Source organism: Lissotriton helveticus, chromosome 6 (assembly GCF_964261635.1).
Source record: "Lissotriton helveticus chromosome 6, aLisHel1.1, whole genome shotgun sequence".
Lineage (NCBI taxonomy): Eukaryota > Metazoa > Chordata > Amphibia > Caudata > Salamandridae > Lissotriton > Lissotriton helveticus.
The window spans coordinates 654215024-654359202 of NC_136067.1; positions in this window are offsets into that span (position 1 = coordinate 654215024).

Consider the following 144179-nt stretch of genomic DNA (forward strand, 5'->3'; position numbering starts at 1 on the left):
GATGAGTTGTGCCGATGCATTTACTATGGGTAGTAATTCTAAGTGAAGTCTGGCAGTGGTTCCTGTGTATAGGGCATTCCCGTTGTACACTTGGCTGTTGATGAGGGCCTGGGTGACCGTCTCACACGTTCCGGTGGTGATCCACCAGAATATCTATCGGAGCATGCGCAGGGTGTAAAATCATAAGGATGACATGACGTCCACTTGTTTGTTAGTTGTGAGTGAGTAGACCTGGAAGAATCCCAAGTGGGGTGTATGCTCCGTGGGTGTTGTTGGAGTGACCATTGTTGTGGGCCAATAGGCGTCGTCCCTGGCGGATGTTGATTTGCCAAGGATGATAACCTCTGTATTGTGTGTCTACAGTATCTGCTGACTGAGCTTCTTCCATTCTGCAGCGTCTATCTTTCCTTCATGGAGGTTGTTTTTGGTTGGGGCTGGGTCTTGGGTGAGGGACAGTACCAGATGGGTGTCATTGGCATAGGATATTATGTTGTGGTGGTGTGTGCATGCAATGGTGGCAAGTGTGCACATGGAGATGTCGAAGAGTGTCGTGCTGAGCAAGGAGCCTTGGGATACATGACAGTCAGTGTATGTCGACCATGGCTACATGACACATGCTAATTGTAGTACAACATAGACATACCTCCTACAAGTAGGATTTCCTTGTGCCCCACGTGTGTCAGTACTTGCCATTGTTAGAGGGATGCAACAGTGCTGCAAGTCCATCATCAATTAGCACAACAATCATGCAGTTACCTATGCAACTAAAAGGGTCACCGGCAGAATTCCCTATTGACATCAGTAGTAAATATGCATTGATGTACATGTGTATAAATGGCCATTGCATCATTTATCATGCATAGTCAATCCACATACCAGGCCTTGATGCTGGCCATGATATGACGTCCCCTGTCAAGATGTGTCTACCATGAAAGTGCTGTGCAGTGTGTGTTGCGTATTGTGAAAACGCAGCACGTATTTATTCCCAAGATGCACCCCATGTACAAGAGTGAAATGATAGGAGGCGGTGCCCAAATCAATTGCAGTGCACACCTCTGTCTTTCCTTGCAACACAATCCTAATTTGGCCATGTTTCGTTTCCATGGTGCATTTTACATGTGTGTAGGCTTGTGCAGCATACAGGGATGATGGTCCATATACCTTGCTATGTATCTGCGTATGAAGTGTACAATTACAATGCCTATACAAACCTTGCCTGCACACAGATGCACTGGCATCATGTTGAGAAGGGGCCTGCATATGTGAATGGCGAGCATTGGGTTCATGCCCAGGACAAATGCATTGGAATGCACCATCTCATATGTATTGAGGCCTTACATGTCATGTACATTATTTATCATGTTAGGTATTACGCAACATCACTTAGCATCCCTGTGTATGACCATCGATGATGATGCCACCATGCTTTGAAATTGATGCCCTGTTAACGATAGGCCCTTGACAAAATGTTCCGAAGATTGCATTAATGTGCATGTGTACAGGTGTCAATGTGTAAGTGCAGACTGATGTGGATGTCATTGCTCCATTACAGAAAACATGACACAAGATGAGGAGAGGCAGTATCGCATACGTCTAGAAAGATACCGCCACATACGGAATGTTGGTCGTTCATTCAGGCAGATGGGACGCCGACATGAGCACTCACGTGCTGCTGGAGCCTGGAGATCACCAACTCCCACTCCACCATCCAACACGCGGAGCAGGAAGTAAAAGGCAAAAACCTCACTCATGGACTCTGGACCAGCAACTGGATCATGTGAAGATCAAGATCCCCAGATGGACACTGATTCTCCTACACAGAGTGGACCCTCAGGCATTCAGACATCAGCACCATCAACATCTGGTTTGGTTGCACCCCCAGCTAGTCTTGGTTCAGGATCTGCAAGTCATTCCACTTCTGGACATCCCTCGGATCTGACCCCAGTGACAACCACTGCTCCAAAATCTGGACCCACCACTGCAGAGGCCCTTGCAACGAGGACAGGTGGAGCTGCAGTAGCGCAAGTTGGACGTACAGCAACAGGGCATGCAGCAGCTCCCCCTGAGATCGACGGTGTGCTCCTGATGGCCAAAATTGGCAATATTGAGGGCAAAATGGAAAATTTTGAAAAGGCCCAATAGGAACTGACATTGAAGGTTGCGGGCATGCAACTGCAGCTGGCCACCCTGCTGTCCATGGTTGCCGACATGAAGGCCACCATTGAACAAATGGACGAGCAGGAATGAACACAGAGTGAACAACTGTGGTCGTTGTCCATGACATGGATTTTCACATGTCAAGTTACGGACCTTGTTATTGTTTACATTTTTTAAATGGTTAGATAGTTTTTAGGATAGTTGTAGTACTTAGGAATAGTGTTAGGGTAAGTGTTAAGTTATTAGGAGTGGGTTGGGGGTTGATGTATAGTGTATGTTAAATGTATTTTGAGATGTATAAAAAAAAAATTGTTTCATTGTTTAGTTAGGTAGGTTAATTAGTATGTGTTTAGATTAAGTGGATGTATGCCTGATGTGTGATTGTTGAATAGGGGGTGGGGGGGTCATCTGTGTGTTGTGTAGTATGTGTGAGGTAGGTATAGGAACAGTTAGACAAGATAAGTGTAGATGTTAGTGCCTTAGATTAGCTTAGTGTAGGATTTTATTACTAATTTTGATAAGTGTAGTGTAGTTTAGCATAGCATTTAATTAGTGTGAACAAATTTTGTAAATAAAATATGTGTTTCAATTACAATAAGTTGTACTTGTAGGCATATGAAGTTGTGAAATCAGCTCTGGGTGAGCCTTACCCTTGCTGGACAAGGAATGTCAACAATGATCTCATATCTGAGATTACCGTTACATGTTAGCTATTGTAAGCCAAATGTTCATTACACTATCACTAATTCATACAGGCCAATACTCACCCTTGAGGGACTTTAGGTAATGCGTCTCAGGTGAGCCCATGTGATCAACAATCATGTGTAAAGATTGTGGGACCTCTTTCATGATGTTTTTCCGTAGTGGAGCACAGCAGGCCTTCCTGTTGCGCTACCCTTTTGCAGGATGAAGTGCAGGACCGTGCCGTATCTGCAAGTTACTGCGCAGTCCTGTTGTTCTCACCAGCACTGTTGCACAATGTCCTGTTCATCGCTAACGCAGTCACCTTTGCACAATGGGGCAAGTGTGTCTGCCTTGCGGTGAACATCAGACTTGTACAGGAACGGACACCTCTCAGTTAATCAATCATCACAACGGCCTCTTCCTCTTACTATGTCTACTGCATTGTGAGAAAAAGGGGAGACAAGGAGAATTAATCATATTTGTCAACATTGAGCCTTCTTCACGCCTGCACTGGGTCTGTGTAATTTCTGGACAGTGCCTCACATTTCATGTTCCTATTACATCTGGGGCAGTGTCAAAAGCCAATGGATGTTGCTGGGAAGGCACCCAGCAACACCCATTGCACGTGCCTGCAACGCAGATCAATGCGTTCAAGGGTTGGATTTGTTGCATGCAGCATTATCCCATGACTATGTGCCTTGGTGATGGATGGTGACTATTAGGCAGGGTTAGGCAACACACAACGTCACAACAAGTGAGGGTCAGATGGCACAAGGGCCGTCATTTATTGGGCCACCTGGTATTGAGACTGTATCTCAATGTTTGCAGTGTTTCCCAATGCTGAGGGCCAGTATGACCCACGTCTTTCCTGCAAGTGGAAAAGAAAGCTGGTTTACAGGCTGGCTATGTAGATGCAGGGAAATGTGACCATGGCTAGGTCTGTATTGCAGACGTATGTCTTGTGGGCCTAGAAGCAGATTCATTGGTAGAGGTTTGATGGCCCAGGGTTCTGGCTGACTGTGTAGGCGTGTGTGAGCTCCTTGAGTGTCAGTATATCTGTATGGGTGTGGATGCAGTAGAGCTCCTGTATGTGCAGGCGGAAGTGGTATTATCATGGGAGCCACAGGGAACGTCTACCTACGGTTGTCTGGACATTCATAATTTTTGTACTGAGGCTATTTTTGATACTGATATTGAGGGCTTTCACATTGCACAGGCTGATGATGATGGATGTGTGGCAGATCTAATCAAAGCATCAGTTGGCAATAATTTTGATGCTCTTGCAGAGTTAGCAGAGGGTGAAGAAGTATGGTGAGGATACTGCTATTATCCATAATGACAGGGTGAGGGATGTGTTCTGTACAATGTATAGTTTGTGTGGCACATATGAGTGCTGAACTGTTTATCCAGCCCAGGGTACCCCCAGGTATAGTCCCATTTGGTAGTGGTTGTTGTGAGGATGATGACCTGTTTTGACAACAAATGGAGATTTTTCCAGCTGAGGCACATACTTGTTGGCACATCTCGCATCCATTGTGGTTAGTCGTGTCCTGTGATGTTGGGTACCTTGGTGAGGGAGAGGCAGAGCTGGGTGTATTAGGCGTAGGGTACTATGCAGAGTCCATGTTCACTGATGTCCTCAGCAAGCGGGGCCATGTAGACATAGTAGACAAAGGTACTGAGGGACAGTCCCTGAGGAACTCAGCATCAGTACTCTCTGTGTTGTGCTGTGAAATGTATTATGCTGAATCATCTGCTCCGGTCTGCAAGGGTGGAGACATTCCAGTGTGGTGTATTACCTTGCCTCATGCCATAGTGGAGTCTGGCTGCTAGTGTGTTGCGGAACATTCTTTCTTGAAATGATGCGATGTATAGTATATATGGAGTGGCAGTGTGACCGACTTTGAGGATTGTGTGGATGTTGCTGTGGCGTGTAGGAGGGACCTCTTGATGCTGTTGTTTGTCATGGCGCAGGATTGGGGATGTTCTATAATCCTATGAACATCACTGGGTGCATGATGACCCTCTGGTTAATGACTTTGACTGCAAATGTGTGTGGAAAGATGTGCCTGTGGGTCTTGACGTCTGTTTGGTCAGCAGGGGTTTAACTGCTAATGTCATTTAGCTCTCAGCATTTGCAATTACTGTGGAGGTGCATGTTCCAATGGTGGAGGCCATGTACTGTCACTGTTCGTGTGCAATGGGGGATGCAGCCCTGTGGAAGATGTGCTGTGGGCAGGGGTGTGTGGGTGCTCCTTAAAGTATGTCCATCACGGTGTTTGTGATGTGAAACATGTAGACATGTGGCCACCAGAGGATGGTGTGTAGTGTGGCTTACTTGGGCTAAGGTGTTGTGTGGTATGCCTTGCTTATGTTCATCTAAGTTGACATTCACTTTGCTGATCTAGTGGTAGGAGACTGTACCAAGTGTCTATAAAATTCCCGTGAAGTGAGTGAGGGCTGAGCTGGGTCATATTGTTTAATTTGGTATGGAGTTGATGCTTGCCATGGATTGGCATGATGTGTAGAGGATTGTGCCCTTCATGATTTTGCATTTGTGTGGATCACATGAGTTTGACATTTTGCTGTGATTTTATCCCTGTAGGCGGAGTGTAATTCCTGGGGTTTGGTTGACCCTCAAAGCTAAATCCAGCAGCCTGCACATGAGCATTGTTTGTTGTATGTCCATGGATACACAGGTGACATTGGTGGTGTGTTGTATGTTGTGCTTCAAGGAAGTGTGCAGCCATGTATGTGCATATGTAGTACAACATCTGTAATTCGTAATGATCTGAGTTAGTGTGGCACATGGTGGATGGAGGGGTGTGTATCAGTGCTGAGGCAAGGGGCTCTGTGTTGATCTTGCACCAGTGTCTGCACAGGGACTGTGCCCTTGACATGTGTATGGTGTGTTTTCAGAATGATGAGAGGATGCATTGGGGCTTGGATCAGGGAGGATGTGAGGGATGGCCAAGGAAAATGTAGTTACCTTGGATGACAATGTGTGCCCCGGTGTGTCCTACCTTGTGAGTTGTGTTGATGACAACCTGGGTATATCTGATGTCGGGGATGTTGTCTAGGAGTGCGGTGAGGTTGAATAGGCTGAGTTTGTCAATGAGTCATACTGGTGTCTGAGCTGTACATAGTCCACGTATTGTAGGTTGTTGTGCGGTCTGTGATCTGCATTGTAGTTGGCAAATGTGGTGGCACATCAAGGATGTCTGTATGCAAGGTTACAACATGGAGTTGTCCTGTAGTTGACTTTGATACAGGAGTGGACTTGTTCAGGACTGTGCAATCACTTGATAATAATGGCATTAGTCTGTTGGAGGCAGTTCCTGAAGATGATGGCAAGGCATCCCTCCATGGTGTTTGTGGCCGTATTTCTGCATGATCTTGTACAAGTTGTGGATTGCGTATGCAATGCCAGTTGCAGATGTGACCCAGGCAACGTAACTAGTGCCAGAGGCTGTAGTTGGCCTCACACATTTATATGCCATATCTGTGCACAGGACATGTGTGTAGGAGGATGCAGCTCAGGTACCACTGTGCATTGGCATACAACTGGCTGTTCATAGCTGTAATTGTCAGCAGACGGGGTAAGGTGCTTCAGCAGTGTCAACATGAGACTGTTGCTTGGTATTTGCACGGTGTCCTGAGCTGACAGTTGTATTATCTCACAAGGTTGCATACATGGAGTGCTGCATTTGTAGTGGGGGTGGTTTTAACAACCAGGCTAAGTTCAGCTGGTCTTGCGCATGTTGTGTTTGTTCACTGATGTGCTTGAACTCTGCACAACAATGGTACCTATAAACACAATCCACCATTCAGCTGGGGTCGTGTGTAGGGTGAGCAGCTTGTAGCTGGAGCATGGACGTGTGTGGGTGCTGGATGTACAGGCAACTGCAGTGGCAAGTAAAAGTCAGTGTGAAAACAGAGCAAATACAGGGGATACACAACAGACAGGCCAAATTAGCCCTATCAGGAACAGCAGACACACACACCAAGGGCACAATACAGTGAACAAGGCACAGACAGACCATGGTGCCACTGGGAAATGGCCTCATTGGCAATCTACATTGTACTAGTGGTACAGATTGTACCACAAGTGTATTGGGGCATTTCAATTGGGGAAAGACATTTCTTGTGTGTAGTAGCACAATAATCTGTGTGACAGGCCTGTACATAAGTACTTATTGTGGAAGTATGGTAGCTGACTCATTTTCACATAGCGATTTAGTGGATTTTCTAACAGACTCCAAGCTTGAAATCGGTCACGTTCTCACTTCTCCAAATGAAAGGTGTAACCGTGATCAAGGATCAGTGGTGTGGCGAGGCTTTGCCATTCGCTCAGATTCACATATGTGTTGGGACATCTCAATTCTGACATGTCATGTAAGTCATCTTGCCATGGCTAATTCCGCAGCTAATTTTGTCCGTCAGTGTGTCAACATACATCTGGCACACTGAGCCTCATCAATGACAGCCTTGAAACACTTTAGAAAAGTGAAATTGTTACGCTTCGGTGCCACAAGGCATTGAGGCATGAGGGCCACAGTCTTTGCAGCAGCACTGAAGTTTTTGTAGGACTTCATACATGAGATACCATGTGAGTGTTGAGTGATGTTGTTGCAATCACTGGTGTGAAGCATGTCCCTATTCCCATGCTTAAGTTAATAGAATTGTCTGCTACTCATCTTACCTTAGGATGTGCCTTTGATGCCAGCCACGTGCTGATGTTTTCCTTTCATACATACATGTGGTATGTCAGATATTTCATCATCACATACATACACCTTGGACTGACCCACATTCATGGTAGCGTGCAAGCAGATCTGATTTTCCCAGTCACCCCCTCCTTGTACAAACTTGTAGTGTTAGTCATTCTAACTTATGTCATCATTCGTTATGTTGCACATTTGCAATGCTGTAGTACACACGTTACTAGTCACTTTATGAACGTTGCCAGTTGGACATTGCATGTTGTGGTTGCAAATTAATGTAAGTGACACAACTTAGCAAGTAGCAAGGTATGACAGGACTCTAATGATCAAGGGACACATACAGTAGGGTTTAGTTTGTACATGCACAGTCCATACATCAACATGACATTTGTGACATGCATGAGTGAGTAGTTTTTTATTGTGTGATAAGGGAGTGTCAACATCATATGTTCACCTCATGGAGGGAGGCCACAGATAATTTATTGTACATCCATTGCCTAGCAGTAATTTGTTTTTCATCATTACTGGGGTACAATGTCAGTATTATGTGCACCTGACAGTGTATATGTATTGTCCTGGTACAATATGTGATGCTAACGCATGGTTCTGCGGAGGACTGGACAATCTTCTGAATCTTCTTCATCAGATGTGTTTGTTGTCACAGCTGATGGTGTAATCAGTGGTGCAGTCGACACAGGAGGCATAGACACATCAGGGGCTGCAGATGTTGATGGGATTGTACCTGAATCATGTTCCATGCCCATCAGGTACCGCATGAATGCACTGAGCATGACTTGGTGATTTTCAAGCACAGCTGTTACATCCCGTTGGTAGTTAGCCAATTTGGTCAGGTATGCATCCTGTTTTACATTCATTTCTTTAAGGGTGTCCTGAATTTCCCTCAGCCTGTTGGCCACTTCAAGGCTGGCACTTGTGTTAGGCATTTGTCTGTGCCTCTGCTGCATGACTTCTGATATGTCATTCATGGCGTGAAACAAAGTACGTGGTGGTGCATCATTGCTGCTAACAGTTTCCGCACTGCCACTATTGGATGTTAGGCAACGGAGCACTCCCTCTAGGGTACCTGCCATGCTCTCAATGCCTTTACGCACCTCCTGTGCCAACTGACCCTGTACATCCACAACACGTTGTTCAAAAGAATTCAGCGTGTTCGGCGAGTGGTGAGGCAGAGATGTTGTGGGAGGTGGCGTAGGAGTGCTTCCATGTTGGGCAAGCGGAGATCCCACTGTGCTGGTTTGCCTTCTGGTGCAGGGAGAGGGAGTTTGTATTGATTCTAACAGGTCCTGGATGACGTCTGTGTCCACACTTGGCACACTTTCCCCGCCGTCATCATCGGATCCAAACATAGGTTCCTGCTCATGAGGAGGTGTACCATGCTCTGAAATAAATAATAGATGTATGTTTATGATCATGTCTGACATATGGTGTACAGATGCACAATTCTGAGTCATCTACCCTTTTTGACTTTGATGTGTGTCAACATGTCAAAGTTAAAGCTACACATCATCACTCATGTTACCTAAAATGACATGGCATGAATCATTTGATGGATTCAAAATGTTTGTCCAAAAACATGGCACATGGTCAGACAGTGCTTGCACACTTGCAACATTCAACATGAGTGCATGTCCTGATGTCTGTTTTGTTGGTGTATATTGGGGACACATTCCAGCACAGTAGCAAGTCCAAGTGGCATTTTGCACTCTATATGTGTGCAACAGGTATCAGGCCACAATTACTGAGGATCTGGGACATGGATTTCTTACCATCTCACATCATCCAACCTGTCATAGCCATCACGGCTGTGTTGTTTGTGTGTGGCCCATTTCCTGTGTCTTCATGCTAATTACGTTATATTTGGATAATACAGATTGCTCCTGGTATGTTGCTCAACCTACACCCAGCTCCCCCTGTGTGCCCCTGCTGCCGCTGCTGAGTACACACAGGCAGGTGTGCAGAACCACCATATTAGTGTCCCGTTAGTGGCCTCAGTGCAACTATTTTTCACCCTGTTTGCACACCATTTTGGTTTCAGTGCCACTGTTCCACCACCCCATGCACACTTGCTGCTCCCGCCTACCAGCTGCTCCTCCCTCCCACATCCCCATATGTGCCAAACTGTGCTCGACTGTGCTACTTGCGCGCCAGAGGCACACCTTAAGCAAGCCAGTCTGCAGCCATCTGCGCCTGGACCATACCCAGCGCCAGGACCCCTTGTGGCCACTAACGCCACTACACCAGACTCCAGTACTACGCCTGTACCCTCCATGCACTCAATGCCGTCCAATACAACAGTTGCTTCCAGGCCACCACAATCACATACACACGGGACCCTTCTCCTGCCGCACATGCAGCTTCACATGCAAGTGAGCCACCAAACCCCCATGGAGTGGACCCAGCCACCTCTGATGCATTATCCACAACACCCACTCCACACGAACACAGCCCATGTGGCTCTGGGATCTGCTTGACACCTCCGCCCCAGATGTGTGATTATTAAACGTGACCTGGTGGGACTACTCCTCTGCGACCAACATCACCATAGACATCCCAGACAGCTACAAGTTGAACCGCAGGGATTGTGCTGACTGATTTGTGTATGGGTCACCATCGACCACAAGTCCACCCTCAAGGTCGGCACCCATGCAGACAACACCATCAACACCGCCAACCACCTGCACATAAACATCCACACCGACACCCAACACCACCCTCAGAGGACCCTCGTGTACAGCACACCGACCCTGTGCTCAGTTCTGCTGCTCCATCAATGACCTCGCCAGCACCCACGCACTCCCCTCCACGCACTACATCATCCTGTGGGACCTGACCTTACACCTCAAGGACAACAACGACGACAACTCCACCATACTGATCAACGACCTCACCAGACTCGGCTGCAGACAACTCTGGACCAAACCCACGCCGCCAGCCACAAGCTGGGCCCCGTCTTCTCAACAGGCACCCACGTCACCTCCAACCACACCACTGAACTGCACTCGACCGACCACCGCAGCATCAATTTTACCTTCAATTAATCAACCACACACCACTGCAGACAACTGTTGCCTCACCAATGCTGGGTAAAAGTAAACGTAGACCAGCTGGTCACACCCCTCAGCCAGGGCCCGAACTACAACCCCACCAACCCAGTCGCCAGTGCCCAAAAACTCTGACAGTGTATGTAGGACTGCACCAACACCTTTGCCCCACTCACGTTGCCCTCCAACAGCCACGCCTGCAACAGAGCCACCCGGTTCACCGACTACCTCCAGACCTACCAACGCACATGCCGGAAGATGGAGTGAACATGGCTCCATGGACACACACTGCACAACCACACAGTCCACAAGGACGCCACGTGTATACATCACCACCTCAACAGATTGGCAAAGAGCTCCTCCTTCCAAGCCTTTCTGGATACCAATGCACACGACAGCAATGAGGTCTTCTGCATCGTTATTGAACAGAGAAACCCATGCACAAACGTTGTCAACATCTCACCCTCACAAGAAGTGTGGGACTCACTGTCCATCTTCTCACAGCGCACGTTTGGTGACATCGACGACAGCTTCACCACCACAACCACCACAACTATGCCAGACTCCACCTCCCCAGCGAGGACCACCAGCGCCAACCGCAGCACCTCCTGGTACTACGTCGACAAGGACGCAACACACAAGGTCATGAACTCCATACACTCTGGATCACCAGCAGTACCATCACCACACCACTTATTGTACAAAGCAGAGGAAGCGATCATACCACAACTACACAAGTTCATCTACATCTTCTTCAATGCAGCAACATTCCATGAAATATGGAAGCACGCCACAAGCAATGCTCTCCTCAAGAGGCACAAGGCACAGCCCAAGGCCCTCGAGGACTCACGGCCCATCTCCCTGCTCACGTTCCCAACGAAGGTCATCTAGGTAATGATGAACATGCTATTGGGCCACGGGCTGGTAGACCCCAACATGTTTGACCCGTCCCAGTCCGGATTCATACGTACATACAGCAGCAAGACAGTCCACATGTCCGGCACAGACAACATCATGCGCCAACTAGCCAGCACCAAGACAGCAGCCCTCTTCCTCCTGGACCGGTCAACCGCCTTTGACACGGTATGCCATCACACTCTGAAGACACACCTCCGAGAATCATGATTCCAATTGAAGGCCCTAGACTGGACCACGTCCTTACTTTCCGGCAGAACCCTGAGCGTCCAGAGTGTCCGAAACCCATCCATCAAATGGGACGCCATCAACATCATCTGCGGCGTACCCCAGGGGTCATCCCTCAGCACAACACTGTTCAACATGTACATGTCCCCCTCGTACACGTGGGCCGCCATCACAGCCTCTACATCATCTCCTACACCAACAACACCCAGCTCATCCTCTCCATCACCAGTGACCCACACACACCCTGAACAAACCTCCACGAGGGAATGAAGTCCCTCACCAACTGGATGAGGAGCAGCAGTCTGAAACTGTACTTGGACATGACACAGGTCCTCATCCTCGGACCCACACCCTGAGCCTGGGACGACTCCTGGTGGGCAACCACACTGGGAACAGCAACAACACCCACTGACCATGCACGCAACTTACAATACATCCAGTACTCCTCCCTCTCCATGTCTGAGCAGGTCGACGCCATCTCCTCCTCATGCTACAACTACCTCCACATGCTATGCAGGATCTACAAGTGGATCCCCACCCCGACAAAAATTAGTGTGACGCAGGCCCTGAGCAGCAGCAGACTGGACTACCGCAACGCACTGTACGCAGGATTCCCAGACAAACACCTACAAGTACTGCAACGCATCCAATACACTTACGGCTCATTGATTGTCAACGTCCCCCACCGCAGCAACATCTTCCCCCAAATGTGAGACCTACACTGGTTCCCCATCAGCAAGTGGATCAGGTTCAAGCTCCAGACCCAGACACACAATACACTCCAGTAGGCTGGACCAGCCTACCTGTACATTAGACTCCGCTTCTACACCCCCACACGCCAGGTCCGCTCCACCAGCCTCCCCCTCACCACTGTCCACCGCATCCTATGACCAACCTCCAGCAGCAGATCCTTGTCCTACCTCGCCGCCAAGACCTTGCACACCCTCCCGGCCCACCTACGGCAGACCCAGGACCTATTCCCATTCAGAAGACTCATCAAGACCTGTCTCTTTGAGCGGTAGCCGCAGCCCCTTCCCATCAGAGTGGGAGATCCAACAGGTGTTTTTACATGCTGAATGAGTTGTTCCAAGGACACAGACTTCTGTTTTCTCTGATTTTTTTTTTCATGCAGCTGTGGTTCATGCAGACTGCGACGTAATGCATTCCTCAATGTATTTCAAGTGTTTGGTTGGTGTATTCTTAGGTGTGAGAGAGTATGAGCTGTCTGTCATCAGCAATGGATACAATGTTGAGGCTGTGTTTGGTTTCAAATGGCGCTGAGGCAGCCCTGTTGATGTTGACAAGGGTCAGACACATAGATGGTCCCTCTTGCATTCAGCATTGGAATTACGTGATTATAAAGACGAAGGTTGTCAGTCGGATCCTTGGACCTCTTGCTGGGATGAGTGACCCAGTTAAGCGTTGTTCCTTGGAATCCTGCTTCATGTAGTGTAGCAAATCTGTGTGGTGTTAGTCTGTGTCGGAGCACACTCACAGCTCTTGGTCCCGGAGGGTGCAGATGTCACCTGTGGCTGTGAATAGGGTGATCTTGGTGCTGTGTTGATGTGATGAAGACAGGGCTGTAGTGATCCCACAGGTGGCTGTATCTCATGTTGGAGGGGGTGCATTGAGCTATGACTGGTGTCCCGGTGGGTATGGTAGTATGGCTGTTGTGTTGGGAGAGGTTTGCGTGGTGCTGCCTGTGGCATCTCCTGTGTACGGCAAAGTTGTTGTAGTGACATTTTTTACTTTATGGTGAACTTTGTTGGACACTTATCACAGGTCTGTAGTGCCAGGGGGATGTCTGTAGCTTTGCAGCATATGTTTTTTTATTCATGCAGGACCTTGACGAGTTTGCAGGACTTTCCATTATCTTAGATTATTTTTTTGTGGTACTCCCTCATTGCGTCCATGTATGTGTTTTACATTTCAGGTGTCTTGGTGTTTATACAGTTCTTACAAAGGTATCTGCTGGTGCCTCTTGCTTCTTAGAGATCAGTGCTCTACCATGCCGTGTCCCTGTAGTGCTGTTTGTTAGGCTTGCAGAGGGTGGAGGTCTGGTATGCGCAGTTGTGTATCCAGGTGTGACTTTCACTTGCAGAAACGCTGGCGTTGGCTGTGTTTGAGGCCAGGGTGGTGGTTGAGGTTTGTCAGCAGTGTAGGCATGTGAAATGTCTGCGGGTCATGTTTGCAAAGGCCTGTTGTCATTCTCCAATGTTTTCCATGTATGAGTGCATGGAGGTTGGGTGAGCTGCATCAGTGAATGACTGTATATCAGTTGCTGCTGGAAATGATTGCATTTGGGACACAGATGTGCGCATTCAGACTAGCCATTGGCGTGCCTTCAGCGCACCAGGTACATGCGTCTGCTGTGCGCTTGCACAGCGGCTGACATTGAGTAGGCTAAGTGTGAGGTACCATATTCAGTGATGACGGAACACATGAAGACAGGGGTGGGGGCCTTAGTGGTAGTTCATAGACCATATGTGGAGTGTGGGCTCTGATGAGAGCACTGAACTGACTTATAATTGAGACACAAGGGATGAGTGACTGATGTGATCATGCTATGTGTCATCATGGCATGGGAGGGTGGGTAGGGGAGATCTAATATGAGGTGGGGCATGTGCATATTGGCAAGATGACTCAGGTGCCACCCATGATGACCAGAGCAGTAATAACCACTTCCATGTTTGGTATGCAGGCTGCATTTCAGCCTCCATGGCAAACATGGCTGTCACTCCAGCATGTGGCTGCATGACTTATCCCATTTCCTATTACCAGTCACACCAGCATTTCACAGCGTTGTGATTGACTCAGAGTAGTGAGCCTGGCTGGCTAATTCCTTTTACGTGACACAAAGGCAGGGTTGCATAGGCTCCAGAGAAATGGGACACAGCTTTGAGGTCAGACTTCCCTCAATGTGTGCCTGATTCACAAAACAAACTTAAGACTCAATCCTAAACTTAATACTATTTTGGTGTTGACAGAATGCAGTTACTACTTTTGGCATTCACATAATGAACTTAGTACTTTTGGTATTCACAGAAGGTAGGATTTTGCCTTTAGTCTGTCTTAAGTCTGTCTTCAGAGAAACTTAAGACAAAATCCTCACTTCTGTGAATAGCAAAAGTAGTAAGTTCATTATGTGAATGCTAAAATTAGTAAGTGCATTCTGTGAATACCAATATAGTAGTAAGTTTTGGATTGAGTCTTAAGTTCATTCTGTGAATCGGCCACTATATGTTTTGCAGCACACACTCGCACACACATCCCTGCATCCATAAGACATTGATTGTTATTTCCTGCATTTGTTGACTCACAGCTGTCCCCCCCAATTGCCAATGTTTGCCACTGTGCCCCCATGCAGAGCAGGTGTCACACTCTTGTGCCAAAAGGCACATACATATTACCAAAACATGCCATGTCATCACATTCCATTGAATTCATTGTTAATACTAGGCATGTTGCAACTGTAGAGTAGGTGTTGCACAGCAGAGACGTTAATTACACTGTTCAAAGTTCAGTGAGTACATGGACAATCTATCCTTGTCACCACACACCCAGACCTGAAGCATTAAATTCCTTTATGAACAACCACGACACACACAATTGAGTCAGATTAGTGAGTAATGCACACACCATTTTTCATAGCCTGAAGAAATATGCACAGCATTTGTTCATATTCTCAACATTTGACCCCCTATTTCTCATGATGTACATATATACAAATAATAGTTCAGACATATGTCACCCCATGACACAACCAAATGTTATTATTTGACACATAAATGCACAACATTTGTGATATTTTTCGGATTTGTCACAATTTTTTTTTTTCATACTGACACACATTACCACATGTAGTACTTACATCACAACATGATTGTGGTCACAATTAAGTATTTTGAGATGATATTTTGGAACACATGCATTGCATTGTTGACATTGTGCAGCATACATTGTAATGGTCATCGCTAATGACTACGGCAACCATGGTCTACGCTGTTTGCATTTGACTGGCTCAGGTCCACACTGTGTACCAAGGTTTATTCCTCTTGGACACTGCAACTATACAATGTCAGCAACTTCCTCACATTCAACCCTGTATGCCACCTCACCTGCCAGGACGTAACTCTGCTACAGACATCACCATCACTGTCACTGACAACTTCTGTGTCACCTGCATGTGGCAGCACGACAATCATGGAAGAGGCATTGTTAACCCATACACTTGTACACTCAGAATGTGCAGGCACTCTAATGTGCCATGGTTGACCATGTACTACGACAACTGCATTATCGTGACCAGGCCCATGGGCATACTCAACAGCACACTCATGTGCAGGACACACAGGCCATGTGCTCCATTCTCCAACACCATTGTTGACCTCATTGCACCCCAGAGTGTGACATCCACAGACAGCATCCCTCTCGATGACCTCCAGTTCCACCTCAGCAGGTTAAGTTACCTGACCAACAACACCTCCAGGGTAACTTCACTGACATCAGACACAAGCATCAAGGGACCTTGACATACCACTGAACAGGACACGTTTAAGTACCTGTAGTACGGCTCCATAGTACGGCTGCAGGTACTTCTGATTCAGGTCTGACTTCATACTCTCCTGGCACTACCATCATTGAATGCATGACATATGTGACTTGACCAGCAATCACCACCGCCATCCTTGCACCCTCTTGCAGCTGGAGCAAGGGCAGTGCATGACATCTCATCCACTCCTTGTGCAAAGACAGTCCACCAATGCTTAAATACTTGTGTCACTACAGCACACAAATAGCACTGTTAGGATCTCGAATGACACCATCATTTCTGCACCCCTCATGAATGTACTTGCATCCCTACTTTCCCCCTACCTCATGGCAGCCATGTATGTGGGCAGTGCCATTGGCATCGTCTGCCACTATGCATTGGTGGAGTTGCGGCATGGTTGTGCATACACTGACATTATGATTTGTAAAGGATCTGTCATTGCTTGAATCATGGAGCAATGTCCAGTGGGTACTGTACATCCATGCTATTGCAAGGAGGGACATGGTGAGAAGTGTTGCCTCACTGTCTTCTTGCAGCAACAATTTTCATGGTTGTGCCATAGGAATGCACACAATATTGTTGTTGTTGCACATTTGTCGAGTGTATCTTTGTCACAGGGCAACCCTGTAACCTTGTTTGCAGCGCTGTCCAGTACCACTCCCATGCATATATGTTGTGGCACGATGTCACCTTCCTTAGGGACATGTATGTTGTGGCTTTTCATTCCGGGAGCTATTGTGCATTTGCATGAGTTTGCTTGTTTCTCTCATGTCTGTGACAGCCTTGCTAATCTTCCAAGGTGCAGTTAGTCAACTTGTTAGCATTATTTGGATACGTAACGCCTACTTTGCATGTCATTGCCATCGTTTTGTTGGGACATGCAATGCCATTGACATAGAAGTTGCTATCACTCCTGAGCATTTGCTCTCATCTGTATGCAACAGCTTGCTAATGTGATTATACATTCTTGGCACTTAAGCTACACATACAGTGCTGCAGACTCGCTGATGATCCATTTGTATAATTAACTATGGTGCATATTTGCTGGATGTTTATCAGATGGACTGCGCCCCTTGCCATATAGGTGTGCTGCAGTGCATGCATAGGTACAGACCATGAATGGAGGCCTTCAGTGAGATGGTGCACATTCCTGCAAACTATTGATGTTGGATGTTCTTTCACTGCAAGAACACCATTGGTACACTTATGTTTTTCCCATGGTCGTGACAACATAGATGTGCTGTATTCACTGTATGTCACTACATGTTGTTATTCATGTTATATACGTCATTCATCCAGACGTAGCTGGTCAGTGCTTAAGTCATGCATTCATGTGAGGAGCATCATTCAAGTACAGCAAACCTTGGTGCAGGCCTCTCCCGGTGGCACTGCCTCACCCCTATACCTACCATGATGCAGGTGTGAGGTACTGACACAATTGCCAGATGCTAATGTATTTCCAAAATTTGGATGGATTGCACATCACCACTACTGATATTTTTATTTGGATGTGCAGACCCACCATGCATACGTTATACATGATGCTTGTGTAATGTGGCACAGGGCTTCGCATGCTGAGTAACATTCCTGAGTACTTTCCCTTACATATGCAGATGATGTGGCTGAAACCATCATGCACAAAGTAGTACAATGACAGATTTTGGGCCTGCATGGGGTGACTATGAGTAGGGTCTCTTTATTGGTGTCACCTGTCCTTCACAACGACACAGGTGCACAATGCTTGGCATGCGCCGACCCAGGCAAACTTGCACCATGTTGCAGGGGGTCCAGCGGTGCAGGGGATCAGTGTTTGTGTGCATGGAAGGGACACATTCCTGCATGATGCAGTCATCAAAAGATTTTTCCGCTTTCTATGTGTCCACTTGAATGCAAAAGCTATATGTTGGGTATATCAGAGAGGGAACAGTTCGTATTTCTTGAGATTGTGCATGCCTTACACAGACCCTGTGGATGTATATCTTTGTGGCGCAGCGTAATAGTTACAGTTTGACTTTGCTATTGGACATTGTCAATTGGACATGGATGTTTCTGGGTACACCCCCAGCAACAGCCTTGGAATTGCGCTTTCTCACACTTTAATGTGGGAATGGTGCAATGACATGATATGTTGTACTATGTTACATGGCTGTCTGTGGCCTATTATTGTGGGTGTGGCACATTGTGCCACCACTACATGATCAAAATAACATCCTGCCAGCACAGTGGTAGCAGTCCAGGTTATACAAGTGTTAAACTCGGTCTGTTGCAGGATGTTGTGTGATTGGTATTTCATGAGGGTAGTTGTATATTTGCACCTGCGTGTGGCACTTGTCAGGTGCAGCAGTGGGCTGGGACTTCACTTTGAAAATATGTTATTACTTTGACAGGGGTAGGTGTTTACCAAATGTGACATGTGCATGTCCCTGGTACAATACTTTTTGAATACCCTTCACAGTTCATGACATTGCATGACTACTCTTTCCACTACACGTCAGTAATTGAGCCGGCTACCTTAGTTTATGCACTGCACAACATTACCTTCTTTGCACATTTCCCCTTGTAGGGACTTACCCTGTGTGTCTTGCGGTTCCTCATGCTCTGCACTGTCCTGCCCTGGAATTCCAACCACCAACTCGTCTGGGATGACCGCCGCAACCCGCTCCTCAAGGTCATCCAGCTCTTCCTGTTGTGATGGGCTGCCTCCTCCTGTCCCCGCTGCTTCTTTGCTTTTTTTTTGCCATTTTCTCTTTTGTCCTGCGCTTTATGTCGTTCCAGCGTTTCTTAAGGTCAATGACTGTCCTCTTAGATTGGGCCACACAGTTGACCTTTGTCAATATGGACTGCCAAATGGCCTCTTTTTTTGATAGTGGCAACTTGGAACTTGCAAAGAGCTGGTGCTGGTGGTCTGTGACCTCATTTATGAGTATGTTGTTCTCCTCAGCACTGAAATTAATTTTCCTCTTCCTCTTTCCATGGCTTTCTCCCTGTGTTTCAGGCTGTGCATCCTGGCTGCCATGTGGCTTGGCATCCTGGCTGCCATGTGGAAGGTTCCCTTGACTGCTGCTGTGTCCTTCAGGCTCTATGGTAGCAATTTTTTCCATTTGCGGGAGAATTAGGAGATGGATGCGTGTATTTTTGGCGTTTTCTGGATTCTGACGCAACGTGAAAGTGGCGCAGCGACGCGTACACTTGCGTCAGTTCCGCGATTGCGACTTACGGCAATTTTCCCGCACTTGCGTGACTTTCCGGTGCGTCACGACGGCAGCGTCTGTGTCTCTTTTTTCCGGCTTACGGCATCACTTGCGACATGATGCGCCATTGCATTAATCTGACGCATCCGCGTCGCAAAATTCTGACGCAGCGCGTCGTAAGGAATTGTGACGCATCCCTGCGCCTGCGCAAGGATGCGTCACTTTTCATAAATGAGGGCCCTGGATTTTAGCCAATTTAAGCTTGAGAGTAGAATTGTACAGTTCCACTAACCCTGCTGATTGTGGGTGAAAAGCAGCATGAAACTTCTGCTTAGTTCCCAATCCTTTCAGGACATACTCAACAACTTGCCCAATGAAATGAGGTCCGTTGTCACTCCACAGGACTCAACAAAAGCCAAATCGAGTGAAGAACTCCTTTAGAAGCACCTTTGCTGTAGTAAGAGCTGTATTATCTCTCGTAGCGTATGCCTCAACTCACTTACTAAAGGCACATACCAACACTAGCACATACTTCAGGTTATTACAGAGTTCTAGCTGGATGTAATCCATTTGCAGAACCTCAAAACATGGAGTTGGTGTGGCAAACCCTCCTGTTGGAGTTTGTGTTCCTTTTCCAGGGTAATACTGGAGGCAAATCAGACAAGTCTGGACTATCTTTTTAGCTGTGCCGGCAATTTCTGGATGATCCCACACTTGCATAAGTAGTTTTGCTATTGAGGATGCTTCAACATATGCCAGCCCATGTGCCATGTGAATCATAGGGTGTAAATAGGCTCTGGGAAATCTCCATTTGGTCATGTCTTTATTTGTCCAACAGCCCTCATCATCCAATGTTCCCTCCTTAGACCTTTGGTCTAACTCATCAGCAGAGGCAGATCGCTGCATGTCCAGCACTTCTTGCCTGGTATCATGCCAACGTTCAGCCTGTGATTTAACCCCATACATAGATGTAGTGCTTCGCTGCATTGCAGTCTCACGGGCTGTGTGATCTGCGAAGGCATTGCCCTCTCCTATTTTTTCAATCACTTTCTTGTGTGCTCTGCATTTAATAATTGCTATTTTCTTAGGATATGTTAAGCCGTAAGAAGATTATGCACTGATTCTCCATGCACTATTTGTGTACCATGTGATGTAAGAAAGCCTCTTTTCTTCCAGAGTAGTCCAAAATCATGAGCCACTCCAAAGGCGTATCGGCTATCGGTGTAGATGTAAACAGACAAGTCAATGCTAAGTTCACACGCCCTCATTAATGCTATCAACTCAGCTGCCTGAGCTGACTTCTGTGGAATGCTAGCTGTCTCAACTACTGTCTGAAATGTTGTGATTGCATATGCAGCTGATGTCGTGCCATCTGGTAGTTTCAAACAGGACCCATCATCCCACAATTCCCCATCAACACTTAAAAGGGGCATATCTTGCAGGTCAACACAACCCTTTTTCTGTTCCTCAGTAAGGAATATACAGTCATGGGTCTCCTGTGACTGAGACTGAGTAGCTGGGAATTGCAATATTGTAGCAAGATTAAGAGTCAAACATATTTTCAAGGTGATTTGAGGGCCAAAAGTGTCAATTCATATCCTGTCAAACGAGCACTAATTAAGTGCTGCGTTTTGGTTTGGTTCAAAAGGGCATCAACTGCATGGGGCACTAACACAAGCAATCTATGTGACAAGACTATTCCCTCACTCTGACGCAGCTGCCGCTGCCACAGAGCAACAACATCCAGGCAACGCACAAGGGACTGGATCGAGGAAAGCTGAAAAATATGCACAAGGACGCTGTGTATCACCGTGTGTCTGGGTTAAAACTGAGAGAGCACAACCGCCCTTTTTGTGCACATAGTTTGTGAAAGTGTTAGTGTAGTCTGAAGTGTATAATACTGGTGCAGAACATAGAGCTTGACGCAACTGTTGGAAAGCATTCTGGCATTCAGTAGTCCATGGGAGAGGCATTGGAGTGTCTTTAGTCAAAAGGGCCAACAAAGTTTTAACAATGTGAGAAAAGCTAGGGATCCACTGCCTACAGAAAGAAGTAAGGCCAATTAGTGCACGAACATCCTTCTGAGATAGGGGGACAGGCTTGTCTAAAATAGCTTAAATGCAGTCTGGTGCGAGTGCACGTCCCTCCTTACACAGGAGATGACCTAAATAGATAACCTGCTGTCTACAATATTGCAATTTCTTCCTAGAAACCTTGTGATGGTGAGATGCAAGAAAGGAAACAAATGACAGTGTTCCTTCTTCACACTGTTCAGGGGTATCTGCAGCGAACAAATTGTCTTCGACATATTGTATGAGAGCCACCCCTTTTGACACAGGGAAAGAATCAAGTTGTCTTTTCAATGGTTGGCTGTAAATGCTAGGACTCTCTGTATACCCCTGTGGAGCTCTACAAAATCTGAAGGATCGATTATTCAAAATGAAGCCGAACAAATAACGGCTACCAGGATGAATAGGTATCGAGAAGAAAGCGTTCTTCAAATCAATCACACTGAATGTAGTTGCTGTCGGAGGAACCATAGTAAGAAGTATTGTGAAGTCAGAGACTACTGGATATTGGGGCACTACAATCTTATTAACCTCTTGCAAGTCAATGATAACCCTGCGTATTTTAGTATCAGGATCTTTTTTCAAAATGGGAAGGATAGGACTATTACAAATATTGTAAGGGACTTCTTCCATAACACCTACCGTAATCAGATCTTGAACAATACGTATCAGTGCTTCCTTGCTCTCGAGATATTTTATATTGAGGCAGTCGAGGCAATGAAGCGCCCTCCTTCACCTGAATATGAACTGGGGGATGTTAGACCTGGCACCTTGGCGTGAGTTTCCCTTCCACTTTTTGCTGTTGTGCCTCAGATGTTTTTGCTGGTGTCCGCGACTCAGGGCACTGCGCCACGGCCAACCCGTGCCGCAGTGCAAGTGCTCCCTACTGTAAAGTGTACATGTGATTGATATACCTGATTGGTTCATTGGATTTACTGTCAGTCCCCAGTAAAGTGCACCAGGAGTGCCAGGGCTTGTGAATGCCAATACTGCTAGTGGGCCTGCAGCGCTGGTTGCGCCACCCACAGAAGCAGCCTTAAAATGTGTCTAGGGTCTGCCATTGCAGAACCTGCGGGCAGTCTGGTACTGTCACCCTGGCTGGGCAAGTGCACACACTTGCCAGCCCCTAAACCTTCCCTTAACTTCATATTAGTCACCCCTATGGTAGGCCTGAGGGCAGGGTGCATTGTAAGTGTAAGGTAGAACATGCCCTGATGTGTGTGGCATGGTCTAATAGTGAATTACTGCCAAATTCGTTTTTCACTATTGTAAGGCTACCAGTTCCCTTCTAGGCCAGATGGGCTGCTGGAATTATTACACTCTATAATCCCAGCAGGCTCAGGGAACATGGTAGAAATTCATGTTTAGTATGCCTGAACTCAGAATAATAAAATACTTCTTTTAGTAAAGTTTATTTTAATATCCTGTGTTTGCAAATGCTACTTTTAGAAAGTTAGCATTTGCTTGCCTAACCATTTCAGCCCGCCTCTGCTTGGATGTGGATCTGACTGTCTGGTGTGTGTGAGTGACAGGGCTGGGAGTTGACAGGTAGTGATTAGCAGGAGGACCCCTTAATGGGTGGTGGGAGTTTCCCCTGAATGATGCATCAGGCTGTGCTCTGCCACCACAATGCTGGCTCCGCCCTCCTGGGGAGCGACTGATGACTCAGCCTGCACCTGGCCCAGGAAGGACCGAAGCTTGTCAACAAAGTACTCAGGCCACTCCTGCCCTCTCAATGCCGGCTCCGCCCCCCTGGGGAGCGGCTGATGTGCCTGCCCTCGCACTGAATACAGAAGTCATAAGTACCCACAACAAGTACTCAGAGACTGAAGCAGTTATGCAGAGGCCCCCCTGGCCAGTGAGAACAAAAGAAACTGTGTATAAAAGTAGGAGCCCTGCTCCTTGTAAATTAGAATCCTGTTTCACCACGAAGGACCTCTGCCCGACTAGAAGGAGAAGAGACGCTGGGAGAACTGGCCTGCTGCTTGCCTTGCTGAGAAAGGAGAGGAAAAGACTTGATAAGAAAAGACTTTGCTGCTTTGTGCTTAAACATTCTCCAAGGGCTTGACTGAGCTTGCCCCCTGACCTGAGCCACAGGACCATCTGGCTCAACCTGCCTCTGCTCGTCTGCCGGTAATTAACCGGGATATCTACTACTGCCGGAGCTGTGACTTTGGTGCCCCCCAGCCCCTCTCTGAGGCCGTGACCGACTGTGTCTCCTCGTCCCCGCCGAGGAAGAGCTCCGCTCCGTTGAGCCGCTCTTCCCCCGCTGAGGAGATCGCTGTGTTGACCGCCTGGAAGGCTCGCTGCTGTGGTGCCCCCCAGCCCCTCTCTGAGGCCGTGACCGACTGTGTCTCCTCGTCCCCGCCGAGGAAGAGCTCCGCTCCATTGAGCCGCTCTTCCCCCGCTGAGGGGATCGCTGTGTCGACCGCCTAAAGAGGGCCCGCTGCTGTGCCTCACCCTCCCGCCAGAAATCCCTACCGGACGCAAACAGACCCAGGGGACAGACCTCCGACTTGGACGGACGCCCGGGTGCCAGCCTCGCTCCGATCGAGCTGCTGGGCACCTCGCCTTTGTCCCCGGAGGAAAGCCGCCACCGAGACCGTCAACGGGCTCGGGCCCGCAACGTTTGTTTTCCCCCTTTTTGTTGTGCCAGCCGCCCTGCCTACGAGTGCCCCCGGCCTCCAGATCAGCTGTGGTGCGAGCCGCCTTTCGCAGCTGACTCGCACCGCTCTCTGTCCCTGCTCGCGGCGCCGCTCCGCTCTGTGCGAGCGCCTCAGCCCCTCCCGCTGGAATCCGATCCAGGCGGGCGAGGGAAATTACAGGCTGCATCCAGCGCCCCGGCCACAGTGACAGGAGCGGCCCCAGGTCCTTTGGCCCTTGCCTTCCGTGGGCCGCTCTGAGGCCAGCACTCACCCCTGCCTGAGCCCCCCAGACCTGTGGGGGCCGCCCGCATCGACAGCCCCGGCAGGGCCGAACGCGTCCCACGCGGGAAGCGTGAGCTTTGGGCGGTCGGGCCCCGATCTCGGCCCGGAACGGGCAGGAAGCATCCCGGAGCCCCCGGGCTGGCTGCAGCAAGTTGGGAAGGAGCAGTGTGACCCTCAATACCCCCCAGGAACTAAGAGAGCCATCCTGAAAGGTACACTGCAGGAAAACATCCGTGATAAAGACTGAAAGTACATTTTTGAACTACAACTAAAAGAGAGCTTGCCTATTTACAACCTGTGGGCATACAGAAACGTTATTTGATCTTGTGATAAGTCTGACCTAAGAGATATATATATTTTACATAAAGAAGCGTATTTTTATATACTCACAGCCTGGTGTCCATTTGTGGGGGGATTGGTATATTTTACTGTGTGTGTGTCTACAAATGCTTAACTGACTAACGCCGGGAGAATCGCCTTGGCTGCTCACGCCACGCACCTAGAGGGTGAGCAAGGGTAATTCTGAAGGGTCATCCTTTGCCCTGACTTAGAGGAGAGGGTCCCTGCTTGTCACAAGTACCTACTTGCGCCAACCAGAGACCCCCAATTCTAACATTGGTCGCAGCGGTGAGGATTTGCGAATTTGCATTTGTAGTTTACATACAGTGAATTACTGATCACCACATAGGGAGAGCAGATCTATAACGCAGCCACAGGTTTCCAGTTCCTTTTTGCTAATTTTGTTGAGACCTCTGCCATTACTGAAGCCATGCCTGGCTCACTTCCTGCCGGAAGAGCGCTCTCTACCTTCTCTGGAGCAGATGACATAGATTGGAGAGAGGGAGCCTTGAGGAGCTTAACCAATGACCAGCTGAAAGATCTCTGCGCAAAATGCAGGATTGCCAAAAGTGGATTGAGCAACAAGACCCAACTCGTGACGGCGCTGAGAGCCTGGAGGGAGTCAAGAGATCCACAGACCCCGGTGGATATCATTCCACCAGATGGCGCTGTAGAGCCCCCCAGAGGCCTGTCACCAGAGGAGCTGGCAGACAGAGCCGCAGACAGGGCACATGCAATGGAGATGGCAAGATTAGCTGGGCAAATGGAAATGGAAAAACAAAAACTGGAAATGGACAAGCAAAGATTGGCCATGGAGGCACAGCAACGCCAGCTGGACCATGACCTGAGAATGAAGGAGTTGGAGCAAAGAGGTTTGGGAACAGCTCCTTCTGGTGGCAGCACAACGCCGGTGCAGGTAGAGTCCAAGGTGTACATCCCCAAAGATATAGTTAAAGAATTCTTTAGGGGGGATGACATAGGACAGTGGTTTAGGGCATATGAGGTAGCCATGTCCTCCCACCGGGTCCCTGAGAAAGATTGGGGAGCGGGGTTGTGGGGAAGGTTCCTTAGCGAAGGGCGGGACACCCTGCTAGATTTGCCCACTGCAGAACAGATTTCTTATCCCCACATGAAAGAGGCCTTAATGACCAGGTATGGGCTTACCCCTGAATTATATAGACAGAGGTTCAGGGGGTGTGCAAAGCGTCCTGGGACTACGTATGTGGAGTATGTGAATTTTTTTTGCAGAGCCCTGGATGGTTGGGTGAAGGGTAACAAGGTGAATGATTTTCAAAGTCTCTTTGATTTAATTGCATGGGAGCACTTGTCTGATAACTGTTTTCCTGAGTTACGCCAGCACCTGATTGATAGCAAGCTGTCCAACCCGAGGAAGCTTGCTGAGGAGGCGGACCGCTGGCTCAGCACCAGGGTCCACAAGGGTCCAGTGGGAGACTCCGCCAAGGGTGGGCAGGGTCCCCAGCAGAAGAGTGGGGGGGACAGGGGTAAACAGAAAGGGTTCCCTAAAGGCCCCCAAAGTAATCCCCAAGGGAACCAGCAGAAGGGTTCTCAGCCTCCCCCACCCCCAAAGCAGAATGGGGCCCCGACAGGTAGACCTGTTCCAAAGGGGCCCTTCAATTGTTACAAATGTGGTGACCCGGGGCACATAGCCAGTGACCCCAAGTGTCGCCTGTTTGGAAAACCAGCACCCACTGGTGCTCCGCCCCGACAAGTGACCAGTGTTCACTTAGGAGAAGAAGTGATGGTCCCGGGGGGTGGAGATCCTGTTCAGATGACCCTAGTCTCACTAGGAGACAGTGAGATGGTCCCTACAAACTACCTGCCCTCTAACACTAAAAAATATGGGCAGGTGGTTACCATCAATGGTAAGAAAGCTGAGGCTCTTAGAGATACAGGAGCCAGTGTGACTGCAGTGAGGCAGCACCTGGTGTCTCAAGAGCAGGTTGTACCCCATGCCTACTGTAGGGTTGTCAACGCTGACAATTCAGAGAGTCAGTGTCCGATGGCTCAAGTTCCCTTCGAGTGGGGGGGGGTCTCTGGTACTCTGCAGGTCTGTGTGAGGAAAACCATGCCTGTTGACTGTTTGCTAGGGAATGACTTGGAGGACTCCCCTTGGGAAAAGGTGGAGAAAACGACTCACCTGAGGATGGTGGGTCTACCTGACTGGGCGTGCGTGACCACCCGGTCAATGGCAGCCAGTAGGGGTGATCAAGAAGTCCTGGGACCTGAAGGAGAGGCCCAGGAACCGGCCTTAGGGAGAAGGCGCAGGGGGCGCGGGAAACCGGCCCCTGCTGTTCCCACGGTCCAGGAGGAAGCAGACCTTGAGGGGGATGCCCTGGAGCCTACAGGGGAACAGATTGCTGAACTGGGGGACCTGCCTGAGCTGACCCATTGGCAGCAAGAAGGAGGCCCCTCCAGGGAGGAATTCTGCAGGGAGCAGAAAGAATGCCCTTCTCTCGTGGGTATGCGGCAGCAGGCTGCAGACCAGGCCAATGGTGTTCAGGCCAAAACACATTATGTGTACTGGGAGAATGACCTCCTGTATTCAGAGCCTAAGACTGCTGAACCTGGGTCAGCCCGTGTGCTGGTGGTACCCCAGAAGTTCAGAGCCTTCCTACTGGGACTGGCTCATGATGTGCCGTTAGCAGGACATTTGGGGATGGACAAGACCTACGACAGGCTTGTCACCCACTTTTACTGGCCCCAAATGCACAAGAGCTCAGATGCTCATTGTAGGACCTGTCCAACTTGCCAGGCAAGTGGAAAGAGTGGAGGGAAGAACAAGGCTCCACTCCAACCATTCCCTGTGGTCAGTACTCCATTCCAACGAGTGGGTATTGACATTGTTGGGCCTCTGGACCCCAAGACAGCCATGGGCAACAGGTTCATCCTGGTCTTGGTGGATCATGCCACCCGGTACCCTGAAGCCATCCCTCTGAGGACAGTGACGGCCCCCGTGGTGGGGCGTGCACTAATGGGAATTTTCTCCAGAGTGGGGTTCCCTCTAGAGGTGGTGAGCGACAGAGGGACCAACTTCATATCCAAGTATATGAAGTCCCTTTGGCAAGAGTGTGGTGTAACCTACAAGTTCACCACACCTTACCATCCCCAAGGAAATGGGTTGGTTGAAAGATTCAACCGAACCCTAAAGGGCATGATCATGGGCCTGGAAGGTCCAATGAGGCGTAAGTGGGACGTCCTCTTACCATGCCTGCTCTTTGCATACCGCGAGGTGCCACAGAAGTCTCTAGGGTTCAGCCCCTTTGAGCTGCTGTATGGGCACCCCGTGAGAGGACCACTGAGTTTGGTAAAGGAAGGCTGGGAGCAATCTCCCAGGAAACCTCCCCAGAATGTATATAGCTACATGCTGGCCTTCAGAAACCAAACCAGGCGCTTCAGACAACTTGCTGAGGCAAATCTGGAAGCTAGCCAGGAGGAGATGAAGCGGTGGTACGACCAGAATGCCACTCTGGTAGAGCTTCAGCCTGGACAAGAGGTGTATGTCTTGGCCCCCGTGGAACCCTGTGCACTTCAGGATAAGTGGACAGGCCCATTTGAGGTTGTGGAGCGCAAGAGCTCAGTGACATACTTGGTGGACATGAAGACGCCCAGGAATCCTTTAAGGGTCTTACATGTCAACCGCCTCAAGCCCCACTTGAGAAGGTCCGAAGTGGGCATGCTGTTGGCCACTGATGATGGAATGGAAGAGGAGTCTGAGCCTCTTCCTGACCTCTTAGTGGCCCGTGAGAAAGATGGGTCAGTGGATGGAGTTAACCTCTCACCCACCCTGACCCCTGAGCAACAGGAAGACTGCCGCCAGTTGCTGGGGCAGTTTCCAGACCTGTTCTCCCTGGTTCCTAGTGTCACAGATTGGTGCGTCCATGATGTGGACACAGGAGACAGCTTACCTGTGAAGCATAAGGCTTACAGGGTAACTGACAGGGTCCGGGCCTGCATCAAGGAGGAGGTCTCCAAGATGCTTGCTCTTAGGGTGGTTGAGTCTTCCAGCAGTCCTTGGTCCAGCCCCGTGGTCTTGGTCCCAAAGGCTGCTGCGCCGGGAGCCACACCTGAACTCCGGTTCTGTGTGGACTACAGAGGACTCAATTCAGTCACCAAGACTGACGCGCACCCTATCCCCAGAGCTGATGAGCTCATTGATCGGCTAGGGGCTGCCCGGTTCCTCAGCACGTTTGATTTAACGTCTGGGTACTGGCAGATCGCCTTGACCGATGGGGCAAAGGAGAGGTCAGCATTCTCCACACCAGATGGGCATTTCCAGTTCCGGGTTATGCCATTTGGGATGAAGAATGCCCCTGCCACCTTTCAGAGGTTGGTCAACCAGGTGTTGGTTGGACTGGATGAGTTCAGTGCCGCCTACCTGGATGACATCACGGTGTTCAGTGGCACCTGGCCAGAACACCTGCGGCACCTCTGGGAAGTGTTGATGGCCCTGCGCAAGGCAGGCCTCACAATCAAGGCGAGCAAGTGCCAGATTGGGCAGGGTTCCGTGGTGTACTTGGGACACCAAGTGGGGAGTGGCAAGGTGGCACCCTTGCAACCCAAAATTGAGACCATCCTGGCTTGGGAACCCCCCAAGACCCAGACTGCAGTGAGAGCCTTCCTGGGGCTCACTGGGTATTACAGGAGGTTTGTCAAGGGCTATGGCACTATTGTGACCCCCTTGACAGAGCTGACTTCTAAGAAGCAGCCCAGGAATGTGATTTGGACTGACACCTGTCAGAAGGCTTTTGACACCCTGAAGACTGCCATGTGCACGGCGCCCGTGCTCCTGGCTCCTGATTTCTCCAAGGAATTCATAGTGCAAACAGACGCTTCAGAGCATGGTGTAGGGGCTGTTCTCTCACAAATGACTGAGGAGGGCTGGGACCACCCTGTAGCCTTCATCAGTAGGAGGTTACTTCCCCGGGAAAGTAGGTGGAGTGCAATAGAGCGTGAAGCATTTGCTGTGGTCTGGGCACTGAAGAAGCTAAGACCCTACTTGTTTGGGTCTCACTTCCGGGTTCAGACAGACCACAGGCCCCTCAGATGGTTGATGCAAATGAGGGGTGAGAACCCAAAACTGTTGAGGTGGTCCATCTCCCTACAGGGTATGGACTTTACGGTGGAACACCGCCCTGGCACAGATCACGCCAACGCTGACGGTCTGTCCAGGTTTTTCCGCCTTAGTGATGTGGAACTCCCTGGGGAAGGGTAGTTCCCCCCACATTTCAGCTGGAGGGGACACGTGTTAGACCTGGCACCTTGGCGTGAGTTTCCCTTCCACTTTTTGCTGTTGTGCCTCAGATGTTTTTGCTGGTGTCCGCGACTCAGGGCACTGCGCCACGGCCAACCCGTGCCGCAGTGCAAGTGCTCCCTACTGTAAAGTGTACATGTGATTGATATACCTGATTGGTTCATTGGATTTACTGTCAGTCCCCAGTAAAGTGCACCAGGAGTGCCAGGGCTTGTGAATGCCAATACTGCTAGTGGGCCTGCAGCGCTGGTTGCGCCACCCACAGAAGCAGCCTTAAAATGTGTCTAGGGTCTGCCATTGCAGAACCTGCGGGCAGTCTGGTACTGTCACCCTGGCTGGGCAAGTGCACACACTTGCCAGCCCCTAAACCTTCCCTTAACTTCATATTAGTCACCCCTATGGTAGGCCTGAGGGCAGGGTGCATTGTAAGTGTAAGGTAGAACATGCCCTGATGTGTGTGGCATGGTCTAATAGTGAATTACTGCCAAATTCGTTTTTCACTATTGTAAGGCTACCAGTTCCCTTCTAGGCCAGATGGGCTGCTGGAATTATTACACTCTATAATCCCAGCAGGCTCAGGGAACATGGTAGAAATTCATGTTTAGTATGCCTGAACTCAGAATAATAAAATACTTCTTTTAGTAAAGTTTATTTTAATATCCTGTGTTTGCAAATGCTACTTTTAGAAAGTTAGCATTTGCTTGCCTAACCATTTCAGCCCGCCTCTGCTTGGATGTGGATCTGACTGTCTGGTGTGTGTGAGTGACAGGGCTGGGAGTTGACAGGTAGTGATTAGCAGGAGGACCCCTTAATGGGTGGTGGGAGTTTCCCCTGAATGATGCATCAGGCTGTGCTCTGCCACCACAATGCTGGCTCCGCCCTCCTGGGGAGCGACTGATGACTCAGCCTGCACCTGGCCCAGGAAGGACCGAAGCTTGTCAACAAAGTACTCAGGCCACTCCTGCCCTCTCAATGCCGGCTCCGCCCCCCTGGGGAGCGGCTGATGTGCCTGCCCTCGCACTGAATACAGAAGTCATAAGTACCCACAACAAGTACTCAGAGACTGAAGCAGTTATGCAGAGGCCCCCCTGGCCAGTGAGAACAAAAGAAACTGTGTATAAAAGTAGGAGCCCTGCTCCTTGTAAATTAGAATCCTGTTTCACCACGAAGGACCTCTGCCCGACTAGAAGGAGAAGAGACGCTGGGAGAACTGGCCTGCTGCTTGCCTTGCTGAGAAAGGAGAGGAAAAGACTTGATAAGAAAAGACTTTGCTGCTTTGTGCTTAAACATTCTCCAAGGGCTTGACTGAGCTTGCCCCCTGACCTGAGCCACAGGACCATCTGGCTCAACCTGCCTCTGCTCGTCTGCCGGTAATTAACCGGGATATCTACTACTGCCGGAGCTGTGACTTTGGTGCCCCCCAGCCCCTCTCTGAGGCCGTGACCGACTGTGTCTCCTCGTCCCCGCCGAGGAAGAGCTCCGCTCCGTTGAGCCGCTCTTCCCCCGCTGAGGAGATCGCTGTGTTGACCGCCTGGAAGGCTCGCTGCTGTGGTGCCCCCCAGCCCCTCTCTGAGGCCGTGACCGACTGTGTCTCCTCGTCCCCGCCGAGGAAGAGCTCCGCTCCATTGAGCCGCTCTTCCCCCGCTGAGGGGATCGCTGTGTCGACCGCCTAAAGAGGGCCCGCTGCTGTGCCTCACCCTCCCGCCAGAAATCCCTACCGGACGCAAACAGACCCAGGGGACAGACCTCCGACTTGGACGGACGCCCGGGTGCCAGCCTCGCTCCGATCGAGCTGCTGGGCACCTCGCCTTTGTCCCCGGAGGAAAGCCGCCACCGAGACCGTCAACGGGCTCGGGGCCCGCAACGTTTGTTTTCCCCCTTTTTGTTGTGCCAGCCGCCCTGCCTACGAGTGCCCCCGGCCTCCAGATCAGCTGTGGTGCGAGCCGCCTTTCGCAGCTGACTCGCACCGCTCTCTGTCCCTGCTCGCGGCGCCGCTCCGCTCTGTGCGAGCGCCTCAGCCCCTCCCGCTGGAATCCGATCCAGGCGGGCGAGGGAAATTACAGGCTGCATCCAGCGCCCCGGCCACAGTGACAGGAGCGGCCCCAGGTCCTTTGGCCCTTGCCTTCCGTGGGCCGCTCTGAGGCCAGCACTCACCCCTGCCTGAGCCCCCCAGACCTGTGGGGGCCGCCCGCATCGACAGCCCCGGCAGGGCCGAACGCGTCCCACGCGGGAAGCGTGAGCTTTGGGCGGTCGGGCCCCGATCTCGGCCCGGAACGGGCAGGAAGCATCCCGGAGCCCCCGGGCTGGCTGCAGCAAGTTGGGAAGGAGCAGTGTGACCCTCAATACCCCCCAGGAACTAAGAGAGCCATCCTGAAAGGTACACTGCAGGAAAACATCCGTGATAAAGACTGAAAGTACATTTTTGAACTACAACTAAAAGAGAGCTTGCCTATTTACAACCTGTGGGCATACAGAAACGTTATTTGATCTTGTGATAAGTCTGACCTAAGAGATATATATATTTTACATAAAGAAGCGTATTTTTATATACTCACAGCCTGGTGTCCATTTGTGGGGGGATTGGTATATTTTACTGTGTGTGTGTCTACAAATGCTTAACTGACTAACGCCGGGAGAATCGCCTTGGCTGCTCACGCCACGCACCTAGAGGGTGAGCAAGGGTAATTCTGAAGGGTCATCCTTTGCCCTGACTTAGAGGAGAGGGTCCCTGCTTGTCACAAGTACCTACTTGCGCCAACCAGAGACCCCCAATTCTAACATTGGTCGCAGCGGTGAGGATTTGCGAATTTGCATTTGTAGTTTACATACAGTGAATTACTGATCACCACATAGGGAGAGCAGATCTATAACGCAGCCACAGGTTTCCAGTTCCTTTTTGCTAATTTTGTTGAGACCTCTGCCATTACTGAAGCCATGCCTGGCTCACTTCCTGCCGGAAGAGCGCTCTCTACCTTCTCTGGAGCAGATGACATAGATTGGAGAGAGGGAGCCTTGAGGAGCTTAACCAATGACCAGCTGAAAGATCTCTGCGCAAAATGCAGGATTGCCAAAAGTGGATTGAGCAACAAGACCCAACTCGTGACGGCGCTGAGAGCCTGGAGGGAGTCAAGAGATCCACAGACCCCGGTGGATATCATTCCACCAGATGGCGCTGTAGAGCCCCCCAGAGGCCTGTCACCAGAGGAGCTGGCAGACAGAGCCGCAGACAGGGCACATGCAATGGAGATGGCAAGATTAGCTGGGCAAATGGAAATGGAAAAACAAAAACTGGAAATGGACAAGCAAAGATTGGCCATGGAGGCACAGCAACGCCAGCTGGACCATGACCTGAGAATGAAGGAGTTGGAGCAAAGAGGTTTGGGAACAGCTCCTTCTGGTGGCAGCACAACGCCGGTGCAGGTAGAGTCCAAGGTGTACATCCCCAAAGATATAGTTAAAGAATTCTTTAGGGGGGATGACATAGGACAGTGGTTTAGGGCATATGAGGTAGCCATGTCCTCCCACCGGGTCCCTGAGAAAGATTGGGGAGCGGGGTTGTGGGGAAGGTTCCTTAGCGAAGGGCGGGACACCCTGCTAGATTTGCCCACTGCAGAACAGATTTCTTATCCCCACATGAAAGAGGCCTTAATGACCAGGTATGGGCTTACCCCTGAATTATATAGACAGAGGTTCAGGGGGTGTGCAAAGCGTCCTGGGACTACGTATGTGGAGTATGTGAATTTTTTTTGCAGAGCCCTGGATGGTTGGGTGAAGGGTAACAAGGTGAATGATTTTCAAAGTCTCTTTGATTTAATTGCATGGGAGCACTTGTCTGATAACTGTTTTCCTGAGTTACGCCAGCACCTGATTGATAGCAAGCTGTCCAACCCGAGGAAGCTTGCTGAGGAGGCGGACCGCTGGCTCAGCACCAGGGTCCACAAGGGTCCAGTGGGAGACTCCGCCAAGGGTGGGCAGGGTCCCCAGCAGAAGAGTGGGGGGGACAGGGGTAAACAGAAAGGGTTCCCTAAAGGCCCCCAAAGTAATCCCCAAGGGAACCAGCAGAAGGGTTCTCAGCCTCCCCCACCCCCAAAGCAGAATGGGGCCCCGACAGGTAGACCTGTTCCAAAGGGGCCCTTCAATTGTTACAAATGTGGTGACCCGGGGCACATAGCCAGTGACCCCAAGTGTCGCCTGTTTGGAAAACCAGCACCCACTGGTGCTCCGCCCCGACAAGTGACCAGTGTTCACTTAGGAGAAGAAGTGATGGTCCCGGGGGGTGGAGATCCTGTTCAGATGACCCTAGTCTCACTAGGAGACAGTGAGATGGTCCCTACAAACTACCTGCCCTCTAACACTAAAAAATATGGGCAGGTGGTTACCATCAATGGTAAGAAAGCTGAGGCTCTTAGAGATACAGGAGCCAGTGTGACTGCAGTGAGGCAGCACCTGGTGTCTCAAGAGCAGGTTGTACCCCATGCCTACTGTAGGGTTGTCAACGCTGACAATTCAGAGAGTCAGTGTCCGATGGCTCAAGTTCCCTTCGAGTGGGGGGGGGTCTCTGGTACTCTGCAGGTCTGTGTGAGGAAAACCATGCCTGTTGACTGTTTGCTAGGGAATGACTTGGAGGACTCCCCTTGGGAAAAGGTGGAGAAAACGACTCACCTGAGGATGGTGGGTCTACCTGACTGGGCGTGCGTGACCACCCGGTCAATGGCAGCCAGTAGGGGTGATCAAGAAGTCCTGGGACCTGAAGGAGAGGCCCAGGAACCGGCCTTAGGGAGAAGGCGCAGGGGGCGCGGGAAACCGGCCCCTGCTGTTCCCACGGTCCAGGAGGAAGCAGACCTTGAGGGGGATGCCCTGGAGCCTACAGGGGAACAGATTGCTGAACTGGGGGACCTGCCTGAGCTGACCCATTGGCAGCAAGAAGGAGGCCCCTCCAGGGAGGAATTCTGCAGGGAGCAGAAAGAATGCCCTTCTCTCGTGGGTATGCGGCAGCAGGCTGCAGACCAGGCCAATGGTGTTCAGGCCAAAACACATTATGTGTACTGGGAGAATGACCTCCTGTATTCAGAGCCTAAGACTGCTGAACCTGGGTCAGCCCGTGTGCTGGTGGTACCCCAGAAGTTCAGAGCCTTCCTACTGGGACTGGCTCATGATGTGCCGTTAGCAGGACATTTGGGGATGGACAAGACCTACGACAGGCTTGTCACCCACTTTTACTGGCCCCAAATGCACAAGAGCTCAGATGCTCATTGTAGGACCTGTCCAACTTGCCAGGCAAGTGGAAAGAGTGGAGGGAAGAACAAGGCTCCACTCCAACCATTCCCTGTGGTCAGTACTCCATTCCAACGAGTGGGTATTGACATTGTTGGGCCTCTGGACCCCAAGACAGCCATGGGCAACAGGTTCATCCTGGTCTTGGTGGATCATGCCACCCGGTACCCTGAAGCCATCCCTCTGAGGACAGTGACGGCCCCCGTGGTGGGGCGTGCACTAATGGGAATTTTCTCCAGAGTGGGGTTCCCTCTAGAGGTGGTGAGCGACAGAGGGACCAACTTCATATCCAAGTATATGAAGTCCCTTTGGCAAGAGTGTGGTGTAACCTACAAGTTCACCACACCTTACCATCCCCAAGGAAATGGGTTGGTTGAAAGATTCAACCGAACCCTAAAGGGCATGATCATGGGCCTGGAAGGTCCAATGAGGCGTAAGTGGGACGTCCTCTTACCATGCCTGCTCTTTGCATACCGCGAGGTGCCACAGAAGTCTCTAGGGTTCAGCCCCTTTGAGCTGCTGTATGGGCACCCCGTGAGAGGACCACTGAGTTTGGTAAAGGAAGGCTGGGAGCAATCTCCCAGGAAACCTCCCCAGAATGTATATAGCTACATGCTGGCCTTCAGAAACCAAACCAGGCGCTTCAGACAACTTGCTGAGGCAAATCTGGAAGCTAGCCAGGAGGAGATGAAGCGGTGGTACGACCAGAATGCCACTCTGGTAGAGCTTCAGCCTGGACAAGAGGTGTATGTCTTGGCCCCCGTGGAACCCTGTGCACTTCAGGATAAGTGGACAGGCCCATTTGAGGTTGTGGAGCGCAAGAGCTCAGTGACATACTTGGTGGACATGAAGACGCCCAGGAATCCTTTAAGGGTCTTACATGTCAACCGCCTCAAGCCCCACTTGAGAAGGTCCGAAGTGGGCATGCTGTTGGCCACTGATGATGGAATGGAAGAGGAGTCTGAGCCTCTTCCTGACCTCTTAGTGGCCCGTGAGAAAGATGGGTCAGTGGATGGAGTTAACCTCTCACCCACCCTGACCCCTGAGCAACAGGAAGACTGCCGCCAGTTGCTGGGGCAGTTTCCAGACCTGTTCTCCCTGGTTCCTAGTGTCACAGATTGGTGCGTCCATGATGTGGACACAGGAGACAGCTTACCTGTGAAGCATAAGGCTTACAGGGTAACTGACAGGGTCCGGGCCTGCATCAAGGAGGAGGTCTCCAAGATGCTTGCTCTTAGGGTGGTTGAGTCTTCCAGCAGTCCTTGGTCCAGCCCCGTGGTCTTGGTCCCAAAGGCTGCTGCGCCGGGAGCCACACCTGAACTCCGGTTCTGTGTGGACTACAGAGGACTCAATTCAGTCACCAAGACTGACGCGCACCCTATCCCCAGAGCTGATGAGCTCATTGATCGGCTAGGGGCTGCCCGGTTCCTCAGCACGTTTGATTTAACGTCTGGGTACTGGCAGATCGCCTTGACCGATGGGGCAAAGGAGAGGTCAGCATTCTCCACACCAGATGGGCATTTCCAGTTCCGGGTTATGCCATTTGGGATGAAGAATGCCCCTGCCACCTTTCAGAGGTTGGTCAACCAGGTGTTGGTTGGACTGGATGAGTTCAGTGCCGCCTACCTGGATGACATCACGGTGTTCAGTGGCACCTGGCCAGAACACCTGCGGCACCTCTGGGAAGTGTTGATGGCCCTGCGCAAGGCAGGCCTCACAATCAAGGCGAGCAAGTGCCAGATTGGGCAGGGTTCCGTGGTGTACTTGGGACACCAAGTGGGGAGTGGCAAGGTGGCACCCTTGCAACCCAAAATTGAGACCATCCTGGCTTGGGAACCCCCCAAGACCCAGACTGCAGTGAGAGCCTTCCTGGGGCTCACTGGGTATTACAGGAGGTTTGTCAAGGGCTATGGCACTATTGTGACCCCCTTGACAGAGCTGACTTCTAAGAAGCAGCCCAGGAATGTGATTTGGACTGACACCTGTCAGAAGGCTTTTGACACCCTGAAGACTGCCATGTGCACGGCGCCCGTGCTCCTGGCTCCTGATTTCTCCAAGGAATTCATAGTGCAAACAGACGCTTCAGAGCATGGTGTAGGGGCTGTTCTCTCACAAATGACTGAGGAGGGCTGGGACCACCCTGTAGCCTTCATCAGTAGGAGGTTACTTCCCCGGGAAAGTAGGTGGAGTGCAATAGAGCGTGAAGCATTTGCTGTGGTCTGGGCACTGAAGAAGCTAAGACCCTACTTGTTTGGGTCTCACTTCCGGGTTCAGACAGACCACAGGCCCCTCAGATGGTTGATGCAAATGAGGGGTGAGAACCCAAAACTGTTGAGGTGGTCCATCTCCCTACAGGGTATGGACTTTACGGTGGAACACCGCCCTGGCACAGATCACGCCAACGCTGACGGTCTGTCCAGGTTTTTCCGCCTTAGTGATGTGGAACTCCCTGGGGAAGGGTAGTTCCCCCCACATTTCAGCTGGAGGGGACACGTGTTAGACCTGGCACCTTGGCGTGAGTTTCCCTTCCACTTTTTGCTGTTGTGCCTCAGATGTTTTTGCTGGTGTCCGCGACTCAGGGCACTGCGCCACGGCCAACCCGTGCCGCAGTGCAAGTGCTCCCTACTGTAAAGTGTACATGTGATTGATATACCTGATTGGTTCATTGGATTTACTGTCAGTCCCCAGTAAAGTGCACCAGGAGTGCCAGGGCTTGTGAATGCCAATACTGCTAGTGGGCCTGCAGCGCTGGTTGCGCCACCCACAGAAGCAGCCTTAAAATGTGTCTAGGGTCTGCCATTGCAGAACCTGCGGGCAGTCTGGTACTGTCACCCTGGCTGGGCAAGTGCACACACTTGCCAGCCCCTAAACCTTCCCTTAACTTCATATTAGTCACCCCTATGGTAGGCCTGAGGGCAGGGTGCATTGTAAGTGTAAGGTAGAACATGCCCTGATGTGTGTGGCATGGTCTAATAGTGAATTACTGCCAAATTCGTTTTTCACTATTGTAAGGCTACCAGTTCCCTTCTAGGCCAGATGGGCTGCTGGAATTATTACACTCTATAATCCCAGCAGGCTCAGGGAACATGGTAGAAATTCATGTTTAGTATGCCTGAACTCAGAATAATAAAATACTTCTTTTAGTAAAGTTTATTTTAATATCCTGTGTTTGCAAATGCTACTTTTAGAAAGTTAGCATTTGCTTGCCTAACCATTTCAGCCCGCCTCTGCTTGGATGTGGATCTGACTGTCTGGTGTGTGTGAGTGACAGGGCTGGGAGTTGACAGGTAGTGATTAGCAGGAGGACCCCTTAATGGGTGGTGGGAGTTTCCCCTGAATGATGCATCAGGCTGTGCTCTGCCACCACAATGCTGGCTCCGCCCTCCTGGGGAGCGACTGATGACTCAGCCTGCACCTGGCCCAGGAAGGACCGAAGCTTGTCAACAAAGTACTCAGGCCACTCCTGCCCTCTCAATGCCGGCTCCGCCCCCCTGGGGAGCGGCTGATGTGCCTGCCCTCGCACTGAATACAGAAGTCATAAGTACCCACAACAAGTACTCAGAGACTGAAGCAGTTATGCAGAGGCCCCCCTGGCCAGTGAGAACAAAAGAAACTGTGTATAAAAGTAGGAGCCCTGCTCCTTGTAAATTAGAATCCTGTTTCACCACGAAGGACCTCTGCCCGACTAGAAGGAGAAGAGACGCTGGGAGAACTGGCCTGCTGCTTGCCTTGCTGAGAAAGGAGAGGAAAAGACTTGATAAGAAAAGACTTTGCTGCTTTGTGCTTAAACATTCTCCAAGGGCTTGACTGAGCTTGCCCCCTGACCTGAGCCACAGGACCATCTGGCTCAACCTGCCTCTGCTCGTCTGCCGGTAATTAACCGGGATATCTACTACTGCCGGAGCTGTGACTTTGGTGCCCCCCAGCCCCTCTCTGAGGCCGTGACCGACTGTGTCTCCTCGTCCCCGCCGAGGAAGAGCTCCGCTCCGTTGAGCCGCTCTTCCCCCGCTGAGGAGATCGCCGTGTTGACCGCCTGGAAGGCTCGCTGCTGTGGTGCCCCCCAGCCCCTCTCTGAGGCCGTGACCGACTGTGTCTCCTCGTCCCCGCCGAGGAAGAGCTCCGCTCCATTGAGCCGCTCTTCCCCCGCTGAGGGGATCGCTGTGTCGACCGCCTAAAGAGGGCCCGCTGCTGTGCCTCACCCTCCCGCCAGAAATCCCTACCGGACGCAAACAGACCCAGGGGACAGACCTCCGACTTGGACGGACGCCCGGGTGCCAGCCTCGCTCCGATCGAGCTGCTGGGCACCTCGCCTTTGTCCCCGGAGGAAAGCCGCCACCGAGACCGTCAACGGGCTCGGGGCCCGCAACGTTTGTTTTCCCCCTTTTTGTTGTGCCAGCCGCCCTGCCTACGAGTGCCCCCGGCCTCCAGATCAGCTGTGGTGCGAGCCGCCTTTCGCAGCTGACTCGCACCGCTCTCTGTCCCTGCTCGCGGCGCCGCTCCGCTCTGTGCGAGCGCCTCAGCCCCTCCCGCTGGAATCCGATCCAGGCGGGCGAGGGAAATTACAGGCTGCATCCAGCGCCCCGGCCACAGTGACAGGAGCGGCCCCAGGTCCTTTGGCCCTTGCCTTCCGTGGGCCGCTCTGAGGCCAGCACTCACCCCTGCCTGAGCCCCCCAGACCTGTGGGGGCCGCCCGCATCGACAGCCCCGGCAGGGCCGAACGCGTCCCACGCGGGAAGCGTGAGCTTTGGGCGGTCGGGCCCCGATCTCGGCCCGGAACGGGCAGGAAGCATCCCGGAGCCCCCGGGCTGGCTGCAGCAAGTTGGGAAGGAGCAGTGTGACCCTCAATACCCCCCAGGAACTAAGAGAGCCATCCTGAAAGGTACACTGCAGGAAAACATCCGTGATAAAGACTGAAAGTACATTTTTGAACTACAACTAAAAGAGAGCTTGCCTATTTACAACCTGTGGGCATACAGAAACGTTATTTGATCTTGTGATAAGTCTGACCTAAGAGATATATATATTTTACATAAAGAAGCGTATTTTTATATACTCACAGCCTGGTGTCCATTTGTGGGGGGATTGGTATATTTTACTGTGTGTGTGTCTACAAATGCTTAACTGACTAACGCCGGGAGAATCGCCTTGGCTGCTCACGCCACGCACCTAGAGGGTGAGCAAGGGTAATTCTGAAGGGTCATCCTTTGCCCTGACTTAGAGGAGAGGGTCCCTGCTTGTCACAAGTACCTACTTGCGCCAACCAGAGACCCCCAATTCTAACAGGGGAATAACCAATTGCCCCACATCAGAATCTGATGTAGCCTACAAAGTGCTAGGTAGTAAAGCCAGAGCAGTATCTTCTTTAAGAAGACGAGACCTCTCAGCCATAGGATAGCTGTCATTTAAAATAACATGAACACCTTCTGGGCAACAGCGTATCGTGGCACGAAAATGTTTGAGCATATCGACACCCACAATATTATCCGGTGTGTTAGGAGAAAGCAAGAATGGACATGCAGCAGAGAAGTTATCAAGATGAAATGCAAGTGGTTGTGACAGTGGGCTAAGGGAAGGTGTCCCATCGAATCCTATTGATGTTATTGTTAAGCCAGACAGGGGAGCCGTAGGAACCAATTGTTTAGACTGGGCACTACGAGTAGCTCCCGTATCAACCAAAAATGGATCAGTAGAACCCAAAATGTTTGCATTAACATAGGGACCCTTCTGATCTACTGGGATTTCAACTGATTCCTTACCCCATCCTAGTAGGCATTCCTATGCATAATTAGAATCCTTCAAATCATTGGTCGAATAATCTGACATTTGATATTGATTTCGCCTGTCAAAAGTATTAGAAGAATTTTGATTATGCTCTACTGCCTCAAACCTAGTGCGATTATCCATACCTCCCGTATTTCCTGAGGTCTCCGGGCAGCTTCTCGTTTGTTCTCTACCACAATGATACTGCTGACCTTGTAAAAGTGGGCACTCAACGCACCAATGTCCAATCTCCTTACAATAAACACATTGATCCGAAGACAAAGTAGCTCGAGGGAAAGAGGGTGCACCAGGACAAAACATCGCACGTCCGCTCCTCTTCCACTACCTCTATAAGATGGATAAGATGGACCATAAACCTGAGCTAACATAACTTTTGTTCTTAAATCCTTAGTAATTTTATCCTCCTTGCCTTTTTCTTCAAATTCCTGGCGTTCATAGTACTGAGCCATAGTCAAAGGAAAAACGGGGCAAGATATAGTCCATGAACTCTCAATGGCCTTTAGGGGATTAGCTGTTCCAGACAACATGTTCACGACAAATTTGTCAACAAACAGATGCTTGCCCGTGTCATCTGTCAATGACTGTCCACTAAAATCATGGAATGTCTCATCAAAACGTGTAAAGAAATCAGAAACCAACTCATCTGCCTTTTGCTTACAGGATGCTAACATAGTCCAATCTATCTTTTTAGGCGGTATAAGGGTTTTTAATTTAGTTATGATGGCCTTTGGAAGGTCTGATATTTCTTGTAGAGGTTTCTGCGCGCGCTCTCTTTCTGCATCTTTTCTCTCTATTTCCTTCCAAGTATCTCCAAAAGGGGTATGATTGTCTATTCTACGGATAGATCTCCACATATCAGGGGGTAAGATAAGCCCCAAAAACATGTCAATATCAAGCAAAGTTATAGTGCAAGAACTAATAGCTCCTTCAACTTCTTCATAAAAAGCAGCCGGATTTTTCCTCGGGTCAGGCAAAGCATCTTTAAGCGCATTAACATCCGCTCTACTCCAGGGAGTATAAACCCAATTGTAAACAAAATATCCCTTCGCATCAGCTGATTCTTTACTATCATCCGTTCCCGCACCCCAAGGGGGGACATATAAAGGTGCAGCTTCACGCATTGATTTCCAATGAACCACATTATCCTTATCTGTCCCTGGGTCTGCCTCCTGCGACACAGGGGTCTGAGTTGTTTGTTCAGGCGTAGCAGCTGCCTTTTTCTCCGCTCACAAACGGAATGCATTAGTTCGTAGTTTAACCACGCGTCTAATTAAATCGGCTACCTGGGAAGGGAGAAAAAGACCATCACTCAATTGTTTATGATCACGTTTTATATCAGCAGACTCTAATTCGTCTGAATGTTTCCTAAAACTCCTAATTACTTCTCCAGTAAATTACTCTGTGAAATATAACTGCTCTGACTTCGGCCATTGCTGAACCCCTACCATAATGTCCGAAGCAGAAGCGTCACCACGAGCTGCTTTACAAGCAGCAGATCTAAGAGCGGCTGCACGGTCAGTGGGAAAAATTAAATGAGTGTGTTGTTTAGGGTCTAATTCTGTACCTTTGTGAACTGGGGAAGATTTGTCATCATCAGAATCATCCTCGGGGGCAGAGGGAAAAGTATATGGTGGCGGGGATTGAGCTAATAGAATTGAATCATCCTGCGGTTGATTAAGTAGAGGATAAAGGGGGCGCCGGACAGGGTATTGGCCATTTACCTGTAGACGGCGTTCAGTATCCTCTTTCTGCTTTATTTCCTTCATTTCTTTATTTTTCATCTCTAGCTTTTGAATACATTTTTCTGCGCTGTTCTTTTTCTGCTAGTGCTTGTTCTCTCTTCACTCTCTCATGCGCTTCTTTCTCCGACATTCGTACACAGTCAAACATATATTGTCTACTTTTGCGCTTAAACACACACTGTTCCACATACTGAATTTTCTAATATCGAATGACCCATGTATTGGCCATCGTAAATCAGGATCCTTCCTAGTATATTTATTCCATAGTGCACTATACATTATGGAAGAAATACCATGTTTAATGTACCTATCCCTATTTGCCGGCTGATTTTGTTCTAAATCCATATTGGTACCTCCAAGAAAGCAACACATCCTTCGGAGCGTGCTTGAAACACACGTTTTATATTATGGTATATATAATATTATAACAAAGTAGTACTTAACGCAAATATTGTACCGTTCAAGAATTAGAGAAAAATCTCCCCATTGCCTACCTATATAATTTGCAATCTTTGGCCAAACAAATCAAGAAGTGTTGCATCCAACGACCTTACCAAACAAAAGTCTCCAGCCTCCAACTGCCAAGTTCTGAATCGAAAAAATGGTCACTGGAAGCCGAACCCCAAAAGGGATCTCAGTTGGAGACCGGCACCACATGGAGGGTCAAATTGGGAAAATCATAAAAGCACTTTGACCTGCAAAGACAAGGGCCTCCTCATGCAGTGTACATCCATAGCGAGATTCCAAACCTCCTTTGATTCCAAAGCACTTTGACCTGCAAAGACAAGGGCCTCCTCATGCAGTGTACATCCATAGTGAGATTCCAAACCTCCATCGAGACCACTCCTTCGGGCATCTGAGTCACCGATGAGCCCCACGTTGGGTGCCAATTTGTGGGGGTGAGCCTTTTCAGGGGCCCGCCGGTGCAGGGGTTCGCCCTTCTTTGCGCACTGGTCCTGTAGACTGACAAAATAGAGATTGGCACAGAAGCATTAAAGAGATAGTTTTTTAGGACTCATGAGTGGAGCTACATCGATACATAACCCTCAGGCAATGTATGAGGCAGCACGTGGAGTACAGAAACCATGGGCCTTTTATATTGTGATAGTTGCAGTGTAAACATGGAGGTTCAAAAAGAGGCAGTACAAGTGTACACACAAATAGCTAGTTACATATAAGGATACATGAGAATCACTTAGTCAACAGAGTGGGAGTAGTTACAGAACTGCTGACATCAGTTAAAATAGCCTGACAGTTAAATCTGTAACAGGTGCATTCTAGCAGCTACAGGGCTTTCTGAGCATGTGCAGTGCTCAGACTCAGTGCTGAAGGAGTTAACTATAGATGATGACTCAGGCGAAATAGAGAAGCAGGCAACAGCGAAAACGGGGAAGCACATGGCAAACACCTGGCTAACTAAAATGGATGTCACAAACAAAATGGCTTCATCTCATGCTAACAGTGATCTCTGCCAAGTTTCCACAGATGACCAGGGACCTAAACAAAAGTAGGTTAACATAATCGAAATCTGCAAGAACTGGTGGCATAGCAGAGACTCAAAGTGAAGAAAATCCTGGTTGCATTTTTACGGGGGACTCGCCAATCAAACAAGGTATGAACAAGGTATGAACAAGTCCACAGTAGATCTCATGCTTAAGATTAAAAATTGGTGTGACAGTTCCATAGTAGAAGGGCACTTCTCGTCGCCACACATCCTGATGGCAAGAAGAGTGAGCTGGGTAGGCTCCAGGGTCAGAAAACATCTCATGGGAGATTGTGTTGTAGTTAATCAAAGGCATCCCACAAGTACGTCCCCCATGGCACGAGTAGGCAAACACACTTCTCTATACTTACCCCTGAGTCCGTACCCTTGGTTGCATTTTTACAGGGGTCCCGCCAATCACACAAGGTATGAACAAGTCCACAGTAGATCACATGCATAAGTTAAGAAATTTGTGCAACAGTTCCATAGTAGAAGGGCACCTTTTTGTCCCCACATATCCTAATGGCAAGAAGAGTGGGGTGGGTAGGCTCCAGGGTCAGGAAACATCTCATAGGAGATTGTGTTGAGGTTAATTGAGGGCATCCCGGTACACAAATATGTTGGTACAGAGTAACCATTCTCAGGATGTAAGGTCAAAGATCAAGATTGTTCCCTTAATTATTTCTATCCTGCACCTTCTTCCCTTCTGAATAGTATAGGTCAGCCTGTTCCCAGGCTTCACGAACATCTCAGGAAGAGTTTGCCAGGACTAAGATACCACATGATAACAGGTTTACACCCTTAATAGGGCTAGGCGACAATGATTGACAGACAATACAACAGGACAGGTCACCTAGGTCAGAGGGCCCCATAGATTCTGCACCTCTTTGCCTAATTGTGTAGTGGTATCCCCCACTACTTCGTTTATGAGGGTAATGACTTGGAATATTGCAGGCCTACGGGCTAAAAGAGATGATGCAAGATGGCTAAATATGTTTGGGGATTGTCATATAGTCGCTCTGCAGGAAAATGAGATACAGAGAAATCCTTTTATATGAATGGGTTCTCCTCCTTTTGTAATGTGTCCCCTTCACCTGCAGGTCATTCGAAAGGCGGTAATCTTGTCTTGGTTTCCCTCAAACTTTCATGCACACCCTGGGAGATGGAAACCGATTCCTCCAACCTCTTGGCAGTAGAGCTGGTGTTCAAAGACAATCATTCTGTGTTGGTAGTATATTTTTATAACTCTTTATGCAGAGGATCAGACATGAACACAATGCTACCTCAGATCACTTTATGGAACTCTATGGAGAGACATGGGTCTCTTACTATCAAGTTATAATCTTGGGTGACTTTAATGTACACTTATGTCAATCAGATTGTACCTTTGCGAAAGCCTCTTTGGGTGCAACCATTATGGTCACCAATTTTGGGCACACTGATCAAGGTAGCCGTTTGGAAGAGCTAATGGTGGATAACAATTTGTACTGCGTAGAACAGACGGGTGAGCAATTTTGTTCACTCTTTTTCTGGTAGGTGTTGCTCATCCATTATTGATTTTATTATGTTATATGCTCCTTTGCTCCAAATTGTTATTGCTGTAAAAATCTCCTGGAACAAATTCAGTGATAATAATCCCATCACACTAGAACTGGCCTGGAATTTAGACACAAGCAGGCAGGTGGGCAAGAGTATACCAAACAATTTTATCAGCACAAGAGACCAAGCCCATAGGCTGAAATGGGGTAAGATGATACCTGAGGCCTTTTTAGAGAATGTATTTCTTGTAAGAGCCGGTGATATTGCTTTATGCCTACATAGTGGTACACAGGACACACACGTTTTAGGTGCTTTTAATAAGATCAGATTGTCGAAAATGTTACTGCCTATGGAAAGTCTAATGCTAGTAAGGGGGAAAGGTGGTTTGACAGGAATTGTTTAAAATCCCATAAGAATTTAATGGCTGCACTTAACCAGCAGCCCAAGGACGCAGATTAGATAAGGTTATGTAGGGAAGCTTATAGAACTGCGATCCAGCTGAGGAAAAAGTACAATAGAGAACAGGCATTGGAAGGTTTGTGTCAGGCTAGTGTGCTGGCCATCAGTTTTAAGTGTTAGGAGTTAGTAAATAGCCCTTTTTTCTCCAGATTAGCAAATTCTAGAGTGGACTACACCATCGCCCCAGAGGGATGGGGTCAACACTATGAAGGGACATATGGTGGAGAGGACCTAGGGTATTTAACACCCCATGGGAACCTGGAATTGAAACCTCACTTTTAACTTTCAATGTTGATGAAGTGCTTAAAGCCATTCTGGATACAGAGAGGGAAAGCGCCGGGGCTGGATGGGGTCACCCCGGATCTTTATAAAGCCAACCCCTAAACCTGGGCCAAGATCTTGACACGTGTTTTTAAAGCTGCCTGTAAAAGTGGATTTCCAACCTCTTGGTCCAAAGCCATAATGTTACCATTTTTTTGACCCAGCCTGTTATTGCCCATTCTCCCTCCTCGACTCTGCTGCTAAAATCATGTGGTGGTTGTTTTGGAGCACTTGACCTGTTGGCTGGACAATTTAAATATCATTTCTGAAGTTCAATATGGTTTTAGGCAGAGCAGAGGGACAGTGAACCAATGTGTCAACTTAAAATTAATAGTGGGAAAAATTCACCATAGCCAAGACGGTTTGCCTACATATGGCCTTTATGGATTTAGCCTTGGCGTTCAATCGTGCCAATAAACCTAAGCTTTGGCCTATCCTCATGGAGTTTGATATGGGTGCGGATTGGTTGCCTTCCTTCATACATCTCATTTTAATCTCACCGTATTAGTCAGGTATGATGCAAATGGTAGCCTGTCCGCTTCCTGGAGGGTCAAGAGAGGGGTATGTCCGTGGTGCATTTATGCTCCCCTGCTGTTTACCCTTTACATTAATAAACTAGGAGATGCCTTGACAGCAGCTTGTATAGACATACCCAAGGCAGGCATAAAATTAATACCCACAATATTATATACTGACGATGCGGTGTTGCTTACACGTAGGTTCTGTAGGCAGTCGGCCTACAGAACCTATAAATGCTTTTATTGATTTTATAGATTCCCTGGACCTTTCCACTCATTTTATCAAATCTCATTCAGTGACTATCGGAAGTCGTAAGGCGCCTGGGTACAAGTTTTTCTGCAGAGGGCGAATTTTACCAAGGAGTCAACTTTACCCTATCTGGGAGTGCTGTTTGATGACGGAAGCTCATGGGATTTCCAAAGAACTCTTAAAAAGAGTAGTTTGGCGAGGGCGATTTGTGCCACTACAGATTTTGCTAAAAGATTAGGAGCCAAACCTGTGCCCGCACTTTTAAAGGTTTTTAAAGAAAAATGTATCCCTTTGGCACGCTATGTCTGTGATGTGTGAGGGTATAAAGATGTTAGTGAACTACAGGCAGTAGAAATGTTTGTGTAGGCTCCTTGCTGTTCTGCTAAGTATCCTCTCGTTTAGTACTCATGGGGACCTAGGAGTGGATTATATATCTGACCACATCGCTGTGGCGCCAATAATATGCTGGTTGACAATCTAATCATGTTCTGCTTCTACTCTGATTTATTATGCATTAAAGGACTGTAGTGCCCTTGAAGGAGCCTCGCATATCCCATGGTTAGGATATGTTCAGGAGCAGCTGATGAGTCTAGGCTGCTCGTATTTGTTTGGCAACCCAAAACCTTTATGCCCAAGTGAGGTGCAGGCCATTAAAAACATGTTTTTGGCCAGGCGGCTTGGGGAAAGGGAAGGCAGGGAACGTAAGAAACCCACAGTGCGCCAACATGCTTCGCTGACATCAAGCTTGAGGGGGGAACCCTACTTGTCATTTGTCAATAATGCTCACCATTGTTTTATATTTACCAGATTTAGAGTTAACTCCATACACTGGTTCGTAATTGTCCCAGTGGGATGTTCAAAGCCAGGAGCCCGAGAACCTTGCCCTTATGATAATTTTTCAGAACAGGACATTTTGCATTTTTATATTTTCTGTGATTTTCATTCCACTCTGAGGAATAAATATATCATTTCGCTGGTAAGAAACAACCAATTTGTGCAAGTAAGTCCTGCATTGTTGTTTTGTCAAATGTTACCCTTCCCTATGATTTGTTTTGGGGTTACAAGATTCCTTCAAGGTGCTCTCAGATTGAGAAAAAAATATTTAAGGACTAGAGGTATCCTCTATCAATCTCATCACACAGGGTCATTTTGTATTTATTCAAACGTGGAATTTTATTGTAGAAGTTCGAATTTGTGAACCTGTTTAAGATAATGCACTGGGGTACTTGCACTTTTTATAAGCACACTTTGTAACGTTTTTACTCTGCATTTGGTAATATGCTTTTTACATTTGTATTTAGTTTTCCCCAATGAATTTGTGTTTTTAGTTTGTATCTCTGTGAAATGCATGATTCTATGTGCTGTTATGGTCAATATTGACCGAATAAAGATTAATTGAATCGAGCTGTAAGAGTAACTAGTGAGTGTATAGTTTGGAGTTAGTGCATGGTGAGTGGCATATCCCTATTAATTCCAGTATATTATTGTGCCTGTGTGCAGGCAGGGTGGACAGAGTGCGCTTATGAGTGTCCATGTGAGTGCAGGGTGAGAGGAGGGAGTGCAGGGTGAGTGGTGTGACTCCAGGGTGAGTGATGTGTTTGTTTGCTTGGTGTGAGTGCAGGGTGAGTGGTGTGCCCATGAGAGTGAAGGGTTAGCTGTGAGAGTGCTTATGTTACTGAGAGTGAGTGATGGTCCAGTGTGATAGTAAGGTGAGAGGAGGACTTATGTGACCACAAAGTAAGTGGAAGGAGAACAGCATGAGTTCATGGGAAATGGTGTGAGTGCAGTGTGGTCACTGTGAGTGCAGAGTGACCAATGTTCTTGTTTGAGTGCAGGGTAGGCGGAGGATGAGTGAGTTGTCTGAATGCAGGCTGTATGCCCAGACACTTGCTGTAACTCAGCATGTTATTGACGGTTTGCAAGTAGGGTTTCAGATATATGTTCTACTATTGCTATTATGGCATCAATTTGGGACGGAGGGTGGAGGAAATAAATAATTTGCTGATCCTGCAACAAACAATATCTCATGATTAGGGTAGCCATCTGACCAGATTTCTACCGTCACCACCGGTATTTCGATGTCTCAGCCAGTACAAAAATCACCTAAAACCGATGTTTTGAGCCTTTACCTGTGCATACTTCAAACAGCACATATAAATAGAAAGTGCTTTTAAATGCATTCCTTTGCTGCATTTATGATCCATGACTAACAATTTGAGAAAACAAAGACAGAAAGGTCATGTTACAAATGAATACAAACAATTGTATATACAGCCCTGTTGACTGTCACAGCCAGGCCTTTGCAGACTCTTTAAACAACAAATGGCGAACATTTATGTCTTCGAAAGGTGGCAACCCTCCTGATAAGATGCCTTTTCACCAAATGCATTCTCTCTCTGTGCAGTAAAAGTAAAATAAACATTTAAGAAATAGGCAAAGTGGGGACCCTAGAGTAGGGCCCCAAGGGCTACTGGAAGCAATAGGGGAAAAAACAAAGCCTCGTTAACCAGTTCACAAAGGCATGTAAATGGTCTTTTAAAGACCTATGAAAAACTCAGGTGTAGCTGAGATAAGACTCCAGTCAATGCCACAACAGCTTAAGAACACCACAACGTTCGGCAGGATGACACAGAGAAAGAGGAATTTAACGTGCATTTTGCAACTGGTTTTATGGAGTGACTGGGAAGACCATGGATGATGTTTGTGTGGGCCCAGCCCACCCTCTAGAACCGGAAGGGTCATTAAACCCAGGGCACTGGCGAAGTGGCAGGTGGACTTGGGGACTGACATAAACAGCAGAGAGGGCATGGGGAGGAATTGCTGTTCCTAAATGTGTGTGCTGTTGCCCAACAACAGATCGAGGATCATGCATGTTAACTCCCTCTATTGTGCATGCCACACACCCGTCGGCCTGCATAAGATGGGTTTGGACCCGGAGGCGCGGCACACGGCGCCTTCTCCTTGCATCTTGCCTGGATATGTATGCCCCAAAAAATCGGAGTATTGAATCGCAATGTTCCACAGCATAGATGAAGCGATCGGGAGCTCTGTGCCCAGATCGCAGCTCTGACTGTGCCCAGATCGCAGCTCGAGACGTCCGGGCCGGCACCCGCAACCTGACCTGACTCGATGTAGAGTAGTAGCAGCATGTCAAGCGGCAGCCCCTCGGGCCGCTCCCTCAGCCTGGAGGGCCCCGACCACCACCAGCAGCAGCAGCTCCCGCAGCACAACAGCCAGGGCTTCATCGTGGATAACATTATGACCTCGCTGCGGGGCTCCCCGCAAGGGGCGGGGAGCGATCTCCTCGCCGCACCCAGGACTGGCATCCCTCCCTCCCTGTCCCTCAACTACTCGCCTGAAAGGGCTCCCTCTACAGCTCGTCCTGCAACCAGAACAGCAGCTCCAGCGCAGAGAGCTACCACTGCAACATGCAGGCCATGAGCCTGTACTCTGAACTAGAGGGGAGAGAGGTTGGCCTAACGGCTAAGGCGCTCGACCTCGGACCTGGGGATCTGGGTTCGAGTCTCGGTAACGACGCCAAAAACCCCCTGTGATTCTGGGCAAATCACTTAATCTCCCCATGCCTAAAATGAAAGTGTGTCCTCATGTAACATAACTGGTGCTATGTAAAGCGCTCTGATAACTGATTCGGTTCGGTTCTAGTTCGCGCTATATAAAACTGCAAAAAAAAAAAAAACAACTATGTACCCCCCGGACGTATCCTGGCATTTTAATCCATACTCACTGGGTCACCCTCACGGACTTCTTTACGTTTTTTCTTTTGTCCTGGCCGCCATTTTGTTGCTGTTCACGGCCGCTTTTCTATGGACCCTGACCCGCCATCATGTCCATTCCCTCGTCCTTTCCCCTTTTCCCTCGTTTCCCCCTTGACGATCCTTAAATGTTTCTTCCTTTTTTTGATTTGCCTTTTCTCCATACCCTTGTATCCCTCCCACCCTCCCTTGGTGTTGTGACTGCGTCCCCCCTCCGACCCCACTTAATGGAACTCTGCTCTCCTAGTTTTTTGGGTCTTGACCTGAGAAAATCTAATATTTGTATATCTTTGTATATAGAGATAACTCTAATCACTACTATATGCAGTAGACCTTTGTACTCTTTACCATTCCTATGTGACTCTTAGAGTATATCCATTCGTATCCCTTCCCTATGTATATAGAGATAACTCTAATCACTATTATATGCAGTAGACCTTTGTACTATCTACCATTCCTATGTAACTCTTAGAGTATATCCATTCGTATCCCTTCCTTGAGTGCTCCTCCTTGTGTGACTATAACTTGTACATTTGCAATTTTTTTCGGTTTGTATCTTTTACGCAACGCACGTAATCCTGAGTCCTTATGTATCGCAACTGGTTCTTATGTAAAGCGCTCTGACACCTTCGTGTAATGTTCGCGCTATATAAAATTGCATTAAATAAAAATAAATAAAAAATAAAATAAAAAACATACAAACAGTTGCACATAGTTGCTTGAACATTTCATATAATATGTCGAGGTCTGTTCTGAGGTACCTCCCTGGGGGTTGGGGTCGGGGTAGGTCACAGAAACTAACACCTATTGGAGGGAAGGTCCTCACTACACCAATTCCGAGGGGTCTCCAGGGCCTATATACTCACTGTGGGAGGGGGAGGTTGATCCAACTCACCCCTTGCATCTCGGCTCAGTCTCTCTCCCACACCTAGGGAGCAAGTCTGGTGGCCACATAGGCTTCAAGGGAGGCCCAGATACCCCTGGATTTGCTAGAGGATGGCAAAAGAGACCAGTAATCAGACAGTTGTTCTTAATAAAAGGCAGCATCAGCCAGCCAGCTATGTATCGTGGGCACAGAGGAGCATCCCCAGTTTATAGCCACCCGCCTCTTAACCAACAATAGGATGCAGCACAGTGAGCCTGGGAACACCAGCAGGGACATTCTTTTCATACCCCAGGATCACCACTGCAGGCTGTCACGGAAGCACAGTAGCCAGTATGTCGTAGATCGCTCTCAATATATGATCCTAATATTTTGTTATGGATGAACATTGCCAGGCTAAGTGCAGAAAGCTGGCGTCCTCATGCCCACATCGCATACAGTGAGCACTCTCCAGGACACTCATTCTATAAAGTCAGGTAGGAGTGTGATATAGCCAGCTGATGAATTTAATGAGTATGAGGCAGAGCCAATAGGAGAAGTGCTAGTATGGGCACAGCAATAATGCCATTGCTGCACTGCAAAGTCTGCACCAAGGTCACACTGCCAGTCATTGCCCAAGGAGAAGTGATCGGAACCGCAGTTTGCATACAGTTGTAAAATCAGCAAATAGAATTTAAAAAAACATAGAAATTCACAAAAAAAACAAAGGTGTCAGGAACGTTATAGGTAGCAAATAGAATTTAAAAAAACCTTAGAAATTCACACAAACAAACAAAGGTTACAGGGACGTTATAGTGAGGCTGACATTTCACTTATACAAAACCGGAGAAATTCAGCCGTTCTTGTTAGCTGAGTTAACTATAACTTGCATCCCCGCAATGCACTGCTTATGACCTCACATATTACATGAGTCATGACATGGTCAGTGACATCACTGATGACATCTCAAATAGTAGTATAATTAGGACTGGGTTTTCATAGGAAATTGATTTTTTTGGTTCACTAGTAACTTTGCCACCATTTGATGAATCTTCATGAAATGTTTAACAAGAAAGGCTAAGCCAACTCAGCTCCTTCTTGGAAAGTTTTGGGGTGATCCATCAAGCAGAGGCAGGTAAAGATGGGCATCCCAAAATCCGTTTTCCCCTTACAGTTTCCAAAATTGAACAGCACTATAGCCAAAGTGGCTGAATGGAAATACACCAAATTTGACAGGAAACTAGATCTTTACCCAGAAAGCTTTTTGTGATTTGGTGTAAATTCATTCAGTATTTTATGACAAATGAAGGTTTGAAATGTATGTATAGATAAACACTATAGTACAGTGCACCTGGCAGATCAAAAGATTTGCTTTGATTGGCTGCCTCACATCAGCAAAGATGTTAGACAGCTGAGTTAGGACTCATGGACCAGGAGTGGTTGCCTCATGAAAAAATAAGGGAACAGGGTGTGCCCTTTCTGAGCCTTTTAATGGCCCCATGGACCTCATTTTCTCCTTTTCATATTCACCAATATGACCTCTGTTTTCTTTGTGGAGCTTCAGCCAAATGCTGGCCATCTATTCCTTGATGCATCCCATTAACTGTTTGAATTGTATGGCAGATGTAAGAAAATTCCACTAACTAACAATTGGATGATGTTGACCTACGTAGAGAAGTTAACCTCTGGAGTGATGAGCTTGGCCTGAGGCCCAACGTAGAGATCAAAGTGTTGGGAGAAAAAGCAGAACCTTGGGAAACCTCATATTTCAGAAGAAACTCCATAGCTCTGTAGGATGAGAGTCTAATCAACTGAGTGTGCTTTGTCAAGAATGAGATGAACTAAGTAAGCTGAGTAGTCAATCTCTACCACTCTCAGCCGACACAACAAGATGCCATGATAAACAGTGTTGAATGCGGATGACACTCCAAACCCACTCATGCTGAGTCCATCACAGCACTGTCTTGTGTGAGGCTTCTACATGACGGCAACCTGATGATTGACTACAGGCCCCAGCAGTTCATAAACTCTCACATATCTTGGAAACGTATCACCGCCTTGGATATCTGAGGCCTAGTTCATTCATGAGCCAATGTTGTTGCAGTCAGGACCTTATAGGTTTTCCTTTGCAAACAACAATTGCTTCCTTGGAGTTGTTGGGAATACAGAGTAACATTCTGAAAGTGAAGCTGTTGGTAAAAACGAACTTTGAACTATTTTGCACATTTAAACTAACCTGTGTTAAAGACTGTAGGCATGTTGCATTACACTCGAGGTGTATCCTGTAACAGAACAGGATGGCTTTTAAGGCAGGGCTATGTTGCCTATTCTATGTGTTCATGAATGTGCATGAGGTATTTGAGTTCTTCTAATGCTTGTAAGAGTTGCTAAGATAGGAATCACAGAATATTTATGTCTGCTAATTACCTGCCAGTGACACACGAGACAAGTAAAAGCTATAACTCAGCTTCTACAAAGAGTGCATAAGTGACACATCTTTGAATGGTTACCTCACTCATAGAGAGAAGAGTTGTTGAATATATATTTGAGTTTGAGATATCCATCTAATTTATATTGTTTCATGATTAACCAGTTCCACATCTAAATACAAATTTGGCTATATAGAACCATTGCTAAGGTACATCCATTCACCATTAAAGGTAGAAGAGGGACTTTTAAGGCAAGTCCTGCTTTTTTTGCCTTTATACACCCACTGCATCCAGCAGACATCATTGTCCAGCAGGAGTGATGAGCCAGAGTGGTGGAGTCTTTCCTGTCAGTTCCCTTTCTCCTGTCCCTATTTCTGTCACTGGCCTTCATAGTCTAGGGTGTGTGGTCAGTGTTGGAGATGGTGAGCTATTGAAGAAAACTCCCAATGGATGAACAGTACAAGGGTAATTCTTTCTGGCAGTCATCAAGAATGTCCAAAATTTCCACCTTCATGCCAAGAGTTGATTCTGCTTAGATTGAATCTGAACTTTTTTGGTTGCACTGAGGTTTGCAGATTGCATATACTTGTGAACAATATTACATGCAGAAACACGAATTTGAAGATGTGATTTAATGTAGAGGGAGCTGAAAAGAAATGTAGTAAACTGTGAGGTATCTTGGTGTGCACTTCATAGAAATTAGATTTATTTAGATTCACTGATCGCTGTTGTTGACGACCAAGATAACAGCAGCCCTAACTTTGAATAAGTATGTTTTTTAACAGTTGAATGTGAAAACATATGCCATTTTGATATATAGAGAGGGAAGACAAGTATGTATTAATAATAGTTACATGCTAATGGCCTAATTCTGATTTCAGATCGCATATTTCACTTAAGTGCGCTTGGTCCAGGCTTTGCCTGCATAAATTTCGCCAGAAAATTTCAAAGGGAATTTGAGCTGCTAAAGCCTAGTGCACAGGGGACTACTGTGCAGTGACAACAGTCCCAAAGACCACTACCGCTCACTGTTCCCCATTGCTTAATTGCAAAATTGGGTGTAAACACTGACCCAATAAAATGTAGCAATGGTATCTCCCACGTGCAGTTTTTTCTGCCGATTTTTCCTTTGTAGTTAAGAGGATCAGGCTTAATTTGCGCTGGTGTTTGCTGATGCTCGACACCAGCACCTATTTCTTGTCACCAGACAATATTTATAAGAGAACAACATATGGTGGCTCTGCCTGTCGATTTTTAAACATCTGTGGATGGTTTCACGTTACAAAACACATAAAAAATGAATACCAACACTTTCAGGACATTTCTACAGCTCTGGGTAGCCAGGAATATTCCAGATTGTCACATTTACAGTAGTGCGATGGTAAGTGGGTAGTACTGGTAGCATTGGTACTGGCATTGGGCAAGGCTGGCAGGGAGAGTGGATGGCGAAGCTGCAGAGGCCTCCTGAGAAATATCTTGGGCACTGGCACTTATATTTTCACAAATTAAGCATTGCCTCTATCAAACTCCTACCCTGGAGCAGAGCAAAAGAATGCTGCTCAAAGTTTGTGGATCTGGCTATCATTTTAGCTAAAAGAAAGATTGCAGGGTTGTGGCAGTCTCAGGTTGACCAAAAAGCAATAATGATACAACATACCTGAGTAAATGGACTTTAGCAGGTACTGCTTAAATCATGAAAAGACACCGTCAATAGCAACCAACAACTAAGTGAGGCCCTGAAGCACCCTTCATATCAACTCCCAGCATGAGGATATTTTAAGTACATGATGTATGTGCTGAATTAATTGGAGTGCGAACTTGATGCCATTTTCTGAAGTTGATGGCCAAAACACAGCTCAGTGTGTTGAACGGTTGCTGCTGAAGCATGCAGTGGTTTATCGCTGACAGGTTGGAATCTCGACAAGGACAACTACACATTCCATCCTTCGAAATCGGTGAATTAAATGTCATTAAATGGGTAATAGCAGAGCTTTGCAGGACGAGAAATGTGATGTGTAAACTACCTATTTATTAATTTTTTTTAGTTGTTCATATTATTGAATAGGTTAAATCCCGCCTGCGAAAGTGGCAATGATGATAATTTGAATACATAACTGCTATACTTTGATTTGTGCTAAGTGGCTGGAGTCCAACAAACTTTCTCCTAATGATATTACACTATGCTCAATGATCACTGTTTTAGAAGACACTCTCAAAAGTGTGGTAACTGGTTTTTCTTTTCGCTTTAAATGCATTAAAACTGAACTTGCGCTAACATGAACCAAGCTTATGTTTTCCTCAATCTTGAATTGATGTTGCAGCATATCACGTGATCATTGTCATTTTTGTTACTGGGCTCTAAATAAAGGATTGTAAGCTTTTCACTGAGAGCGTTGCTGACTCTTCTCACCATGCTGCACTGAATCAAGGACATCCCATCTGTCTCAGGCTATCGTTTATACACTGTTTCAGGTATAGCACTTGAGTAAACTGTGAGAGCAACTAAACTCAATGCAATAGTAGTGTGAGAGAATGATAAAATGTATTCTGTATTAAAAAGTTTCCTCTTGCTTGTGCCTCTTTGGTGTAGTAACGTAACTAGAAACCCCATTTCCCAAATCTATGCTGGCTTTTCTATTGAACTTTACTGCATTCTATGTACTTATGATCTTTACTCTTTACTGGTAACCATACTGTTATATTACATTTATTTTGCTTAATGATTCTTTATATAAACTTCTTTACATTTTGACTCGTGTCAGTCTTTCTTACAGAGAATGTCACAGTTCTTAATATTGATTTGATATCATAAGAGATTAATCCAGTTGGGCAGCACCAAAGTCCAAAAGGGACTATACTGCCCCTGGTCTGAGCCGACAGATCTGTAACAGTGCTGATAGTTCCGACTGAACCCGGTCAGCATAAGACAATCTAATTGGCTGTAGAACCGATTACAGCACCATCTTGGTTCAGGTGATTTTCTCCCGAGATTCAAATTGACCGAGTCCCAACCTCATCCTTGTTCCAGAAGATGAGGTGGCTGGAGAAGGACAATGTAGGAAAGTGACCTTTTTGGCTGCCCCCCCCCTCCACACTTTTTGTCTAGATGCTGTGGTTTTAGAACTGAAAGGGCACTGGGACCTGCTAACCAGGCCCCGGTACCAGTGCACTTTCCTTCCAAAAGTAATGTGAATTGGTACACCTAATTGGCAAGATACTTTACCCACCTTGTAAGTCCCTAGTATATGGTACCAGTGGTACCCGGGGCAAGGGTCTTCAAGGTGTCACCAGGGCAGAAGCCCTATTCATGGCATCCTCAGTGACCCGAGTAAAAGTAAAGTCTGCAGGGCTGCCATTGCAGCCTGCACGGGTAGCTTCTCTGCTCAAGTTCGACTCTGTACACACCATGTGTGACAGAGTCCCCTCTCTACCTTGATATATGAAAGTCACCCCTAAGGTAGGCCTACTAAAGCCCAGGAGGCAGGGTGCATTATTTCAAGGGTGAAGTCATATATGTTCAAACATATATACCTCTACAGTAACCTTGCCATTCAAGTTTACTGTAAGTGAACGTCGGTTAATAGGTTAAAGTAGACTAGCTACCGAACAAAAATGAGAAAGTGAGCTCCACATTGGTATCACTGAATGAAGACGTGTTTGGTATAAAACAGCATGCTTTTCACCCTTGACACGAATCACATGTTGAGAATGAGCTGGCATGCACCCAGGTGGCACCCTCAGAGAATGCCTACCAAGATACTGAGTTCCCTTACACCTTGGCAGGCTTTCTGAGTCTGACCTCTTGCTGGTGAGTTCTATTACTCCCAGAGGATGTGACACAAAAGGCCCAGGCAGGAAGGAGGTCACACCTCCGACTTCCCAGGATGGCTAGTGAAAGACCCATCAGGCTGGTATGCCTCAAAGGTTTCACCGCCTCTGATATGTCAGTGACTTGTCTACAAGTGGAGATAAAGGCCCCCATGCCTCAGGCACTCGTGTTTGCGAGCAGACAGAAAATTATGGCCCTTATTTACAAGTTCCTTACGCCACTCTTGCGCCACTTTTACCATGTTAAAAGTGACGCAAAAGTGGTGCAAGGGGCTTGTAAATATGCCCCTAGGTATTCAGGAGGTGGACACTCTCCCAAAAGCTAGCCACACCACTAGATTGGGCTAATGGGTCTGTAACGAAAAAGGTGGCCCGTACCATCTTGAAAGGGACCAATAATAGTGGGTTCTGGGTAGTTTGGTGACATACACCCCCCAGATGTGGTCACCTCACAGGCGGATTAGTCGAGGGGCTAGTAGTCTAATGGCTACTAGCCCTCACACCCCCTAAATCCAGGATTTAAGGGGCGCCCCTGACACCAGAACTCCAGATCTGCTCTGAAGAAGAAGAGAGCAAAGAATAGACCGTGTCAGCACTAGGCACGACTCCACAAAGAAGAGGCACAAAGTACTGCACCTCTGGCAGCCCTTTACCTGCTGGACTATGACTCGTCCAGGACCAGAGACTGGTTCCAAAACAAAGGTGAACCCCTCTGCGACCCGAAGACTTCACCAGGACTGCTAGGACTAGAGGTACTAGTCCCCTGCAATTGGCAGGCACAAACCTCGCTTCAACATTCCAAAGGAGGACTGACCACTGAACTCCATCCTGGACCATCACAAAAGTATCCATCAGGATTCAAGCAAGCCGGGCCGAAGAGGCTGAAATGCCAGAAACCGGTCCCCGGTAGCTTGTCTCCTTTCTGGTGAAGAATTGGCTTGGTAGTTTGGTCTGCCCTGTTCCCATGATGCACTGGGCCAGGGACAGACTAATTTGCATATAGCCAGGTTCTGAGCTGGGATGGGGCAGTGAGATAAATAACGGTGATGGATCAAGCCCTGATCTTTGGACTGGGTAAGAGTGGTCTGCTTAATTCAGACACTCTGTTCATCACCACCCCCTTTTCTGTATCGTTTTTGGCCACTATAGGTGTGGCAGGGTATACTCAGACATGAGTCCCTTTCTCACTGCTCCATCAGGATTCAAGCAAGCCGGGCCGAAGAGGCTGAAATGCCAGAAACCGGTCCCCGGTAGCTTGTCTCCTTTCTGGTGAAGAATTGGCTTGGTAGTTTGGTCTGCCCTGTTCCCATGATGCACTGGGCCAGGGACAGACTAATTTGCATATAGCCAGGTTCTGAGCTGGGATGGGGCAGTGAGATAAATAACGGTGATGGATCAAGCCCTGATCTTTGGACTGGGTAAGAGTGGTCTGCTTAATTCAGACACTCTGTTCATCACCACCCCCTTTTCTGTATCGTTTTTGGCCACTATAGGTGTGGCAGGGTATACTCAGACATGAGTCCCTTTCTCACTGCTCCATCAGGATTCAAGCAAGCCGGGCCGAAGAGGCTGAAATGCCAGAAACCGGTCCCCGGTAGCTTGTCTCCTTTCTGGTGAAGAATTGGCTTGGTAGTTTGGTCTGCCCTGTTCCCATGATGCACTGGGCCAGGGACAGACTAATTTGCATATAGCCAGGTTCTGAGCTGGGATGGGGCAGTGAGATAAATAACGGTGATGGATCAAGCCCTGATCTTTGGACTGGGTAAGAGTGGTCTGCTTAATTCAGACACTCTGTTCATCACCACCCCCTTTTCTGTATCGTTTTTGGCCACTATAGGTGTGGCAGGGTATACTCAGACATGAGTCCCTTTCTCACTGCTCCATCAGGATTCAAGCAAGCCGGGCCGAAGAGGCTGAAATGCCAGAAACCGGTCCCCGGTAGCTTGTCTCCTTTCTGGTGAAGAATTGGCTTGGTAGTTTGGTCTGCCCTGTTCCCATGATGCACTGGGCCAGGGACAGACTAACTTGCATATAGCCAGGTTCTGAGCTGGGATGGGGCAGTGAGATAAATAACGGTGATGGATCAAGCCCTGATCTTTGGACTGGGTAAGAGTGGTCTGCTTAATTCAGACACTCTGTTCATCACCACCCCCTTTTCTGTATCGTTTTTGGCCACTATAGGTGTGGCAGGGTATACTCAGACATGAGTCCCTTTCTCACTGCTCCATCAGGATTCAAGCAAGCCGGGCCGAAGAGGCTGAAATGCCAGAAACCGGTCCCCGGTAGCTTGTCTCCTTTCTGGTGAAGAATTGGCTTGGTAGTTTGGTCTGCCCTGTTCCCATGATGCACTGGGCCAGGGACAGACTAATTTGCATATAGCCAGGTTCTGAGCTGGGATGGGGCAGTGAGATAAATAACGGTGATGGATCAAGCCCTGATCTTTGGACTGGGTAAGAGTGGTCTGCTTAATTCAGACACTCTGTTCATCACCACCCCCTTTTCTGTATCGTTTTTGGCCACTATAGGTGTGGCAGGGTATACTCAGACATGAGTCCCTTTCTCACTGCTCCATCAGGATTCAAGCAAGCCGGGCCGAAGAGGCTGAAATGCCAGAAACCGGTCCCCGGTAGCTTGTCTCCTTTCTGGTGAAGAATTGGCTTGGTAGTTTGGTCTGCCCTGTTCCCATGATGCACTGGGCCAGGGACAGACTAATTTGCATATAGCCAGGTTCTGAGCTGGGATGGGGCAGTGAGATAAATAACGGTGATGGATCAAGCCCTGATCTTTGGACTGGGTAAGAGTGGTCTGCTTAATTCAGACACTCTGTTCATCACCACCCCCTTTTCTGTATCGTTTTTGGCCACTATAGGTGTGGCAGGGTATACTCAGACATGAGTCCCTTTCTCACTGCTCCATCAGGATTCAAGCAAGCCGGGCCGAAGAGGCTGAAATGCCAGAAACCGGTCCCCGGTAGCTTGTCTCCTTTCTGGTGAAGAATTGGCTTGGTAGTTTGGTCTGCCCTGTTCCCATGATGCACTGGGCCAGGGACAGACTAATTTGCATATAGCCAGGTTCTGAGCTGGGATGGGGCAGTGAGATAAATAACGGTGATGGATCAAGCCCTGATCTTTGGACTGGGTAAGAGTGGTCTGCTTAATTCAGACACTCTGTTCATCACCACCCCCTTTTCTGTATCGTTTTTGGCCACTATAGGTGTGGCAGGGTATACTCAGACATGAGTCCCTTTCTCACTGCTCCATCAGGATTCAAGCAAGCCGGGCCGAAGAGGCTGAAATGCCAGAAACCGGTCCCCGGTAGCTTGTCTCCTTTCTGGTGAAGAATTGGCTTGGTAGTTTGGTCTGCCCTGTTCCCATGATGCACTGGGCCAGGGACAGACTAATTTGCATATAGCCAGGTTCTGAGCTGGGATGGGGCAGTGAGATAAATAACGGTGATGGATCAAGCCCTGATCTTTGGACTGGGTAAGAGTGGTCTGCTTCATTCAGACACTCTGTTCATCACCACCCCCTTTTCTGTATCGTTTTTGGCCACTATAGGTGTGGCAGGGTATACTCAGACATGAGTCCCTTTCTCACTGCTCCATCAGGATTCAAGCAAGCCGGGCCGAAGAGGCTGAAATGCCAGAAACCGGTCCCCGGTAGCTTGTCTCCTTTCTGGTGAAGAATTGGCTTGGTAGTTTGGTCTGCCCTGTTCCCATGATGCACTGGGCCAGGGACAGACTAACTTGCATATAGCCAGGTTCTGAGCTGGGATGGGGCAGTGAGATAAATAACGGTGATGGATCAAGCCCTGATCTTTGGACTGGGTAAGAGTGGTCTGCTTAATTCAGACACTCTGTTCATCACCACCCCCTTTTCTGTATCGTTTTTGGCCACTATAGGTGTGGCAGGGTATACTCAGACATGAGTCCCTTTCTCACTGCTCCATCAGGATTCAAGCAAGCCGGGCCGAAGAGGCTGAAATGCCAGAAACCGGTCCCCGGTAGCTTGTCTCCTTTCTGGTGAAGAATTGGCTTGGTAGTTTGGTCTGCCCTGTTCCCATGATGCACTGGGCCAGGGACAGACTAATTTGCATATAGCCAGGTTCTGAGCTGGGATGGGGCAGTGAGATAAATAACGGTGATGGATCAAGCCCTGATCTTTGGACTGGGTAAGAGTGGTCTGCTTAATTCAGACACTCTGTTCATCACCACCCCCTTTTCTGTATCGTTTTTGGCCACTATAGGTGTGGCAGGGTATACTCAGACATGAGTCCCTTTCTCACTGCTCCATCAGGATTCAAGCAAGCCGGGCCGAAGAGGCTGAAATGCCAGAAACCGGTCCCCGGTAGCTTGTCTCCTTTCTGGTGAAGAATTGGCTTGGTAGTTTGGTCTGCCCTGTTCCCATGATGCACTGGGCCAGGGACAGACTAATTTGCATATAGCCAGGTTCTGAGCTGGGATGGGGCAGTGAGATAAATAACGGTGATGGATCAAGCCCTGATCTTTGGACTGGGTAAGAGTGGTCTGCTTAATTCAGACACTCTGTTCATCACCACCCCCTTTTCTGTATCGTTTTTGGCCACTATAGGTGTGGCAGGGTATACTCAGACATGAGTCCCTTTCTCACTGCTCCATCAGGATTCAAGCAAGCCGGGCCGAAGAGGCTGAAATGCCAGAAACCGGTCCCCGGTAGCTTGTCTCCTTTCTGGTGAAGAATTGGCTTGGTAGTTTGGTCTGCCCTGTTCCCATGATGCACTGGGCCAGGGACAGACTAATTTGCATATAGCCAGGTTCTGAGCTGGGATGGGGCAGTGAGATAAATAACGGTGATGGATCAAGCCCTGATCTTTGGACTGGGTAAGAGTGGTCTGCTTAATTCAGACACTCTGTTCATCACCACCCCCTTTTCTGTATCCTCAGAGAATCATAGTCCTGAATCTCTGTGAGTCTCAGCCCTCTACAGCACTCCCAGTATCTCTGGAAGAAAATTGACCCAGTCATGACCTTTGCCGTGACCAAGGCTTGTTGGTGATCTGGCCGAATACTAACTACTTCACTCTATGCCCTACGTGGAGGGACCCTTTGACATCATCCCCCCCACTCCTGTGGTGCACTTGTTGAGTTATTGCATCCCAAAGATGGCTTCGTTGGCACGCCTGGTAAAGACAGCTCCAGCAGTCCAGTTCAGCACCACAGATAGCCAGGAACACCTCTGCACCCCAGGTGTAGAGGTGTTCTACCTGGTAGTTTCTGGTCTGGGGACCCCTCCAAGCTTTTCCTCCAAGGGTCCCCTCTGAACTCAATGTGCAAGTATTGTTTTGTCAAGTACTGTCTGTGACAGCTCCTGTGGCTCCCATTCAGCACCAAGGACAGCCATGTCACATCTGCACCCGGACTCCCTAGGCAAGGTAAAAGTGTTCTGACTGTCAAAGCTTGGTCTGTGGACCCGCAAGACCTTAACACCAAATGGGTTCCATGTAACTCACCCCGCAAGTCATCTGAGATTTTCCCCATTGACCGCAATGGTAAAGTTTGACAGGTCTGCAAAGTATTGATTTTATTATCACTATAAATTCGATAATTCCAGTTATATGAACTGTACATACTTCATTCTAGTGTAAAAATACGTAAAATAAGTTCTATTTTTAAAAATCGGAGTTGGATTTCTTTTGAGTTGTGTCAATTACTTATCAATGTTGGTACTATAAAAGGCTTTACACATCTAATCCATCAAGTAGTATTTATAGAGTGCGGCTTGTCAATCACATGGGTATCCAGGCACTCATTCGAAGAGCCAGGTCCTGAGCCCCCTTCCTGAAGTCGGTCTTTGAGGTCAAGGTGCTGAGGTGGAGGGGAGGATGTTCGAAGATTTGGTGGCAAGATAGGAGAAGAAGTGTCCTCCGGTGCGGCAGTAATGCATGTGCGGGATCTGTGCAAGGGAGAGGTGTGTGGAGTGGAGGCTCCTGGGGGATGGTTGAAATGTAGCTGGTGGTTCAACTAGGCAGGTCCTTGGTGATTTTAGGGCTTTGTAGGCATGGGTCAGGAGCTTGAAGTAGCATCTCTTCTGAACCGGGAGCCAGTGGAGGACTTTCAGGTGCTGGGTGATGTGGGTTCTCATGGGCAGATTGAGGATTAATCTGGCAGCTGCGTTCTGGATCATCTGCAGTACCTGAAGTGACTGACTGTACCTTATGTGGTATGATTTTTGCGGCAGTCTATATGAGATGCTTCGGCACCCCGTCAATGTCTGTCCTACCCTCCGTCATTAAGCGTGTTCAGGATGAGCACGGGCCGGAGGTGGCTGTTGAATTGGGAATGAGACTCGTTTGAGTGTTTGACGTAGTTTCCGATCTCATCCTTGCTAATGTTAAGGGAGATGCGGTCAGCTTCCAGGTGTCAAATGCTTTGCGCGATGACTCCGATGCAGAGAAACCCCATCAGTTACCGAGAATTATCAAGGTGGCTTATAAGACCGTTGGCTGTAATAGTTTAGGTGTTAAGCCTTTTGCCAAGACAGCGCAAAAGCAAACACAGGCGGCGAAATCTGACAAAGATGATCGCCTCGCAGGTCCAAAACAGACTTGGACTAAAAATAAAAAACAGGGGAAAAAGCAACAGAAACAGGGGTCCCGTTCTGCCTCGCCAATACTTGTGTCTACTGAGCGCACTTATGAATTGCGCGACCGCACTACGATTAAGTCACCTGATCGATTTCAGGTTCCTGATCAACGTTCTCCTCACTCTTTGCAGGATTCATCGGTCTCTTCCACCGGTGGAGGAGACGGCGGCAGGGGGAGGGGTGCGAAGCAAGGCCCCCCCCGCAAGACTGACGGTAAAGGCAAGAAGGACGACTCTCCACATCAGAGACCCCAGTTTCAGAAGAAGAAGGTTGCTGCTGTAACAGTGAGATATGCCACAGATAGTGAGAACGCAGCTTCGGAAACTGACATGGGCGCTGATGCTGTTGGACAGCGTGGCGGAGATTACCAAAGTGCGAGAGGCCCTGCGTCCACTACTGAAGGTGACAGCAACTGACGAATTTGTTGTAGTTGAGACAGCTGACGCCAGAGTGACACCCCCTGAAAGTCTTTTTGACATTGTCCTTTTAATTGAAGGTGACATACAACGTACCATAAAAGGGGTATTTTGGGAAAATCTTACTACTACCTATGACATTTTGTTGGCGGAGGTCGATTGGCCCCCACCTTTTGTTTTGGAGGCTCCGCAAGGGGAGTAGGCAATCCTCCCTAGTTTCGCGCATACAGTGCCGAAGGAGCAGGCCATGTAGTTTGCAGAAGATTGGGCTAAGGCGATTGCGCCGGCTTTGTACCGTACTCACTGTAGTTGGGACGAATTTTCCCCCAGGCATGAGATTCCCTTATGGTCTATGCCACAGCCTCAACCCCAACACCCCATGCGCTGTGAAGCGAAAGCACCAGTGGCTGAGATCCTTGAACAATTGGAATATCACGGTGTGATTGAAACGTGTGTGTCTCCGATGAATAACCCTCTTTTTACTGTGATCAAGCCGGATGGCTCGTACCATTTGGTATTGGATTACCGCCACCTGAACTCCCATTGTCGTACATGTGCGGTACAGAATACACACAGTTCTGCTGTTGTGGATAGTCTTGTGCGTAAAAGGTTTAACACCACACTTGACATATCCAATGGCTTCTTTGCCCACAATCTGTCCCCTATTAGTAGTCAATGGACAGCTTTTACCAGTGGTGGCAAACAACGCTAATTTTGTCGTTTGGCTATGGGCTACAAAAACAGTCCAGGCATCTTTGCCACCCGCATTGTCTCTCTTTTGGAGGGACTCGACGCTGATGCATGTTCGTATGTGGATGACATCTATCTCACAGGCGACAAATTATGGCCGCATCTGTGCCGTGTTGACCGCATAATTTGCGGTTTTGCGGACTTTGACTATAAATTCAACTTTGCAAAATCTCACATTGCAGAGTACACAGTGTTGTTCCTGGGCTACGAGCTCAACAATGAAGGTCGAGGCTTGGCTCCTCACTTCCTGGAGAAATGTGTACAGCTGCACGCTCCGACAACACTGAAAAAGCTACAATCATTACTGGGCTTTTTGAATTTCGGGCGTACTTATATTCCTGATTATGCCCAGCGTATCAAGCCTCTTTACGCTTTGATACAACCTACTTTCTCCAAATCGTGCTGGCTGACCGCACATTCAACCATTTTGCAATCTTTGCAGGCTGATCTTCTAGAATCTACATTCTTGTTGACCCGTGAAAACCACACCAACCTGGTGATAAGAATCGTACCAGGGGCGGTGGGTTTCATGTACCTCACTTTTAATGAGGGTGACACAGTCCCTATCTCTTACAAGACACACTTGTACACTTTCGGCTGAGTTGCGGTTTTCCTCTGTGGAAAAAGTTTTGACAGCAGTGCAAATGTCGATTCTCAAGGAACATCGCAGGGAAAGCGCATTTTGGTTGTTATTCCGTATCCTGTCTTGGAGGCAGTGCCAAATTCAAAGGCTTTGCACCCACGGTGGATACAAAGGGCTACGTCGTTGACACCTCCAGATGTCACGTTCATTTTTGATTCCTCACTGCAGGCTCAGGAGTTTTTGCAGTATGAATTTGTTCATCCTGCTCCTCTGACCATGCAGCTACTTGAGGATTTCCATTGTATCATTTACACTGACGGTAGTGCGCAAGCGGCTGCGGGTTCAAAGCCCGCATATTCTTCGGCCTGCGCAATAGTGGTCGGTATTATAGTGGATGGTGAATTCAAGTCCGATGTCGTGCATACACGGACATTAGGGGACTGTACCGCTTCGTGCTCTGATGCTTGCTTTGGAGTACGCAGATCCCAGCGTGACTACTCTTATCGTAAGTAACTCTTACTACTGTGTTCAATCATACAATGACAATTTATCCTTTTGGACTCAAAATGACTATCGTGACTCCAAAGGTCGCACAATAAAACATAAAATGATCTGGGTTCGAATGGCTGAGCTTAAAGAACGGCTCCCACTTGTGTTTGTTATTCATACTCTTGGTCACCAGCGTGTGAAAGGGAATACCCTCTGAGGGAAGTACAGGAAGGAGCATATGTACATATCCCATAGTCCCGGACAGATCTCTTCAACTTTATAAATTCTCTTCCCAAGTCAGGGAAGATCTTAATAGGTGGTACACACAGATGGACCAGCTTATGACCATTTGGAAGGTTTTGTGGGAGGATTTGGATGTTTTATGTGGTAGTCTTGAAGGACCTATGGGCAGAATGCAAGAGAGCAGTGGAGTGGCTAGCCTAGGAGCCCCCTACGGTCAGCGCCTCTGGATATGGGGTTCCTTCTGTTTGCAGGCGTGTCTGGAAACAGATGGAACCCCATATCCGGAGGCTCTGATTCGATTCACCATTATCTGTGAAACCTGCAATTAGAATTATATTTAGTCCCTTCATCTGCATCATAACGTAACTAACGCAGAAAGAATAAAATGTGACATCCGATTATCTACAGACAATTAGTATACCCTTATTGAAATCACATCAGGATATCTTTCAGTATTATGCGGCATAAACTGATGTCCCATCGTCATTTGTCTTTGAGATTATCTTCAAAATATCGTATTGTCCTTATTCGACTGTGCAACATAATACGTCTACTATCTAAAATTTAGAATTCATCAATTGCTTTCACTTTGGCCGTCTTCCTGATAAAGGTACTTTGGCAGTGCCGAAATGCGTGTAGAATTCCACCTGTCAACTGAATTTGCGCCACTCTTCTGATAGTGTTTTGCAAATTTTGTGCTGATTAATTAATTCATGATAATGTGTTATCATTATACCAATGTTTTAATCTATTTTCAGTATGGTTGTGAGTTTGTATGATGGATATGAAAGTGAATGAATGATTCAATATAAATTTTCTTTCATGGTTCAAAAACTTAATAAATGTTAACCTTTTGTATTTTTGATAAATTGATTGTTGTCTTTGGTTCTTTCTGGCAAATATTACATATGCAGGCGTATCAAATGGTCTGCATTTTGGTTGCCTTAAATCTGTACACTCATTAGCAATTACTGCTATTATAGGGAATCAATTGGTGGTACAATAACATGTGTACATACATAAATGTCTCATAAGAGCTTATTCTTTTTTCAAAGGGCATCTTAGAGGCAACAGAAGCACTAATTAAAAAACATAGATCTACTTGCATGTACACTACCATTGCTAATAGAGAATTCCCACTCCAATTAATGTCTTAATAGTTGAGGGAGCCACACTAGGGACAATGACAGGAATGAGCGCTGGAACAGGACTACTGGGTCATGACAACCAGTTTGTGGTGTGTGATTCAAGCCCTGTAAATCTACTGGTAAGAGATCTCCTTTGCAAACGTATCCGCGTCATTTACTCTACACTGGATTGAGTCATGATCAAGACCCAAGAAGCAGATGTAGCATGCAAGCTACACACACCGGAACCTTTCATCAGGTTGTCCAGTCATTACCAAAGAGGGCCTACCCATTGATTTAAAAGGGACAGCCCAAGAGGATGTTTGGGATTTTACAGAGTGAGAGATAGGATTGATTGTAGGTGCCAAACCCCTAAAGATAACCCTTCGGCCCAATGCAGTTTTTCCTCAAATGCATCCTTAGAAGATAACCCCAGAGGCCATTGCAGGAATAACTCCTTTCATTGAGAGCATGATGGAACAGGACATTCTAAAGGAAGTGATCAGGATTCCTTGTAACTCTCCAATTATGGCCTTGCAAAAAAGCCAACAAAAAATTGAGGAAAGTACAGGACCTAGGGGAAAATAAAGCAAATTGTTGTTCCATGATATCCTGTGGTATTGAACCATGCCATGATTTTGTTGCAAATTCCCCCAGAAATGGTTCACGGTCATTGACCTTTCAGAGATGTTCTTCTCAGTTCCCATTCACAAATAGAGACAGTTTCTCATTGCGGTTCCGTTCCAAGAGAGGAATCTCTTGTGTTGCGCTCACCAAGGGTAAACTGGAAGCCTATCCTATTTCAATCAGATACTTAGAAAGAATCTAGAGTCTGTAGTTACAATGTAGCTTGACCCTGATCCAGTACATCAATGACCTTCTGATTTAATCGATGATTAGGGAAGAATGTAGCAAAAATACACTATTGTTCTGCTTAACCACTTAGTTGAGAAAGGGTGCAAAGTTTCCCCTGAAAAAATTGCTGCATTGTCATAAGGAAGTCATATACTGGGGACATCAGATAGTGAAGGGAGTCAGACGAGGGTCCCCTGAGTGTGATGAAACAGTCCTTAAGATGAAGTTTCTGACCACACAGAGAGAAATGCAAATGTTCTTGGGCATGGTGGCTATTGCTGACAATGAATCTGGAACTTTTCCTTTGTGGCAAAGCCTTTACTGAGACTGATACACAATGATGTCAATGACCCACTACCAAAGGGATGATGAAAGCCTTCCAGGTGCTCACAAATTTACATTGCAGCGCACCATCTCTTACAATGCCAGAATACACCAAGGAATTTGTGCTCTTTTGCCATAAGAGGGATGGGTGTGCTTTATCCATGCTGAGCTCGCCATTGGGTATTTGTCAGTGACTCTAGATCCCATAGCTGTAGCATTTCCTGGTTGTCTCAAAGAAATTCCAGTAATAAGCCTTAGCATTCAGCAAACACGAGGGCTAGTGATGAGCTACACATTAATTTTAATGGTCCACCATTTCAATAAAACCATCATGACTCGCACCTGCATTGAGAGAATCTAGCTGGCTGCAGAAAATGTCTCTATCAGAAGATGTACCACCCTAATTACTACTTTTCTATTGCCCACTCCGAGGTAGATGAGGACGGAGACTAGGACCATGACTGCTTATGTGTTACTAAGTTATGCACAAAACCAAGACCCATCATGCTTGATGTACCCCTTCCTGAATCCAATCATGCTATTTCTGTTGATGGGTCTTGCCTGAGAGACTGACTCTGCATTCTTAGAGCTGCCTAAGCTGTGTGCACTATAAGTGGGGGTCATGGATGCATCCTACATGGGTCATCTGCACAAGTGGCTGATTTGATTGCCCTTCCCATAGTCTGCTGTACATCGGAAGGCTCACAAGATACCATTTATACTAACTACCGGATCGGGGTCGTGCACCACTTCAGCAGTTGTGGTGACACATCAGAAATGAGTTGTATGTCCACCATTCTATTAGAAGCTCTATAATTGCTGAAAAAAAATTGCAGTGGTGAAGTGTGCTGCACACATGAGTGGCAATGATTTTGTCACCAGAGGCAACCACTATACAGAAGGTATTGTACTCTTGAGTCCAGCACCTTTCACATGGATGGGCCAAGTGATGCAGAAGGAGAAACTGTGACAAATATGCTGTTAAACACTATGCACACCTTCAATGAGCTGAGAGAACTGCAACATACTGCCCCAGAAATAGAGAAAGCCAAATGGGAAAATATGGGATGTGTAAAGGATGCCAGTAATAATTAGGTGTCCAGTGACGGAAAGCCGGTGCTCCCGGACGTAATGTTATCTGCCATAGTATGACATATACATCGTCCAACACACATGTGCAGAGGCAGGATGGTGTCTACTTTCAAACAATACTAGTACAATCCTCATTTTTGATCAATGGCAGAGAGTTTGTGTCGACGTTGTGCCACTTGTCAGAAACAAAATGTGGGTAAAAAGGTTGTAGTGACTATGAGCCATATAGAGAAATCTGATGGTCCATTCAACCATCTTGAGATTGATTTTGTGGAGATGCCCTGATGTAACCAATTGAGGTTTATACTTGTGATTGTATATTTGTTTTCATGCTAGGTTGAGGCGTATCCCACCAGCAGATGTGACAGTCACCAAACTATTGTTGCAGGATTTGATACCGCAATTCGGGATGCCAGTATATTTTGAATCAGATCACGGAAGTCACTTCAAGAGAGAGGTGATGTAGTTACTATACACAGAGCTAGGGATAGACCAGTGGTTTCATTGCAGCTATAGACCCGAAGCTTCAGGCATCATAGAGAGACTGAATGGGAGGTTCAAAGCTAAGTTGGCCAAAGTCTGCACCTCTGCATCTCTTAAATGGCCCGATGCTGATACTCCAACTGTTCTGGACTCTCCAGATCATGATTAAACCCTGGCAAGTCTTGAGTGGAAGTCCTGTCTGGAGGAGCAATTGGCTTTCCGAACTGGATACATGCCTCACATACCAAGAGGGTAAGACAAGAAGAGGAAGAAGCGGAGCCAACATCCACCATTTCCTTGAGTTACCCTAGATTTTAAATTTCTGAGCCCTCGAAAGAAAAGGAAGACAAGTCTCAGGGCTCACAGTCTCCCACAGAAAGGCATCAACAGGAACAAGTATCAGGTGATGGTGTCATCATTCCAGTGGCAACTGAATCTTTGACCACTCGGTTAAAAAATAGCACTCACTAAGGCAGTGAAAATGAATGGTGCGGTGAATCAAACCTACCCTAGGGAAGGTTGCAGGAATCAGAGGGTGGGACAACCAGAAAAGATTCCAATTCTAGAGTGAGTTTGCCTTCTTGGAGCCGGCGATCATAAGCACATTCAAGGATTGCGGCTTAACCAAGGAAGGCTAGACAAAGACTACAACAAGCCTAAAGAGACTATGGAGAACTAGAAAAGACCAGAGACAACAAGGGAAGTTAGCAAGTTAGAAGAACTAGAACCTGCTGAACAACTTGACGTCATGGACGAGAGATAGATGTGACAACTTCCAAACAACTTAAAAAAGAGAGAAAGGGAAATCAAAAGTACTCAGTCCCCGATTGGATATACCTTGAACCAACTGATATTGAATCTGATGACTGTCTGACAGACACTGACGAAACCCCCTGAGGTCAGGACAATTGTAAAGGGAATTCACTTACGCAAATCACTGACAAACGTTCAAAAGGATAAATTGAGGGCTGTGGTCATGGTCAGAGGACATTGGAGACTTAGGCCTCCAGCTGACCTAGAATAAAAACCACTATAGATTTTGAGAAAGTGTAGTGATGACAGGGTAAGAATTAAAGGACTAATTGCTTCAGCTGAGATTTTAATCTGCTTCCTTGATTTGATTTAAGCTAACATGGTGTAGCAACACTGCAACTTCTTATGAGTAGCTCTGGCAGTTGCTGTTTCTGTTTCTATAGTTGGGTGGATGTTATATGTCTATCTACTGGGTGGATAGATCCATCACACTCTTGCAAACACCACAATTAAATTGATTGTCAGTAAACGAGTGCGGGAAAGCAGAAATTCACCCGTCCGGAATCATGAAAGTGTTTATAGTTATAACGTGTATTTTCAGATGTTAGCTGAGTATGTGAAAGTTATGGAGGTAGAAAATTGATTTGTCTGTTACTACCTTCCAGCCTCTGCAGCAGAAGGGGTGGCATATTTCTATTTACCTGTGCCTTACTCCTATTCCTGTGCTATCCCTCTGAATCTATACTATCAACACAATTCCATTAAGCTGTTCTATTCTGATTATGATAGGCCCATACAAAATGTCCCAATTGTGACTGATGCAGGCATATATTTGTGAACATGTTTATCATTCTTCCAAAGATTTTAAAGCAAGGGATCAGCATGAGTATATGCTGAAAATCTTTATTCCTGTGACTAACATGAGCGCTACTAATCAAAGCATGCATGATGTAACCTGTAGGATTAACAAAGATTAAAGTGTTTTTGTAGATGAGATAAATGAAAGGATGTGAATCAAACAAAGAGAAGAGGAAGTTAGAATTGAGCACGTTATTGTGAAGGAAACAGAGGACCGCTCCCGCCAAGCCTTCGGCGCTATTGACCGGCAGTCGGAGCACGACTTGGGGTTGTGGTCGCGCTCCAGGCAAAAGAGGTGCACGCGGTGCAGATCCATTACCGACAATAGTCAGTTACAGGAACCACAGGCCTTGAACCCGGGCATCCCTTGTGCACCTGTTCGGAGTCGGAGACTTGAAACAAGTAGTCGAGAAAAATGTAGTCAAAAATTGACTGAGGTCCTGCTCTTCCCATATCTGCGCTGGCTGGCGTGAAAAAGAAAGAACTGATGTCAGCGCACCGGGGCGGCGCCTAAGTAGCTGCTGCGACGTCATCCTGACGACCACGACGTTGACTCCGGATGCAGAGCCGACCGAGGCCACCTTCGGACGGGCAGAGGTACTGCTGATGAAAAACCTTCGGATCTAGTCTGAAGCCTGGGGGTAATTCTAAGGTAAGGAATCTATAACTAACTAATGTTTCTTACAGATATATCGTTACCGAAGGCAAGCAACTTGTTTAACAGATTTCAAGGGAACCACTTCCAAGACCAAACATTAACATTGTTAAAAGGGAAACTTTATGTATTGTAAAGAAGCAGGAGGGGAACAAAACTGTCTATGTATTAGGGTGGAGTGAATATGAGCACAGTTAGTTGGTCAAATGCAGGATTTTTGCTGAGTTAGAGATAAGTATCAAAGGCATCTAATATGAGTGTGGTTAGTCGGCTTATTTGCAGGTACCACATAACTGGGTAGGCAGTTGTTATGCAGATTTAACCTTCCCTAGAATCTGTGGTGCTAATAAGCTAGATCCACCCCTCGAGTGCTATATAAAATGAAGCAAGCAGAGCTTTAAGCAGATCCTTGGTGATATTTTTGGAGCATTTATACTTTCGGTAGGAGATGCATTAAATGACATTGAGAGTGGAAAGATAACTACATTAGTGGACTGGCTTGCTACTAAGACGGTAGGAGCTATAACCGTAATAAATAATCAATTGCTTGTGCAGAACAGACTTGCTAGATTTGCTTCTTGCGAAGAAAGGTGGGTACTGCTAGGTAATTTGTGCTTGGAAATGCTGTGCCTATTTCCCGAAAGTAGAGAACCAGCTTAATAGTTATTTTACTAAAATTACAAATATCAAACGTACTATTTATAAATAAAATACCAAATTAGAAGAGACAGGTGCCTTGGAAGAAATAGGGTCTGTATTTGAAAGAGGTTTTGCTCAGATAGGAGAGTGGCTATGAAGTATAGGTGGAGGAATACAAAAATTGCTTTTAACCCCTCTTTTATTCTACTAACTGGCGTATCATGTGTGATTTTCTCCCTAAAATTCTGCAAGGGAGTTTCATCAAACAATGCGATGAACTGTGGGTTTAAGAATCTGTCAGCAAATAGACGAAGAAAAAGAAAGAGATTCGATGTAAAGGCTGAAGAGATGCAAAGCGATCTCTACGACACTGTGAAGGACTTGGGAGAATCCAAGGAAAAGAACCCGAAGCTGATGACTGCTATACTATAATAAAGATGTAAAATGATGATTTAGAAATCATCAGGGGGGAGTTGTGAGCTGTTTTTTTTCTTTTAGCTTTAAATGGATTAGAAACTGAACTTGCGCTAACATCAACCAACATTTCCTCCATCTTGAATTGATGTTTCAGCATATCAAGTGATTCCTGTTATTGCTGTTTCTCGGGCCTAAATAAAGAATTGTAAGCTTTTCAACGAGAGCGTTCCATGAGGCGTCCCACCACGCTGTACCTAATCAAGACATCCTATCTGTCTCAGGCTATCATTTATACAATGTTTCAGATATAGCGCTTGAGTAAACTGTGAGAGCAACTAAACTCAATGCAATAGTATTATGAGAGGAGTTTTTTCTTGCTTGTTTCTCATTGCTCTAGTAATGTATGAAAACCTTTGTCTAAAGTCCAATAAAAGGGCATACTTTTCCTCTGTAACTAAAACCCCATTTCCCACGTTTATATTGCAAATCTATGCTGGATTTTCCATTGAACTTTACTGAGTTATTTATACTTCTGAACTGTACTCTTTACTGGTAACATACTAATGATATATTACATGTATTTGACTTAATGGCTCTTTATGTAAACTTCTTAGAGTTTGGACCCATGTCTTTCATTGTTACTGAGAATGCCACAGTCCAAATTATTGATTTGAGATCACAAGAAATAGAGATGGGTCCAGTCGGGAAGGACCAAAGTCCAAAAAGACTACACCATCCTAGAAAGAGGCATTTACGTGCTCTTGGTAAGACGGTTATGAGAAACTGGTTTGCGCGCCGACAGATCGTTTGCAGGTGGTATTGTAGAACAATTAAAGCATATTTCCATAGATCCCATGTTGTCCATACATATTGTGCTCTCTTATGATTGCTAACACATGAGAAACTCCACAAATCAATATCTGTGAGAAGGTATGCATACGCTACCCCAATTTACTTACCTCCACGAGGTTCTACTAGTTATACTTTTATATTATTTCTTGCCATGAATCATTTTATTATTCTTGTCATTTATACAGAATGAAACCCTAAGTCATTTTCTTCTGCGGCAACCATCTAAAGAAAGCACTTATCACTGCAAAATGTTTCAGACTCTGCAAGGTTTAGAATTAGAGTTATAAATGGGGGGATCGGCAAGATTTCCTTTCCTGACGATCAGCCAGTGAAGTCTAATTTTGTGCTACAGTAGGAAATTCAATAATTCAAAGATGAAACGTGTCACCCTGTCGACAGGTCAGGGAGCCCCACTAAACAGAAATTTGAGCAAAGGTTTATTTTTTGCGGCTTTACATCACCAATCCCATCTGCTATAAAATAGAATTGGCAGATACTGCGATGGTAGCTGTGCGGAATGAAAAGATACTAATAACTGCATTAAATCTCCATCATGCCCTGTAGCTCAGATCTGCCGCTGCCAGAGCCTTTCATGCCGCCCTCGGTCTACCAATCCGAGAGATACAATTTCAAGAACGCGGGCTTTATCTACTGTATTATGCACTATAAGAGAAAAAACTACTGTGAATCGGACTCAGTTCAAGTAGAGTTCACTTCTAAATTAGCCCTTCAAATAGAGCAATTATTTGAATAAAACAGTGCACCTCTTTTCGGGCATTGTAAAATATTTTTAATTTATATCATTTCATTAACTTTTATCTACATAGATAACCTCTATTTTTGTTTTAGTCATTTATTTTATGCAGCCAGACGTTTCCTTCAAAGCCCTCGCAGGGCAGGCGATAGGGAGAGATGCAAGAAAAGAAGACGGGCCTGTGCTCGCGTAGTTATGGAGGAGTTTACTGTACTAAAGCAAAGCGGCTTGTGTGAGGAGTGCCAACAGGGTGAACTATAACCAGTGCCACTGCAATTATGCAGCAAGGGAGGACCAAATTCTGCGGAAGGGTTGACTAACTTATGTGGCAAAAAAATGAAATGATGTAGCTTTCTGCGGCACAATTTCTGGCAGTGCTTCATTAGTTTACACTATCTGGGAAAACGTTTCACCTCTTTGGTATCAGTTTAGCACCTAAATAGAGCAATCAGCAATTGAAAGACGAGCAGTTTTGCAAAGGGCCATCCATTGACTGGTAATGCGAAATGGCGTTTTTAGTAACTTTTGGCCCATTTAAGCTAGAAACAACTTTTTTGTTAAAATCTGCAAAATATGGAGCAGATGATGGATTATGTGGCACATGCAGTAAATCCATTATGACGTAGAAAACAATAGCCCATAATTGCATAATTTCAGTGGGCCTGAATGTACAAAATACCGGTTGATAGGCATTAATGATGTGCAATAACAATTCACATGTGTAGACCCATTTCCTTTAACATATGGTTTTACAATAAAAAAAAGTCAGGCCTACTGCCATTGTAGTAACTTTTCATAATACACTTTTCAGATCTATGGCATTTGACATAATTTTTCCAAAGAACTAATCAAGGAGATAGCCTTAATCATTGGTTTCTCGCCATAGGCAACTAAAGCCTGCCACATTTAGCATATGCTTTCCCAAGAGGCAAAACAAATCATATTTTTCAGTGGGAGTACACACCTTCGGCTGTATCAAAAGCTTGTAGAGAGGAAAAGCAACATCTGGTCAGAGCCTAAACTTCTCTCTCAGTATGCTTTTCAAAACACTTTTTCTGGAGATCACATAAATGATGGCAGCACCTGTGCAGTCATACCAGACCTAAAACAAAAAATATACCTAACAAAAGTTATTAGCATGCGAAAAAATAAGACGCCTGTGTCTGACCAGGAATAAATACATCGAAGGGATACCAAACTGAATTTACAATGTCATCAGTATGACAGTTATGACGCTGAAAAAGTTCACAATCACTTAAGTAGCAGCTATATTGTAAGCAATTATTTGGCCCAGGAGGGTTGTTGGCCTTTTCTCAAGACAGTGAGATTTGCTTTCAGACTGGTTTAGGCATCAATCGCATTGAAACTGCTGAAAATCACAATCTCTTGAGAGATTTCCGAAGAACCATATGGAAACGTACCAAAATTGCCTGCATTCCATTCTTCAGAAGTAGTTATATGGCATAGATTTCATGAGAGTTATATTCAGTGCTTAATTTGTAAAATAATAGGTGCAGGTGCTCACAATTTTTCTTAGGAGGCCACGCCCACTTCTCCCGGCTCCACTCATTTCCTCCAGTGGCTCCACCCACATCTACCACTGGCACAGCAGAACACCAGGTGTAATACCTGATCGGAATTTCTGTTAGTTAGCCTTCCTAAAGTAAAGGAGGTTCTCACCCTGATTACATTTTGGGGAAAAATGAAAGCAAAAAGTGCATTTATAGCACAATTTTGGCAAAAATGTTGTGTGGTGAAATAAAGTTAATCTATGATCACGTGATTGGGGCAAGCAAGGTAGCTGTGTTTGACCTCAGGTGACTATCAGGTTTCACACTGTGCCATTGAGTCAGAATGATTAGACTAGTATCTCTTTCTGACATCAAGTGTTAATGCTTTTTCCTTAGTTCATATAGTTCATATCGGATAAGATTGGAGTAGAGGTGACAAGCAGAACCCGTATTTTACTTCTGGCAGCTTTACATGGTGTGATGAGATCCCAGCATGAGGGCAGAAAAGCACTGCTCAACAATTGAGAGTGCATTATACTTGTTTTTATGTAAAGGGATATTTATCGGATTCACAATGTGTTGAGCCAAAGGATTCCTACTGTGTTCCCTGTGATTCATCGTGGGCAGCTGCAGTCATTAGGCCACGTGATCACCTCTCCTGAAAACTCACTTTGTTTTGTGTGGGCATGGGACTCGGGCTTTGAATAAATAAATAAAAAAATATCCCTTGCACAATTTACGCAGAAAAAGTACACAGACCCCTTTGCCATAACAAACGTTTGTGAAAGTTGAATTTATTCGGAAATCCATCTGTTATGGCTCAAATAGATTTTTATATTTTAAACAAAAATTGATTCTGCAGAGACAATGCAGCACCTACGTGGAATTCATATGCAAAAATACTTTACTGCTCTTCGCTAACCTCCTTCCGCCCATTTCAAATAAAAAGTGTTTCCATTTCTTTCTGGATGGTGGGTGCCGGTTTTAAAAGCTCTTCTTTTTTTTCTGGTTCTCATCACCCCCGTCATCAGCCCGTCTCTTCACTTCAATAAAGTTAAAAGCAACTGGGACATTAGAAACGGCCTTCTCGTAGAGTGATATGTTATTCCTTGTGGTTATTTATTCTAATAAATGTGATCTTGTACCCTTGCAATCCTGTTTCCCCACATGAGGTCAGCAGACAGTGTGAACTGGTAAAAGGGCACAAAGAAATGAAAACCCTACAAAAATGTACAGTCCTTTTTTTCAAGGCCAAGGTAAAAACAAATGCATACATATGACACAACCATCCCCCTTCCTCCTAACACCAACAATGATTTCCTCCACTTACCTGACCCATGAGAGTGATTCCTGGTCACAGTGGGCCACCGGATGGGAGCTCCAATTAGCTTGTGCAGTCCAGGCGGGAGTTTGCTGTTCAGAATGCCCTGCAGTGCCTCCAGCCAAGCTGCTCCCAGTAATGCTGCGACGCTCATGCAGCACAGCTATTAGAGGGCTGGCAGTTTTTCAAGTGTACAGAGGAACATGTCCACACCTGCATCTGACAATGACTGAAGTTGGTAGTGGCCCGACCACGACACAAGCGCGTCAAATGCAGGAGTTCAGTTCAGTGCGAGGTCATTGAAGAAAGGCTGCTAAGCACTTCTTATCTGCTCTACGACATTGTGGGAAGTTTGTTCCTGAAGGGCAGGCATACACTGCTGACCTCACGAACGTGATGATGATTCACGTTCAACATGCCTTGACCACGGTGAGCCAACGTGTGAAGAAATATCAATCAGAGACCAAGGAGGACAGGTACAATTTTGTTAATAATTATATAACATTATTCATTTTTAAATATTATAGACCTTGCCGTGTCAAATAAGTGCCAGTGCTGAGCACCGGAAAGCACCAGCACAAATTAAGCACTGGTTATATTATATCGTACATATTCAGGATGCATATTACTCTGAGCAACTTTGATGCCTTCATTGACGGGGGGATTGATTTAGTCAAGATCTTTAGAAGTGAATATCTCCTCCCACCTGGGCTGATTTCAATGATCTTGTACTTGTTTTACTCCAGGCCTCCTGGGTGTTAAAGGGGTGCACCATCTGGGAAGCTGCTTTTGCTGTCTCGCTGTGCCAGATTCCTCCTCTGCCAGCCCTCCCTAGGTTCTGTGGGCTCCTGGCAATCATGCAGAGCAAACAGGGTAGCATAGGAGTCCAGGTCTTCCCTAACTGGTCCTCTGGAGGGTTACGGGGACCTGCATCACTGGCCCTGGAGAGGACCATCTTGTCCTGAGGATCAGCCGCAGACAGAGTCCATCGGGGCATTAGAGTGCTTGTCCTGTCAGCTGTCCACGGTGTTGCTCCACTCTGTGCCAGGTCCAGGGTCTTGCTTCTCTTCAGGTATGGAAATGGCACTTTTATATCCCGGATGCCACCCTGTGGGTGGGAGACACCTCTTTGTTTAACTCTAAAACTCAGTCAGTTCCTCTTTCCCTGGGTTTGGTTCCAGCCTGGCTAGTGAAACAAAGACAGGGGCGGACTTGGTGTCAGATTACTTTGTGTGGGCTGGAGATAGGTTCCTTTGAAGTGTAATCAGGGCAGGACACAACTCTTCTCGAGCCATCCTGTGAGGAAGACACACTGCTACATCCAGGCCCATTTGTCTTCTCTCTGGCCCCAGTGGCCATTTCCCATGGGAGAGCCATCACTAGCACAGGCAGCTGGCCACTCAGAGAAAGGCCCCAGAAACTTTAGGCAGCGAAAGACCAACTTTGTAAAAATGGCATCTCCAAAATAATTAATTAGAATCTGAATTGACCATGAAAGAGGATTTCAAATTGCAATTAAAAAGAGTGGAAGAGGTATTTCTTCAGCTGCTTTCTGTCAGTATTTAGCATTAAATGAATGTTTAACCATGTAGCTCAAGGATTCGCTATGGCAGCAGCCAGTCTTACTACAGTAAAAATCTTTTTAGGGATATTTCACTATAAGGATATGTTCAACATTAATTTGTACGTGTCCACTTTTAAATTTCATGCTACCTCCTTTGTGGGCAATAAGACCTACATATGGTTGACTTATTATAATTTAAACAAGCATTGAAAATGCAATAGGTCTCGCCTTTGATTAAGTTAATTAAGTTAAAGCCATTTGCTTTGCTAATGGTATTGTATAGCAAAGCAAATGGCTTTAACGTAATCAAAAGCAAGGACTATTGCATTTGTAATGCTTGTTGTGTTTTTGTTGCAATTTTATTTAGTGTAGCGCGAACTCGACCCGAAGGTCTGTTGTGCTTTAAATGAGCACCAGTTACACTACACAAGGACACATTCCTTTTTTAGGTGCGGGGAGATTCAGTGATTTGCCCAGGATCACGGGAGTTTCCACGCACCCCAGCCCTCTGAAGGCACTGCCAACTCCACTTTTCAGTCAATGAGCACAACACTTGCACCCTCAAGCTCAAATTCACACTCAGGAAGCCTAACAAGGACACTGAGGATAAAGAGACCATTCACCTTCTGTTCAATTTCATTTTATGGTCACAACCGTTCAGACGTTCGACTCCGAGAACATTAGCGCGAAAAGAGACCTCCCTTTACTTCTCCAGCATTTCCCTACTACCTACGACTTGCCATCTGACAACGCCACCATGCTCCTTTGTCAACTTAGACTACAGGACAACACCCAGCCTGACTGACCCCAGTTACAAATAGGCAAGCAGTAACAAGGGTAAAGGGGTAGGTGAGTCACCTACAGCTGGGATTATAGTGGGGCATTGTGACAAGCCTGCAGCCCGCTGCTGCAGTGTGGTCCCCAGATTTACGAGGAATACATCTTTGAACTACAACTGTCCTGTGTTTTACTGAGGCACAAGCATAACCGAGATATTCAGATCTTACTTTTGGCGGTATGAGAAATAAAGTGAAGGAGCCGTGCTGGTGTCATACTCGTAAGCTATTGAAGCTGCATTATTATGAAAGGAATCTCATAGGGGCACCATAAGACAAGTCTGTCCTTTACCTGGAAGACCACAATACTATAGAGATACAGAAGAAGGACCGCTAGGTCTGCTTGACTTGAGAAGAGGAAACACTAATTGGAATATGACTGATGATTGATGAGCCCTGAAGAAGTCCTTTAAAAGGACAAAACGCATTGGCTACTGTGAAGAAAAGAAAATAAAGACTCAAAGAATAAAGAATTGTTTGAACTATCTTACCTGGTGGAATTGTCTTCCTGTGTGTAGTGTGTGCGCATCAAATCATCTTGTTGAGATTGTGGTTTGTCGGCGGTGGCAGAAGAATCCCTAATAGTTGATTAAGATGGTACAATAAACATTCTTGGTCACATTTAATATTTGTGGGATGAGTGCATGAAAATGAACCACAGTTTTCAGACCGAGTTCTAAGATGGCAGGAGCACTCTGATGGAAGCGGTGTGTGGTATGTCCCACTCATTACCCCCCCCTTCCACAGCGATGCGTGTAGTGGAACACCCCGTGGTGACATCATTCAGAATGTCACCACTCTGAAGGTTCCAAGGCGAGCGCCGCTGTTGGTTGTTGCGCGGCTGTTGACTGGTTCGCCCAGCGAGCTGTGGCTGAGGTCGTGCGTTGTGTTCTTTTACCTGCGAACTTAATAAATACCTTCTTCACCCCTACCACCGTCTCTCTCCTCATTCGAGAACCCACTACACTGGTGACGAGGGTCAACTAAAGGACAACGATGACCTCAACACGCAAGTTATTGAAGAAAAGTAATTGGAGGAATACTGTCGAGCCTTAAATGGAAAGTAACCACAAGAAGTAGCGGAAAGTGAAACCTTGCGAATAACTGCGAGAAAGGGATAGGAGCGAACGTCGTAAAATCTATGAACTAGTGAAGACATCATCGGAGAGGTCGCGAAGGTGAGAGGGGCAGTGCTCAGTACATGTGAAGATTCAGAGTCCCCTGGTGAGTCGATGTGTAGAGAGACTGTCGGAAGACTGTGTTGGCGCTGTACATGGGAAAGCGGTGCAAGAGAGAGCTGCAGCCAGTGTGACGAAAGGAAAGCGGGAAGAGAAAGTGGTTTGGAGGACTTTGATCTGGCGCAAGGCAACTGTTGACGGATGAAAAATATGCGAAAACGAGGAATGGAAATAGAATAAAGCAAGGAAGCGGCGTAAAGCGTGGCTAGGAGCAGGAGAAAGTGTATGAGGCTTGGTTTGGCGGCTGAGGAAGCCAACAACAGCGGAAGGTGACGCGCAGCGTGAGTAAGGGTCGCACCTCATCATTAGTGAGCGGGAGCAGGAAAGGAGGTGACAGACATTGCGGCCTCATGCGCTGTTGTGATTTGTGAACACGAACCTTTTGCGCAGACCAGCCTCAGTGAGGTGACAACTGGAGGCGCCCTCATCTTCCTGTAGAACTTACAGTTGTCTTGTGGACGAGGGAAGCACTGACGTATTTTCAAGCGCAAGTCCTCTGACTGAAAGCTGACTCAGGCGTCACATCGCCATCTAGTGTGCTCCGGTTGTACTGTTTTCAACTACCAGTCATAAGAGAAAATGTTCCTCAAGTGTAATGACCAACTTTTGTAGTAACTGGATGCAGCTTACTCTGTGTCTTGAGAGGTTTTGGTAAAGTGATAACTCATTTGAATACTCTTAGAAAGTCAAGGTTGGTGTGTCTCAGACTCAGGGAAGAGGTATATTCAGACAAGATGCAAAACGTGACACCGCCACCTTTCTTTCTGTCAAACCCTGGAGAGCCTACAATGCAGTGGAAAAAATGGAAAAAGGTGTTTTTGAACTATGCGGTTGTATGCGGTCCTAATCTGGGGTTAGAAAGGAAAGTGGCCTTATTGTTGTATTATTTAGGGGCAGAGGGGGAAGAGGTATTGGAGCATCTTCCAGACCTAGGTGCACAAGAAGCGAGAGGTTTGAATGAGTTTGAGATAAGCTTAAAGAAACTAGATTTACATTTCCTTCCTAAAACTAGCACCATTATGGAAAGATACTATTTTGGGAAAAGGGGACAAAAGGAAGGGGAATCTGTAAAAGATTTTGTATCTGATTTACGAAAACTGGCTGCGACATGCAAGTTTGGGGGCGCATGCGAAGAGAGAATCAGGGACCAGTTTGTGCTGGCGTGTAGGACGGAACGTGTAAGTGAGGAGTTGTGGTTGAAAGATGACCCGCCACTGAGGGAAGTACTTATAGTTGCCAAGCAAGTGGAACACATGATGCAGTGTGTTAGCGAAAAATTAAATAGGACAGTGATGGGAAGAGCAGCGAGGACAGGGTCAAAGTAAGCGAAGTTGTGACTGAATGCGAAGGTGTGTTAGAAGTCAAAGGTCAGAAGATGGTACACAAAGAGCAGAAAGAGAACAAAACAGGATGGTTGTTCAAAGGCAATGGTTATAGGTGCGGGAAACAAGGGCACATGGCTAATGACAAAGAGTGCCCTGCACTTAAATTCACGTGCAACAAGTGTGGCAGGAGAGGTCATTTTAGTCAGTACAGTAGGAGTGGCCAGGGGTTTAAGAAGCAGGGAAAGGACAGTACCAACAGAGTGTGTGACAAAATAGTCCTGCAGGTACAGGGTGATCAAGTCAGTAATCCTAAAGACACCATAAAAATTGAAGACACAGATGTAGAAGCCATGTTTGATTCGTGTTCCAAACTGACGATCATTGACACCAAGGAATTTGCACGGGTGTCCAAGGGGAAGATTAGATTGAATAGGATGGATGTAAGGCCCGAGGGCTATGGAGGTCGTCCCATCAGTATGAAGGGCTATTCAGACCCTCCAGCTTATCGCGATTTCGCGATTTGCAAAAAAATCGCGAAATCGGCCGATCTCGGGAAATGCCGCGATATTTGGCATAAAGCCCGTGAAATTTGCAGTTTCCGCCCGTCGCCCGTTTCCGCCTTAAAAGAAGGCGCGAGGCACCCATTTTCCCATTCCCCCCAGGATTCATTTGCGGCGAGAGAAGAGAAAGGACGGCGGCCGAGCGAAGGGAGAAGACCAGCACCACACCAAGAGGGGGAGAGAGCACGAAGCGGCAGCGACACGAAGACTCTTCCTCAGAGACCGAGACCGGGGCTCGGAGCAGGAGGAAAGGCGGCCGGCAAACAGAAGACAGGTATGTCGGTCCTACGCTGGTGGGGGCCCGCCGCACACATAGGGGAGAGCGCTGCCCTCGTGGGAGGGGGGCAGTGGAGATGTGGCCGACCGGCCCCCGGCCTGGGCTGCGTGTTTGTGGGAGAGCGCTGGCCGGGTGGGAGGGGGGCAGTGGAGATGTGGCCGACCGGCCCCCGGCCTGGGCTGTAAGCACCTCCTTGATGGAGGGAAGGCAAAGCATAAAATAACACCATGGGATGAAGGCACGGGTGGCACCTGACCCTTGCAGTACCCGCTGGAATTCTTGGTTTGCCCCAGTCCAGTACCACTGCAAGCACTTTGAGGCCTATGCTGGGTTTGTGGAGTCAGAGATGCAACTCAGCAAGTCTCCCCCAGATTCCCTTGAAAATCTACAGAAGATTTTTAACACCGACCAAAGGGAGTGCATTAAAGTCCAATTGGACTTTGTGGCAGAAAAATGCCAAAGCATTTTAAACCTGATGGAGCTATTCCAGAGTCAGACACCAGTGACCATGAAGGTATACGATTATTTGGAGGACCTCCACATGAACGTAACCAACAATTCAGTCCTCACTGTGGAGTCACTACAGCCGTTTGTACAGACCACTGCAGGGGCAAAATTAAGCCTGGCACAGAAAAAAAAAATTACAGCCCAGCTTAATGAAGCTTTTGAACATTCACTAGAAAAGGTGGCCAAATACATGGGGGAGGCCCAGCCAGGCATACAATTCTTGAAACAAGTGCGCCTCTTCAACCCTGCGCGACTCAGCATCCTGCCTAATGAGAAGAGTGCCTATTCAGCAATCCCTGGTTTCAGCGAAGTTCCCGATCAGGAGCTTCGCCTCTACTTTGACAATGTAGGGCCAGAAGCAGTGCAGGCGTCTGTTTCTGGACTTATTGACACCGACCTCTTTTGGCGTGGGCTGGCTGACCGCATTCCAGCTCTTTCCCAACTTGCAGCTGTGTATAAGGACTGCGTCACAAGCTCTGCAGATGCTGAAAGGAGCAACAGTATATTCAAAATTATTCTCTCTTCCAGACGACGGTCCCTTTCTGAGCAATCAATCCGGGCATTATTGTTTTTACATTACAACCAGCAGCACAATACTGGTCTTGATTTGGAGTGCTCGGAAGAACTTACCGTACGTGGCCAAGACTAACATGCCTTTTAACTAAAACAAATGGGCTGAATTGTAAATAAACAAAATGTACATAGCTCCATGTTGTCAAATAACTCAAACAGTAAGATATCTGTGTTTGGTGTTTCAAAAACCACAAAATAAAATGCCGCTAAATGTCGCTAAATTTCCATTTTTGTGCCGCTAAATTTTCATTTTTGTGCCGCTAAATTTGCCAATCCATGCCGCTATATCCTGGGGGGTCTGGCTATTTCTGGGGCACAGTGGAGAATAAAAATAGAGTGACGGCGTCAAAAGTCTATGTGTCCACGGTGGGTGACAACATCCTGGGGTGGCAGGCACAGAAAGAGTTAGGGGTCTACCTCAATCCTAACAAAACCCCACAAATTCTGATACAAGAAGTGCAAGAAACGTGGAAGGACATTGAAAAAGAGTTCAAAGAGGTATTCAGTGATGAACTTGGTTGCTTAAAGAACTACTCCCACAAGATCAAACTTAAAGAAAACGCTGTACCTGTTGTAGCCAAAGTAAGGAAACTACCCATAGCAATCCAGGAGGCGGTTGAAGTTGAACTTGAGAAACTATGCAGCGCAGGGGTCATTGAACCAGTGGAAGCCACAGAATGGTTGGCGCCAATGGTAGCAGCAAGGAAAAAGGATGGGTCAGTTCGTTTGTGCATCTACCTAAGGTCTTTGAACAAGGAGGTTGTGGTTGACAGATTCCCACTGCCAAACATCTCACAAATGATGAGCATGCTAGAAGGCGCTAAGGTGTTTTCAACACTCGATCTCACCTCGGCCTACTTCCAAATCAAGCTACATGAGGAGTCGCAAGACCTTACAGCGATCGTGACGCCCATGGGTGCGTTCAAATTCAAGAGGATGCCTTTCAGGCTAGTATCAGCCGCAGCTGTGTTCCAGAGACTCATGGGTAGCATTTTGAGAGGTATCCCCGGTGTCTTGTGCTACCTGGATGATGTGCTCGTATTCGCCAAATACAACGGGGAACACAACACAAGGTTGAGACATGTGCTAGCAAGATTTAGATCCCAAGGACTTACAGTGAAAAGGGAGAAGTGCAAGATTGGCTGCAAAGAACTAGACTTTTTGGGACACAAGGTGACACCAGGTGGAATCCGTCCTAAAGCAGAATTCCAGGACACTATAACAAACTTGATGCCTCCGAAGAATAAAGATGAAATCAAGTCTTTGATAGGAATGCTGGAATTTTACAGCAAATTTGTACGGAACTTCGCTGGTAGGACATTTGCAATACGCCGTTTGCTCAAAAAGGATGTAGTGTTCAGCTGGGACGAGGAGTGCCAGAAAGAGTTTGAGGATGTGAAGAGAGCACTCGCAGAAGCACCCAGCCTCAAGTCTTCCATACCCAATAGGAAGACAGTAGTCACAACCGAAGCAAGTGCTAAAGGGCTCGGAGCAGTCCCCACTCAAGTAGGAGCATGTGGGAAGGAAACGATAGCCTTCGCGTCGAGATCGCTGCAGAAGTCAGAGAGTAACTACTCTGTGATCGAAAAAGAGGTCTTGGCGGTATACTGGGCCATGAGCAAATTCAGGGACTTAATCTGGGGAACAAAGTTCATTCTCCGGACAGACCACAAGCCATTGGTAGAGGTGGTTAACAAAAAGGGTCTCGATGCGATCTCAAGCAGAATCAGGCGATGGGTTGTGAGCCTCCAGGAGTACACGTTTTGTGTTGAATATGTCCCTGGAACAAGGAATCTAGCAGCAGACTGCCTTTCACGGCTAGTGGTGGAAAAGGATGAAGACGAAACCAGCGACAAGGAGGGTGAAGAGAGAGAAGACTACCAAACTGAAAATGTGTGCGTGATAACTCAGGGAACCATCGGAGAAGAAACCTAGAAAGAAGCACTTAGGACAGACGAGATTATTACTAAAGTGTAAGAGAGAGTAAAAGGGAAGTGGAGACAAGAAGATAAACAAAATGAAGCTCTGCGGCCATTCTGGATGGTCAGGGAAGAACTGTCAGTAGTTGATGAATGTCTGTTCAGAGGGACGAGGCTGGTCCCGCCTACAGTGGTGAGAGAGCATCTGGTAGACATAGCCCATGACGGACACCTAGGCATCACCAAGACCAAACAAAGGATGAGGGAAGGCTACTGGTGGCCACGCATGGACCATACTATTGAAAGGAAAGTAAGAGACTGTATCCCGTGTACTGTTAGCGACAAGGTCTTGAAACAACAAACACCGCTCATGGTATGCAGGCCGCCCCCGTCAGGGCCGTGGGAGGAAGTGGCATTGGACATAATAGGCCCACTTACAGGAGAGTTGCGCACACCTTACATTTTAGTGCTCATGGATCTATACTCGAGATGGCCGGAGGCGAAGATAGTAAATGAAATCACTACGAAAACTGTCATTGAGTTCCTACAAGAACTATTCATCAGGGAGGGTCTACCCAGCAGTCTACTAACGGACAATGGAGTGCAACTGTGCTTGAAGGAAATGAAAGACTTTCTGGAGAAGCAGGGGATCGTACACAAACGATGTGCACTGTACCACCCTGAGACCATTGGGATGGTCGAGCGGTTCAATAAGACCCTCAAGGAAAGCATACAGTTGGCGAAGACTAGTGGCCTGAACTGGATGGATGAAGTATGGAAACGGCTGGAAGCCTATATATTGACTCCTCACCAGACAACAGGAGTTAGCCCCTTTGAATTGCTCAGAGCAAGAATACCTAACACAAAACTATCACCGGGCTGGATGGGGTGGCACAAAGGATGGTCAGACCACTCCAAGGAATTGAAAGGGCTAGTGACACAAAACAAGGCCATGTTAGAGAGGAAAGAAAGGTTTGATAGACTACATTCCACACAAGAGGCTGGGTTCAAGGTAGGAGATGACATTACAATCAAAACACCTACAGGCAGGGCGAGTTAGTCGGAGTACAGCAGGCCCACAAAGATGATCAAATTATTCAGGAATGGTGTCAAAACCCAGGAGGGGAAGATTTGGAACCTGGGAAGAGTAGTGAGGTATTACCCTCCCAAGGAAGACACCAGCATTGAGGCAGGGAATGGAAACAAACCCCTTGTGCGTAGGGAACCCCCTCCCAGGGAACGCTGGACAGCACCTCACCCTGTCAGCAGAACCAGTCAGAGAGTGGTCAGACCACCCAGACATTTGGAGCAATATGTAACTATGTAAAATGTATGCCGTTTGCTATGTTTATTGTCTGATGTGTTTCATTATGTAGGGAAGGGGGATGTGTGGTATCTCCCACTCATTACCCCCCTTCCACAGCGATGCGTGTAGTGGAACACCCCATGGTGACATCATTCAGAATGTCACCACTCTGAAGGTTCCAAGGCGAGCGCCGCTGTAGGTTGTTGCGAGGCTGTTGACTGGTGCGCCCAGCGAGCTGTGGCTGAGGTCGTGCGTTCTGTTCTTTTACTTGCGAACTTAATAAATACCTTCTTCACCCCTACCACCGTCTCTCTCCTCATTCGAGAACCCACTACACGGTGGTCACAAGAAGGTTTTTAAAGAAAACAAAATTCTAAAGATGCAATTCTTATGTCAACAGTGAAATGCTGCATGACATTCTTCACGCACTTCTACACTCTGTAATTCCCTCTTTATAAGGAGGAGGGTCAGGAAATCATATTCACCTCAAAGCAAAGGAATTTCTCTTTTCTCCCATGTTTTCATGATTATTCTGAATGCAAAAATGTGAACGAACCAAGTGGCAATTTGCTACTAGCCAAGTGCGGCTGGTTTTAATTAGTGTAAGGGGCATTTCCCTACCACCCTGAGGGAGAGGCAAGAAGAGAATAAAAAAACAGAGCAGCTAGAAAGAAAAGACTACTTGCTGCTCAGTGATAAAGTAGTCTGAATTTGTGTGGTTTTCTAAGGTGGGAAGGTAAAAGGATTTTGGAAAAGTCCTGCTGCGCATGTGCCAGCCGGGCAAGGTGTTCTTTGACCTGCAGGGCCACGCTACAGCAGTGACATCATATTAGAGGGCTTGGGTGATTACAATGTAATCCATATGGTCGCATATACAGTGGTCCTTGGAGGAGTTAACAAAACTGCAATCATTTCAATGGCTAGGGGCAGGCCAGGCCAAAGGGGACAATGGTGTAGTAGGTGGCAACAATTTGTTGGTCATCACAAGAGGTAGCGGGCTGTAGGAGGGAAGGAGGGTGCTAATTTCCCCACTTCTGAATATTTTGAGTAACACATGTTTTAGTATTGCGTACGGTTTCACTTTCAAAAGTGTTAGGAAGCTCAGCCGGAGCCCGTCACTTCAGTGGGCATCTCATCTTGTTTGTGGCATTGGTCCAGGAAAAGGAAGGAACCAGCTGTGGAAAACAATAAATGTTGACACACTGGATCGGAGGTCCTTCTAAGTTAGTAAGTGACTATTGTCACCATCACCATATACTCACCAGCTGCGTCTGCAGCTTATCACATGGGTGATTGGTAGCAATTTGATCTGTGAGGAGCCAATGGAGGCCACTGGGGAGCTGTTACGGGGCTGCACTTGGAAGAAAATCCTGCTAAAAGTGGGCAAAGGGAGGAGGGCTGCAGGTAAAGGGGACCAAGATGAACAGCAAATTGCCGCGGCCTCTGAGCTTTGGCACGCATTGCAGGACAGAGAAGGGGCACAAAGTGTCTAGAATATGGGCGAAGGAAGCTTTTATTTTCCTGGGATCCCCTGGACTAGGCCTATTAGAAGTTGGAGTACTTGACAAAACGGGGTCACTCTCGAAGTGGAATCTGGTACATTCCCAGTGAGGAGAGGGTCTTGACACTCCTGTCCCTTTTTCAGTAAATGTTTGGGTGATCGCCAGTAGGTCTAATTTAGGTAAAGGATTTTGCATGATTAGCAAGCACTTACTGGATGCGCTGTCCTTGATGCTGCACCAATGGGAGTGGTAAATAGGTGTTTGGTCACTGTCTCGTAACAGAGAATACTCTAATCTTGTGGATATTTCTCCTCTTCGGTTGGTGGGCCTGATATTAGTTGCCTGAGAGGTAAGAGGGAGTTAGGATCACTTTGATCACCTGAACACATAAGCAAAGGTAGTCATGCAATAAAACCCAGAATCCTAAATTGAGTTAAAGGGGTTTATTACAAACTCAGGAACAGACTGATATAAATAAGTCTCAAAAGCATATTGTAGAAATATAAAATGACCAGAACAAATCTGAATCTAATGAAATTCAATCTAAACAATAGGAAGCACACTGGAAACTCGGTGGCAGTGATACAAAAAAATGAGAAATATTTATTTGCAGAATATGATCCTCCTGCTTAGTCTTTAGTGTTTCTAATATAATTCAACTTATCCTACTCTATACTAGTTTCAGGAAGCCCCAATCAAGCTATGTGAAGCAAGGACCAAGTGTCAGCATAATGGAGTTTTTCGTAAAAGTACTCCTAGTCTAAAGAGTATTGCATGAGGCCACACAGTGAGAGGAATAACATGAGAGGTCTGTTCCTCATGAAATCCTAAAAGTTCTTGCTCTCTAGCTACAAATGTAACACCTATTAGCACACAAATTATTCAAGGTAACCAGTGTCATCTTCTCCAGTACATTTCCATTTTACCCTATAGAATATTGGCAGCTCTCAGCTCTTCTCCCAGGCCTTCAGCTAGGTACAATCAGGTGACGTGAGTATCCCTTCTCCACCATGAGAACTCATCTTCCACTCCGATAACATGTTTTCTTCTTTCCAAAAGCTCCTCCTGTACTGTCCTATCGCTACAAATAAACAATCCTTCCACTAACTAACAAAACCCTGTATCTGCACCTGCAAAGGAGAGAATATGCAAGCAAAACAGTTCTCAAGTGAAAGTTAAACATTGAATCTCAGGAACTTGAGGAGAGTAATTATTCTAAGTTAGCACAGCAATTAAACGTGCACTTGACATTTGAATATAGGTGCAAAGAGGCAGAGTATTTGCATAAGGCCACACCTCCATGCAAATGAGGGAATACCCCCTTGAGATCATGCTGGCACTACATGTTCGCCACAGCGATCTGTATTACAGAAGTGGTTGTGCAAGCATCTGGCTCACATTCTGTAATAACAAAGTAATTGGTAGTGTGATCCATGTTTGTCCTGGTCATAATAATGAAGTGGGAAAGCAAACGTTATACTCAAAAGGTTTTTCCTCTTACCTTAAGTATAAGACAAGCAGGAGATATACACAGGCCTTACATCTTTTTCTACCAGATCTACAGGTCTAATGACTTGAATAATCTACACAACCAAACTTTAATGCACCTGACTCATGAACTGGTCTCAGAAACTTGCAGTACACTATTAGCAACACCACCAACCGAAGACTCTGTTGCTCACTAGGGCCTAGATGTATCAAGCCATTTGCGAATCGCAAAGGCCGAAATTCGCAGAATCCATAGGAATGCATGGGAAATTATTCCTTAATTGCAAATTCACAAAATGCGAATTCACAAATAAGGAAGACTAAGAAATCGCAAAAAAATAGCGATTTTCTACATACATTCCATTTTGCGATTTCTAAATAGCGATTCCTTAAAAATCGCTATTTAGAAATCGCAAAATTGATTGTTGATACCTCTGCCCCTAGATTACTAGCAAACAGCAAATGTGAACTTGTCACTAAACTATCTGAGAACGTGTCACTAAATTCTCTGAGAAATGAGAGGTGGTGGAGGCTTGTAAGGATACCAACATGCTAAATACACCAGAAAAGCATGAATGCATGTCAGAAAAATAAAATCTCTAAGCCACAGATCAATCCCTTATTTATTAGTGAAAATGTTGATGCTATAAAGTATCCAGAAGTAGTTGTGCCAGTTTTCGGATGCAATGACTGTCTGATTCTTAGACCTGGAAGTCTTTGTCCATTTCTATGTCGTAGGCTTGCAGGCCAGCCAATGCAGGACTGCTGTGTTAGATTGAAGCAGCCAACTTTAGCCCGACCAGTTTGATTTGCAATAATACGTGCATCATGCCAGTTTTGAAGCATCTATGCAGCTCATTTTTGAAAATCAAAGCACACTGCTAAATCCATATTTGCTTATAATATTGTTGTGCTGAAGGGTTGGATGAACATGCTTAACTTCTGAAAGTCTTTAAGTAGCTGCTGGGAGGTGAGAGGTACACTTCCTCATATCAACAAGTGAAGAACCAAAACGTTGTTGTGCAACTAGTGCATACTTGTAACAATGAATACGTTGATGCAGGCAAAGCCAGGAGTCTACAATAGCTAGAACACATTATTGTTCTGTCAAATGACGAAGTCTTGCCTATTGAATTTGGAAGTTTGTATCCAATGTTAAGTCTTTGTCCTGGGTTTGCTTTTGGGGCATTCACTTGGATTTATATTAATGCTAATCATATGTCTAGTTTGAAGCATGGCACATCTCATTTTTAATCAGTAGAAGCTGTTAAATCCATTCTTGGTTTTATATTGCTCTATCTGTTTACCTTCTTCTGGCAAAATAATATTGTGCAGCAGGAATTTTCTTGCTAATGAAAATGCTTTTTTAAACTAAAAGTATGTGGGCCCAAGTACGAGTTTGGCGGTCTTACCACCAAACCACCACAGTGTAAAACAAAAAGAAGGGGGGAAGCCCCTATAGCCCTCTGGGCTACACCCCTGGAAAGGAAACAATAGAAAACAGCTCTACCAGGATAGATACATTGAAATTGTAAGAAGACGTAAACTTTTTATATGTAATCTCCTTGGGACTGAAATCACTCATTACGATTGAATTCTATATAGTCAATAGAACAGAATACAATGATTATTAGTAGCATTGCTGTGCTACAATCAAGAAAAACACGGACACCAAAAAACTGTTGAAATCACAATGTTTACTTGTGCAACGTAATGTACATATTTTTCAAACAAAATAAGGAATGTGTGAACATCATCAGCATTTATGTGCAGGTGAATATTAGGACCGTGATGACGGACAGTACACTGTTTTTACAGGCGACAAGAGCGTGCCGTCTCTAGATAAGCCAAGTAATGTTAGACCAATTTATATTGTGCACAAATCAATTGCATACAGCTGTGGTTTTCACATTAGTCTCCAACAAAATTTGAATTATGTATTATTTCTTCCTATTTGGCATAGGTACTGGGAAATATGGGTCGACGCATTTCGGCCTTGAATTTGTGTCACCCAGCAATCGCTACATCTAATGTAAGTGCCGCAGAGGTGGTCACAAGAAGGCTGCTGCAGCAGTGGTCTCCCGCCCAGCAGTGTTTCTGATGGCACAAAATATTTTTTCATATCTGTCAATGCAGGTGTGTATCTATTGACTGCACACGTGTTATATGTACACATGTGCATGACATGTGAAAAAATATCTACTACCAGTACTTTCCCATTGGTGCAGTTCGGACCATATGTGCCCAGTGCAGTCAATGGGTAAATACTGTAAAACACACTTACCTGGATTTTGGCACTGAAAGGGTCCTTTTCTTTGGGGTCAAGATGTTGCTGCGAAGGGTGGGGATGCTGGAGGAAGGGATACACATGGGAGGCTGCAGGGAAGAAATGGAAATGGGTGAGCATGCACCTCAATTCCTTTGAATCCGGCGACTCAAAGCAGGCAGTCTTCCTGCCACGTGTGGCTCAACGGAAAGCCAACTCATTATTCCTACGGCTGTGAACTTTTCCGTACCACGCTCTGGAAGATGCTTTTCCCATGCCGCCATTGAGGCAGTTGGCGAATGGCTGGCGGTGGTGGCGGTGCTCCGGTTGTCTTTCGCTCTACAAACCGCCAACATCGTAATGGGGGGGAGGACCGCCAACTAGGCAGCGAGGTTTCTGACGCTGTTTCGACTGGGGTTCCCCTACCATCAAACTCGTAATCTGGCTCTACATCCAGAGAGAGTCCCTGTCTTCTGACTCAATGATGACAGCCTGGTTTCTTCAACCTTGACGTATATGGCTCATAATATGCTTGTGTCCTGGGTCTGCTGTCAGTCAATCTAGGGCTGGTGTGATTGGATCATAACTGTCAACTTGTAATCGACTTGGATTTACATTATCATTGACAATGTGCCATCTTTGAGTAAGGTACATAAGCCTTTTGTCATCCATTCCTGCAATTATATTGAACATTCACATTTTGAACATTGAGATTTAAAGCATGATTTTTAGTACTGGGGTATATGTTTAACTTCTGGGTAATTTTTCAGTAGCTGAATGGCAGCAGGTGCTGGATTATGAGTCCTCTGAAGAAAGATGTACAGCTTGAAATCAAAACACTCTCCAGGAGCAAATAAATGTCATCTTCAGTAAGTACCTTCTGGCAATGTAGAATCCATTTTGTTCAGTTGCAGAACATCTCATGTGTCAATATCCAAATATAGCGAAATGTCTGTTGTGGTTTAATGATTGGATAAATGTTTGGAAAGTCCCACCGCCGGGTATGCCCGATCTGGTATGTTAATTATGCACGATGTAGCAAAAGATATAAAAAATTCTTGATCTATGAGCCAATCCACATGAAGACTGTCTCTGCACTGCTGCTTTTTATAAAGTATTATTTACTGTGTATTTATGTCATTCACTATTGGGCTTTTATAGTAACACGTTCTTCAAACTCTTCATCCTCAATATTTCTAATCTGTTCAATTTAGTGTGAAATAAGAAATGTTAAGCATAGCAGCTTGCCAGTGATGTGCTTCAGACACCAATTACTTATAAAAGAAACAACTTTACCTATTAACGCAACAGTCTTTTCTTTAACACCTTTTTCCTCAGAGCTGCTTTTTCTACCAGGTGTCACCTGCACTAGCAGTGATACCCTTGCAAATGTATTCTTTTAAAAGGTTGAGTTGAATTATAATATTGCCTTTTCTGGATTTGTTTTCTATAGTGGATTCTATCGAAGCACTTCAATCTATCTTGCAACTTCAGAAAAACACTGTCTTCCTCTACAAATTGCTGAAGAAGCTCTGTGAGGTCTATCAAAAAGTGTAAGAAATAAAAGAAATGACTCTGATTTCAAGTTGTGAAGCATGCCTTTTCTTTGTGGGAGTACTCATCATTTCCAGCGGCGAGGTTTTCAAGATGAAGTATTGCAGGCTTTCAGTCTGTCTTGAGCACTGTCAGCGCCCTGTGTGGGCTAGCAAACAATCTAACTTGCTGCATTCCTCCAAAATGTTTTAACTGCTCTTCAAGGTTGTCAACTTTCTGAAATTCTTTTCTACATTTAGGTGAAAAATAATGTAGTTTGAAACAACCATTAAGATGTGCATGCACACCTGAATTCGGTATTTTACCACACAATAGGATTTTGTGGTAAAATACCGACTCTTAAGGGCCTGTGGCACTCTTAGGAGTGTCAGCTACATATGGATTTACCGATTCGGTAAATATACCGAATCGGTATTTTACTGAATCGGTATATTTACCGAATCGGTAAAATTACCGATTCTTAAAATATCATGCCCCTACATCTGAAAACCCTAATACCGGTCGAAAATGGCCGAAATCGGCCGTTTCCGACCGGTATTAGGGCTCCTACATCTGGCCCATAGTATCTACAAGATTAGGATCCTTCCTGAAAAGTGAGCAATACAAAACATGAGATTGTTTTAGACTGAGCACCTCTAGGTCAACACTCATAGTTTCCTTTTCTGAAAAACACTGCCCACTTAAAATCTTCGAGACATTTCTTTTGTAAACCTCTTGGTCTTTTTGTTCCTTCTCTATTGGTGGATTTCTTCTTTTTCCTAACTGTTGAACCCTCCCCTGCTATTGTTCTATGGTGTTTTATCTCCAATGGACTTCCATACTCAATCTATTCTTTGCCATTGGTCTTGCACTCAGCCAGTTGTCTGGTTTCTTTCAGTAATAGCCAGGACTGCTACTGGCCTCAGCTTCAGAACCTTGCAAAAAACACAATAAGTGGAATCAATTTCATATCATATGAACAATGAATCAATGCATTGAGGCGGAGAGAGTGGTGTATGAAAGTCAGGGATGACCTAAGAAATTTGAGAAGGTTTAGGGACAGTGAATGGAATACCACGGCCTGGCAGATGGCTTTGGGGATGCCTCGGGATTGGGGCCCTCGCCGTAGTGGGCAACGGTCCTTGTTGTTCCACACCCAGACCTGGGCCTGGACCACTTTCAATGGTCCTACGTGCTTCGTGAGCTGCGATTGGTCCACTATATATACGGCAATGGAACTGTGGGTGTGCTGGGGGATTACTGCATGTCTGTGTCTTTATTGGGTTAATTTACAAAACAATAAAATAAATAAAAAATAATAATATGGGAACTGTGCAAAAACTACTAACTTTAAAGGCTTAATGATTTTGCTCTCCATAATTAGAGTATGATAGTTCTGAGTTAATTGCTAGATGCAGAGATTGGCATATGCCTGTGGCTTACCTGTTATGGGCCACGCAAGACTGTCTTTCATATAGAGGTTATTAAGAAACATGACTTTTAGTTATTCATGATGTACACCTCTGCCAATTCACTAAATATCAGATGTGTCTGTTACAAAATCTCTTGGCACTCAACTAACTGGCGTTTGGAAGGAAGACCGGGTCGGCCTTGCTATGATATTAAACGATAACCCCATGACTTGTGCTCAGTGAGTGTTCAAACCTGAATTCATTTTCTTTTTGCTAGCTTCTAAACACTTCTAATGATTATCACTGTTTCACAACTGTTAGCCATATTAAAATATTGTTCTGCCCACCATGGTTTGACAATAGAGCTGTCATTAGGGAGTGTTCCTTTTACAGCAGGATGTGTTAGAACCGGGGTCACCGATTCCGACACGGTAGCTTGGCGCGAGGCAGGAAGGAGCCCAAAGGCAATGTGTAAAGCAGTGGTGCAGCACACACTCACACTGACACAGTAACTCGCACGCAAGGAAGAGACTCCACACCAGGCTGGTTGAGAAAACAAGACTCTTTATCTACTTTTGGTTCCAGGAGGTAACGCTGGGCTCTCACCTAAAACAGAGTAACCCGTTCTCATAACGATAACTCAATGCAAGTACACTTCTTAGGCATAAATTCAATTCAGGTAACATTTCTGGTAATGAGGGACAACACAGGCAACATTTCCTAGATGCATGGTCATAAAAGGCAACACTTCGTGGGCATGAATGTAACATCAGTAACATTTCCTATGCATGTGGATCATCCAAGTAACATTTCTTAGGCATGGGGATCATATAGGCAACATGCACAACCTTTCCTAGATTCACATTAACTAAAGTCAACATTTGCTATATAGGTGTATTCTAGGAATAACAGTCCCTATGCCCAGGTTACTTCAGGGCATACTTCTGAAGCAGTGTGAACACAACTAAGCAACACCTCCATCCCACCAGGCTCTTACTTAGGGTGGGCGTGCAGTCTCCTTCAGGCCAAGTTCATCATTAATCAGGGCAGTTCTGCATTTACTTTAGGCCCAGTTCACAGCAGCTCCAAGAAGGGGTTATACAGGGCCTTCGCAGTTCGTTTTAAGTCTCTCGGAGTGAGGGGCAGTCACGGGCTGCCATTCCGATCTAATTGGGCTCCTCCGCAGCCCCGCTATTAACAGTGGAATTGCCGCCCTCCCGGTGTGTTACCTGGAGGTTTCGTTCACTCTGAGGCCTGCGCAGGCTCTGCGGGACACCAGCGGCTCCCACGCTCCCCCCTCCGGGCCTCCACACTACTTGCGACCCAGCCTGGGGAGGAAGGGGGCTCCCGCTCTCCTTGGAGCCCCCTCACTGAGGCATGGATGGGCTCTGGGCCTTCTGGTTCTTTCCCCGGCCTGGAAACAAATCAGGGTGCGGCTCTTGGCGGCACGGCGGCAGCAGCCAATGGGAGCACGCTCACCGGGGGCGTGGCCTGTGATGCTGCTGGCACCCCGGTTGCCCCGCAACGCTCCTCGGGCACTTCCAAGGCCTAGTGCGGCCTTCGCAGCACCCGCAGCGGCCCTCCCTTCGCTTCTGGTGCCGCGGCGGTGCAAAGAACTGCATGCTCTTCTTCTTGGGTGGCCTCAGCTCACTTCTTCTCCTGCCACGCCGGGCAGCGGTTGTGATTTTGGTCAGATAGCGTTCTTACAGACACAGCCCTGGATCGCAGGTACCTGGGCTGCGTCGGTGATCGAGGCATGCAGCGCTTGGAAGTCCCAGCGCCGTGGCAGGGCACAGCCACAGTACACAAGGTGGGGGATAGATGCGGGCACTATAGCGCAGGTTGGCCACAGCGCTTTAGGAAAGGGGCAGTTTAGCAGTATAGCGCTCCTAGACACAGCGCTTGGTGATAAGGCCCCAGCAGGTCCTGAGCTCACCCCGTAACAGCACCAGCAGGCAGCAGCAGCTTCTTCAATATAGCGCTTAGGGAGTCCATCGCTTACCTTGGGGGGTTCCCAGTGCTTCCCAGTTTCAGCGCTGGAAGTGGATGGCAGGTCTTTAGTTGCAGTTTCTTGGGGGAACGGGTAGGGGGTTGAGTTGGCAGGCACAAAAGGCAGGATGGTTCCCAGCAGCACATTGGAGTTGTTCTCCTGGGTTCCCCTCTCACTGGGCAAGGTCAGCAGGCTGGCAGAGTAACTTAGCTATCTTGGATACAGCAGGGCCTAAGCTCAGTCAGTCTCAGTAGTGTAGGTTCCCCCCTGGGCCCAACCACCTATACTCCGGCAGAGGTTTCCCCAGGTCCAGTGGTGCCCCAACTGACTAGTCAGGTTTCCATCCTTTCCTCTTATACCCCTAGGTCAGGTAACCCTCCTGAAAGGCGGCAAAGCATAACTCCTCCCTGGGCTGGAAGGTTCCAGGAGCTTCTACATGTCTGTCTGTGGGACAAAAAGGCGGGACGGCAAGGATACTGTAGCAGTATGTCCCAGCCTGATCCTAACTACTGGTGCGTCCATGTACAATGGCCACTCCGCAGTTGCAGGGGCCTGTGGCAGCCATGTTATTAGGAGAGATCACCTGCACTTCAGCACTGTTTGGCAGTGGTAAGGCTCCCAGAGGCCTAGGTCCAACAAAAAGATGGCAGCATGAAAATGAGGCGAAAAGGGAAAAAACGGGGTAAGACCTCCCTAGGGCTGACAGGTCTAACAGGAAGGAAATGTGATTTGGGATCAAGACTGTCAACTTTAGAATCTAAGCATCTGGGTTCCAATCTCAGCCTCAGCATTTGACAGAAAATCTTTTCATTCTAGACAAACGGGTGAACCTCCTTGTGCTGAATTGTTTATGAAATGCATTTAAATTGTGTGAAAACATTAATTTAAATGACGGTAAAACAAAGTGTTTGAGTGATGCACATCTTATATTGTCTCTGAGCTCCCCCATTATGTACAGCAATCTGTTGCTTTCCAGCTAGTTGCACTTTTTGACACATTTCCCTGGATCAAGATTCAGTCTCAAACATTTGCTGCCTTGCTGTGAGTAATATGGTATTGTGCCTTCCCTTGCATTTAACGTTGTTCAAGAGACATTTTGAAATGCAATACAAATATCAACTGGGACTGAACTGACGTGATTAGTGTCCTAATTTAGATCACAAAATGAACACAAAACATTGTCCTGTTGCATAGGAAATCTTTCTTCTTTGACTGTATGTTAGTTTAACAAGGAAACGTGGGTTAAAATTGGCCACACTTGACCAAGTTGTGTGATAATTTAGAAATGACTTCACTTTGAGCATCAGATCTCTGAAACCAGTTCAGGATATGTGCTTTATAAAATTCCCACTGACATTATTATGTATTGCCAGAAATGTTTCTCACATGAAACTATTCTGACCAGCTATACAGTTCATATAACTAGCATCCCTTGTTTTCACTTATGACCAGTACAGTGAGTGTGGGGAACGTCTAACAAAGGTTAGTGCCATGATACAACCTATAAAGTGAAACAAGCGATGAAGAAATAACCTGTTCACCTGAAAGAGTCTTTATCATGAGGCTTGCTGTATTGTTTACAAGTCTAATCTTTTTATTTCTCAGGTCATGATATGGCTTTGAGGGGGGAATGGCTTGGGCGCTGATGGAGGAAGTCGCCTGAGCGCTGTGCTCCGCGACCGAGCCTCCTATTATCCTGCTAAAGAACCTCTACAACCTCTGTTTCCCCTCACAAGACCGGTGGAAGGGGACTCCTGCGACGTGGCTGCGGGACACCTCCTGACCGGCCCTGTAGACTCGAGAAACGGGCTCGGTGAGCTGCCCGGGGTGTCCGGAGTGAATCATCAAAATGGCGGCTGCGGGGTCGTCTTCCTAACTCCTGGTGCGCCGAGGAATGTGGCTGCCCCTGTAGATCCCGTATGATCTCTGATCTGTCGGAGGACCCGGGTGAATTGGCCTAGCAGACGGCTGCCGAGCAGGGGATTACAGTGCGGATGGCAGTGGAGACCGCCCAACTAGGTGGCGAGCGGCGCTGGTGAGCCGCGGACCCCCGAGCTGGGGGAGGAGTGTTCGCCCCTTTCTCTCCCGGGACTCGATGAGGGCATCAGCCTCGCACGGTACACCGGTGGTAGCTTAAACCACCCACGGCCGGACCCTGATCCTAGCTTGGGACAAAGGCTGCATCCCGCCCGGCCCACAAGCGAGAGAGGTGACGGACCGTTTTCCACCCCCCTCCCGGCGGCCGGCTGGATCACTGCGAGGAACGCCTCGGCCCTGCTGGGAGACGGGCACGTTGGTGTCGGATCCTGGCTGCGGAGGGGATCTTTGGACCACGTGGGCGACCGCGGTGTCCCTGTTGCCTGTCGGGCGGCCCTTGAAGGAGCTGACACACGGACGCCCCGCTGGATCGGGAAGCGCTTGCCGGCGGTCGCCCGTGGACTGAGTGCCCGGTTCAGGGGGGCTTCATACACAAAACCGCCCAGACCACCGGGGCCCGGGAGTTGAGACTGCTGGGGGAACCCCCCCACCCGGGTGGTGACGAGTTGACTAGTCGCCGATCCAAGGACCCCCCCCTGGGCGGGTGCGGAGGAGGAGGCGAGGTCTGCGGAGGACCCGGTGCGGAGCAAAGGCAACTCAATGAGAGAGTACCCCGCGGTGAGGGGCCAGATAGCATATGTTGTAGGAACCGGAGGGGGCACCCGCCCACTGCTTGTTGAACATTGGGGCTCACACTAGTGGCACTGCATGGTGACCTGCGGAGGGACCTGGCGACAAGACCAGAGAGATGGCCTCAACGGGCAATACTGACCAGAAGACACCTAACAGTTTGAAATACCGAGTGGAGATGGCTGCCCGCCCACTGGTTGTACTTTGCTGCCGCTGAACGTACCACGCGTGCCCCCCTCCTTCGCAGATCCTCGAGCAGCTGGGCCTGGAACCATCCCAGTAGCGCCTAAGAACTCAAAAGATGTGACACTCCCAAATAAGGTGCGTTTGTGTTGTGGCTGATGATCCGTGGGGGCTGAGGGCGGCCCTTGCTGAGATAGACTGTGGGGTCCATAGGGCTTACATTTGATAGACTGTTTCATTGCGAGGGAACCCTTGGTCATCTATTTCCTTTTGCTGAAGCCACTTTCACCCGGATGGTCTGGAGCGCTGTTGACCGTGACCGACTCTGCCTAGGACCACTATAGCTGACGGCAGGGCGCCTGTGACCTGCTTGCTGGATCGCTGAGACTGTACTTTGGTGCCCGCGCTGAACACACCCGGGTGGCGTCCCTGATGACCACTGGGGCGAAAACCTGTCGAGATAGACTCTAGCGAGGTCCTCCTGACCCTGGGCAGCTTCCCTTCGCCTGTCAACGACGAAATCAGACGATACTACTGACATGGGAAAGCCTAAAGGAATTAAAAGCGGCACGCAATCCACATCGGACGCAGAGATGCCGGACAAGGGAGACCATCCAGATCCCGTTCAGCCACGAGATCCGCATTTACAACTCCAGCTAGACAAGTTCTTGGCGGCGATAACAGGCACACGTGCAGCGCTTCAACAAGATATAGCACAAGTGGCCACGGGACTCGGTTTGCTCCGAGCAGACCACGGCAAACTGTCTGATAGGGTCAAAGAAGTGGAAGATACAGTTCACACCCTGGAGCCGGCACAAAAGGCCCTCTCAACCACTATGACTAATGTGCTGGACCGCATAGGCGCACTGGAGAGACGAGCGGAGGAAGCTGAAGGGCGCAATCGCCGGAATAACATCCGCATCGTAGGCCTGCCGGAGAAAGTGGAGGGGAGGGACATGGTTCGATATCTTGAGGATTGGCTACAGGCGACGGTGGCGCCAGAAGGTCTGTCCTCCTTTTACACGCTGGAACGAGCACATAGAGTCTCGTCCAGGCTGCCACAACAGGGCCGCCCCCGCGTCTAGTGGTGGCACGACTGCTACACTACCGAGACAGAGACCTGCTGCTTCATAATGCTCGTTTGAACGGCCCCTTTCAGGTGGAAAACAGCAAAGTCAACATCTTCCCGGATTATACTTACGAAACGCAGCGCAGACGGACTTCCTTTCTAGCAGTCAAGAGGGAGCTGAGAAGCGAGGGCCTCCAATACTCCTTATTATTCCCAGCTCGACTCTGAATAATTGTTGATGACGCCACCAAATTCTTTGACACGCCGGAAGACGCCTGCACCTGGCTGGAACTATACAGAGCCGGGAAAGACGGCTTTGGCCCACGACCCGAAACTATATCAGAAGGATTACCGCAACGGAAATCCAGGCGGATCCGTAATCGACATAGAGGTCTCAGACGACCTTCACTATCAGAGACGACGGCGGAGCGGCAAGGAGTCCTGGAGGTGATATCTAACATTTCGGGATCACAAGGTTCTCCATCGCGGGAGGAGGCGGAATCCAGCAGAGGTGATGCTCATTCGGACACTGAGCGCTCAGAAACTGACAGTGTGCCACTACCTGCGATCACTCCAGCGACAGCTGAAGGACTACTAGACGAACAATGAGTGCCCCTGGTGAGCTGCTGAGATTCGGACACGAACTATGATGAAGTGTTTGCTGAGAAATGAGAGAGGGAGCTAATCATATACAGATGGGAAACGGGTGGAGGTCATGCTATGCATACCTACCTGAGGCTCGGTCGCTCACCAGGAGCCCGAGTGGGGTGCGGCTTCCCGTTGGTGCCCAGCCCCCTCATTGCCCTTAAGGCTTACCCACGGTGACTACTGTTGGGTTAATTGACAGTTACTCCTGGGAATGTTTGGATGGGAGCTAGATTGCGGTCTTTAGGTCCTGTTCTGGGGGGGGTGAAAGTTTGGGGGAATTCTATGATGTTGGGGGGAGGGTATACCATCGGTGCTGATGATTTATCATACTTGGAATGCCTAAGGAATGGTTGGGAAAGAGGGTGCAGGACACTGTGGGACAATGGGTGACTTATTTAATTTGAAATGTATAACCTGGAATGTGAGGGGACTCCACACTATGACGAGACGCCACAAAATACATGCCTATCTAGTGCGAAGGGGAGTTCAGATTGCATTATTGCAAGAAACACATTTAACGAGAACAGAAGGAATAGCATTGCAGCGCAGATGGCGGGGCCAAGTGTACAATACCACATATTCAGCGTTTGGGGGTGTTTTAATTTGGATTAGGGCCGGGGTCCCATTTCAGGTTACCAGACAGATTATAGACCCCGAGGGGAGGTTCGTTGCCATAGCAGGAAAGTTAAGAGGTAGGGACATCACCTTCTGTAGCGTGTATGCACCCAATGTGGATCAGCCGACCTTTCTCACGAAATTATCAGGGTCCCTTGCTCACTTCCTAGTAGGGCCACTGTTAATGGGAGGTGACTTTAATTCAGTCCTAGAGGTGACCCTTGACAGATTGCATCCTCCATTGGTGGACTCCCCAACACATCATATTGCTAAGGGCAGGTTGGAATGGCAGTCGAGATGGGGCCTCTCCGATGTCTGGCGCGCTCAACACCCGCAGACCCGAGATTATTCCTTTTTCTCGGGACTGCACGAGCTCCATGTGAGGCTTGACGCGATGCTGTGCTCTCCAACTCTCATATCAATGATTATGAGAACGGAATATCTGTCGAGAACAATCTCAGATTATAATCCCCTATTGCTGGCCATGTAGTGGTTCCCTAGTGCCTCTTGTGTTCCCACCTGGAGGCTACGCCCAGAAACGTTAGAAGATCCACTTTTCCATGACGCATGGAAAGAGAGAATAACTCATTACTTTGAGGATAATGCTGGCACAACGAAGGCGAGAGCAACAGAATGGGATGCCTTCAAGGTGGTCGTTAGAGGGTTTTGCTTAGGTAAGCAGGTGGGAGTACGGAAAGTACTCTTAGACGATCTCGATAGAGCTGATAAGAAACTCCGAGAAATGGAGCTCTTGAGGCCTGGTCATCTACAGGAGCAGATTAGTGCGGCGAAGGAAGCAGTCGCGGTTGAAACAGAACGTCTGCGCGGTTTCGACTATAAGGCATATACAGCCAGGTCCCATGCAGAGGGCGACAAATCAGGAGCCTTACTGGCCTGGCTCGCCAACCTCACAAAGAGAAAGTCCCCTATAGTATCCATACGCACAGCAGAGGGAGACGAAGTATATACCCAACCTAAAATCCTACGTTGCTTCACAAGCTACTATGAAACCCTGTATCAAAGCAAACTGATGGCCGACACCCCGGCCAGAGATATTTTTCTTGAGGGGCTCCCCTTCCCAGTGATAGACCCCGAGCAAACAAAGGACTTGGGCAAAGACATCGAGCTAGGGGAAATTCGATGTGCAATAAAACAAATAGCGCATAATAAAACCCCAGGTCTAGATGGCTTACCCATTGAGTTCTACGTAAAGTACATAGATCTGCTGACTCCACAGCTGCTAGAGGTCTATAGAGAGGCGAAACAACTAGGCCATTTACCGCACTCCATGCGAGAAGCGTTGGTAATTCCCCTACTTAAACCTGGAAGAGAGAGTAGTGATACAACGTCATACAGACCATTATCGATGTTGACTACCGATTACAAAATTTTAAGCTGCATCTTAGTGTCCCGTCTCTTAGGGCACATGACCACACTGATCCATGAAGACCAAGCTGGTTTCATACCTAAGCGCAATACTACCATGAACATACGCCGCTTGATACGGCTTCTAGGAGATGATCACTTAGAGGCCCACCACCCAATGATATTATCGGTCGACTTAGAAAAGGCATTTGACAGCCTAGAGTGGGAATACCTTTACAAAGTGCTTAGGCGTTTTGGTGTGGGAGAGGATTACCTGAAATGGACCGCTGTGCTATATGCCTCGGCGATGGCTAGAGTGAAGACGGGCACACTAATATCGCCACAATACCCAATAGAAAGAGGCACGAGACAGGGGTGTTCACTGTCTCCGCTGCTATTTGCATTGGCAGTGGAGCCCCTCGCAATGTCAATCTGTAAGGGAGTTCATTATGGAGGATTGCGGAGCAAGATTGGGCAGCAATATATATCGCTATATGCTGATGATTTATTGCTCTTTCTTGAGGATGCTGACGGGGCTCTAGTAGGAGCCGACAATCTTTTAACCAACTTTGGCAAAATTTCCGGCCTCAAAGTTAACTAGTCCAAGACATGCTTATTTCCAGTACGTAAGGGGGAGACCCAGCCCTCCACGAACAGAGCGGTCAGATGGGAACCCAGCTGCCTGAAATATCTAGGGGTTTATGTCTACCACACCCCTGCCGACGTTTTGGAGGGAAATATTACCCGAGGCATCAGAGCGTTGAAGGGCAGCATGTCCTTTTGGGCTACTCTCCCACTATCGGTGGTGGGCCGGATAGGGCTACTCAAAATGGTGGCGCTCCCACGGCTCCTCTATTACTTCAGAACTCTGCTCATCTGGATTCCTCCTGCTACCTTCAAGCTCCTAAAATCCATGATAGTGTCCTTCCTTTGGGGGACGGGTCGACGCAGAGTAGCCTTAACAACGCTAAGTCGGAATGGGGTTTAGCGGTCCCCGACTTTGAAGTGTACTATTTAGCAGCTCAATTGCAGACCTACACCCAGGAAATAGCGCGCGAATTTCGAGGACCCGAAAATAAACAGGGCCTAGGAATACCTCGCCATGTGCTTTCTTTTATAGCACTACAGCAGAAATTAGACCTTCGAGACCTCACGCAAGAGGAAAAAACGATTAGGTTATGCTGAAACCGTACACAGTGTAGGGCGGGCGTGTTGCACCCGTACGCCCCCGAAATCCCGCTAGGAATGCTGACAGCATTACCACATGGCGGAGACTGGTCGCAGTTGCAGAGATGGGAGGAAGCGGGGATCCAAGTCCTGGGGGACCTCTATGAAAACGGAACGCTATTACCGTTTCCGCTACTCTTAGACCGATATGACCTGCCTAAAGGGGACTTCCTAGCGTATTCAGCTCTCACACAAGCAATACAAGCGCATTGGAGAGAAGGGTTCACAGAACCTAGAACTACGATGGCTTGCCAATATACTATGATGGCAGCGGGAACGTTTAAAGCGGTCTCATGCCTTTACTCCAGAATGGCCAATGAAGGATTGCCTCCTCTAGTGGCGCTAAAAGGTAAATGGGAAGCTGATATAGGAAGAGAGATCCCTGAGACAGTTTGGATGCAATTGATGAGAAGGGCTTGGAAGAGTACTCGCAATGTGCGATTTCAGCTAGTGCACTTCTACATTCTCCACCGAGCATACCTGACCCCGGGGAAGATCAAAAAAAACTTTGCTGCAGATTCCGCAGGATGTCCCAGATGCACGGCAGTTGGTGTAGAATTAGATCACATGCTATGGACTTGCCCTGTCTTGACTCCTTATTGGAAGGCAGTGGGCGATACTCTTAACGAGATAACGGAGAGAGGTTTAGTATTTGACATGGCCGTTGGGATTCTACATTGGTTCCCTCACACCCCTAAAAATAGGATTACGAGCAAATTTATAGATATGGGGCTCATCCTTGCAAAGCGTAAAATTACACGACACTGGAAGGCAGTGACGGGACCCACGGGCACTAGGTGGCAAAACGAGTTTCTTAAATGGGCTGATGGGGAAAGCATGTTGAGGTTTCAATCTGCACGGCGCCAACAGAATGACAAGGCTTTAGAAATGGCGCAAGCATGGGACGCACTGGTACAAGCACTGCGTGATTACGACGCACGGCACAAATTAGAGAACTAACACTGTGATTGGAGCACGCCCCTATAACACGACAGGTATATAGCACAAACCATTGTCTGACGACTCCTGTGCTTACTCACCACCCTGACTGTAACATATTCCGCGCACCGATGGTGGGTTTAGGGAGGGGGGGATTACTTTTTGCTTTTAGGATTTATTGAGTAATTGGGCTGGACAAGCTAGGTACACCCTTTATCGGGATTTCCTGTAATCGATCCTCTTCATACCTAGGTCCACCACTTAGGTTCATAAAGAAACGGGCCATTTTCAGTAACTTGTATAGCACAGGAGATGTACTCAATGATGTATGTTGTGTGAAACAAAACCCAATACAATTTGTTTAAAAAAAAAAAAATGATATGGCTCTGAGAGCCAAGCAGGGCCCTTGGCTCGGCTCTCCCTTTGACTTGCATTGCTTACCCATCTCTATTAAATAGGTTTATATAGCCCTTCTGTTAAGCCACTGTGTGTCTCATTGCACACCGGACAAATAGAAGCAAAGGGATCCTTGACAATTGTATAGGTTAGCTGTGCATCGTGCCTGCAGTGACTGACCCCAAAATCCACTTAAAGATTTAAATACATAGAATGACCTAAGCTAAAGCATTTTACACCGATCAGAGAATGTTTTCCATGAGTACAAGGTTATGTTTTTGCTTCATGGTTTCTTAGTGTTGTATGGTAGGTTTTATGGCAGATCATCAGGAATTGCCTTAGTTTATCATTTATCACTCCTTCTGAAACACCTCAGAAAATGTATAGTTTTGTCAAAAAAGTTTGCGCTGAATGTGTTTTAAAAACGCAGCATTTTGTCACATCGTTTATGTAAACTTGATCTCCCTAACAAACCAAAGTGATATTTTGCATGCTATGCGTGTTCAATTTCACAATGGCTCTGCCCGTCACTCAAATGATCATAAGGCATAGAGGAAGGACTCACAGAAGCATTTAATGTAAACACAGAAAAAAGTATTTAGATGAAATATACAACTGTTGTACATCTGTCAGTGGCTGCCACTTTAAGGCCTGTACACTGAGCACTTTTGTTCATGCCGGGGAAAGCACTTTGACTCAATGTGGGAGTCTTGAAAGTCAGCACCAGTGGCCTACCTTGTTGGTGAGCCAGCCCTTTGCTCCAGTTCTATCATTCAAGCCACCCCACACTGCCTTGTCACCACCTATCTTTCTATAGCTGTCTGGGTACAACTCATGCTGTCAGGAGTCTTGATGTAGGAGTTTACGTTTTGTCCTCATAGCAGCAATTGTGTCATGAGTTACAATCCAAAAATCTGTAACCATTTTCCTTGCGGTATTGTGAAGATTCAAAACTTGGGAAATAACATGAAAGTAACGCAAAGCAGCGCATAGTACTGCTTTGCATTACTTAGCGCAAACAGGGCGCACCATGGGTGTAGTGTGGGCATTCCCATGCAACCACCCAAGATTAGCGTCAGAAAATTACACCCTTTTGAAGTAAGCGCAAGGAAGGAGAAATGCTTTCATTACTCCTTCCTTTTCCAACTTTGTACGTATACTGCACTACAGCACACATATAAAGTGGGAAAAGGTTTAAAGTAATCTAAGCATAGTATTTTGTACTGGTACCCTTCCAGTGGAACTTATGGAAACACTCTTGCATCATGGCGCAAGGGTGTCTCCGTGGCACACAGCAGCTGATTTCAGGGAAAGGAGAGGAGAGAGCCATATTTCAGTATATTTGGTGCACTCCGCCTCTCTCCTTTTCACGCAGCGCAGCATTTGCGGCTGCTGCCCCTGAGTCTGCTGGAGGACTGTATGGACCACGTTGAAGCCCTTTCTGTGCAGGCTCTCTCTCTAAACAAGACCTGTCTGCAATCTATGGGGTGTGGTCTAGAGAGGCAGAGCCTGTCTGGCAATGTTCAGCAGGCAGCATGGCTTGTCTTACATCTGTGGTGAGCATCCCCAAGCAAAGCATTTCAGATGTTAATAAGCATTGGCTAAGCCAACAGGTTTCACCTATGTGAAATCTATTGTCTTTTTCAATGTTTTTTTTTTACGTTTCATAGTATTTGAGTTGCTGTGCAACATGGCTTAAAGTACATTTAAAAAACAAAACTATATGGTCAGTGCTAGCCGTCCTATGGATTTTTGTTTTGTTTTTTACCTTTAAGCCATGTTGCACTGCAGCTCAACTGTGCAATATATAAAAAAAATTGCCATACGATTCCCCTCGAAATACAATAAAAAAATGGTGCAATCCCCATCTGTAATATATGCATGGTTTCAGTAAATGTGTACTGTGCACTGTCTCTTTTATCTGCTTCAGCAACTTCCCCCACAGAGGAAGTTTCAATTAAGACAAGTAGATTGTATTGAAACCGACCTTTGCAGTAATGCAGTTATTAGTTAGTTTGCTTCCTTCTTACGGGTATTGACTTGTATTTAAGGCCCTGTTAATCACTTAACAGATGTAAGACATCAGTCACCTATAGGCTGGTGCTTCTACAAGCAGTCGAGCTAAGGTGTTGTCTGTCCACCAGAGCATGAATTTGCTTTAGGAGGGGCCCAGGATTGTCGCTTTCAGAGTTTAATAATTATTTGCTCCTCCTGCTTCCACTGTTCCCTATTTTGAGCAAATGAAAAGCTCAAAGGGGTATTAAGCAGGAAAGTAGCTATTAATAATGCAGTGGGAACAGGGGCACCTGGTCAACATGGTGTGAGCGGCTTTCTGCGGATGTATGACATTACAACGCATGCTTTTACATCGCATGCCTTTACAACGCGGTATTTACAACGAATACCTTTACAACGCATAATGCTTTTGGGCGCTGGATAGTGAATAGTTTAATTTACTATTCCAACTCCAGTCCCCGTGGATAGTAGGGAAGGTGTTGGATAGTACATTAAACCTATTCCCTATCCTAGAGCGCCCCCCAGCGCAATGCGTTGTAATGGTTTGCGTTGCAAAAGTTGCGTCGTAAAGGCACTGCGTGGTAAAAGTTGCGTTGTAAAGGTTGTTCACCGCTTTCTGCACCTAATTATGGTTGAATTTTACTATGCAGCTAGGGGCAGGGTAGCCCACGTTACTTTCTCGAGGTGCCCGACCCCTTTGCTATGTACACAGGCAAAGTGACTCTGTTTCCTGATTTGTTAAAAGTTGTTCCTGAAAACACTTCTGCAACATCTGCTGCAAAGCAGCAGTATAATATTGCTTCACACTGCACTACAGGGAGACTCAAGAAAAACTGGTGCCACGAACAAACACCAGGCAACCACTCAGCCACCAAGAACACCAGTGTAATGATGTATAAATGACATCATAATGTTAGATGAAATGGAATGTCAAAACTGGGGGAATGTTCAGGGGACATTCAAGAGATGCACAGGGATGAATGTGGATGCTGACTTACAAGCTCCATTAAAGACATATCTTTGGATTATATTTTTTGTCTCTGGATTTATATTACTGTCCTTGGATAATATTTTAGAACCAGCCGCAAGCACCACCAACTCATTCAAACCGCCAAAAGGACCTCCTTCAAGGAACGCATCGACAACAACGAGCACTCCTGCAAAGAGATCTTCAACATTGTGAAGGAACTTGTCAACCTCAGCTCCAGCTCCAACGACATCCCACCGTCACCAGACCTCTGCGACTCCCTAGCCACCTTCTTCCACCGCAAGATCGCAGACATCCACAACAGCTTCAACATCCAGACCCCCCACAGACACCCACACCTCACACTCACCACCCCCCAGCCACAACGGCCTCCTACTCTCCTGGAACCGCATCAATGACGACGACACCATCAAAATCATGAAAATCATCCACTCTGGCTCACCATCCGACCCCTGCTGTCACCACATCTGCAATAAAGCGAGCTCCATCATCGCATCCTAACTCCGGAATATCGTCAACAACTCCTTAGAAACCGCCACCTTCCCAGAGAGCTGGAAACACGCTGAGATCAACGCCCTACTCAAGAAACCCAAGGCGGATCCAAAGGACCTCAAGAACTTCCAGCCCAACTCCCTGCTCCCATTCCCGCCGAAAGTCATCAAGAAGATTGCTAAGAGGCAACTGACCCGCTTCCTCGAAGAGAACAACACCCTGCACTCATCCCAATCCGGATTCCGCAGCAACCACAGCACCAAAACCAACCATGCTGGACAACTGCAAAACCGTGGCCCTCATCCTCCTAGACCTCTCGGCCGCCTTTGACACTGTCTGCCACCACACCCTACGCACACGCCTTCACGACGCAGGGATCCGAGACAAGGCCTTGGACTGGATCACCTCCTTCTTCACCGGCAGAGTCCGCCTCCCTCTATTCTGATCCAAAGCCACCAAGATCACCTGTGGCGTCCCCCAAGGATCATCACTCAGCCCAACTCTGTTTAACGTCTACATGGCACCGCTCGCCAACATTGTCCAATCACACGACCTAAAATCCTCTCCTATGCTGATGACACCGAGCAGATCCTCTCCCTCACCAAAAACCCCACCAGAGCCAAACCCAACCTCCGCAAAGGAATGAAGGCCGTCGCTGAATGGATGAAGAACAGTCGCCTTAAGCTGAACTCCGACAAGACAGAGGTCCTCATCCTTGGCTCCACCCCCTCTGCCTGAGACGACTCCTGGTGGCCGGCCACGCTAGAAGATGCTCACATTCCCAACAACCACACACGCAACCTGGGGTTCATCCTGGACTCATCACTGTAAATGACCCAGCAAGTCAACGCCGTCTCCTCCTCCTGCTTTAACACCGTACGCATACTTCGCAAGATCTACAGATGGATCCCCACCGGAACCAGAAAGATGGTCACCCATGCCCTCGTCAGCAACAGGCTGGACTACGGCAAAACACTCTATGCGGGAATCATGGCCAAACTCCAGAAAAGACTCCAACGCATACAGAACGCCTCAGCTCGCCTCATCCTCGACATCCCCCGCCACAGCCACATCACTGCTCACCTGAGAGACCTGCACTGGCTCCCAGTCAACAAGAGGATCACTTACAAGCTCCTTACCCATGCACACAAAGCACTCCACAATGCCGGACCATCATATCTCAACAAACGACTCACCTTCTACACCCCGAACCGCCAGCTTTGCTCCGTCGACCTCGCCCTCGCTACGTTACACGCATCCACCGAACAACCGCCAGCAGCAGATCATTCTCCCACCTCGCAGCCAAGATATGGAACACCCTCCCCATCCACTTGCGACAGACCTTCAGGAGACTTCTCAAGACTGGCTGTTCGAGCAGTAGCAGCACAACCCACCCCCCACCCTCTCAGCGCCTTGAGACCCTCACGGGTGAGTAGTGCACTTTACAAATGATTGATTGATTGATTGAGGTTGGCTCACCATTCAGATCTTTCCCATTGGCCTGCAATTTAAGCAGGCTCCTTTTGAGACTAGATTTGATTCCTTGAGCCAGCCTTGATATCACCCTTACTGCAACTTAATCAAAACCCTTTAGGAGTGTCTGCATCTAATAAATTCACCTATTTGTTCACCAACCTAAAAACAACAACAAAAAAATTGTGTTTTTCCAGGATGGAAATGTAAGTGACCATTAAAATGGTGATACAGTTCATGTACATGTACACACGTGTAGATTCTTTTGACCATGGACGGTTTGCACTGGCGCAGAAGGCCAAAAGGCTTCTCTGAAGGAGCACAAGAATTAGAGGCACAAGGAGTAGACTCTCTCAGTAAGAATGATGCGGGGGCTGCTTTCTATATCCCCAATAGCATACTTAGCATCTGACACTTGTGAATGCATTTTTTTATGGGTTCACAGATCCGAGTGCATGTAGGCAATGCCCCGGATCCACATTGTGATCCAAGCCCCTGTCAGTCAAAGGCTAAGGAGAGGAAGGTAGATAGATGCCCTAAGGGCAAGAGTGAGCCAGGGAGGGTCCCCACGCTTGCCCCCTCACTGGGGTATACAATTAAAAACTTCTTGTACTGACTCTCAGGTCCTGGCCCACCCCCAAGGGCAAATGGTGTAAACAATGACAGAGCCCCACACGCTCAGTCTGTAAAAAGAGGTCAAAGGTCACCATTCTTTAAGATACCATAACTGGAGCCCCTTTCGACTGATTTTAATGATCCTGGTCTAATTGTATTCCTGGTTGGCAAGTACTAGCCACCATGGACAGTTACAGCAGACCTCCTCATTTCCAAAGCAGTGTAGTCTTAAGAGAGCTGGTGCTCCTGGCTCTCTGCACCAGCCTTTCTCCTGGTCTTTGTCTCTGGTCTTTCCCCCAACTGGTCCTAAGGAGATTTAAGGGGGGCAGTCACAGTGGTCCTTGGGGAGAGTTGCTTGTCCTGGGATCAACTGGGCAGAGTCCTTAGTAGGCGTCCGGGTCTTTATTCCTTCCAGTTGTCCATGGCAACCCCAGGGTCCTGCAGTGAAGCACAGAGAAATCACCAAGCAAGAGAGATAGTTTACTCCTTGTGCAAGTGTTTTTAAAGGGTAGAGGAAGGTTCCAGAAGCCAGGCACCCCTGGCTAATCCCAGGATGCCACGCACCTCTCCACCTCTGTCCCAACCCTCCTGCACTGTATGCTGGGACAGTTCCAGATGGCATCATCCAGGAGTCACTAGTCACATCTCTTCTGGTGACCTCAGCTCTGCCCCTCACTGACATCACTGCCAGGGCCTTTCTCACTTAAATTTCAAAAAAAGGGAGCCCCCTCCTGTGTTGGCTCCAGAGGTCTGGGCTCCTTCCTTTGTTGAGTGGGCTTGGTCAGGGCCATCCCTGGCACAGTGTGACATCTTTTTGAGTAATGCAGATCATTCCACCCCACCCCTCTCCTCCTCAGGAGCTGGGTGAAGCGCTGTTAATTGCTCCTTTTGAGTGGGGAGGACTTTGTTCCTGCTGCTGGAGCGAAATGTAATTAATCTGCAGAGCAGGTGACAAAAGGCCTGGATTCTGTTCCCGACCTGAGCCAGAGAAATATGCCAACTCTGGATTATTCATTAATTGTGCTGATATCTTTTAGAACTTGCAGAATTGATTTTCCCTGCACAGTTCAAACCCCATTTCTATATGTCACTGGTCTCTGTTGGTCAAAGGGAAGTGAAACAGCACTCTAAGGTAGTATTCTCCCTATGTGTATAATAAAGTGTCATTACAGCCAAAACAGTAAATCACACTGGATTTCCCTATTGGTGTACAATAACATTATGAGACCTACACCAGGTCAATACCTAATCCTGCAGAGCCCCCTGCACCAGGCTACATGTGTGCAGTTACTGGGCTTTGCACAACAGTAGTCTCCCATGCAAAGCCCGTACACGTGTGTCCTTGGTGCGTCACTGCAGCCTTATCATAAAAGAAGAACACTGGAGGTAAACACGCACAGTCCATTTGCCATGTGATTACCGTGGGCGAGACACGTGCAGTGAGATTTAACCTACAGTAAAAATTCTCAAACTGGGCGTTCCACAAAGAAAATAAATTAAGGTGTACTGAATGGACAGAACCCAGTTGCAACAACCAGACACTTCTTTTATGGAACACTTGTAATTAAACCTTCAAGCAAACAACAACACCACCATGAATCCTGATCCTCTTAGATCTCTCCGCAGCTTTTGACACGATATCTCATCAGCGGCTTGCGGAGAGACTGATTGAGTGTGGCATCGGGGGCATAGCCTTACAGTGGCTGAGGAATTTCTTAATGGACAGATGGCAATCCACTACACTTGGACCATTCGTCTCAAAAAAATAATTCCTGTTGGACAAAAGGGTGCCTCAGGGCTCTTGTCTTAGCCCCACCCTCTTTAATATATACTTGGCCCCCCTGGCCAAGATAGTCCAATCTTTCGGCATCGAGATAATCTCGTACGCCGATGACACGCAGCTACTATTTTCAATAGGCAAAAATATTACTGACGAGAAACTACGCTTCTCAGGCGGTATGCTAGCAATCGCGAACTGGATGAAGGAGCGGTATCTGCAGCTCAACCCGGAAAAAACGGAGCTTATGCTCTTAGGCAAGGATGCCCACTTCTGGACTCCTGACTGGTGTCCCCCCCAATTGGGTGATGCACCAATGCCGTCCTCTTCAGTGAAAAGCCTGGGGATCCAGCTGGATGTTATGCTTAACATGAAAGATAATGTAAAAAATATCGCAGGATCATGTTACTATAACCTGCGCCTACTACGTAGAATCATTCCCTATCTACCATTGGAACACAGTAGAACTGTAGTACAGGCAATGGTAGTGAGCAGGTTAGATTACGGAAACGCCCTGTTGGCTGAAGTAGGCATTACCACTCTGGCAAAATTGCAGGTAATACAGAACACCGCCGCCAGAATGGTTCTAAATTGTCCCCCTGGAAACCCATCCCTCCCACTGCTCAGACAACTGCACTGGCTTCCGGTGCAAAAAAGATCTCTGTTTAAAATATGCTGTATCTCCTTTAAAGCTCTTATAGGGGAGGGGCCATCCTACCTCCAAAACAAACTTTCTAAAAAATCCCATGAATGCAATTTAAGATCGAGGGGCATATTACCAACAATTAGCGATATTTATCGCTAAATGCGCTTAGCGACTTTTTTTTATCGCTGCCTATCGCTGGATATTTTAGAGGAGAAAACATGCTATTAGCAACGTTTTTCTCCATTGCGGCTAAAATATCCAGCGATAGCGGCATAATGCGAGAATATCACTGAGAATACAGTGATATTCTCGCATTAGCGACGAAATGCTCTTAGCCATGTTATCCACCTCCCATTGGATAACATGGCTAAGAACTGGTCAGAGCAGGCGTTAGTTTTTGGCGATAGCGGGAATATTTCCATCGCTACGCCAGCCTTGTTAATAGGCGATGCCGACGTTATCGTCGCTACCGGGTTGGGTACGCCCACTTTGCATGTCATTAGCGATAAATATCGCTGACATGCAAAGCGGGCCCCAAACCGCTCGCTATCGCCTTCAATCTGTCGCTAACTGCTGTTAGCGACAGCTTGATAATAGGGCGATCGGATTTTCACTGCTTAGCGGGCGAAAACGGCCGCTAAACCGGCGAAAATTGCATATCGCCCCCCCTTGACAATATGCCCCCTAATGCCTTAGCTCTCTTGAAGATCCCTCGTATTCGGTTAACCCGCACAGGTGCAGAGCTTTCTCGTATATAGCCCCCAAATAATGGAATTCACTACCAGTGGCCCTGCGAAAATCTAGCACCTATATGTCTTTCAGAAAACAATTAAAAACATTCTTGTTCTAAGCCTGCTTCTTCATAATATAGCTCTTTCTCTATTCCCCTCTCTGAATTCCCATTGGTAAAGCGCTGAGATGCCCCCGGGTGAGTCGTGCGCAATATAAAAAGTCATAACATAACATAACATAACATAACATGAAGTGCACCCTAACCTACAAACCACCCAGTCTGCAAGACAACTTCATTTCAGAATTCATTGCCGCCACTCACCATCATCTCCAAGGACTTCCTTCTCCTCAGTTACTTCACCTTCCACCTGGAAGACCGCTCCAGCCACTACTCCACCGACCTCCTCAAGAGTCTACACAATGTAGGAGTTTCTCAGCTTGCCACAGACCCTAGACACAACAAGGACACACTTTAGATGGGTTCTTCGCCTCTGGCAACTGCATCAGCTACTGCTCCGCCTCTGCTCTCACATGGACCGACAACTGCATTATCCATTTTAATATTTCCACAACTCAAGTCAAAGCTCCCATAAACACCAATGAACCCAGTCAGAACTGGAGCAAAATAATGGAATCAGACTTGTGCTACGCTTTCAAAGGTAGCCAACCTAACACAACCAACAACATAGCCAAAGACATCTCCAACTACAACTAATGGATCTCCCACTCTGCCGATGCTCTTCAAAACTCACAAACATTGCACAACTAAGAACTGGGCCTCTTAATACATGGAAAACTCGAGGGCTCTAAAAGATTCTGCAAGCAGTTGGAAAGGAAGTGGAGAACCAACCATAATGCTGATGCTAGATCAACCTACAATGTCACCATCAGGCACTACCACCACGTCCTAAAAGATACCAAGGGAAGAACCTTCATGGATAGGACCAAGGCCAGTTCTAACACCAGCAAAGGGATATTTGTCAAGATCAAGGAATTCACTACCTCTAACGCCTCAATCAACTCCATCACCCCCTTACAGGAACTCTGTGACAACCTTTCAAAATTCCTCTAACAATACATTTGAAAAAATGTACATTAACTTCAAAAAGCGACAGAACCCAGACCATATCAGAAAACTACACACCCACCACTCTGACAGAAATCTAACGAACTGGAGAAAACTCACTGAGGAAGACACCACCTCAGTCATGAAGACCGTCCACTCTGGGGCACAGAGAGCCAAGGCCACACCATATCTACAACCTAGGTGAACCTGTGAGCAGCAAATTCCTCACCCAGATCATCAACTCCTCCATCGAGTCTGCAAATTTACCAGAGGAATGGAAGCATGCTACTGTCACAACCCTCCTAAAAAAACATCAGCTGACCTAAAGGAACTAAGCAACTTCAGACCCATCTCCGTACCCAGCGAAGGTGATTGAGAAAGCAATCAACCAGCAACTCACCAACAATCTGGATCTCCACAATCTTCTGAACCATGCCCAATCCAGATTCTGCAGCAATCACAACACACAAAGATACACAGCACTTATTGCCACCATAGATGAGATCCGCATCCTCCTAGACTGAGGAGAAACTGCTACCCTCATACTGCTGGACCTCTCAGCAGCATTTAACATCATGCCACACTCCAACCTCATTAAGCATGGGCGTAAAATCCGTTCCGCTCGCGGAATTTGCGGATATTCGGTAAATTCGCAATCCGCGAACTCTAGCGAATTTGCCGAAAATCCGTCAATTCGCACGCGGCGGATTTTTTTGCTTGGTGATACAATATTGCGGTGCGCGGCGTGGCGCACGGCGTTCACTTTCCATCATTCAGCCTTTGCCGAGTTGTTTTTCTCGATATTTTGCAAGTGCTGCGCCATTTTGGATCTTGCTGCGGGATCCCGCGGGAGTTGGCGCCCGCGAATACGTAATCGCGGCTTGCCACCTTACCTTGCACAGCACGCATCGCGAGAGTTCGCAATTGCGAACACGCAGGTGCGGCGGGCAGGAACAATCTCGCACTCGCGAAATAGAGATTTTGCAATTCTGCACAAGAAATCCACCAGCAAACAGCATAAACCTTCAGAAAATGATGATTTTTTATCAGAATCACTCCTCAGGTTGACATTTGCCTGCACTTTTTTGTTGCAAGGAGTCCATTTTTTTGGGGGGGGGGGGGGAGAGGAAGGAAGTGCCCCACAGTCTCCAACTTCCTGTTCCTGTCCAGCAGGCTCCTCCCAGTGCTTTCTTCATGTGCTGGTCACTTTCATTTGGACCTTGACCTGGAAGGATTACTTTTTGTGGGTGCTGCTGGATATTTGGTTTTGAGGCCTTTTTGACTTTCTTTGGATCACTTTTGGATTAGAAATCAACTTTCACAAGTAAGTTTGTTGGGGCATTACAGTTGCTGCAACTACAATTTTGGAACTTTTTCAGAACATTAAATAAAATATATTGTGGGTAGCCACAGTATCCAGTAGGACCAGGGTTGGTTATGGGTGCATGCATTATACAACTGTTTTGTTGAATTTAAACATCATTGAGGCCATGGATGGGCTGGGATTGTGCTTAATTTAGTGTTTTTTGTCGATTTTTTGGGGCTGCTGTTGGGGCCTTTTGCCCAGGGGTAGTGAGTGGTGCATGGACTCAGTCTGATTGTGGGGTCTCACTCTCTTTAATGTAAACATCCTGGATGGCATTGGATTGTGGTGATTTTTGTGTGTTTTTCCTTTTTTTGGGGGTGCTACTGTTGATTTGGACTGGCCATGTGGGTGGTGGTGGTGGCCATCTTGAGTGCTGGTACAGGCAACATGTGCTTGGGGTGCAAGGGGCCATTTTGAAGAGAGGCAGTGTCTGAGGCCTGCACTTATTTTGCCTAGCTTTCATCCATTATGCCCAGGGGTAGTGAGTGGTGCATGGGCCTAGTCTTTCTGTGGGGTGTCTTCTTGGATTTAAACACCATTAAGGCCATTGATGGGCTGGGATTGTGCTGAATTTTGTGTTTTTTGTGTGTTTTTCCTTTTTTTGGGGGTGCTACTGTTGATTTGGACTGGCCATGTGGGTGGTGGTGGTGGCCATCTTGAGTTCTGGTACAGGCAACATGTGCTTGGGGTGCAAGGGGCCATTTTGAAGAGAGGCAGTGTCTGAGGCCTGCACTTATTTTGCCTAGCTTTCATCCATTATGCCCAGGGGTAGTGAGTGGTGCATGGGCCTAGTCTTTCTGTGGGGTGTCTTCTTGGATTTAAACACCATTAAGGCCATTGATGGGCTGGGATTGTGCTGAATTTTGTGTTTTTTGTCGTTTTTTTGGGGCTGCTGTTGGGGCCTTTTGCCCAGGGGTAGTGAGTGGTGCATGGACTGAGTCTGCCTGTGGGGTCTCACTCTCTTTAATGTAAACATCCTGGATGGCATTGGATTGTGGTGATTTTTGTGTGTTTTTCCTTTTTTTGGGGGTGCTACTGTTGATTTGGACTGGCCATGTGGGTGGTGGTGGTGGCCATCTTGAGTGCTGGTACAGGCAACATGTGCTTGGGGTGCAAGGGGCCATTTTGAGGAGAGGCAGTGTGTGAGGCCTGCACTTATTTTGCCTAGCTTTCATCCATTATGCCCAGGGGTAGTGAATGGTGCATGGGCCTAGTCTTTCTGTGGGGTGTCTTCTTGGATTTAAACACCATTGAGGCCATGGATGGGCTGGGATTGTGCTGAATTTTGTGTTTTTTGTCGTTTTTTTGGGGCTGCTGTTGGGGCCTTTTGCCCAGGGGTAGTGAGTGGTGCATGGACTGAGTCTGCCTGTGGGGTCTCACTCTCTTTAATGTAAACATCCTGGATGGCATTGGATTGTGGTGATTTTTGTGTGTTTTTCCTTTTTTTGGGGGTGCTACTGTTGATTTGGACTGGCCATGTGGGTGGTGGTGGTGGCCATCTTGAGTTCTGGTACAGGCAACATGTGCTTGGGGTGCAAGGGGCCATTTTGAAGAGAGGCAGTGTCTGAGGCCTGCACTTATTTTGCCTAGCTTTCATCCATTATGCACAGGGGTAGTGAGTGCTGCATGGGCCTAGTCTTTCTGTGGGGTGTCTTCTTGGATTTAAACACCATTGAGGCCATGGATGGGCTGGGATTGTGCTGAATTTTGTGTTTTTTGTCGTTTTTTTGGGGCTGCTGTTGGGGCCTTTTGCCCAGGGGTAGTGAGTGGTGCATGGACTGAGTCTGCCTGTGGGGTCTCACTCTCTTTAATGTAAACATCCTGGATGGCATTGGATTGTGGTGATTTTTGTGTGTTTTTCCTTTTTTTGGGGGTGCTACTGTTGATTTGGACTGGCCATGTGGGTGGTGGTGGTGGCCATCTTGAGTGCTGGTACAGGCAACATGTGCTTGGGGTGCAAGGGGCCATTTTGAAGAGAGGCAGTGTCTGAGGCCTGCACTTATTTTGCCTAGCTTTCATCCATTATGCCCAGGGGTAGTGAGTGGTGCATGGGCCTAGTCTTTCTGTGGGGTGTCTTCTTGGATTTAAACACCATTGAGGCCATGGATGGGCTGGGATTGTGCTGAATTTTGTGGTTTTTGTCGTTTTTTTGGGGCTGCTGTTGGGGCCTTTTGCCCAGGGGTAGTGAGTGGTGCATGGACTGAGTCTGCCTGTGGGGTCTCACTCTCTTTAATGTAAACATCCTGGATGGCATTGGATTGTGGTGATTTTTGTGTGTTTTTCCTTTTTTTGGGGGTGCTACTGTTGATTTGGACTGGCCATGTGGGTGGTGGTGGTGGCCATCTTGAGTGCTGGTATAGGCAACATGTGCTTGGGGTGCAAGGGGCCATTTTGAAGAGAGGCAGTGTCTGAGGCCTGCACTTATTTTGCCTAGCTTTCATCCATTATGCCCAGGGGTAGTGAGTGGTGTATGGGCCTAGTCTTTCTGTGGGGTGTCTTCTTGGATTTAAACACCATTGAGGCCATGGATGGGCTGGGATTGTGCTGAATTTTGTGTTTTTTGTCGTTTGTTTGGGGCTGCTGTTGGGGCCTTTTGCCCAGGGGTAGTGAGTGGTGCATGGGCCTAGTCTTTCTGTGGGGTGTCTTCTTGGATTTAAACACCATTGAGGCCATGGATGGGCTGGGATTGTGCTGAATTTTGTGTTTTTTGTCGTTTTTTTGGGGCTGCTGGTGGGGCCTTTTGGCCAGGGGTAGTGAGTGGTGCATGGGCCTAGTCTTTCTGTGGGTTGTCTTCTTGAATTTAAACACCATTCAGGCCATGGATGGGCTGGGATTGTGCTGATTTTTGTGTGTTTTTTCGACTTTTTGGGGTGTATAACTGATGTTCCTCTGTCTTCCATTGCTTGTAGATGCACAAGAGAACCACCAGTGCCAGGAAGAAGTCCTGCTGCGGTGTGTGCAGCACAATGTCACGTGTGGCCACAGACAACTCTGCAACTTGTGCAACTGCGGCCTGCTGTTCAGAGTGACATCTGAAGAAGATGGCCCCCAAAAAAGTTACCCATAGCTCCTCTAGCAAGAAAGTTGCCAATAAGGAGCAGAAGAAGCAAGTGGCGCCACTTGCCAAGGAGACTGGTGTGATGACGACCGCCACATTTTTTGGGGAAAAAAAAGTACGCCTGCTGCAGCAGCGGGGTCTGCTGGGGACCAAGCTGGGAGCAGCACCTCCGCTCCATTGGGCTCAGTGCCACCACCACCACGCCAACTTAGGTCCAAGCCCTTCAGTGCTTCAGAGACAGCCAGTATAGTTCTTCAATCACCATCGACCAGTGATGTTGGCTCATCGCAAGAAAGCAGCAGCAATGTCCCTCAATCAACACAGGTTGTTGTAGCTCATCTGACGAGTGTTGAACAACCACAGCCGCAACAACAATCACATGTGCAAGTACAAGCCCAAGTACATGTGGAAGGAGAGGCGGCGCAAGGAGAGGAGCAAGCAGAGGTGCATGGAGGGGCACAACAAGTGGCCACAATAGTTGTTCCTCCAGAAGTAGGGGCACATCTGGAAATCGACAATCAAGCCGAGGTATCATTCGAGGAAGCCACTCCTCCTGATGATCATTCATTGTCGTCCACATCCCGAGCAAGGAAAAGATCAAGGGTGTTGGTGTACATCTTCTTCAAGCCCACCTCCTTCTGATGATCTGGATCTTACTTGGGAACCAGCACCACTGCCGTCTGAGAGTGAGGTTGAGGAGGCACACCATGATCTGACAAAGGTAGCTAAGCGTAAAAGGAAGGTCGTCGAAACTCTCAAAGTTATGGAGTGTGATGACGCTCAACAAGAAGTGGCGTATACTCCTGCTGCTGAAGACTCTCACGACGACGACGCAGTCATCATCACTAACGTCACTGAAGCCCCAGCGGGCATGCAGCAAACAGACATTTTGACCCTAGCCCGACAGGCTGCTGAGCGTGATGATGAAGTCGACGAGGAGGCAATGGGAACACCAGAATCATTGATGTTAACTAGTACACCACAACGTACCGCTTCCATATTTCTTACTCTCCAGAAGGGACCTCCATCTACCTCGACCTCAATTAGTGGTGGTGAAAGTGCACAACATAGTAAAGTTCAGCAATACACATCCTCCACTTCATCTGGCATTAGCAGCACGGCCACCACCAGTATCGCCTCCTCCGGCCCCCACAGACGTTTCAAGTCCGCAGTTTGGGACTTCTTTAGTGTTTCCACAAAAAGGGAAAACATAGCCATTTGTAGCATTTGTAAGCTTGCAGTTAGTCGTGGTAAGCTTGGTACCAACTATGGGACTGGAGGCCAGAGAGGTCATCTTGAGAGACAGCACGCTGTCCAATGGTTTGCGCACCTAAAGCAGATCAAGGAAGCCCAAATTGCAAGTCGAGAAAACGTTGATGTTCCATCTGATGATGACGAGGAGGAAGAAGTGTCACACACTTCACTTACACCCAGTACCCCTGGGAGCCACACTAAGAGTGTGGGACAGAGTGAGACACCAATGCGCAAAAGTTCATCAGCAAGCGTAACTGGGTCGAAGAAGTTATCATCGTCCCGTAAAATGGTCCAGGGCAACGTTAAAACAATGTTGTTTTCAGATGCGCCATATGACCGCAACCACCTAATGGTGCGTCTGTATAACACTAAGCTGGCTAAAATGCTAGCGCTGGATCTTCTCCCTTTTTCTTTTGTCGAAGGGGTTGGTTTTCTCGAATTAGTGGCAGTGCTCTGCCCTAAATGGAAGGTTCCTAGCCGGTACTATTTTGCCCGAGTTGCGGTTCCAGCACTACATGAAGATGTGCTGGAGGTGATTGGGGCAGCTTTGCAGAAGAGTGCTGTTCACACTATACATCTCACAACAGACATGTGGACCAGTGGCGCAGGCACTGATTACATGTGCATCACTGCACACTGGGTCTCTTTTTCAGGGGTTAAAGCAAAGCTAAACGCAGGTGCTGACCTGGACCAAGTTTTTAAAGCTGCTCGGAAACATGCAACACTAGCCATGTTTGGCTTGGAGAAACGTCATACAGCAGAAAACATTTTGAATGAGTTCAACACAAAGGTCTTTCACTGGCTGTCTCCAAAAAAACGCGGCATTGGTTATGTTTCCACGGATAATGGCGCCAATGTAGTTAAGGCCATGGAACTGGGTGACTATTTCAGAGTGCCGTGTTTGGGGCACTGTATAAACCTGGTTGTTAAAAAATTCTTGGAGAAAGAAAGTCCAGCATGCCAGTTAGTGGTCACCTGCCGAAAAATGTGCAACCATTTCAGCCATTCTTTTAGGGCCCGGAAGCATCTGAGGAGCCTGCTACATGAACGTCGAATGCCAGTGAAAGCACTCATCCAGGAGGTGCCAACACGTTGGAACTCAACCTTCTACATGCTTGAGCGTCTGTATGAGCAGTTTACGGTACTCGATCAGTATTTCTTAACAATGGGTACAGCTGTGAAGGAGGACCTGAGGTTAAATGCGGTGCAATGGGAGCTAGTTAAAAGCCTGAAAGACATGCTTCGTCCTTTTGAGTTCTTCACGCGTGCAGTCAGCAGGGAGGACTGTAATTTGGGAAAAGCTATCCCATTGTTGCGCATGCTGGAGCACAAACTGAAGGCGGTGTCTTCAAAGTTTCAAAACGATGAAGAAAAGCAAGACGCTTTTCTTTTGGCGGAGAAATTATTAGAGCATCTACGTGGCGATGAACGTCTTCAAAAGATCCACTCAGAACAGCATTACATTTGTGCTACTATTCTGCATCCACGCTACAAAAAGGCGCTGGCAGGCTCTGCATTATTTCCTTTTAGTGATGAAGATGCTACAAAGTACAAACGTTGGCTAGCCTGGTCAGCCATCAGGTTTGAAAAAGAACGGAAGCAAATTGAAGGAAAAGGCAGTACATCAGCATCAGCAGGCCATCCCCAGTCAGAAGACTCCACTTCTGCACCTGTGGCTGTGGCACAAGTGACCTCTCAGCCGTTAAAGACACCGACAACCGCATCATCTGCACCAGACACAACAGAAATATTGGGTGATGAAGACGATTGGCTAGCTGAGATTGGTTATGGTTCTGAAAAGGTCTGAGCGAAAATTCAGCAAAGTGGAGGAAACGTGGAGAACTTTGAGTCGATGGTGCAGGACTATCCGAATGACTCAACAGAGGTCTATGTTAATGCTGACCCATTGGCGTAATGGCATGGGAAAAAAGAATTGTGGCCAGAGATCTCCCGCCTGGCTATACATTACTTGTCTTGCCCACTTGCAAGTGTGTCTTCTGAACGGGTTTTCAGTGCTGCTGGTGGCATTGTAACTTGCAAACGGACCCGCCTCTCGCCCAAAAATGTGGAGATATTGACAATGATCAAGATGAATGAGCACCTCATACCACCAGATTTTAAAGTACCAGATCGCACGACGCAAGAAGACGAGGAGGACAGCAACTTAGATGAGGGAATTTCTTCTGCGTTAGGTGACACTGACCTATTCCTGCCTGATCATTTCGCAGAGTATGAGGACGAACTCTTCTTCCCTGACACCGAGGCCTGAAAATGAGCCAATGAATTCAGACATTTTCTTTTTCGTACTTATTGACTTTTATTCCTGTGTTTCTGTCTTTCTTTGTTTTGCACAAGTTAATATAATTAAAACTTTAATCATCTGTACTTTTGCTTTTTGGCTGTTTGGGGGTCTTCTACTTGTTTTCGCCTGGGTTGACGGCTCTGGGGCCATTGCTGGGAAGGTCTAATACCGGATAAAACTGCTTTTAACAACATCCATGATGAAAAAGGTTTTGCATTTTCTGACATTTTGCTCAATGTAGCGTTTTCGGGGGCCTGTTCGGGGGCCTTCCTGGTGTTTGTGGGTGGGTTTCCGGGTCTGGGAGCACTACTGGGTATGGATAGTTTAGATAGCAAGAGGTTTGAAGGAAATCCATGGAGGCAGAGGGGAGTTAGGGCCTAGCTGCAGAGCGCGCGCGGAGTGATTTGGCAAATTTTCACAAAAGTGACAAAGTCCACATTTTTGTACTTTTGCTTTTTGGCAGTTTGGGGGTCTTCTACTTGTTTTCGCCTGGGTTGACGGCTCTGGGGCCATTGCTGGGAAGGTCTAATACCGGAGAAAACTGCTTTTAACAACATCCATGATGAAAAAGGTTTTGGTACTTTTTGTAACTTAGGGTTCGTTAGGGTTAGCCCTAGCAGCAGGATTGCATGTGTTTCGGGGTGTTCTTGGTTTTTGCAACTGAGTTCTGGGGTTTTAGAGCACTCGTGGGAATGTGTAATTTTTGTTGCAAGCGACTTGAAGAAAATCCATGGTGGGAAAGGGGGGATCACTTACTCTGTGAGAGGCACTTAGTGTTCAAAAGATTTAGCCATGTACCCAAAGATTTCTTTATCTTCAATTCTTGTTTGTCAATGCTGTGCTTTTTTTTTCTCTCAACAAAACCTACCCAAAAAGAAACCCCCATTCCCATCCATTTTCAAAACCCTAACCGTCTCCCCCCGGGCTGTGTGGTTTTGCTTGATGTGTGACTAAATGACATCAATAATTCCACACACTTGCTGGGGGGGATAAGGTCATAGCAACAGGCTGGTGAAGGAATCCGAGGATATATTCTAGACTTACTCAGCTAGCTTCAGTACTATTTCTTGTAGTAGTAGCCAATGTCAAAGAAATTCAACACAAGTACTAGTTATACTTTCTACTTTACCATTCGTTAGGCTCTGTGTGGCACTGTTCTAGTGAACTGTCACCTCCTATATTCTCTATCATACCGTTGTAATGCTATAGTAAGGACAAACCAGGTTTCATTTTCTTTTTTTCCATATGCATGCAACTGCCACTGTGTCACACCACTAGTACCACCGCAATGAGGACATTTAATCCGCCCAGGATTGCCAACCTTAATTGCCATTTCCTGTGGAGCCAGCCCAGGGACTAGCCCTACTTTCAAACACAAATTACAGGTAAGATAAGCGTTTGGTGGGAGGTAGTATAATGGAGTATTAGGAATAGACGAGAGATTGACGGTAGTACTACTAAAGTCCTAGGACTCCTCAGAAAAACAAACTTACTGTTAAACCCCCACCCACCAGACTCAAAAGCAGTAAAAAACAGGTATGGTCAGATAAAGTTTCAAAAAGTATATTTTAGTAGCCCTAACAAAATAATCTCCCGCAAGACCCTCCCTAACCCCAACGATTGTCTTTCAAAAGTCCCACAACCCAACTCCCAATTCCCACCCCCCAAAAGTCTCTAAAAAAGGGGCAAGGGACACTACACTACGAGAGGGTGCTGTTGACTTTAGCGGCCAGGGCATCATACTCCTTGGGGAGGGTGGCATGGTCGAAGCGGAGGCCCTCCACCAAGTTCTTGTAGGTATGGACCTCCTGCTCCAGGTAGGACACTCTTAGGGATAAGCGGCGCTGGCGTGCCTTGCAACTCATGTGGGGGGCAGCTGGTGTCTTTGCTGCTCGGCGGTGGCGGTTGGCTTTGGTAGCCCGGCTCTGTACCGCTGGAGCACTGCGCTGGCTGGCAGCCCGTGGGGGCACGGAGGAGGATGCAGCTGTCCCAGTAGATGTTGTTTTTGTCGTACCGGTTGACTGCGTGTCCTCCTCCTCCAGGGCCACCAGCCGCCGATATTCGGCGACAGTGGCATCCAGCCTCCGTTGCCGGGCCACTCGAGCCTGCTCCCTCCGTGATGGTCTAGTTGATTTGGAAGGAGCAACTATATGAAGAAAGAAAGAAATAGTCTGTAACCAATGCTCCTTAAGATTAATAACACAAAGTGATTGAGCACAAAGTTGTGTCACAGCACAAGTAGCAAATTGAAAGCACAGTACATAACTATTGAGGACAGTATCTATCTAACCTCCCACTTCTTCATCCTTGCTCTAACATTAGTGGGAGTTTAAGGAACTAATTCTACGAGCACTATGGACTTCCATTACAGTCGACTATGACAGTCCACCAGTCTTATTCTTCTTCTTCTCACTTGTTTAGGAAAATTGGTACGTTATCTTATGCAAGCCGGCATAATGCCAGCGCAGTGAACTTGCACCCGAGAAAAACAGACGCACACCATGATGAGTGAGACAGACTTGCGTTACTGTACCGGTCCAGTACATGCAGGTGGTGAAGCTCTTCCTTTTCTATTACGGGTGGCACTGAGAATACTCTGTTACAAGGGCTACTGCTTAATTAATTTAGCTTTCACCCTACAGTGCAAATGAGTACTAGAAAAGGAAAATGAAGAAGCTAAATAATTTGATTATCTATCACTTCACATGGGATGTATTTGATGACATATGGGATGACTTTAGGTGCTTTGCTTATTATTGAGTGAACAGTGATACACCCACACATGAATGACGTACTACTACTAAACTAAAGTTATTAAGAGAGGTAGGGAGTGTCCACCGTAAGAACCGGATATATGCTGTGCTTGCAGTTGCAATACAAACTACTGCTACTATTCATGGTAGTATTTGGACAAAATTACAACTTCTTTTCCTTGCCTTTCCTACACTGGAACGGACGTGCAGGTGCAGTGTTACATGCTCTTCAAGGTAACACTTAGTTCCTCCAGTGACCGTCTACTCTCTCTAGATACACATATGCTATCTAAGAGTCAGATAATACCATGATCCAGGCATCCATCCATTCAAAGTATATGCGCACACATACAGTTTCTGTTTCACCCACCCAGGCTGTTCTCCTTCCACCCATCCTTGCTTCATCATTCACCCAGCCATGCACCATACCAATCCAATCCAATCCAAAAATTCTTTATTTCGGCCATATAGACCATAAAAGATACAATATAAAACACAAAAACAGATTTAAAATACATTATTAAGAAAATACATTATATAAAATTCTCTTCTCATCCAGCGAGAAGTAAGGAGTGTCATAACAGTACCAAGGTTCAAAGGGCTTTTTTCTTTCTGATTAGCCATACTGCCATTAAAAATTTGGATATAGCGAACACAATGTAACCCAAAGTGCTGGTTTTCATTACTCTGAATGCCTGGGTGTACTTTCTAAACCCCAGGTTTCTACAGAGCGGCGCTATCCAATATTTTCTAGGTCTTTGATAGGCGGGGCATACAAACATGATGTGGAGGTCATCTTCCTCATAGATGTTACAACATGGACACATTTTGTCCCCCCCCTTGGTCCATTTGTGGGTAAATGTTTTAGTGGGGAGTGACCCTAGCCTCCATTGTACAAACAATTTCCTCGCCAGGATAGGGAAAATAAAATCCATATAAGATTCAAATGCATAAGAATTTTTGGATTCCAGGAATCGCGCAGTAAGGGTGCCGCTATTTTGAGCATTCATCAGAAGTGAAAGGCTCCTGTCTTTATAGATTTTAGTCAAGGCTTTACGTGAGATCCTCTGGCAACCTCGCACGGGATCCTCCCATAGCTCCGATAGGTTCATAGTGAGCAATTCATTTTTTACAAAAGCAAGCCAGGGGATTTTGCTATTGCGGTTCAGGCTCATGACATGGATAAGGTCCTGTCTATATTGGTGCAGTTCGTTTGTGGACCAAAGCCTGTGCCAGAACTTCACTGGCCTTGACACGAGCTCCTCCGCAATAGGGGAAGACCCATGTCTAGTCTCAATGGCAAGAGTGGCGTGCCGCGTGGAAGAACTAGTAGGCGCTTTAAGAAGCTGTTTTCCACTCTTGCCAAATCCTTACCTGCTTTGTGCCCCCATAGCTCACTGCCATACATGGCCGCTGCCTTGGCTTGCGTCCTGTAGGTTTCAAGAGCCGGACTTATGGGCTTAAAGGTGGAGGTGTTGGCCACCTTCAGAATTGCACCCGAGAGCTGGGACAATTTAACCCTTGATCTTGCTATCTGACGGTCCCATGACAGATTTCCCTGTAATGTTACCCCCAGATATATGAAGGTAGAAACCCTCTCAAGGCTAACCGTACCCAGCATGGGATTTGGCCTGGCTTTGCTTGGAGGATTGAAGATCATGAACTTGGTCTTCTCTAAGTTCAGCTCCAGACCATGCTGCCGACAGAAGAGACCAAATCCATCCAGGATCCTCTGGATCCCCATAGGGGATTTGGAAAGCAGGAGGGTATCATCGGCAAACATGATTGCCGGAACCCTCCTGCCTGCCAAATGTGGGGCGTCATTGTCCTTAACGTTTTCTAGATGTGATATAACGTTATTAATGAAAAGACAGAACAGGGTCGGTGCCAGGACACATCCCTGCCTCACCACTCGACGGACAGGGAACCTGGACGAGAGGTTGCCATCCCTCCCGCACCTGACCTGCGCATAGTTGTTCTCGTGCAGCCTGGTTATAATACTGAGTAGCTGGGGAGGTACTCCTAACTTTTCCATGACCTCCCAGAGTTTCCTACGCGGAACTAGGTCAAAGGCTGACCTCAGATCCACGAAGACCATGTACAGCCTTCCCCCCTCTAACCTCACCGTCTTCCAATAAAGGAGGACGAGGCGGAAAATCTGGTCCATGGTCGACGTGTTTTTTCTAAAGCCAGCCTGCAGGGGGCTCATGATATCATTGTCCTCCACCCAGTCAAGCAGATGGTTCAGGATAAGGCGCGCAAAAAGCTTTTGGGGAACATCTATAAGGCTAATCGGCCTGTAATTGGCCGGAAGCAGGGGAGACCCTTTCTTGTATATCGGGACAATCTCTGCCCCCAACCAAGAGCAGGGGACCGCCATACCATTTTCTTTCCTTCCCAGCCACCTCGGGGACCAAGCAAACACATATCATTCTTCTTTGCCAGCCATCATTAAATTTCTCGTCCTTCCACACTTACTTACACCCTTCTTTCGCTTTTCGTTCATCCCATCCATCAAATTCATCTCAGATCTTATTGGGATTCTTCTCGCCAAAAACTTCACAGCTAAGTCGAAGTACATTTAGAGGAGGCTACTACCTGGTTGATTTATAATACACCCGTGCAGAAAGCACACTATGCAGTCTTCAATCTCAATAAGTAAGGAATATATAGCTTACCTCTTCCCTCCACCACCGTGTGAACCCTCACAGGAACGTCCGGCACTTGCACCGCCTCCTCCCCAGAGTCCTCGTCCAACACCACCACCTCCGCAGTGGCCCCGCCACCAGATGTTCCACCTACAAAGTACATTTAAGAATGTTAGAATACACCACTCACTACTATATAATATTAGGTCTAGGAGGAATAAAGAAATGTGAAAAAAACTAAATACAATGTAATAATTTATTGCATTATTTCGTGTCCATAGTTCTGTTTGTGCAGATTTGTCCCTGCAACAGTAGTAGAATGGATTGTCCTAGTATCCAAACCAAATGTAAAGTAGTATCTTATTCTTTCTTGGTGGTCATTCACCTTTTTATTGTTGGCAATTGTCAAAGCATAAACATTTTGAAGACTTGAAAAGACATTATGGACAATCCCAGAGGACTGCACTCAGTGCATAGAGCTATTGCTGACTAGAATGGGAGTCCAATGGAATTGCCAAATGTGCAATCTTAGTTAGCTACACAGACAGACTAATAAGAATAATCTAGTAATACCACAGGGAGTCATAGTCGAGGCAGGATAAGAATTTAGATCCAGTCTACAAGAAGATCAAAGACGATTTAGAAAAAATCGAATGAGGAACGCTAGGAAAAAATAGGCACTCTATATTAAAATTAAAACTTACTGGGGCCAGCAAAGGAGCCCTCGCCTGCCCGATCCTGGCCTGCATCCTGAACAGCACCCTCCTCCTCCTCCTGTGTCCTCTTGCCCCTGGGGGGAGCTGATGTACAACATGAAAGAAAGAAAGACCAGAAAACATGGATGATATTTGTCAACCAAATCAAACATTTCAAAATGACAATACAAAATATTTTGGCGAAATAGCAAATAGATAGACAACTATTCCACGGGATATATTGACCGATCTCATGTGGTATACTACGTTATTAGTATTGCTTGATTTGCGGACCGTTGACTTTGAAAGTTCCTATGTAACTCACTAAACAGACTACTAAAAAGGTTTACCTTGGCCTGGCAGGCAGCAGTCCGCAGCACGCGAAGTGACAGACAAAGTCCATCGTGCTTGCAGATCAGTGAATACTCAAACTATAAATCCACCGACCACCACCACCATTTCTTCTTATAGCCATGTGTCTAAAGGAAGGACTGGACTTGAGTCTGTAGGGGCTGATTTTGAAGCCCCTTGCGGCTCTTTTGCTCCATTGTTGCGTGACTTTGGTGACGCAGCAGCAGAACAAAAGAGGCGCCATGGTGCGGCGTATATTAACAAAGTGACGCATATGGGAGATGCATCACGTTGTAAAGCCCTGCGCCATCAGGGGGCGTTCCGGCGCAAGGGAGGGCGTTCCTGCGCAGGAACGAATCCTAAAAGTGGCTGAGGGAAATCTACAAGATGTCAATCAGTCACTTTTAGGACAATGATGCGTGACTCAAACCGTGCGCCTGCTTGAAGCCGACGTACGGCTTGATGCAGCATTGGGGAGATGGGGCACCCCAGAGCATTGCTGGAGCTGCGCCATCGTTGGCACGCAACTCCAGCAATGCGCCGCCTTTACGGCACAGATGCGTAAGGCTTCTGTGACGTTTTGGGACCATGGGTGGTGGTGGCATGGCGCACAATTACTGGCGCATCCCTGCTACTTTGCAGGGATGCGCCGGTAATTGAAAATATGACCCTTAGTGTCTAGCATTACGCAGTTCTTTACACTACACTCATACATAATTTCTCAGGCCAATGAAATGAACACAAAATACAAAACAAATAAGCATAGTAGCAAGGCTACTGAGAAGGAGAGCAGTGCACCTGAAATGCATAGAAGATTTTCAAATATAATTTACCTACAATGTAATCGGCAGCATTATTGCTCTTGGTAAAAAACAAACATTTGCAAATAACAGAGCCGGATAAAACAGAGTAGTGATGAAATAGCTAGAAATAGCTACTACTACTCACCAAGTCCGGGGATCTCTACGCCAAGCACGTCCAGCAAGTTGCGTTCCCGGTCCATGACATCCGTCCAGCGGTGGGTGGCCTGGTTATAAGTGCGCCGGACCCCAGAGAGTTTAAACATGGCCCGGCACACCTTCTCCCACTGCTTCCGGCGCTCCCGGATGCCGTAGCGGGTTGCGATCTTGCCGATCTTCACGACCGCGTGGGTAAGTTCGCGCGAGATTTTCCTTGCGATCACGCGCGAAATTGTACTAGCGAGCCGCATACTTTGCGAGATTACACATAGCGGCCGGAAACGGAATTACGTCACGCAAACAAGATGGCCGCGCCCATGTACGAATGCTAGGGTAACTTCGCAAACGTAGTGCTACAAGCGCCTTGCGAACACGCACAAAATCACGCGAACATACACGCCGCAAAAAAAACAAATCGTGCATTCGCTCGAATTCGCGGCTTCCGAAATTGATCTCGCACGAATTCGCGCCCCGCAAATCGCACGAAATTGCAGAAAAACAATTTTTGCAGAACTGAAAGCAATCAGCAGGTGCAAAAGTTCAATCTTAACATTAGTAACCATTCACTCTAGTGCTTCCTGAGGGGCCCCTCCAGAGTTCAGTTGCCTATTTGCAACTATTCTATGACCCTGCTCTGACCCAAACAGCAGGCTCATAGAATAGCTACAAGTAGGCCATAAAGGTCCTGTGAAAAAAAAATTGCACTGCAACAGAAAGCAAATTACAGATAAGGAAGGAAGCAGGTGCCAGCCAGACTGGAAGTTTCAAAATCACTGACACATTAATCAACCCCAAATTAATTCATGGCAGTTGAAGCAGGGCAGGTGTGCTTGCTTTTTTTCACCCCCATAATTTACAGTGATAAACCAACCAGAGGGTGGCAGTGAGGATGTACCAGAGGGTGGCATGGGTGTACCAGAGGGTGGCAGTGGTGAAACAGAGGGTGCTGTGAACCTGTGATGATGAACCAGACGTAGAAACAACATAGTCGCGGCCGTTGCGAGCCGACAAGTAAGTTCGCAATTGCGAACTGGCACACAAATCCTCGCGAACCCTTGCGAACACAAAAATCCGCAAATTCGCGAGAGTTCGCGGATTTTGCGGATTGCGAATCCGTAAATACGCAAGTTCGCGTACGCCAGATTCGCTAAATCCGCCCATGAAGATTACACTATGCAGTCATTCAAATCCCAGCCCTCAAAAGTATATGCTCCTTCCTCTCAGAGAACTCAGTGATCCAGACAACCCCTACACATCAGAGCCCAAGGACCTGACGAGTCCCTCAAAGATCATCCCTTAGCCCCACCCTGTTCAAAAATATTGTCCCGCACAATCTGTGCCTCTTCTAGGGCAAATGCTGGGTGATGCCATCCCCCATTTATCATTCATTCACTATCAATAGCAGTGAGGCCCAGTATTACAGGTGGGCATCCACCATGCCCATCCCCCATGAGATGGTAATTGGACATAGTTGCCAAAGGCCACTGTGGATGCTCAATTCAGCCATAAAAAGGAGCACATTTTGGTAACCTATATCCTGGGGGCTGGTGTGCTCTATCATGCATGTCACAAAAAGGAACCAATCCCACAATGAAACAACAACCTCCCTCCCTCCACAGCCCCCCACTCACTCATGCAACGAAACAGTTGATATGTCTCTGGCTAGCCACCCTACTTTGTAGGTGAAAGGCAATTAGTGAGTCAAAGAGGTAATATTTGAGATAAGTAGGACATGTCAACTCATTTAATTCAGACTAGAGGAGATTAATATATGGGGCCCACAACTCTTGATACGTCTCTTTTTTCATGCTCTGTAGAAAGCATTAGCTACTCCATCCCCAACAGATATCACATCTTATGTAACCTGGTGGTACAGGTTGGAACACCATCAAAGTCCCATAAGGAGAGGATAGCCTGCAGTGCTGCTCCCTTGATAAAGCGATTTGTTGGTCTTTCAGAGACTTTAATGAGTATGTTAATTGATTGGGCAGACTGAGTATTACGTAGGTTGAGAATCGCTGGACCTGAGTATCTAGAAATCTGTTCATATTGTCTAGGATCTTTTCCCAACTTAGGGCAATTCCATTGCAAGTATAGCAAAGATCCAGTAGCCCCGGGCCAGGCTCAGGTGCAAATATGTCAATATTTTTGCGGCTATTTCTTTGCTAGAAGTGTTGTATGCTGTATGACGTGTACAATAAAAAATATCTTCCAATTCCTTGTATGTGATGGTCCCCAATTCTGATTCCCACCATTTCTGACATGCATTTTTTTCTTGTGGGGTCTATGCTAAGAGAGTGTATAGTTTGTTTATCAAACAGCTGTCCTTATTGTTAGTAAGATCCAATTCTTCAAAGGGAGGAAGCATTTGTTTTGTGTGTGGTCTGATGTGTGGGTGAGAAACCCAGTCTCTAATCTGAAAATAATGTATGCGATCTGATTTTGGGAGTCCACACAAACTTTTCTGTCTGTCAACTGTGATTATTCCTTACGTATCAAACATATGCCCAATTCTTTTACAGCCAGCTTGCTACACATGTATGAAGTGATTTGGCTGGAGGATGGTGTAAGTTCGGTTTATTTAAAATTGGTGTCTTCGGGAGTAAACACTTTGTGTACAGCTCCTCTGTCCGGGACTGCCCAAGTGGCTCGGGTAATACAGGAGGAGTATAGACCCCATGCCCTTGGTTTATGGGGTAGACAGGGAACCTTCCATATGTGGTTGCCTGTTATAGCCTGGTCCATAAAACACCAGTGCTTGTTAGATTCTGTGTGGCCCCACTCCACTTAGTAGCACAGCTGTTCCGCTTGGTAAAATTGAGCAACACTGGCCACACCAAGTTCCCCCTCTGTCATGGGTCTATAAATGAGCTTATGGTGCATACAGAACTTCTTCACACCTCACACAAGTTGATACATTTCTGCCTGCAGTGTCTTCAAGGTGTTCTGGGGAGGTTTCAGTGGAAGAGACCAAGATAAAAATAATACTTTGGTCATGGTGGTCATTTTTAGGGCCGCAATAAGATCCTATGAACTATGAGAGTTGATACTGGTGCCCTGGGGATAGATCGGATTTGATGTGTCTGTTTCTGTTGTTGTTGGGGCACTTTGTAGTATTAGGTATTAGATAGATGTCTTGGCCCAGGTCATTGGGTATCAGGTGTCAAGTTGGACTTGGTGAGGGAATAGTCCAAGAGAATGGTGACATTAAGGACCTGTGATTTTTATAGGTTGACTTTAAACCATGCTAGATCCCCAAATCATTGGAGCTCAGCTATTAAGGTTTGCAAGGAGTTAAGAGGATCCCTTAATTCCACTGTTACATTGTCAGCATAGATGCTGGGGGTGTGGTTGTTGCCTCCGAAGTGCAACTCTGTAATCAGCGGGTCATCCCTCATGATTTGTACCATCAGCTCCAAATAGAGCACAAAAGGAGCGGAAACAGCAAACACCCTTATTGCACCCCTTTCCATATGGGAAAGGAGCCAAAGTAAACCCCGCTTCACCCAAAACACAGCCCTGGCATAGCTGTATCCACATAGTATTCAGAGGATGCTTTTAGGAAGAATGCTCATGACAGTGTGGAGAGAATGAGTTTTGTAGACATCAAGAAATAATGGGATTTGCTTATTCTGCCACTTGCCAAGGGTTAATTTTATGGAGGATCTAAGCTGGCATGAGGTTTCAACAGTTTCAGTTATAAGGTATCATAGTAGGTATTGTAAAATGATCCTACTTTTTGTAATTGGTGTGTCTTTTGGACCTGCCCAAATGCAGGATCAGCATATTGTGGCTCCCTTAAGGGGAGGAGCACATAGACTCAGGGGCGGCTCCTCCAATTGGGCAGAGGAGCGTTGCCCTACTGCTTTCTCACAGTGCGTGAAGCAGAAACATAAAATGGTATTATGAATACCATTTTATGTTTCTGCTTCACGCACTGTGTGAAAGCAGAAGGATTTAGTTGGGGGAGGGCGGTCCAGCTCCAAGCAGGGGAGAAGTGGCTTGCCCACTGTTGTGGGTGCTGACTGTTTGGTCGGCCCCAGGGCCGACCAAAACAGTCATGCACACTCTCTGTGTTCTCCATGTAGGTTGCATGGAGCCTGCATGGAGAAAACTGCCTCCCCATAGACGCCTGTGGGGTCGGCGTCCGAGCCAATCACAGTGCTGCCATTGCAGTGTTGTGAATGGCTTAAGGGCGGTGAGGGAGGCTTCATGCTTCCTGCGAGGAGCAGAGAGAAGGAGATGCAACATGGGACCAGAGGCGAAGGTAAGTTGTACGTTTTTAAAATGTATTTAAATTACCCCCCCACCCAACGCCCGCTCCCCCACCTGCACGTCATGCTGGCCATGACTGCATAGCCTTTAACACGGCAGGCTCCCCTGCAGGAAGTCACTCGTCGTCAATGTGATTTCCTGCAACCGACCTAGTGGTGCTCCAGTTGGTGTCCTTCCCTTCCTCCCTGTGTTCCATGAACCTACCTGGTGGTGCTCCGGTTGGCATCCTTTCCTTTCTGCCTGCATTCTATGAGCATACCTAGTGGTGCCCCGGTTGGCATCCTTTCCTTCCTTAGTCGAGCGGGTAGTAAAATACATTTACTCCCTGACCTGATGCACAGCCAAAACTTCTTAAACTACTATTCTTGAATAAACTTATCGTTTTACACTTTTTCAATTAATTGCATGTGGTTTTATTCACCATATTTTATCCATAATAGAATCATTGTTTTTACGAATTTTATCATCTCATTTTGAATCATCACATATCAAATTTTATGCATTTCCTATACAAAGATTCTTTGGTGTGATGCTGCTCACACGTTAACACATCCCAAAACAAATTAATATAAGACGGTTGAGAGGTGGTTGGCCCGATGCATTTCGGGACCCAGTCCCTTCTTCGGGGGCCGTCCTGTAAATGAAATACATCATATATCACTTTTTTTGCTTATCTCTGTCTGTACATTTTCTCATATAATCAAGGGTCACTTTCCGTTTCAAATCAACCACCATTGCTGTCTGTGACAACTTTCTAATTAGAGCCTGAGGGTTTGTCACTCTGCTAATGGAGCCGTGTGTTTGTGAATAACGAGCTGGTAGTTATGGGCCACTATTCTTAAACAGTTTAAAAATTCAAGGAATTCTATTAGCACCTACTGCATAGCTGTTCAACTTATAGAAGGCTGGTTCTAATACTTAGATATGCTCCCGTGTGACATATGACTGAAAAGAAGCATCTTTAGGTACAGGGGTTTAAAGGCTGATATCGGTTGAATGGTGTGTAGATATTTATACTGAAACTCATATTCAACGCTTACTGTATTGCTAAACTCTAATTCAAACTGCTGGTTCGCACTGATACATGAAGGCACAGTAGTCTTATATAATATGGTTTTACCTGATAGTTTAGTTCTGATTTCTTGAAAAAAAGTCACGTTTAACGATTCACGAATACAGGAAGCTGTGAGAGAATAAATAAAACTACTGAAACGATCCGGGTAAAGGCCAGACACTATTATCTACGAGTTGCGTGCGTGATGCCTCTCATACCTTAAAATGTTCGATTCCTGCTTGTATTTACGGGAGATGTGATTACTTTTTTGTTCAAGTCTCACTTATACCTGCAAAATTAACGAAAAGTGGATTCAGGGTATAGCTGGTAAAAGTAGAGTTCTAAAAACTCACTGTACATAAATCTTAGTGACTGCTTACCGACTAACGGTAATGTTCACGGCTGGCAATGTTTCGTCAATGACTCCGTCCGCTGGAAGAATCCGGCAGACTGGAATCTCGAGAGATTATAGACGCGTTACTTTCCGTTTCGAATGCTTCCTATCTAATGACTCTGGTTTAGTGTCTAATGCGGTCGCCATTTTAAAAAAGGTGAACGGGCGCTGTATTCTAAGGAGTTATAGGTATTCCCTTAAATTAAATATGGGATTTAAACAACTTTAAATGCTGATGAGAGAAATGTATGACGTCTGAATATGCGCCTGTGTTCTGCTTAGATATAACTGGTCCGTATGTTGAATCTTATTCAACCATAATGTAATAGCAAATAACCCCTTGCTTTTCATGGTACCTATATATTTTATAACAGGATAGGGTGATTATCAGTGGAGTGAAAGTAACTTACTCCTGAAAGTATGCGTTTTCTCCTGTCGACTCAGATATAGATTTGCATATGTCACTGTGGAAATCTGATACATGGATTAAAATACTGCTAATGTCCGAGTGTGCAATGATTATACAGAATATATATAGTTGGTTTACAGTATCACATCAGCAATGTGTGACTGCCTGGATCTTATACATTGCTAGTATTTTACGTTTAGGCATATCATTCATAAGAAACATTACATATCTAACACAGTTCTAGAATGCGCCTTAAAGATGTTTCATACTGCTAATATTCAATTATAGAAAACAGCCCATGTCCAATTTGTCATTTAACCCTAACGGTTCCATGGTTTGAAATTTTTTAATTAGCATAACTTCCCTTTGGGACAAGAATTTTTGATTATCCCTTCCTGGTTTAATTTCAATTTTCTCAATTACCATAAATTTTAACTGTGAAATATTATGATGCATTTGTAACCAGTGGTTAGCTAGATTGGAATTGTTGTTCTTGTTTCTTATCATGCTTTTATGTTCTCCAATTCTAATTTTCACCTTTCTTTCGGTTTTGCCAATATACATGAGTCCGCAAGGACATTTTATACTGTAAATTAAAAAATTAGAATTGCAATCTGCTGTTAATCTGAGGGGTATTAGTTCTCCAGTTCTAGGGTGAGATACAAAAGCTTGTTGTATGACATTATTGCAGTGGGTGCAATTACTGGGTTTCTCCACTGACCTTGCGGGAGTGCTGTTCCTGTTTTGCCCGTTCCTTCTGGCCGTTAAGCCACGCCTCGCGGCCCCCGCTTCGCGGGAGCCGCTCGCAGGCAAAGACTTTGTTGGGATTTTGTCTTGGGTCCCTGTTTGTGCATTGGAGCACCAACGCGCCTTCAGTAACTGTCCATCTCCAGACCAAGGCTAGAGGCGGGACTGCGAGGACCAGCGTGCTGAGCGGCGCTGATCGGCCGCAGCTGGTCCTCTTCCCGCCCCCTCCACCCGTTAAAACCACCGCGGAGTGTGAGCTGCCTGGGTTTCTCCACTGACCTTGCGGGAGTGCTGTTCCTGTTTTGCCCGTTCCTTCTGGCCGTTAAGCCACGCCTCGCGGCCCCCGCTTCGCGGGTGCCGCTCGCAGGCAAAGACTTTGTTGGGATTTTGTCTTGGGTCCCTGTTTGTGCATTGGAGCACCAACGCGCCTTCAGTAACTGTCCATCTCCAGACCAAGGCTAGAGGCGGGACTGCGAGGACCAGCGTGCTGAGCGGCGCTGATCGGCCGCAGCTGGTCCTCTTCCCGCCCCCTCCACCCGTTAAAACCACCGCGGAGTGTGAGCTGCCTGGGTTTCTCCACTGACCTTGCGGGATTGCTGTTCCTGTTTTGCCCGTTCCTTCTGGCCGTTAAGCCACGCCTCACGGCCCCCGCTTCGCGGGTGCCGCTCGCAGGCAAAGACTTTGTTGGGATTTTGTCTTGGGTCCCTGTTTGTGCATTGGAGCACCAACGCGCCTTCAGAAACTGTCCATCTCCAGACCAAGGCTAGAGGTGGGACTGCGAGGACCAGCGTGCTGAGCGGCGCTGATCGGCCGCAGCTGGTCCTCTTCCCGCCCCCTCCACCCGTTAAAACCACCGCGGAGTGTGAGCTGCCTGGGTTTCTCCACTGACCTTGCGGGAGTGCTGTTCCTGTTTTGCCCGTTCCTTCTGGCCGTTAAGCCACGCCTCGCGGTAACCGCTTCGCGGGTGCCGCTCGCAGGCAAAGACTTTGTTGGGATTTTGTCTTGGGTCCCTGTTTGTGCATTGGAGCACCAACGCGCCTTCAGTAACTGTCCATCTCCAGACCAAGGCTAGAGGCGGGACTGCGAGGACCAGCGTGCTGAGCGGCGCTGATCGGCTGCAGCTGGTCCTCTTCCCGCCCCCTCCACCCGTTAAAACCACTGCGGAGTGTGAGCTGCCTGGGTTTCTCCACTGACCTTGCGGGAGTGCTGTTCCTGTTTTGCCCGTTCCTTCTGGCCGTTAAGCCACGCCTCGCGGCCCCCGCTTCGCGGGAGCCGCTCGCAGGCAAAGACTTTGTTGGGATTTTGTCTTGGGTCCCTGTTTGTGCATTGGAGCACCAACGCGCCTTCAGTAACTGTCCATCTCCAGACCAAGGCTAGAGGCGGGACTGCGAGGACCAGCGTGCTGAGCGGCGCTGATCGGCCGCAGCTGGTCCTCTTCCCGCCCCCTCCACCCGTTAAAACCACCGCGGAGTGTGAGCTGCCTGGGTTTCTCCACTGACCTTGCGGGAGTGCTGTTCCTGTTTTGCCCGTTCCTTCTGGCCGTTAAGCCACGCCTCGCGGCCCCCGCTTCGCGGGAGCCGCTCGCAGGTAAAGACTTTGTTGGGATTTTGTCTTGGGTCCCTGTTTGTGCATTGGAGCACCAACGCGCCTTCAGTAACTGTCCATCTCCAGACCAAGGCTAGAGGCGGGACTGCGAGGACCAGCGTGCTGAGCGGCGCTGATCGGCCGCAGCTGGTCCTCTTCCCGCCCCCTCTACACGCCCTACTCCTTGATAATCAGTGTCAATAACGCGCACGCGGGACGCGCGCGGGGCAAAGGTTGGGGCGAAGACCGGGCTAAGAGCGGGCCGTTTGAGGCCGTTCGAGGTCTGAGCGGTCTGGTCTGGGCCACTTCTTTTTCGCCCTAGCCTTATTTTCGTATTCGCCATTCGAACTGTCACTGGACATTATCATTGTTTTGGCTGGTAGTTTTTTTATGCCCTAATGTGCACGCGTGTAACTCGTAATAGGGCGGCCAAGGGGGGGTTGGTTCACAATGGTCCTATGGACGATTTTATTACACACACTAATATTGCCATAGACCATGAAATTACTAAACTCCAAACTAGAGTGTCCCTTGACCTGGAAGCTGCTAGGAAGTTGTCACTCGAATTTGCGAACTCTAAGAAATCTTCCCTCGGGCATATAGCATCTGCCATCACGCCAAATCGCGCACATAACCCAAAGTGCGTATTAACAATGCCTAATGTTCACGACACTCCAGTTTTGTCTATCCCCTCGCCACCTCCGCATTCTTTATCCCTGCATGAAGGTATGGCCATTCCTGTGGGAAGCCCTCCCCATCCTCTCACTTCTATTTCTTATTCTTCTGATATCTCTGTTGCATCCACTTCTTATGGTAGACTGGATAGTATCCCGGCCAATCCGCATAAAAGAAAACGTTCTCCCAGTACAACTTCTTTACAAAAAAAGATCAAAAACCAGGGGGTTAACCTTACTAATGCTGGTATCACCCCAGCCGACGGTAGTCTGGGAATGCTCTACACTCCTCCTCAGGCTCCTAGGTGCAACGTTAATGTGGAGTTAGCTCCTGCTGCTCCCAACTGCATTCCATCAACCGGGAGAGCAGATCTTGCCACTAATGATCAGGAGGGGAGGGAAAGGGAATTTATAGGAGAGGTTTGGGATACCTTGAAAAGTCTCCTATCTCCCCTGGATTTAAGACTCTCTCGAATTGAGAACAACCTCCTAGAAATGGAGAAAAGCATTATAGCTTTGGCCACAATTGGCCTGAGAGGCCTTGAACGCCAGGGTCTGATAGATAATAATTCGGCTCCCCAGGTTCCCACACCTTCCCCCACAGTTTTGCTTGGCCAGTCTCTCGACCCTATTGTGCCTTGTCCCACTCAACCCATCCCTAAACCACGTACTAAGAGAGTTGCCAACTTAAACCCGACACCCCAGCCTAGGGCTAACACCCCAAACTCTTCCACTTTGCAAACACACACCCGTACTAGGAAGGCTGCCCCGAGGACACAGAATCTTAATAGTTCCAGCCTCCGTTCCACCCAGGTCTATCAGGGAAAAACATCTACCCACTCTACTGGGGGTCCTTATACCAAAAGCAATTTCCGAGGGGGATATATTGATCTCCCTCCCGAAGCCAATGAGTACGTGGTGGTTTTGACGGGTGTGCCAGAGATAGAGAATGGCCAACACGAATACCAGCATTCTTTACATAATAAGGTCATGCACTGGCTTAACACCTATAGACCGATTCCCAATGGCAGAAGGAGCAGAGTCACAATGGTACGTAGAGTACCGTGGGTGGGATCAACAAGGAAATCCATTCCCGGTGACTGTATAGTCGTGACGTTTGACGATCTCTTCACGGCTAATCATATCTGCACCTGGGTGAGCCAAGAGGGGGGTTCCTCCATTTCCCCGAGGCCTTTGTCATTCTTTTATCCACCACGTGTTGCATACCCACAGGGGGGCAATTGGGCTTTGGGTCCTCAACAGCCTAGTTGGGGGTACTCCTTTAGGGAGCATAATTCGACTAGAGGCTGGTCCGGGATCACAAC